We start from the raw sequence: 110145 nt of genomic DNA, 5'->3' as shown, positions 1-110145 counted from the left end.
TTCCTTTCGTTTTCGCTCCTGCTCTTCTGCTTCGATGCATGCTTGGTGTAGGTCAGAGTCTTCAATATCACTTGTCCACTGTTGTTGTTGTTGTTGTTGTTGTTGTTGTAGGTTGGCCATCTTGTGCAAAGTAAACGAGAAAGGTTGAGTTGACTGGTGAAGAGCTGGATGCGAAGTGACTGTTGCGTGTAAAGAAGTGCAGGTCCCTGACGAAGTGGGCGGAGCTAAAGCAGTAGAGGTGGGGGAAAGTAGTAGAGGTGGGGGAGAGCATCATGAGGGCATCATTCCATCCGTTTTAAAAGTATTTTGATTCTACGTCCCTTGTCTTGTGAGTGATGTTTCCGTTTTTCTTGATACGTTTTACAATTACATTGACAATAGGAGAACGATTCACATTTTTTACAAGCCATTCCATCTACTTGACATTCAGGTGTTTTGAAACACTTTAGATTACAACAATAGTATTTTAAATCGTATTCCGATTTGGGATCAAAAGATGAATTGGAATTACACTGTGACATGTTGCTCGACTGAATTCTAAAACAAGAATGAAAAGCAATGTGTTGTGAGCTGCTATTTATAGTGCAAGAGTCAGCAGCTCTCATGCATCTGTCACAAGTTAGTCTACATTTTTCCATAGTAGGTTAACCATTTGTGTTAGATCGTGTATGTAATTTTGATGCTTGTCTTGATATGTTTTACACCTACATTTGCAATAGCCAACAGACTCACATTTTTTACAAGCTTTTCCATCAACTTTACTTTCAGGCTTTCTAAAACATTTTAAATTACAACAATAGTTATCCAAATCGTATTTGGATTTGTAAACAAAAGGTAAATTGTATTTACGCTGTGACATGATGCTCGGTGAATTGTTAAAACAAGACTGAGAGCAACTGCGTGTAAGACCTGTTATTTATAGTAAAAAAGTTCAAGGTCATTTGTTTGAATTTTAAAAAAAGAAACAACATATCAGCATATAGAATTAATTATATGCTGATATGTTGTTTCCTCTTTTAATTTTTTTATTTATTTTTTTTAATGACAAAAACATTTAACAAACATATGTACATAGATGGTTATTTACAGAAAAAAACTTAAAACTAACATTGATGGGTGATGTGTAGAGATAGTTCAGTGGAATTGTTTCCGCAAACTCCGTGTGATACCAAATAGAGGGATCCTGGTTGAATACCTCGCAGGTCTTCGTTTTGTAGTTGCTGTACAAATCGTCTTGGAAGATAAACTTGAAATTTCGGTTCATCACCTGGTGAAAACGGTGCCTCGCTCAGTGATGCTAAAATTGCGTCTCCATGTGAAGTTTCTGTCTTCTTCAGCTCGTGAACGATGTAGTGTTTGTGTTCCTTCAATTCGTGACATTTCTTAGTACTTAGAATGCTGGATTTGGACTGGGTGTTGAACTGATCCACCAAAGACTGGAGAAACTGTTGTGAAGCCATTTTCTTGATTAGGACTACCCTGTGAGATGTTGCCTCTGCGATGTCTGGAGTAATACTGATGAGGATCCTGAGACTGTCCACTGTATTTATAGCACACGTTCCCCCCTCCACTGCTATTTCCTTCGTAATACTTCCACTGTTGCTGTTTGAATTTATTTTTGTCCCAATAGTGAAGAACTAGAAAATTAGCTAATCGGTATGCGTTTTGTAGTGCACATTGTGTTACTGTGCGATAAGAGTGATCTGTTAAAGTACAAATAGGTCCATAATTAATTTGATGATCCTTGTCCATTCTTATGTCGAAAACATCGTGATATGTATATTGTTGTATCCATTGTCTTTTTTCCGATCCTCTTGTATAAATATGGGAAAACTTGTTAGAAAAATGATACATGATATTGTTCAAGTGCTTATAGCTTATCAATCCTTCGTTCCACTGAATATGGTGAAAATGTTTGGTTATCCATTTGTTTGTTCTTCTTGCTTTGTCATTCAATTGGTTTACTGAAAATGGAGCTTCAAATATAAACGGGTATACGACATGTGTAATCAAATCTAAAATCACTAATTCTTTTATCACAAATTCATCTTTGTTATCACGAAATGCTTGAAATTCTATTACACAGGGTTTTATATCCATAATGTTTAACCCTATCTACACACCACCACGTATAGTGTTCAACTGAATTCACACCGCGCCTTGGTCACTCTTTTATACTGTTTTTCTTTAATTACACTTCTTGGGTTGCTGGTTCTTCTTGGTTTATAGTTTCATATTCTTCAACAGCTTCTATCGCTTCTTCATCAATTGATTCGAAGTTCCTTAACTGTCTCCACATACCAACTTCATGAGGCAATCTATTAAAAATAGATGTATCCACGTGTCCGTATAATATGGTGCTTTCCGGTTGTTTTTCCAGTGTATCAATTAAATACTCTTTGATGATTGAACTTGAGAATACAAGTTGTTTCATATATCTAGAGATAGGAGACGTTGCATGCATTAAAATGTAGAATTCTTCACGTGAGAGTAAAATTTTACTTTCATGTTGAGTTAAATCTCTAAATCGTACTTGTAGTGTTCCACGATTCTTTACTATGTCAATTTCATTGTCAGAATCCAAAAGTCGAATATTAGTTTTCCTTCCGCAAACATTAGTATTTAAGTAACATTCAATTAGATTTAAATGTTTTAGAAAAGATTCCCATGCCGTTTCAGAAAATATAACCATTTTTGTACCATGCTGCAAGATTACTGTAGGTGTATATTCCGAAGATTTCATTAGTCCAGCTGTTACACTTTTACCCAAACATAGTGAGATAGGATAGTAAATGCGTAGGAAAACTTCTTTCAAAATATTAATTGGGATTGTATCTTCATCTTTCCGCTTCCTTTTAGTGCCATTTTTTTTAGTTTTTTCTTCTTTTTCTTCCTTGTCCTCCTTGTCTTCTTGTTTTCGAAACTTTAAAAACTCTTCTATTTCATTGACGATTTCTTGATGGTTTTCTTGATCCAATAATGCTGCTTCCTCTGCATCCTTTTGTACGACTGATGGAGAACTCATTTTACTCATGATGTAGTGTAGGATGTTACCCATTCAACGAACGAGCAAAGACTGATTGGTGGTGTGCGAAGCTCCTCCTTTTATAGCCGACTGGTGGTTGTGGTGAAACTCATTTACAACACTGTTTTGACTAATCCCGTCAATGGTGTGTACGTTACAATTTTATCATGCAAAATTAAACAATATGCAGATGTTGCATCAGGAACGTTCTCTTCAAACTCCATTTCTATTTTTATATCCACACTTGATGACTTTACAGATTCGTTTTGTTTTGAACAATCTATTACAATTATTGGAGCTTTTGATTCGTACTGCTCGGGAGACAGTATCGGGGTGTTTGTTTTCCCGTAGTATGAACTTTGGAATCTAGCGTACATATCATACAAAACAGTGTACCTCTTCTTAGTGAAAGAAATATTAAAGTTGTCGTAAGGGAAAAATTGTGAATTAAGAAACACTTTACAATTTGTTAGTTTGCAATGATCGAAATGACCGGCATTAGCTAGTATATTATTCCTTTTTTTTGTTTGTAGTGCAAATATTACATATCTTGCTTTTTCCAAATGAGTAGATGTTTTTACAGTCCATGTATGTCTTTGTGTTTTAGGTAAAACTGGATATTCATGAAATTCCCAACTTCTGAATGGTATTACAATATCTCTATCTGATTTCAGTTGTCTCAACAGTGTTATTCTATGTTCGTCATTTAATCGCACATGTGGTACTCTCCAAACGATTTTGTCCAAAGTTAAATTCCAGTCTAAATTTGCATCAGTGGTTCCAGTTGCTGCGCAAATAGTATCCTTATCATTTGATGATCTTAATAACACTAATTCCTGTTTCACATTTATTATTACTCTTCTGTAATCTTCAGCAAAGCCTAGAAATAATTTCAATGGTATGTAGAAATCAAAGTTCCCTGCAGAATCAGGGGTGATTGTGTCGTTATCGGGTGCAACCCATCCTCCAATTCTTAACAAATTCTTCTCGTTTTGTGTCAAAGATGCTAATCCTTTTAATGTGCTTGTTAAACCTACTTTCTTTGTAGAATCCACAGTTACTCCAGATATTTCATATCTAATTTCATCAAATAAAAATGCCATTGGATTATTGATAAAAGGAACGGTGGTTCCAGCTGTTCCATCTTTTTTTGTTACTCTTCCTTCAATATATAGATAACTTTCGCACGGAAGAGTGTAAATATCCTGTTGTTGTATAGGAATTCTAATTTCATCATTATTATTCAATTTTGACGAAGCGTAGGGGTTGTGCGTGTGATACTCCTTTTCCCATAAAGTCTCGTCGAATGTCGGTCCTTGTGCTATATCCAGTATTTCCATTTTCAATGAGTTTTAATCCAATATCCTGTAAAAACCGAATGTTTTCAGTAGTTAATCCTTTTGCAGATGATGAGCTAGTTAGGTGTTTACCCGACAACTCTCTCTTCTTGAATGACAATCCCATGGTTTAGGTTGATGCTTTTATGTGAATCCTGATCGTAATACGTTCTTCTCTGAAGTCTATGAGGTTTCCGTCTTGATCTAGTATGTTCAACACGATGTCTGAAACCACACTGGTGTTTAAGGGAAGGTACACCAAGTTTTGTGGCTTTTCCACAATCTTAAAACCTGGGGCGACTGTCGGATAGAATGTGTGCAATATATGACTATTCTCTCCATCTCTGTATGATCCTTGTATAATGTTACATGTAATGTCTATCGTATTAACTTTCAGTATTGTTACAGTTTTATCACCAGAATAGGTCTTTTTAGGTTCTAGTATTGGAGTTGTTTCAGAAAATCCCAATAATCCTCCAATTGAATGTTTTTGAGTAAAATCAATATAATAGGAAGAAGTTATTTCAGCTTTCATGGTATTGTTATTTCCTCTTATTGTTATATATTCTTTTTCTGATTCCTTTTGAACAAGTTCGTTAAGTTCTTCGTTTTTCATTTGTTTTTGTATAAATTCGTTAATATGGTCTATTTCGTAAGATCCTGTCGGTAAACTAATTTCTTTCATTGGTGTTAATTCTCCCAAATTATTTTTGCTTTTGTAATAGTGTAATTTGTTATTGACTCCTTCAGAAATATTTGGAATAGAATTGTATGTTGTTAAATCCAATAATGCAGCTTCCCATAATCTTCCTTTTTGCAATCGTAGAGCTGGAAATAGAATACTGCGCAGAGTTGATGAAGTGCCGGTCAATGAGACCGTATAGGAAGACATCTTAAAGTTGACTAACGCTTCTAGCTAAAAAATCTAAACATAAGTGTCCGCAAATTGTTGTATTGTCAGGTTGTTCTCTGTTATAGTTGTAAAATACTTGTTTTGCTGTGCGAAAGTAACGTTGAAGCTCTTTAGGTGGTGGCATATTACCGTAACTATCGAAATAATAAATAATTCGATCAAGTTTTTTATAACATATCCAATGAGTGCCAGGACCTTCACTGTTTTCTAAATTAACTATTCCAGTCTCATTTTTCCATATTTTACCGGGCAATGCATCTTTCATAAACACTCCTCTAAAAAATGGTATTTTCATACAAGAAGCGTATATAATTAATTCTTTATTTGTCAACTCTTTGTTTGGAATTAGTATTTGTTTTTTCTTGTTTAATACACACGGTATGGTCTTAAGTATAATCCTCCTCCTTTTTTTATCATTGACCATATTGTTGGTTTCTTGTTTTTTTTATTTTGATTATTCCTTCTTTTCCTTTTAATACTACCTCCTTGCTTTTTAACCGTTCGTTTTCGGCCTTTCCTCCTCTTTCCTCCTCCAAACGTAGTTTTTGTCTTCATTGCTGCTGTTACTGCCAAAGCTGCTGCTTTTTCACCAAAACTTGCGTCACTAGATTTTACTCTTTGCCAAGCCTTTTCAGCAAGCGCTCTATCCGCTATGGATCTATTTTTTGTATCTGCAAACTTTGAATATGCTATATCGTGCTGTTTGCAAGCTTGATCTAGTTTATTTATTCCAGAATCTCCTCTTTCCAGACGTTTTTTCAATTTTGTTCCAGGTCCACAGTATTGATATCCTCCAGGCAAATGCAGTTCTACTGGTAGTAAATCTATTGTTTTGTTAACAATTGCTCCAATTGGTTTAGATAATAGAGAAACTGCTGATGATGTCAATCCTCTTCCTCTCTTCAAGCTCTCTATATCACGACTGATGTGCTTAACCTTTAACATCTCTATTTATAGGGGAATGTACCCACATCGGCTTCACTCCTCAAGTGTTTGACAATGAATGTTTCATTTACGAATTGATTTCTTATTATGTACCTTTATCAATCCATATTATACTTTTTTGTATTTTCATCTTCTTTGTTATATTTTGAATATGTTGTATCATTACGTCATGTGTGTACTTCTTCATTTTGTTCATCTTTTATTAACACTTGCTTTTTTATATTATCTTTCATCTAATCCAAAGTCACCGCTTCGTGAGGTAAAACTGCATTGTAAACATTTTTCTAATGGTGAAATCTTTCTACAGGTTTAGTTCTAAGCATCTTTGTTCTGCTAGACATAAAATATTGCTTCATAATAACCCTATCAATCCATTGATCTCTTTGATCTGGATGCACTTTGTTATGTCCTGGATATGCTGGTATCATATTGTGAAAATCAAACATTACAGTACCCAAAAGTCTAGCAAGATAGTTTACATTGACAGCATTATCCATTTGTTGTGGATCTTCAAGATTTGTAATTCTTTTATTATTACATGTGTATATTTCTTCATTTTGTTCATCTTTTATTATACACTGGCTTTTTATATGATCTTTCATCTGATCCAAAGTTACCGCTTCGTGAGGTAAAACTGCATTATGAACATTTGCTAATGGTAAGTTTTTACAATCAAAAGTGGTGGTCTTTATATTATTATGTTTATATTCATCGGTTATTACAGGAACTTGTTTAAAAACTACCACATCTTCAGGATTTACTCCACCTTTTACATTAGTTATCTTTTTGTTCTCAGCATGCCAATTTCCATTCTTTTGTAACATGATTTGACTTACAGTGGCAGCATCTGTTGGTTTTAATCCTTCTTTAACCTTATGTAATATTTTACCTTTGCAATCAATTTGTTCACTATCGTGAATAATACAATTATCTTTAACATATTTGAGGTTAACTGCGTCCGAATCTTCTTTAGGGTATCCTATATCATTTATAACAAAGTTATAAAAAGAGAATCTATCTTCTTTTCTTTCAGGGATTATAGAATGTAAATATCCTTTATTGACTGAATCTTGACTATCGACAGGATCAGCTAAGTTTGTAACTCTTCTGTTTTTAACATCGTAAACTTCATTATTAACTTGTAAAGTATTTGACAGTTTTGAAAGTAAATAATCTTTGGTGACGGAATCGGAGTTTTCTATTGGTTCACCAACATTTGTTATTCTATGAGACTTGGCATTATAAGAGTCGTTTTGAAGTTGTAAGCTCAACAATTTTTCACTTTTTAAAGTTTTCAAATTTATTGCATCATTATCATCTTCTGGATCTTTTACAAACTTCAATCGTTTGCTGCTTATGTTATAATCTCCTTCAGCTGTTAATGGTAAACTATATCTTTTACCATTGGGTTTTGGTTTTTCTCCAAAATTGGAATACCTTCCAAACTTGTCCACGCTCATGATTCAACTGAGTTCCCTCGATTCTTGTCCTCCTTTTATATGCGATGATTAAGCAATAATCCTTCGATTTCGTAGTTCATCGATTAAAGCTACCCATTCATTGTCCAATCCGGTATGACCGGCTTCCATAGCTTCATATAATAATCTCATTCGATCAACCAGCTTATTGACATCATTATAATATATTATGTTGGTATTGTATAGACTTTTTAATAATCCTTTCCCTGAAGATGTAGGTTCGTTGGTTCTTGGTCTTTTGTGTAACACATTTAATTCAGCTGTAGATATAGCTCTTCTTTTAAGTTGAGATTTTTTCACTTGTGTTGGAAAAAGATCAGCTATGACACTTGTGTATTTTATTGATCGATTTCGATAAATGGGCAAATCTTTGGAATACTGCTTTTTATGTGCATTTGTATCATTTAGTATATTTTTAAACACTGATAGGTCTTTTTTGGTATATTTACCAGGTTTGTTTTTAAAAATAAGTTCAAACAGTCCTGTTGTACCTTTATATTTTTGGTTACCAATAAGGATGTTATCGTTTTCATCAATATCCAAATTACTGTCTCCAATCATAATACCATTGTCTTCTAGTCTAGCTCCATAAATATGATATCTTCGATTAGCCTGTGTTGAATGTAACATCTTTAATAAATATTTTCTGCCCAAATTCCCTTTGAATGCTATGTTTGTGCTTAATGTACTTAGATTTGTAGGATTAGTAGATCCTTCTTCTTGACCTGCGGAAAATCCTTCTTTTTCTCTTGAATCTTCAGTTTCTTCAGTTTCTTCTGTTTCTTCACTTTCTTCACTTTCACCACTTTCTTCAGTTGATTGAAATTGTTTGTATTGTTCATAATCTCTTGATTCTTTTTCATACTTAGAAATCGGTAGAATAGCATCTCCTTCGAAAGGTTTTTCAATATTTTTAACTAATCTGTTTAAAGGATCAGTAACGGGTTTAAACGTTGATTCTATAAACTTTTCTCTTTCACTTATACCTAACTTCAGAGCTCTGTTTTTATGTCTAATAGAATCACTAAGTGATTTTATTTCTTTTAAGAGCTTTTCTTGACTTGCCATGTTTACAGTACGAAGTGTTGATTTGAAATAGTGATATTTAGTGAAGCAGAACGTATTTATCAAACCCTATTCTATATCGTCCGTCTTTTATGGCTTGTTCTTTCATAATGACCAAAAATCCATACTTTTCTGCCCATGCTTTTCCACAAATTTGTTTAAACTTATCAAATGACATATCAGCATTTACATGATCGTTATATACGTGTTTCAGGTTGGTTTCATCTTGTTTGAACAAAATTATAACATTTGCATTATCTCTGATAAGCTGCTTTGGAATTTTACTGTATGTTTGTCCTATATATATGCTGTCGATATTATTATGTCTTCCCATGGCGAAATAGTTCCTAATAGTATCATGATTTTCACACGAAACGTCATCAAATAGAAATACTGAATATGGTTTAGCTTGGTTTGGTTGCAAAACTTTATCACTGGCGTTAAATTTATAAAGGTTAACACCTGACACCTTCGATATGATTTTCTCCAACAATTGATACTTTGGCTGATGTAGTGACTTTGAAAAAATATATAAGTTATTAAACCTCAATCCTTTAGGATTTGTAATCAAATTAAATACGACATTAGTTTTTCCACAGTTTGAAGGACCACTTATAATACATCTGACTGTGTTTGGAAGTAAACTTCCATGTTTGCCAGTGTTGATTGTGTCGTTATCAACAGTGTAATCATCAATATTACTAATGTTGAATTGATCTTTATGACAAACAATCTCCATCTTATTCGAAATCCAATAGTACAATGAGCTGTTCCCGTTAAATTAGGTCTTTTATAGGTATCCAAGAATCTTCTGTTTTGTTAAAACCTAACCATCGTACTTTAACTTGGTCTTTTTTCCTTTGTAACACTTTTTCAACAAGATATACATCACCTACTGTAGATTTTAATAGTTCATGTCCGTAGAACGCACCTTGTAACAAATTGCCTTTATTATCCTTTAATATGTATGTTTCTGGTATAGTTGGTTGCACTTTGTATATGGTAAATACTTCATTTGTCCAATTAGGTAGATATTTTTTAGTAAATATCGTTTTATACTTACTTATTCGAACTTTATCATTTACATTGAATTTTCTAGGCTTCTTTATTTCAACCTTAGGTTTTGTATTGTGCTTTATTCTTTTTAATACAAGTTTAGCATTTTTACTGTTTACTTCATTTGGTGTCATCCCAATAGTTCTGTGAAACCTGTTGTTGTAATCACTTATTAACTTTGGTAAAATATCAATCCATAAGTAGGTTCCTCTGTTTGAAAACATTTTATACATCGCTCCTTTTAACGTTCTATTAAATCTTTCAATTATAGCCGCTTTTTTTCAGATTTGGTTGAGTAGTGGTTTATGTTGTATTTTTCCATTAACTTTGAAAAACTTTTATTAAAGTATTCTTTGCCATCATCAGTTTGTAAATGTTTCATTTTGTTTTTATCTCTCTTTATAGCGATTTCCATGGCTTGTGTTACGCTTTTACCAGTTTTATCCTTTAATGGTAATGCATCTGCAACTTTGGTAAAACAGTTAATCACTGTAAGTATATAATGATGTCCTTTATTTATTTTACTATATGGTCGCATTTCAATCAAATCTGCTTGATACAAATCATTTATTCCTTTAACAGTTGTATTTCTTCTTGGAAAGTTTACTCTTGCAGGTTTGTGTAGCTCATTTACAATGTTTTCTTTAAAAGCCATTATGTTGTTTTCACTGTCAATGTTGGCAAAGTAATGATTTTCATTTTTTCTTGCATCTCCTTATATAGGTCAAGGTCATTCTAACCTTGTGTAAAAAAGGGGGAACACAGCGGACAATGCTGTGTTCCCCCAATTTTACGGAAAGGAGAAAGGATAAGTGGTGTAGGACGATGAAAAGGTAATTAGTCGATAGGGTTAAGGGAATAGTGACCAAATGGAAGTGTGTGGATCCGGTCTGGTAGGATGTGTCGTTTGTCATCGTTGCAGGAGAGCGCCTTCTTAACTTCTGTCACGCTGTACAGTTGATGATTATAACTCCTGATTGTGTTGAAGTGTGCAGTTATAACTTTATCTTCATACAACACTTGCTTGTAGTCTTCAAAAAGTACATTTTTCTTCAAATACAAATTCTTTACGCCTTTTGCCTTTTTTATAATGTTGTCATCATGTAGTTTCACAGCATACAATTTTGATATAAGTGCTACGATTTCTTCAAGTAACACTCCGTTAGCCTCGTCTTTAAATTTCCCTAATACTTTCTTGTTTCTGTCCTGATCGTAGTTCGGATGATCTTTAGGATAGTCAGAAAAATCAAATTCATCTTTATATACAAATGTGCGAAGATCTCTATACATATCTTGAGTAATTATCTTGTAAATAAAAGCATCTATATCCATGTAAGTTATAACTATGTTCTCTCTTCCATAATGTGCAACCATCTTGTTGTAGTGAAAATCATACATGTGCGTTTTTGATATATCTAATATTGACATTCCTATATACAAAGGTCGATCCATTTTTATACTAGTTTTCTTCATAGATACGGCAACAAGGTTTTCATTAATGATTACTGATGATCCAAAGTTGGGCTTCTGTACAAGTTTCTCCAATTTCCTAGCATCTGTTATAAGTTTTACATTTTTGTGTTTCCTTTTATTTTCCAGAGTTTTACCAAATATCGCATTGTTCATTAATTTAAAAAAGTCCTTTTGGAAGGCTGACGTTGCTGCTGCTCTTCTTGTAGTGTTGGAATCTATGTAGGGTTTCAGCCAGCAAGATTGAGAAAATTCCAAAACTCTGTGTACTTTGGTTAGACGAAGTCCTAATTCAAGTGCTTGTTGTACAGTCCAAAAGTGCGCTACATATCTTTGCTTGTTATTTAAATTCATCATTAATTTAGGATGTTTTCCAGTTGGTGAAATTTCTGTTTTTGGTAAAAGAGGAAGATCGTAGTGAAGGTCGTGTAGATGTTCTGGGTATTCGAAATCGCAGTCTAATATATATCCTGTGTCACCATGTTTTGGAATTTGAACAATATCTCCAATTGACTCTGGGTCGATCCATTTAAAGTTATCATATGGAAGGGGGTTGGACATTGCCCATCCATACAAATTGTTTGCATCAAAATACCCAAGATAAACTGATGGCTCTTGCTGGTTGTAGTTTGGCAGATCTTTATTGTTGGCTTTTACATGTCTTACAACGCTTTGAGTCAATCCTCCTCTGACACCGGACTCAACCATCAGCACCATATCAATATCTGTTAAAAGTTGAAGTTTGCAATTGGTTTCTTTTAACATCGCCTGCCAAGCTAATCCTGGAGAGGTGTAAGAATGAAGAGGGTCTAATCCGTATGCTCCCAAACAGGTGTTTCTGAATTCCTCCATTACATCACAAAGCAGAGTTACATCGAGTTTAACATAAAAATCTGAATAATCCCCTAATGTTTCCATATCAAGTTCGTTCCAAACTCTGCATGCATGTTGGTAATCTTCTGGTGATATTTCTGAATTGTTCAGCTTGTTGGTAAAGGCTTCTGGTGGAGGAAGTGATGTCTCGTCAAATCTGTGCAATCCATCGATGTAATCATAGGGGAAGACTCCTTTTCGAAGAACTAAATCCAATTTGTTGTTGTCTACTATTTTACTTGTTTCTATTAAATTTTCTCTTGTCAAATTTTCTGATAGTTTCATAAGGCTAGAAGGCATAAATCTGTAGGAGTCAAGAAATCTGAGTTTCATTTTATCAACCTTTTTTGAAAAACTAATAAACCTTTCCATCGTTACGGCTAATACATCAATTTTACCATTGTCCCTCCCTAATTCAGGTATTATAAAATGTCCATCATAGCCGCTTAAGTTGTGCATTACAATTGGAATATAGTTAGGAATTTTATAGTTTAAGTTGCAAGCGTTACACGCAGCACCTCTGTAGCTTCCAGTCAGATGGTCGTGGTCATGCACTTTATGATTATATTCTGTAAATGTTTTCTTGCACAAATAACATGATGTTGATAAATCGTATTCTTGAACTTCATCGGGTGACATAGGTGTCATAGGTTTTACCTGTGTATAAATTGCCTCTACTTTTTCAGCTATATTATACAGCTCGTCAACAAAGTGTTTAGCTGCATCTTCACCACGATACACTTTTGGTTCAGCTGTCAGTCCATAATCTTGTAAATATTCTTCGGAAAGCGTTGACTTGATGAGTAGACAAAAACTGTTGGGTGAATGTAGTTGGTACTTGTTTCTTCTTGATGTGTCCTCCTCTTGATGTTCTAACGGTAGTAGAGTAGATTCAAAATCAGCATACACGACAATAGGAATTCTATATTGATGAACTACATTATTAAACTGTACAAATGCTCTATCAGCTGGTGGTAGGTTAATCTTAACTTCTTCATTTCCATTGCATAACCTTTTATGTTCTAACAACCATTCAGAACCTCCTTTTCTCAAAGGTTTATTCACATGACAGAAACATCTTTTACAAATTGTCTTACATTTTCTTTTCTTTGAAATTTGTGAATTAACAAGTTTGTTAAAGTTCTTAATATATACATAGTGCGATATTTCACCTTTGGTGATTAATAACAAGTCTGTGTGATTAATTAGTTCTTGTGCACTTATACGTAGTGGATATACATTGTTTGATGAATCTAAACCGAATATATTTACAGAAGCATTTGGGTTCTTTTTTTCAAACTTGGTGATATCTTTGATTTTTACAGGGTAGCTCATTCCTTGAAAATTATAATTGTGCTGTACTTCTTCATATTCTCTTCCTACCCTTTGCGGATCATTATTTTTGACATATTTTACCAACATTGAATATTTAAAACATTCAGTATCATTATTTTGTACATTTACACAAGATTTAGTATTAGCAATTTTCTTGGGTAGAGGAATATAGCTACTACCTCTCATTCCATATCCGTGTTTATGCACTCTTACATCCAAGCCCGATATGTTCAATACAGTCCATCCTGATCCTCTGCCTTCATGTTCTTGCAATTTCGTCAAAAGTTCTTCAAAACATTCATCTACTATTGATTCAATATCTGAGGCAAACATAATGGTTCTGTTTTTTGTTAAAAATCCTCTAGGTGATGTTTCATTTTGTATGTTGGTAAACATAACATCCAGCAATAGTCCAAACTTTATAAAATTTAATCTTTGTAATTCACTTTGCAACGTTTTAATAACTAGTCTTTTTGCACTAAACATAAATTCTTCCAGTTTTAATGCGGCATTGTCAATTTTGAAATGTGTTACCACTTTACCTGGTAGAGCATGAGCGTGTAGTTCCACATTTGTTGAAGATGTAGCAGTTGAAGGTGAAGTTGAAAGTTTAGGTGCGTAATGGATAACACTTGGTCTTGAAGTGGATGATTTCGGGTCTTTTTCTTCTTGGCCTCTTGAAGTCGATGGTCTTGGTTCTTTTTCTTCTGTATTTCTTGAGGTAGATGGTTTGGGTTCTTCTTCTTCTTCTTGTCCTATTTTATACAATTCTTCAATTAAGTCTTGATATCCTTCCAATTCCTCATAATTTGTAGGATGATCGACTATTTCATGAAGTAGAAGATCTATTTCATCCTCAAACGTGGCTTGACAAATGGCACAGCGTAGCATGGAAGTATATGGTTTTGGTTCTTCTTCTCCTCGATCTCTTGAAGTAGATGGTGTCGGTTCTTCTTCTTCTCCTTGTCCTATTTTATTCAATTCTTCAATCAAGTCTTGATATCCTTCCAATTCCTCTTCATTTGTAGGATGATCGACTATTTCATGAAGTAGAAGATCTATTTCATCCTCGAATGTGGCTTGACAAATGGCGCAGCGTAGCATGTTGTAGATGTTCTCTATTCAAGAAGCAGCAGCATACTGATGAAAGATGTGAACATCCACCCCTATTTATACCATTCCCTCCCCTCTCTCCCCTCTACTACTACTATTAAATTAATGACATCACCCCATTTCCCAATTTCTTTATAATCTAACGTAAATACAGGCTATTCTTCAACTTTCAAACATATTTATAGAAAAACAAGGTATTTTATTTTTTACTAACTATTCCGGTTTAGTAGGTCAAGGTCATTGCAGGATAATAAAAAAATGTGTGAACAATTCGTTTAGTTCTGAAACACGTTTTTACACATGTTATACCAGAACTAAATAAATTGGTCAGACATTTTTTTATTCAAAATTTGGAAAAAGTTATTTACTGTTCAAAACTTGGAAAAGCCCCAATTTACTGTGTTATAGTCTTGGAAATTGAAGATTTCCAAGACAAACCCAACCTACCCACGTCCCATTTTTTTTTATTTGTTAGTACTCTTCATCAATTTCACTATCCAATAAATCCATCATTTCCGACAGAATTCGCTCTTCCATTTCACCATTCATTAATTGTATCATGTCCGACAGCATTTTTTCATCAGCATCTTCTTTTAATTTTTCAACGTGGTTATCAATTATAGCACTAGCTTCTTTCATTTCTCCCACAGTCCTCATTCTTGCTTCTTCAACTTCCTTTTCTAAAAACCTTATTCTTTCAATTGATAAATTTATAATTTGAAGTTTAGATGTTCCTTTTTTAGCTTTGAGTATGGTTCTCAATACCTCAAATGTTTCATTTAGCTTCATCACCCTCCTTCTTTCTCTTTCATTATGTCTAATCTTTTGTTTATCCATCTTGACTAAGCTTGCGTTTGCGAGTTCCAAAAATAAGAATGTTTAATGCAGGATGTCAAACCTCTTTTATACCTCCATATAGTGGTGGGGGGTAGACCACTCCCCACTTTACTTTATAGTAGTGGGGGAAATGGGTAACATTTTCTTTTATTGTTGAACCATGGAATTTTTAAATTCTTTAAGTAGGTCAAGGTCATTGTCAAATAATAAAAAAATGTGTGAACAATTTATTTAACCCAGCAACATGTTTTCTTAAACATGATATACCAGAATTAAACAAATTGCTCAGACATTTTTTTCAAAATTTTGAAAAAGCCGATTTACTGTGTCTTATATGATTTTATGATTATCAGGATTTAAAAGAAATTAAATATTTCAAAGATTAAAAATTTAGAAATAGAAAATTTACTGTATTTGTTTTGGAAATTGATGATTTGCAAAACAAACTCCCAACCCACCCTCTCATTTTAATTTTTGTACACTATCAGAGTCAGAGTCAGAGTCGGAGTCAGAGTCAAACAATCGTCTTCTACTTCTAAACATTGCACTAAACATTATATGACTTGTTGTAGGTGTTTCCCTTAGCTCAACAAGTTTCTCCGAGCATACCATCTCTTCAGTAGATGATGAATCTTCAACAAGTAGAAAACTTCTATCTTCTTCATCTAACTCTTCATCAGTCAATACTTCCAAATTTTCGTCACCATCCGATTCCAACTCTTCTTCGGATAAAGATTCTTCCTCCAAGTCTATGTCTTCTTCCTCTGAACCAGCTTCAAAAACAATGTTTTCCAATAAGGTTTTTAAAAAAGAAGTTGTCGGGAAAATATTGTCCACAGGAGACATAATGTACAAGAGTGGTAAATCTGAAGTAACTGATTGTACCTCAGCAAACATGTTATATAGACAAACCCCCACCATTTACCTTTACCCCCACCCTTAACCTTTACTCCATTTTGTTTTTAGTTATTGCGGTCTGGTTTTATGTAGAATGTGGCAGTCACAATATACCCTTTTTCTAACATTTCCACTAGCCTTCGAATTATTTTATTAAATCGTACATCAGTTAATTCTAGTTTCAACCCGTTTGCTTCTGAGTTCCAGATGTTTCTCTCTTCCTTCCACAAAGTAAAATGACATGTCACACTATGATTTAAATATTTTTCTAAACTTCCCCTGAATGCAAATGCTTCTTGAAGGTTTTTTAAGTTTCTTTTAATTATTATTGTAGCTGGGGAATTCATAGTTAAACTTGCCTCTGCTAGCTCCAATCTAAGAATGAATCGTGTGCAATATCAAGCGTCATTTATACCTTTATGTACTGGTGGGGGTAAAGGGGGGTGGGGTTAAACAAACCACCTTAATTTTAGTAGTGGTAGAAATTGATATTATCATTATTTTAAAATTTTGCAGAAATTTCTAAGTTTAAGAAGTGGGTCAAGGTCATTGCAAGATAATAAAAAAAATGTGTGAACAATTCATTTAATTCTGCAGCATGTTTTTACACATGATGTATCAGAATTAAACAAATTGCTCACACATTTTTTTTAAGAATTTGGAAAAATTGAATTTACTGTGTTATCTTTGGTAATGTAAAATGTTAAAAGGAAAAAAATTACCGTGTCTTTTTGATCTTGGAAATTGAAGATTTCCAAGACAATCTTCCTTTAGCATCCCGGATAAGGTAGTCAGTTCTTTTCGGATGTTCAGGGTTTACAACATCTCTTGGTAATCTAATTGAAAAATGCTCTCCTGTATCGTTACGTTTTATAATGATGTTATTAAACCATACACATCTGACAAAGAAATATTTCGTACACCTTTTCATCCTTCTTACCCGGATTGCTTTGGGAAGTTCTTTAATTTTATTGGAAGACTCTGTGGTTTTATTGTGTTTTGAATGAATGGAGCACATATCACTATTCAAAACACAAACCTTTTCACAGTGTTCCCCCTTACTAGCACCCTTTTTAAAAACATATCGACACTTAGAGAGGGTGTGTGCAAATTTTCTTCTCCTGTCAGCAATTAATTGTTTACACTTATCTGAAGGAGAAGTGTGAAGGTGGTCAAAGGATTTGGAAGTGGCTGGTAGGGAGTCTTTTAGAGGAGATATGATGGGTGGTGGAATAGTGAATTGTAAAGGTGGAGTTGTCGAGGGAGAAATACATGGTGTAGAAGTTGGAGGTGGAGATGCAGTTCTAGTAGCAGTAGGTGTTGATAGAATATCAGCAACAGTGCAGTCAGAGGACGAGGAAGAGCTTGTAGATGAATCAGATGAGGTTAACTCCGAAGAAGATGAACAAGACGAACTTGATTGTGAAGATGAAGATGAAGACAATATTTCAATCAGTGGAGGAGATTGATCACCAATGGCTCGGAAGGTGTATTGTTCTTCTGCTCCAGGACTTGCACCTTCTGACTGCAGTATTTCTCGAAGAACCGATTTTGGATCTGACGCATGTGATGAAATTAAAATAGATCGAGGAAGAGACTTTGAAGATGAAGAAACTACTTTCGAGGGTCTAGTGGGAATTCTAAGGTAAGCCATGATAGCAAATGAAACAGTGAATAGTAACTGGAGCTGACTCAGCTAGCTAGGACTACTTCAGACCATTGAATGATGATTGCCTGCGAAGCAAACCTCCTTTTATAGCAAAACTCAAGTGGAGGGGAAAGCTTGTGGGTGGAGGGGAGAAGCTTGTGGTTGGAGGGGAAATGTTGTGTCCGTTGGTGTTAACTTAAAAGAACTGTTCTCGGTTCCCAATAATGTACTATAAGGAAGCTTTCTAAGTCCTGTAAGTAGGTCAAGGTCATTTAAAAATATTGCCAAAAGGAGAGATGGAGCAAAAATTGGCTCCATCTCTCCTTTTGTTGTAATAGGGGAACTTAGTGTTTGTTATGTATTTTAAGGGAAGCTTTCTAAGTCCTGTAAGTAGGTCAAGGTCATTTCAAAATAATGCCAAAAGGAGAGATGGAGCAAAAATAAGCTCCATCTCTCCTTTTGTTGTAGTGGGGGAACTTAGTGTTTGTTTTATTTTCGTGTTTGTGTGTAAGTCTGAATTGGCTAAAGACCAATGTATCAGTCTTTTTGATCAGAGGCAGCGCAGCCAAAGGACTGTCCTCATGTTATTGATCAAAGACTCATTAGCAATAGCCGGAGCAGCGCAGTCAACGAACTGTCCCCATAAAAATGTGTGAATGTCATCTATCTCATTTTGTTGTAGTGGGGGAACTTAGTGTTTGTTTTATTTTCATGTTTGTGTGTAAGTCTGAATTGGCTAAAGACCAATGTATCAGTCTTTTTGATCAGAGGCAGCGCAGCCAAAGGACTGTCCTCATGGTATTGATCAAAGACTCATTAGCAATAGCCGGAGCAGCGCAGTCAACGAACTGTCCCCATAAAAATGTGTGTATGTCAAAGAGAACTCTATGTCATGAATTTACTATTGGTTTCATGTTTTTGTTTTGTGTGAACGTTTTCAACTTACTAATGTCACTTAGAACTTTGTAACATACAATGATCAACTCAAATTGAAAATAAAATTACTAATAGGGACTTTATTATTTTGATACCTGAAATAGAACATCACATAATTAAGAAATACAACACCCTTACCAAAGATACAAATACGCAAAACACCCTCTAACTACAAGCCAACAAATACTACAATCAACATGCTTCTAATATAACTACTAAGTGACAAGAACCTTAGGTTAGAGTGGTACCAACTCTAAACTAAGGGTCTCATCTTTAGCCAGTTTGCCCATCCGGTCAGCTTCACCGGTTGTGCAAGACTGACAATCATCCGTCTGCTCGCAGCCCTTTTATACGCTCGGGTTGAGTGGTGGGGGTAGAACAACGCTGCACCTGCTTATGTAAATTAACTAGCGATAGTAGGTCCCTAGCTAGAATATATGCCCGGTCGGATTCAAACATATACAAGATCCATTACTACCGTTTTTATATTTTTTCCAAAATATTTTCAAAGTCCTGTAAGTAGGTCAAGGTCATTTAAAATAATACCAAAAGAAGAGATGGAGCAAACATGCTCTATCTCTCCTTCTGTTGTAGTGAGGAAAGAGTCTGTGTTTAGGTATAACAACAAAAGCTTAAAAGTGTTCATTGTTAGCTGACATAAGTAAACTACCAATGACAACGAAAAGTTTAAAATTTAATTTAACCAAATGCAGAATAGTATGCAGGCCGTTGGACCTCTCAACTAATTACAAAGTGGTCAACTTAAATTTTAAATATAGAATATTTACTGTCACAAGAAAGTTTTCATTGTTAGCTGACATAAGTAAACTACCAATGACAACGAAAAGTTTAAAATTTAATTTAACCAAATGCAGAATAGTATGCAGGCCGTTGGACCTCTCAACTAATTACAAAATGGTCAACTTAAATTTTAAAATATAGAATATTTACAGTCACAAGAAAGTGTTCATTGTTAGCTGACATAAGTAAACTACCAATGACAACAAAGGTTTAAAATTTAATTTAACCAAATGCAGAATAGTATGCAGGCCGTTGGACCTCTCAACTAATTACAAAATGGTCAACTTAAATTTTAAAATATAGAATATTTACAGTCACAAGAAAGTGTTCATTGTTAGCTGACATAAGTAAACTACCAATGACAACGAAAAGTTTAAAATTTAATTTAACCAAATGCAGAATAGTATGCAGGCCGTTGGACCTCTCAACTAATTACAAAATGGTCAACTTAAATTTTAAAATATAGAATATTTACAGTCACAAGAAAGTGTTCATTGTTAGCTGACATAAGTAAACTACCAATGACAACGAAAAGTTTAAAATTTAATTTAACCAAATGCAGAATAGTATGCAGGCCGTTGGACCTCTCAACTAATTACAAAATGGTCAACTTAAATTTTAAAATATAGAATATTTACAGTCACAAGAAAGTGTTCATTGTTAGCTGACATAAGTAAACTACCAATGACAACGAAAAGTTTAAAATTTAATTTAACCAAATGCAGAATAGTATGCAGGCCGTTGGACCTCTCAACTAATTACAAAATGGTCAACTTAAATTTTAAAATATAGAATATTTACAGTCACAAGAAAGTGTTCATTGTTAGCTGACATAAGTAAACTACCAATGACAACAAAGGTTTAAAATTTAATTTAACCAAATGCAGAATAGTATGCAGGCCGTTGGACCTCTCAACTAATTACAAAATGGTCAACTTAAATTTTAAAATATAGAATATTTACAGTCACAAGAAAGTGTTCATTGTTAGCTGACATAAGTAAACTACCAATGACAACGAAAAGTTTAAAATTTAATTTAACCAAATGCAGAATAGTATGCAGGCCGTTGGACCTCTCAACTAATTACAAAATGGTCAACTTAAATTTTAAAATATAGAATATTTACAGTCACAAGAAAGTGTTCATTGTTAGCTGACATAAGTAAACTACCAATGACAACGAAAAGTTTAAAATTTAATTTAACCAAATGCAGAATAGTATGCAGGCCGTTGGACCTCTCAACTAATTACAAAATGGTCAACTTAAATTTTAAAATATAGAATATTTACAGTCACAAGAAAGTGTTCATTGTTAGCTGACATAAGTAAACTACCAATGACAACGAAAAGTTTAAAATTTAATTTAACCAAATGCAGAATAGTATGCAGGCCGTTGGACCTCTCAACTAATTACAATATGGTCAACTTAAATTTTAAAATATAGAATATTTACAGTCACAAGAAAGTGTTCATTGTTAGCTGACATAAGTAAACTACCAATGACAACAAAAGTTTAAAATTTAATTTAACCAAATGCAGAATAGTATGCAGGCCGTTGGACCTCTCAACTAATTACAAAATGGTCAACTTAAATTTTAAATATAGAATATTTACAGTCACAAAAGATTGTTCATTTTAATGGGGGACTTCTTTATCCTTTGTTAGCTGAAATATCACATGATTAGAAAAATACAACACTCTGCGCAATTCAAGTACTAAAGACACGATGCACTCCATAAAGTAAAACCATCTAAGATACAAGCTAAAAAAACAACATGCAGCACATGCTATTGACTAAAACATTAAGTTAGATTGGCCAAATCTAACGAAAGGTTTTAATCAAAAGTCAGTCAGTCTACACTCAACCAGTCAGCTGTGCCAGTTGGGTGAGACTGACTACAGTCCGTTCGCTGGCGCTACTTTTATCCGCGAGCCAGTTGGGAGGGGGTCGGTTGGGAGGTTTACCCTGCTTCGCGGGTAAATTTCCCTACTGTCGGGTAATTCTACCTACCAAGTAAGGAAGTCTCCAAACCTCCAACATCACATCATTCAGTGTCGAACCTTCAACGAAGACTGTTCACATATGCTAGCTCTGTTCTGATGTTAACTATGGATAAGCCAAGTACAATCACACAAGATAAACTAAAGAGAATAAAAGAAGATTTAAAGAAATCTACTACTACTAAAACTAGCAATTTTCGCAAGTCAATGTCACTACGTCTAAAGTTTCAGAAGCAAATTAAATTACCACTACATTGGAATGCATCAGGATCAAATTATTCTAATCAATTATCACCCGAAGCCATATGTCAAGAAATGAAGCTTCCTCAACTAGTAAGTCCAATAGAAACAGAAAAAGTAACATTTAAATATGTGTTACAAAACAAACATTATCAATTAGTAGAACAAAGACAAAACGAAAATGGTAAAACGTTTATTTTCTTTTATGACAACAAGTTTTTAGAGGTTTGCTTTCCGACACGATTAAATGTGCCAAAGCCTCCTGACGTTGAAGATGGCAAACTAATTTATTTGATTCGCACAAGTCAGGACACATGGAATTGGGTATAATTCACTTAAAAAAAAAACAGTCTTTCTAAAGACTCCATTATATAAACATATTTTGACCACAAAGTCTGATCTGTCAAACTGTTTAACAAAATATAAACGATATTTAATTTTACTTAATTTTTTACGTCACGGTCTCCAGTACCCGTAATACACCACTACTTAAGGTTTTTTTTAAGACCAACAAATATTTACTAACATGGGGAAAATATATCTACTTTTTGGAACGTATTTCTGTATAAACATCTTTTAACCACAAACAGCTAACCTGCGACTATCTAACATAAGATATAAATTAAAATTGGTTTTTACAATACCTTGTGTTGTTGAGTCAATCGAGGTGTAGTATTACGATGGCATCAACGATGCAAACGATAGACCCAGGACCGTACAACACTCCGCCGCTATGTCCGAAAGCAAACTGTAGAACTGTGGATACAAATCCACATGGAGGTTGAGTAGGGGCATTTGACCTTGTTCCACTGCCCACTCACTTTCCCTTCGCGGCCTCAGCCTAATTCACGGCGGCCGGTGACACAACGACACAACCTTGCACCACGCCGCCGCGGGCACTAGTACAATACTGTAGGCTACTGTTAAATGTTACCGTCGACAATATGATTTTAACTCAATTTATTGTCTACATGTAAGCTGTGTTTTGGTTTAAAACCTTGGTGTAGCTGTTGGTTGATATTCCCAATACATTTAAGACAATTGCAAACGAACAAGTATTAGCTATTTAAACACACTACTGTACAGACAGCTGTTTCATCCCCTATCCATTACCACCAGCTCCTACCACCTGTATCCTGTTACCATTACACATCACCTATGACGTCACAAAGTGACGTAGCACCGGAAGCAACCATTTCCGCCTGATGGGCTTTAAACTCAATTAATTCACCCCACCTGCCCTGACAGGTGGTGCGATAGGAGTGACCTTTGGCTACTACTTATAGTCCAAATTACAATTTCATTTTTAATATAAGGTACCTATATAAATAGTTTAAAAAAGTACTCTACTCTTAAACCAAACACAAATGCCGTAGCAAATTTTGTTTCTCCGTTCTCCTCCCTACACGGATAATAACTTACAATCCCTGTTCAAGTAATATTAAATCATTATATAGTCAAGGTATTAGCACTTATATTAAAAATGGGGCCGGTAAAATTTATTTGTTTATTTACGGTAGGTATTCAATGATTGCACTGCCGGGTTTGCGGGGGTGTGTTATTCACGTCACAAAAATTTTACGGATTTGGATGGTGTGTGCTTCTTTTCGTTTAAAATTTCACTGAGTGTAGACACTTAGCAGAAGTCTTTAACTTTTAAATAACAATAATTAATGGCCTTAACGTCCAATTAAGTGCAACAGAAAGGCAGCTGATTTTTATTTTGCCCTCATCATAAATACGTAAGTACATCACATAGTCCTATAATCACATAATCCTTCACGGATATATTCCAAAGTCATTTATTCAGCTAGATTAACAAGCATTCTGCATTGACTAAGTCTTAAATAATAAAATATACCTATATTTTGAATTTAAATTAAGTAATAAAAATACAATTAATTGTACATGTTCATGTTGTAACACTACAGCTTTCGACATCAAGACTAACGGTAAAATCCCGGACGCTGTAGCAGACCATTCTATCGAATCGAGAAGGACTTTGGACATTTCCTGAGTTTTCCGATGTCCTGTTCGGCTTTCAAAGGGAGAAAGAGGTCGGCTTTCAAAATGCAGAAATTTTTTTTCTGTATTGAATTGGAAGTTTTTCTAAAAGAAAGTGGTTGAGTGTTTAGACATTCATTAGACCATCATATTAGAATGGTACCGACATAAATAATTAAATAAACAAAATTAAATTTTAAAAATTTATTAATAAATTTTTGTTTAAAGAAATACTTGCAGTTTTGTAATTTGTACTTTTTAAAATTTTGGGTTACATTCGTTGTTTTTTTTTTATATTTTAAATATGATTATTCCTTGGTTACGGACATGATTTTCTAACCTCAAGCTCAATTTTATTGAAAAATAAATTATTTTATTTAAACTGGTTAAACATTTTAGAACCTAAGACACGTATTCAAGTGTATTGTTAAGTGGCATCGGGTTTTTCCAAAAAGTTGGAAAAAAGGAGACAATTTAAACAATTTTTGCAACAAAAAAATAGGGATTGACTTTTTCTCTTCATAACTCCCTTTTAATGCTAAGAAACTTTATAAAAAAGATAAAGATTTTAAAAATTATTTTAAAAGTCTTTAAAGTTTTCCCCGAAACGCATTTTGCTTTTGGTTATAGTACCTACTTTAGAAGCTTTCCATTTTTTGCGTTTGAAAATACCAATCAACATTCAACAAGCAACGGGTCTGCATTATATTATTAATACACGTTTTTAAAACAAGCTAGAATATTTTGCTCTCAACGGGTATTTCGACTAAATGCATATTTCCCAAGTAATTCGTAAAAAGTCGTCTGAAATCGTATTTTCACACAACAAAAGTTGCTTGGAATTATTAGTAAACTACCTGATTGTGCACCTATTTTTCATGAAACATTTCTCACCCCCGAGAAGTGGTGGCAACCAATCCAAGAGGAAAAGTAACCTCCGGCACAGGGTGGATTTTGAAATAAGAGTTTAAGTACATCCTAAATCCAATTGTTCATTAAAATCGTCATTCACATGCAGGACTAAAACGAGTCCTATAAATCTTTTATTCCGTATGTTATGTATGTTCAAAAATCCGTTCCCTTTCAAAACGTAAACAAATCCCACTGGCGTAAAAACACACAAAATAAAATAAAATCCCTAGTGTTTGATACATTAAAATATTAAATCAGTACAGCTCACCTTTTTACTGTACCGAACCGACTCACCCCTTGCTTTGCTGGATCAAGGCCACACTAAAGTTTTTTTAGTGTGGCCTTGGCTGGATACGTTCCACCATAGATAAATCATAGCTATGTTTTATCTATGGTTCCACGCACAGATCTATAGTCTATGTGGACGGGCAAATGCAAGGTTAAAAGAGGCCGCCAACCTCTAAAAAAAATAAATACTCCGACACAGGTTTGTCATAACATGGAATATAAAAATATGGTCAAGGTACCCATGTAGCACAGATGGTTGGGCCAACGTTGGTAAATTGTGGAGCCACACAGTTGGCCAACGGTAGAAATGTCACCTCTTTAAACTGTTTTCCAGCCAACCTTTGTCCAACAATGGCCCAACCAAAATTATTTCACACAAAATAATAAAGATTTAGTACGAAAAGCATAATTATTAGTTGAGTAAATTGATTAAATAGTTCATAAAAACAAATTTTGAAAAAAAGCTGGAACAAAATTTTTTGGCCCAGACGTAAAAATGTGGAGTAGTATATTTATTATTTTGCTCGTATTAACTTTGTATAAGGTATGGTGAAAAACCTTCACGTTCAATTGTTTAATAGGATCATACATAAAACCATGGATAAAACTATAGACTAACCAACTAACCAACATAAGTATACTTTCCACCCTATTGTACATTTTGAAGCTCGTTTTTCGTGTCTAGCTTATGTCCGGTGACACTGTGTAAGGTCGCATGGCTCAATCACGTCCTGGTTGAAGTTCGTTCGCTACGCTCACTCACCTTTAGGTTGGAGCTCGTTCGATGCGCTCACTTGCCTTCAAGTTAGCTCGTTCGCTACGCTAACTCGCCTCCAGAACTTGTTTAATTGAAACAGCTGTTAAGATTCATAATTCCATTTAAATATGAGTACTCATAAGGTTAACATGGGAAACTCCAGAGCCACTGGGGAGGAACCGATCAGTCCGATAAGAATAAAAACAACTTAGTTTTCCTATTTAATGCCTAAAGAATCAGTGTACCAAATTTAATGATAGTAACATAGACTAAACCATGAGATTAATCGTTTGTTTTATTTATGATAGTATTTATTACACTGTAGAAGCGTAACGCTATCAACATATTCACAACATATTGTCTATTTAACGTTGGCGCAACTGGGTTTTGACAACGTCATATGTTTCCAAAGGAATTTAGTATGTCTGTCGTCGTCGTCTTGTCGTCGTCGGCTCAAACAAAATCGCGTTGAAATGTCCTGAAAACAAAATATTTGTTCATCGCACGGACTTCTTTGGAAGATTCCAACAAAGCGATGGCTATCGGGCAGGTACCTTCAAAATCTTAACTGAGGCTCAGGTAAATATTAACTCAAAATTAAATAAAAATTATGGATAGCTCAGAGTATGAATTGGTAAGGAATATGACCTTACTATTTTTCTTTGAAAGACTAATGGATAAAGGAGGTCCTAGAACACTTCATGATTTAAGTTGTCAGTTCGGTGCTAAGGGGTTTACTAAAGAAATGCGACAGATAGCTGGTGGCTCTCAGTCAGGACTGAAAAAATTTCTAGCTCAGTACCCTTCATTGTTCATCGTGGATGGGGATTATGTTTCCATAAATTCATTTATGTCTAACCACACTGAAGCTGAAGATACAAATTCCAGTAGTAGACCAAACTTAGGAAAACGTGACTATGTCCAAGAAGCTGTTGAATATTTTTCGTCAAAGTTGAGACAATATGGTGTAGGCACAGAGGTACCTATAAAAAGTCTTCTCGGTCATAGATCACAAGCCTCACCTGAAGTGCGCCATATATCAGGACAACATGTACGTGAATTCCGTGATTTCTTATGCAAATATCCTGAAGCATTTATCGTCAGTGAAGATACAGTGATGTTAAAGGAATATGAAGGAAAAGAGCCTCAGCCTTTTTGTGAGTTAGAAAATGTTAAGTTGGACCCTGATGTTACGTATCGCTTGTTGGATTTTTTCAAGAAATGCATCGAAGTTAAAGGACCTATGCTTGTAGATCAACTGTTTCACCATGTCGTCTCTTTCTTTCCTCAGGACTTGTGGTTTGGAATTTTCAAGACTTCTCAAGATCTATCAACATTTCTAAAAATGCACTCAAATATGTTTACTGTTCAGGCCAATCTAGTGAATATCATCCAAACCCCAAATAAGGTCGCAGAAATCAACTCCATTAACAAACCAAATGTCGATAATAAGTTTGTTGATAATGATGCAAACACAATCATTAATAACAATCAAAACAATAATATGGCCAGTCTAAAATTATCACCCTTGAACCAAGAGTCAAATGAGAAGGGATCAGTGTCAAGTGCTGGTGTGCCAAATCAAAATCTCAGCCTTAAGCAGAGAATCAATTCATTGGTGATGAAAACTTTAGCTGACAATACAGAGAAGGATCGAAATTTAGCAGCGGCCTCAGTCAACAATGGCTTAGGAGCAAATAACACAGACAATTGGAAGAATAAAATTGTACAGTCAACAAGAGTTATAGCAAACATAAAGGAATCATTGCAGATTATTGAAGAAGTGATGAGAAAATCACCCTCAGCCATTTCATTTGATTGTGAAGGAATAAACTTAGGGATTAAAGGACAGTTGACACTTTTTCAAATAGGTCTGCCATCAGGGCAGGCCTACATTTTTGATCTGATAACATGTCCTTCCTTAGTCACTTCAGGCGGACTGCAGAAGCTGTTGGAATCCGACAATGTAATCAAGGTAAAGTTTATGAGTTCTTTACACAAGTCTAACCATTTTTTTCCCTTAGATTGGACCTTGTCTCTAAACTTAAATTTACTTAATAAATAGACCTACTCATTAACAAATTCATGCGTGACTTGTGTGTTGCCAGTTTTTCCTAGATCCTGAATACAAACTGTAAACTGTAATGACCTACATTTTATTAAAAATTCAAACAACTTCTGAAATACTATATATTAACTAGGTAGGCTATGCTTGCTTAAGTTGTAGGCCCTATAGGTAGGGTAAGTTCAATAAAAAATACAACTAGACACTTTTAAATGTAAAAAATGGTTCAAGTTTTATAGCCTATGACTCATGTTACTGTAGGCTGCCAAAAATAATTCATAGAACATGTTTGTATATTACAGGTACAAATATTATCAAATTGAAATTTTGTTCATGTAGCTATCCAGAATCACCCCAAAAATGGTTTCCACCCTTCCTTTGAAATAGCGAGGTAACACTGTAGGGGTAAAACCTAAAATCTCGCTTGAGCTTGAATGTGAAGTAATGTCTGGACAAACCCAAATGTGGGACAACGCTAACAACTTATTGTAGGCTAATTCAAATAACAAAGCCTGGTTACACTTGGCAAACTTATTTGTATTGTAACATATTTTCAATCTGTTAACAGTGTATAGTCTATTTAGCTAATTGCTTTCATCAAATAAATATGATTTATTACATTTTTTGTTAGTCTAGTTGCCATTTGGCGTAATAACCTATAATAAACTGTTTCAGGTGATTCATGACTGCCGCAACGACAGTGTCAACCTCTACAACCAGTTTGGCATAACTCTGAGAAATGTTTTTGACACTCAGGTATTCTAACGCCTATTTTTTCCAATGTTCAAAATCACAATTTTGTTACATGTTTAGATCAGCTAGGAATGGAGTTAAAATCATATACCAAAATTTAAATAGCCTTTACTGGGTGTATTGCATGCCCCAACCACTGAAGTCTTAAAAGTCACTCTTCCTTTTATTAGGAGCTCACAGATAATACTCATTTGATCTAAAATCATTTTAAGCCAAATATGTTCGTAATTTGTTTCCAACATCTAAAATAGCCTAAGTAAAATTCAGTAGCCTAAGTAAACATTTTCATAATTTACTTAGTTTTTAATCAGCTCAGTTTCTGAGTTCAGGAAACTTTCTTTAAAACGGATAAATAACGCCCAATACTTTACGACCGGTCACTGATAAGTGACGAATGTTTGTTTAGACACCCTGTTATAAAATAATTGCAGTAAGGCTTAGGCCCCATTGATGCATGTCTCTGAAGAACATTTGAAAACAACAACATAGGGATTGTGAGCTGTCTATTGCTACCACACTAGGCCTTGCAGAGGCATTCCTACACACTGTTTCATTTTACAGGCGGCCCATGCTGTACTGCAGCTCCAGCAGATTGGGAAACCTGTGTATAAGGTGAAAAACATCAGTCTTAACGCTCTGTGTGAACTCTATGAAGCTCCCATCAACCCCATGAAGGAGCAGTTGAAAAATGTCTACCGTCGAGACCAGCGGTTCTGGGCGCGCCGACCTCTCACTCGGGAAATGATGATGTTTGCAGCGGCCGATGTTCTCTCTCTGGTGCCACATGTGTACAACGCCATGCTCAAGTAGGCATTGTTGAATAGATACTGTTTAGGCTTGTTTTGTGTGTATATATTTAGCCTGTATATAAAAAAGATACCCCCGTCGCAGCAAACCTGCACACTAAGGGAATTTCCATTTACCCGGCTTGATTTCTACTAAAATATTCCCTATACATTTTCAGATTTATTTCCTATTTAAATAACATTAATTTTAGTGAGTAGTTAGGTTTGCTGCTACGGGGAAGATGTTGAGGTGTGTTTTTTGAATTGAAATATTGATAGCTTAGTATGAAATAAGCCAAATTGCCAAATTTGATTAAAATATATCCATAAACAAGCAAACTAGAACAGTTTATTTATTCTCCATAAGAATAACATGGGAATTTTAAATTTACAATTTTTTTAATTTTCTCCGTAGTCAATGAACATTAAAAACAACTTTAATATACTAAATTATTTGTTTTTTTAAGCTCTTAAAAATGGTCTAGAGAGAAATTTAGAAATTTAAAGTTTTTAGGGTCAAAAATGAGAAAAAGCCATTTTTATCCCAAAAAACCCCCCATAAACCCCTGATCCCATGGTCCGGTTATGCTGGTTCGCAAACTCGTTCGAATAAATTTTGCTTTACACGTTTATACCAAATTTCATCAAAATCGGATCAATTTTGCTCGAGTTATCGCGCTAACGGACACATATATAATATATATATATGAATTTGAACGGATGGTGTTTTTGGCCTCTGGGGACCTCAAAACGAAAAAGTAAATCGGTCCCGGGTCTAGGTCTTATCATGAGACCTACGGTAATAGCTTATTCCCTATATGGGAAATTCGCTAATAAGATTTCAATAATCTATATATATATATATATATATATATATAATACGCTAAGCAGATTTTTGTAAACAGACTCCTCCCTCATTTTTGGACCGATTTTGATGATTAAAGTGTCAAAAGAATGGCCCTGATCTGTAGTTTTGCAGAGTGTTTTTATTTTTTTGAAATCTTTATTAGTTCGGGCTGGATCTTCCATCAAAGTTGAATTTCCTCCCATAAGATTAACATGGGGGAATCTAAATATTTAATTGGAAACTTTGTCTCCACTAATTTAAGAGAACGACTGGGTGTAGAAACTTGGTAGAGGTGTCCAAAGAAAGGTCTTGGTCTGTAGATGAGTTATCAAAAGAAAAACAAAGTAAATTACCTTAGGGCTCTGTCCCAGAAGCCTTTAAAAGATACCTCCACAGATTTGTTTACATTTTGGCCATCTGGTTAATACTTTTTAATGAAACATCTGTTAACTTTTAAATTGTATTTTAAACAACACACATTCATTGAGAGTTACTGAATTGTCCAAAGGAAGTATTTGCAATGTTATTTTCTTGAACTCTTTAGTCCAGTCAATGAATGATCCAAAAGTAGGTGTAGAGTGCGTGAGCAGGTAACTAAGCGATTCCTTCAGAAACTTGTTCAGGGGGCTTAGGGTGTTAACATACCAAAAGTCCTGACTCCTAGGTGGTGAGCCAGGGGGTGGAGGGGGGAAAAAGGGGGGGAAAAAGGTACACATTTTCATCCCAAAAAACCACACTACATTTAACCACACTTTTCACACTTTTTTTTTTTTTGTAAAACCACACTTTTCTTTGGGTTTTTTTATTATATCTCGAAAACTATCAACTTTTTGTATACTATAGTAAATTATAAAATTGAAGAAGATTAAATTTTCTACAAGAAAAGTATATAATGTGTTTATTTTGGTTCAACAGATTACGAGTTATAACTTATTTAATTGATATCTCATTAAAATACTCCTTCCATAAGAAATACATGTAAATTAGTATGCGAAATGGGGCGAATCCTATCCGCCCAAAGAAAATATAACTGATATTCTGGAAATATTGACAAAATTTCCAGTAATTTGACACTTTAATCATGAAATTTTGTCAAAAATTAAAGCGAGGGTGAGCGTTTAAAAATGGGATGATTTAAGGTTTTTTTTTATATTTCCAATAAAAAAAACACCAAAACTCGAAATTTTGTTACCTCGCCCTCGCCTTAATTTTGGATCAATTTTAATGATTAAAGTGTCAAATTACTGGAAATTTTGTCAAGATTTCCAGAATATAGTTTATATTTCCTTTGGGCGGATAGGATTCGCCCCATTTCGCATACTAATTTACATGTATTTCTTATGGAAGAAGATTTTAATAAGATATCAATTAAATAAGTTATAACTCGTAATCTGTTGCACCAAAATAAACACATTATATACTTTTCTTGTAGAAAATTTAATCTTCTTCAATTTTATATTTTACTATAGTATACAAAAAGTTGATAGTTTTCGAGATATAATCAAAAAACCCAAAATGCGTACCTTTCTCCCCCCCTTTTTCCCCTCTCCACCCCCTGGCTCACCACCTAGGAGTCAGGACTTTTGGTATGTTAACACCCTAAGCCCCCTGAACAAGTTTCTGAAGGAATCGCTTAGTTACCTGCTCACGCACTCTACACCTCATTCCTTGACTGGACTACTTAGAGAGCCTTTGAATGTTATTAAGCTACTCAGCAACAAAAACAATTTAATTTATCTCTGAAAAATATATTCTTAAAGTGCACTGAGCAGCAGCCTAAAAAATACCATGTAACTTCCTCACCCTAGTTACAAAATGCTCAAAGTAGCATTGTGACATTTATGAATCGGCTTATATTTCTCCAACAGTTTTTCATCTGCAGTAGAAGTTCAGTATGCTCTTATCGTGTCTAATAAAATCCAAACACAAAAACCTTGCCTAAAATGGTACCTATCTTGACAAATTATTTGCAGTGGCCTATATTATGGCCCACTGGGTTGGTAACATTATTGAAAGTAGGCCTAACACGATATTTTGGCTGTAAGAGTAAATACTATTTAAGCAGCTACTGTCATGACAGAAAGGTCATATTCCTTTTAAACTAGATCACATTATCCTTTATAAGATACGTTGATTAACAATACATGTAAACGTCAATATTTATGTAACAGCCAATTTACGGTATGTTTTTCTCTTTGGAAATGCCACATTGCTATTTCATTTGCATTATTTGTTGCCAATGAAGCCACACGACAATATAAACGAGGATGCCCCTACCCGTCGATTTCGACGGGTTTCACCTAGTAATATGTTACAGTTAATAATTTATACCAGCCATTTAGACTGTTGACTTGGTGTGTTTAATTTCATAAATAGTAGGCTTACTAGCTTATAATTTTTTGTGTAAGCTACTCGCTAAATACATTGGTACAGTAGTTTCTTCCATCTTAAGTCTAAAAAATAGTTTATAGGTATAAGAGAAAATTAAATTAATGAAAACAAATTTGATTAGAAAGAACTCTTATCTACAGGTATTTAAAAAAAATTTTATGAAGTTCATAAATTTCACAAACACGTTTAACACAAAAGTAGAGAATGAATAAAATGTCTGTTAAAATATAGAGAGAAGAGATAGGTTTCCCATAAGAAATGGATTTTTTCTTAAAATGATTCTTTTTTGTTTGTAGTGGCATTACCTGGGCTAGTAATGCAACAATCTGTCATAAAAAATATTGGAACTTCCTTGTTGAAAAATGTATTCTTGACAACTTTAATACCCAGATCCAAAAATAGACTTTTAAAAGAACAGTAAAAAATTTAAATAAGCGTGCACTAACTTTCAATACAATACTTACAACAATACTCTGTTAAATTTAATGACCAATATTTCTAGAGGGGGGGGGGGGCGAGATTAGCCTTTTATCAGTTCATCACTAGGTATAATCTACCAAAGGGTCACTGTGCAATGATTCAGCGGGTCGCCGGAATTTTATCCCCCTGGAATTTTACCCCCTGGGCAAAGCTGACGTCACTATGACGTAGTAACCTGAGTGGCCAAAAGTTTGTTCGCGGCCGGAATTTTACCCCCGCGGATTTGGAAGTCTAATGAAAATAGTCAGAGCGTGATTAATTAGATTAGCGATAAAAACCAGAATTTTACCCCCTGTCCATACAACTAGCGTTTAGACAACTGAAGATGTACGGGCCTGATGTTTACCCCCGGAATTTTACCCCCGGATTTTTACCCCCGGAATTTTACCCCCTGGCTGATTTTAGAAATTGAATGATTGATTTTCTTATTTCTGTTTTTAATTAATTGTAAACATTTCATTATTTTGTAGCTTATCTTTATTTATTTATTTTGTAATCTCAACTAAGTGCACAGAATTTGCTGTTTTATTTTGATCATATTAACCACTAGCTGGCTTCAAAGATCGAATCCTGACACTCGAATCTCAAAATGAATATTAAAACCCTTTTCGATTAGTTAATGTTACATATAAATTAAGATAGGCTACTTAATAATAAAATGTTTGAAACCATTAAATTAAAACTGAATGACGATAATTAATCATTCTCACTAATTTATATATCTGGCCAAGGGGTAAAATTCCGGGGGTAAAAATCCGGGGGGTAAATGTCCGGGGGTAAAATTCCAGGGGTAAAATTCTGGGGGTAAAAATCCGGGGGGTAAAATTCCGGGGGTAAAATTCCGGGGGTAAAAATCCGGGGGGTAAAATTCCGGGAGTAAAATTCCGGGGGTAAAAATCCAGGCCGTACATTCTAGGTTTTTATAATTTGATGTGTTCTGATTAAACTCACAACCGTGAAAATATATGTTTAATTCCGCGTTTAATCCATCGAGCTGATGTATCGAAACTCAAAAGTTCGCGGCCGGAATTTTACCCCCTGGTTTGTGACGTCACGTTTGCCCAGGGGGTAAAATTCCAGGGGGATAAAAATCCGCTACCCCGATTCAGCAGCTGAAAATAATCACTAGGTATAATCTACCAAAGGGTCAGATATCCCTAGCAGCTAGGAATGGTCAAGTCTACATGGCATAGCGGCAAAGGCAAAATTTATAAGTAAACGTAGCCTACATCCAACTACTCAACTTATCTTCAATTCAGAATTTACTTGTTACTTGAGTATTACTCAAAGTCTACTTCGTACACACCTACCCTCAACAATTGCATGCCTAATTCTTTTCTTTCAACAAATTTAATATGTCTCTTTCAACTACTCTGTAAATTTGAACTATCCTAATTATTAACAAAAAATTATCTTAATTTTACAGACAGATCCATTCAGAATGGGAAGGTCTTCTGGCGGAACTGTGTGAAGAACAGGTTTACATGCATATTCGTCCGACAGAGGTGAAACAACGCAAGAAACAGCGGAAAGTGGAAAGTGAAGTAAGCGACTTGAGGAGCAAATTGTCATCGTCTTCTCAATCAGGCCGCAACATCGTGCTCAGCAACCGGGAGATAAGACTGCTTAGGTATTGTTATCAAATTAATGTCAAGAATAATTTCATGTCAGATTTAATTTTAAATTTGTGTGGCCTATCCATGGAAGGAGAATGGTTGGAAGTTTTAAAAGAAATTACAGGAGACCAATAAAAATAGGACTAAATGTTGAAAAAAAATACTTACAGTCAGAGAAAAAAGTGTAGGGCCTAATTAAATTAGATTTAGAGAGACAAGTATTAAAGAAACTTAACCTAAAGCTTATTCTAGTGTTAGAGGGGATCTTTGTTCTTCTAGAAACATTTTCCCTTTTTTTGGTAATTTTGAAATTAGGGATGGTCAAGTCTCGAAATTTCGGGAAATTTTCGGGAAATTTTAAATCTCGTTACACGAGACGAGATTTCTTTTTGGCCAAGATTTTTATCAAGACGAGAATAAAAAAAAAAAAAAATTAAAAACGCCTGCAGAAAGTTAATGCAATACCCGCAATACAGGAGCGTGTTGTAGTTGCGTTTCCTTTGCGAAGGCGTTCTTATTTCATTAATTCTTTAAATGTAAATATTACTTTAATAACATTTGGGAAGTTTTGTTAAGTGTAAGCAGTGTGAGGAATGTTTTATTGCTATAAAAAGTCAAAACAAGTAACTATTTTATAAAAATTAATATTGCTTTTATCTTATGATTTATTTTATTTAAGGATAAGTTGAACTCTAACCTAACTGATATCACTATGTTTCCTAATCGTAGGCATTTTTAATAAGTTAGGCGTGTAGTACATTAAAAAAAAATTTTATGCTGATGGTTTTTAATAAAAGATTGTAAATATTCTTGCCTATTATCATTATTTTTGTATTTAAACAGTTATCTAACAATGTTATAAAATCAGGTAAAAATTTTGAACATGCATTTCCCGTTGTGTGTGAGAAGGGAAATTCCGTCTCGATCTCGTCTCGAACTAAAAATTCAATCTAGTCCATCCCTATGAAATGGGTCGAAAGGTATGTGGACATTTTGATAAATAAAATCTAAAGCTGTCATAATTTTGTTCTATAATAAGATGTTATGTGATTTTATCCAAATGTTTACACTGTCTATATTTGTTATTGTTATGATATGGATAAGTTTTCAAATTTCTAAAACTTACTTCACTCAGCATTATAGTACATGTTACACAATTTTATTATTTTCTGGTTAACTTAAAAAACGTTGGTACACTTGATTCTGCTCTGGCCTAATTATTTTTTAATATTCTACACCTGTTGCCCTTTTCAAACAAGGATTCATTAAAACTTTTAAAGCGGTCAAAACTCATGAAGTTTTTTGTATTTATGACCGGAGTTGAACCAGTTTCCTGCACTGAAGTCTGAGACACTAACCGCTAAATTTGTGACAAACCCTTCTTCTCTCCTTATTCTTTCCTGGACCACAATGCTCTGGAAACCACTCCTCATCATTTTGTCATTATTTCTGTTTACTCAAACTACCAAATTCAAAACTTTACATAATATTAATTGCTGATAAAACACCTAATACCTAGGGACCTGACTAGACCTAAGGACTTGTATCCTTAAGGAGTTAATGTAGGCCCTATCCTTAAGTGTTTTGTTCAAAGTTATTTTTCACCTAAAAATTCATAACTGTTTTATCCGGGTAATAAATGTTCACAGGTATCTGGATTTAACTGACGAAGAAAAAGAGAAACTAAAGGGATCGTACAAAGTTGCAAGAAAACTTGAAAAACTCGAAGGAAGGATGAAGTAAGTTGATCACTAAAGTAAAATGTGAATAGCTAAACGAATCCAATTATTTTTTCAAACATACTCTTTTGTACTACCTCAACAAATTCTAACATTCTAACTTTAACAATTTGTATGTGTGTGTTTTTTAGGTTACGTAACAAGGGAATTTTTTGGTAATGATTGTTACTTATATTGTTGGTATTTCTCTCAGAGATGGTGAGGACGGAGATGGGGAATACCCGAGTTTGGATAGCTACAACAGCGGAAAGTCAACACCCTCGGACAATTCACTATCAGGTACGATTAGAATGTAGGAACAATTTTACTTGGTTGCTAATAGCTCCATTGATTATTTAGTTAGAGTTTGCCTTTTGTATTTCACTGCTTGTAGCCATGAAAGAACTCAGCTGATTGGTAGTTTTTACAAATGTGTCTCTCAATATTTAGCATTTTATCACTATTGAAAATCTGCCTCTTGTTCAGCGAATTGATGGTTTATTTTACCTTTCAGTCAAGATGTTGTTACAGTAAAAAGAGCTGTTTTGTCCTCACGATTCCTCGTCAGGTCTAACTATACTGTATTCATAAGTAGCTCATCAGGTCTAAAAACGTAAAATTGCTCGGTCTCTTGTGTGGCTCTCAAATAACGATCACCATCTTAATGTGTTGATAATCGTAATATTAATGTTAATTACAACCCCAACTTTGAGGGACTGCATAACTCTGATGATTTTAGACCTGACGATGTACACACGAGGACTAAACAGCTGTTACTGAAATCACACAGGATTTTCAAAGCACAAGAAATCAAACCTTGCATATTTTAACAATCAGTGGCTGATGCAGGTGAAGCGTTGAGTCCATGCTCCGGACCTCGCAGTCTGACAGAGTCGATGCAACAGATGGACGACATTCTGTCAGACACGGGCATGGATCGTCTGGACAAGATGGAACGTCTCGAGGCGCTGTTGACAGCCGCTGTGACGGGGCTGGGCGGGGGTGGCGGAGGAAGCCGGGGGGTGTGTGACTGTCAATGCCACTCAGCTCCGACCGCAGACTCTACGTCACAAACACTGTCCACCGGGGACATTGTCATCACCAGGATTCATTTCAACGAGGAGGACCAAGAAAAGGAACGTACCTTGTTGTGCTCCCCTAAGCACTGATGAATGGCTCAATTGTAAAATATACTTAGCGCAGTCTTAGTCTCGTAACACGGTGAATTTGTAACAGGGTTTTAGTTTGTTTATTAACCTCACCAAAGTTAAGTAACAGTAATTTCACATGTTTGAAAGTACAGTTTCATCCTCCATGAAGGCTCCAGACATGCGCCGCTGGCCAAGCACTAAATATTTGACGTTCGGCGATCTAGTTGTCTTGCTATTTGCCGATTAACGTGTAGACGTCTACACACATGTGTTGTTTTCCGAGCCACTGTTTGTTTTTCGTTTCTGTTGGGCAACACACGATCAAGAATGCTCGCTGCCTGCCAAATAGGCAAACACTTATCTATCTACCTTACTCGTGATTCGGAGAGTCGCTGCTCGGTGCTTGGCGAATGGCGCATGTCTGGAGCAGCCTTAAAAGAATGTAAAGTATCTTTACTCCTGTAACTTCCCTAAAGTCTTAACTCAGTGTGAAATGTAAATGGATTCAATGCTCATGTTTTTATTAAGTAGACAAGTATGTTTAGATATTAAAAGAAGTTAGATTGTTATTCGCTTACACAACAGGCCTTGTATAGCTATGCTATTTCATGTGTGATAATAAAAACTAAATGCTATAGTACATATCATACTTATTAGCTGACTAGTTTATATAGTTACTGTTGTTTCATGGATTGGAAAATGTTCTCTCATACATTTTGATAAAAATGTATCCAGATGTGGATTTTCACATGTCCTTTTTTCTCAACAGTGGTAAATTTAATTTACCGATATCGATTAAGTCGAAGTTGAGTAGTTTTTTTTTGTTATGCTTGAACTTTGGTTACACATTTAGTTGTGTTATGTGCCTTTTAAACATTGATAGCTTGAACGTCAATTAGTGTTAGAAGATGCTTAACCTATTTTAAAAAGCAGTTACAATCCAAAAACTGTAAGTAGAGTAGACTGAATAAAGGACTGAGTTTTTGCTGTATTATTTATTTTTCAGAATTTATTATGTAGATTTGTTGTTATATTGAAAGTATATGTAATTTGCTTCCGAAACACAGTTTTTCAAACACGATAGATCTATTTTGTTATATTTAGTGGTAGTTTACCGATTAAAGTGCAACTGTAGTTTGATTCTGTCATCAAATGATTGTAACATTTTTGATCAGATTTATTTGTGCATCTTACAAGGGGGGAAGATTTTACTATTTCTTTTAATATACTGTATTTTTAATTTTTTATAGGTTGTTACTTAAGCATAAAACCAAGGGTATTGATTGTAATGTAGTTGTATATTTGGCTGTGAGATTTGTTTGATTTTTGGTTTTGCATGTAACTGTTTTGACCATTCTGAGTTAAAAATTACAGATATATCATACTTAAAGTTTATATTTCAATGTTGACAATTATATGTATGATGATAGTTAATTTATTTAAACACAGATTGAAAGTATTTTGTAACTACCTTCGTATAGTTCAATAGCAGTATTTATAAAATATGAATTAATAATATTATGATTTGTGAGGTACACACACCATAACAAAATATGTCGATCATTGAAATAATGTTTGAAGGATTTTAAATTCTGTAATCATACAATATTGTTCTTTCAGTTTGACTGTAACTTCATTTTAAGGTGTATATAATATTTAACGAACTTGTTTTGATTTTTTAAAACATGTGAATAGCTTTTTTTTGGCTCTAAGTTTTTTTACTATGGTTGGCCTTGCTTACAACTTCTTGAGTGATTTGTTTGATCAATAATTGATTACTTATCTAAACGCTGAAACGTCATCATAATTGTCTGTTACTTGTAGATGGAAATGGCTGGGACCAAAATGAATTTAAGCTTCAAGACCTTTATACGTTTTATTGTTTTATTTAATCTTTGTGTTATTAACAAAATTATATTTATGTTTTTTAGGTTGTGATATTAATATTAGATTTAAGATTTTAAATTAACCTAGTAGTAGTTTTAATTGGTAAAAAACAAACAAGTTATGTTATGAATTGGGAAGTAAGAAAAATTTTAAAATATTGTTAATTTTTAATTCTATCTTGAAATCAATTATGATACAATCTGGTACATTTTTAATCAAATTCATTGATTTTTTATCGTTAATCCTAACATGACTTGTTTTCAAAAGTATTATAACACCAATTACGTATTATCATTGACTATTGGATACTGAAGTTGTATTAATAGTCAAGGTATTTATAGTGATTATGCCATAGCAAATTATTGATTATTTACTAGCTCACTCACTAATCTGTAATCCTAAATCGTAATTTAGTGACTCCTTAGTGCCTATTCTTATTTTACATTTTATTATATGTACGTAATTTGTTATTGATAAGCTTAAAAGCATTGTGTTTATTTTTTTTTTGTTGGCTTAAAATACCTACTTTTGTATGGTCGCCATTTCAATGAAAAGTATTATGTATTAAGTATGAAATACAGTTAAAATAGAATTTGGTAATCGCCTATGAAATATGAAGTATTGGAATGTTATTAATGTTTAATATTTATTATACACTGGTTTAAGTTATACACTGTATACCTGAAATTGTTTATGAATGAAGAATAATATCTTTTTGATTAAAATGAATGTTTTTATATTGCATTGCTGGAAAAGGTGCAAAAGAAGTTAAAACTAAATTGTTCCTGTCACTCCGGTGCTTCCACTTATTCTGCTTAAACAATACTTCCTTAGTGTTTCAACCAGTTAAATCGAAATCCTGGATTTTATTGAATTTGTTCTCATTTTAAGAAACAGTAAAACTGTATAAAACAATAAAGAAGCAATAATTAAGATTTTGTTTTGTAACTTTAAAGTGGTGTATTTATTATATTTGTGTGCTGGTATTAATTTATTATGGAGTGCAAAAGTTAAAGGATGGGTGGTTATTTAAAATCAATCAGCAAATATTGTAAAGTAAATTTATGAAATAAATCATTTTTAATACAAGTGTTGCTTTTAATATTTCATGCATTATTTTTAGTTAATTTTAAGCACTTTTCATCATACTGTAGCAAGATACATTTTACCATAGACTAACCAACCACAAGTGGACTTCCCATCCCATCGTGAATTCGAAGCTCGTTTTTCGTGTCTAGTTCATGTCTTGTGACACTGGGCGTTAGTGTCAACGAGATTTTGTTTTTATTATTTTAGGGTTAATTTCATGATTTGTGCTTTGATGTTTGGTTATATAGCTAGGGTACGAGTTATTGTTTTATGCTTGATTATATCGTTTTATTTTGTTAAACTAGATTTTAAATGACTGAAGAAACAAATTGTTAACAAAACACAAACTCTACAGTACACCCGACAGATCTAACAATAAAATTGGCTTTAGATGTTCTTTAAGGATGAGAAATCTACAAAGGGTGTATGTTTTATCTATGATTTTGCTAGTATTAATAAAAGGGAATACTTGAAGTTTGGGACCACTGTGCTTTTTTATTCGTGGTCCCTAGAATCCTAGAATTCTAGAAGTAAGCATACAATTTTGAAGTTAACTTTTGAATGAAACTGTCCTTTGGATCCTGTGAAGCTAGTGAATTTCATAAGGTCCAAAAATATATGATTCAGTAGCTACACATTTCAGAAGGTCCAAAAGTAGTAAAAATTGTATCTTTCATATATAAGGTGTTTGACGGGTGGCGTCGTCCTGTAATCCAGCTACTAGGAGGTCACGAATTGTGGATATTTATAGGCATGCACTGTGGATGCGATACTCCCTGGTGTGGATTAACGTCCGCACGAGTGAGTACTACGACTATCCGCAGTACTATCCTGGACCAATTCGTGTATACCAAGGGAAAATGTGGTTCGGATTCCACTATAAACTGTAGGTCCCTTATTTGCCATTAGCTGTATGGGCTATTAATTAACAGCTGTGTCTAAGGAATGTCGGCCTTAGTCACTAACAAGACTACAAGATCGCGCCACTCATCCTACACTCATTTCCAATCATACTTGGCTTAAAATACCTACTATGTATGGTCGCCATTTCATTGAACAGTATTAACAGTATTAATACACCCCTTGACTAGCCGCATCCCTTGATATTTATTACCTTTGCTGGGTGTATAGTTACAGGTCACCCCCTCCACTCCTCAGTGACGTCGCCATGTTCAGCGTTCACTGCAACCCTCTGGAAATTGTGGATTTGGGATGACAGTTAACATTGTATCCCCTGTCGAATTTTGCAAAGTTGAAACGGGTTGGCTTTTATAGAGTTTTGCAGCAAAGAAATTATTTTTTCATATTAATAAAAATGTTTGACAATTCTTAAGCATTAAATATTTAATATTAGAATATGTTACAGTAACCTGTAGGTTAAAAAATGAGGAAGAAGTATTAAAGTCAATCCACTTGTACCAGATCATTAATAGTCCTGAAATGGAATTGATCAAATTTTTCCTTTATTATTCTAGATTTAAGACAGGAAATAGAAAAAAAACATTATTTTTTAATAGTTTACTAAGTAACAATAAAATATTTAATAATACAATCAATTACACCATATGTACATAAATAATGATAGTTTCTAATTTTAGCTGTCTTCCACTACTTTCATTTTACCACAGGTTGGAAATTTTGTTTGTTTTACAATTTATAAAAATTTGATTGTTCGAATATGTAACTTATAATGAGCTAAAAACTTTTTTTATGGTAAATTTAATCAAGTTAATACCTCATTAAATGTTACATTCATTTGAGGACGGCTTTTTTTATTTATCATTAATTTATTTTTATAAATAATTTGGCATTGAAATGTAGCTATCATGTTACCTTTTCAGAAATGTAAAATTCTTTAAGTAAGTACTATATGTGTAAAGAGCTTTCATACAATCTGTGTAAATAAACTGAATGTTGACAATAAAATTTAATCCTCAACAGATTTTTACCATATAAAATTAAAAACAAAACAGCAAAGTGTTATAGGACATAAACAACAGCTCAAAATTACTTGTTCTGGACTTTTTATATTAATCGACTTGACGTAGAAATAACAAGGGCCTGCCAACAGTACTAAAGTAATATACTGTTACAAAATCACTACACCTAGATAAATTCATTCTTATTACATAAATACAAAACTAAAAATATCAAGAAAATCACAAATTAATATGTTGTGTTTATAAATTGCTATAAAAGTCCAAACATGATATAGAACACTTTAAAATATTGAACCTATATAAAAATCACTGGTAAATAACTAAGCATTATTGCAAATGCGCTTAGGGCAATAGATATACATAACCATTATTATAAGTTATTAATTATTAAATATTATTATTTTTACTAATAAATTAAATACAATTGGATATTTCTATGATCTGTAAAAAACTACGGTGTCTACAGATTTTCACAATGTACAAAACTAAAAAAACAAGGAGTTTTCTATAACGACTATTTGGTAAAAAAGTGTATGCATAAGACACATAATTTGTATTGATATGATTGAGCCGAGTGTAAATTTAAAATCTACGATGTAATTAATGACTTGTGAAGATGAAGAAGCAATACTTTAGTGAAGAAGAAGAACTCAGCCTTTCACTCCACCCTTTACGCCTTTCTGAAAATCAAAGTATCACCTGATTATTCTATGTGTAAGGGCTAATGCAAGGTTAAAAGAGGCTGCCAACCTCTAAAAAACAAGAAAAAATCCTTGGATCCCACATTTTACATTCTGTCATACACAACAGACATTACAGTTACTCCAATTACTTTTAGGATCTAGTTTTTATGTTAAAAATTAATTTATATTTAAGTTCTATGTTTTCTGTCAGAAAACCATTAAAATTCATCTAAGTTTACATTTTATCCGTTTTTCAACTACCACAACGATTGCAATTAAACAAGACTGCAAACTGGCAGTTAAGGAAAAGTACCTATGGAAGTTGTTTAATGACTTTGTTGTGTTTACTGTGCAAATATAGAGCTATCACAACAGGGTGACTGCTCCATTTCTACTTAATTAGAAAAGATTACTTCGAGAGTGTTTGTTTTTAAATACAAATGTATTATTTGTACCTGAGTTTTCACACTACTACTAACTTGCCTTTTGACAAAATTTCCTTAGAACGCTAAGTTTAATTTTGCAATTCAATTTTTTAAAGATCTATTTGAAAACAAACTCACATTCCTGAGTATTTTAAAATAAAAATATTTTACCTTTATAAAACTAAAAAAAAAAAAAAACAGTGAAAACTGCCAGAGGTTACACTATAAAAAAATTATATTACACATCTTAAATAAAAACAGAAACCTCATTTCTCTTAAAATAATCTTGCACACAAAAGAATTATTTTCAACCAATACACTGATAACAATTGTATTGGTAAAAAATAGTACCAATCACAAAAAGTAAAAGAAATTGCTGAGAAGTATGTGGAACATTTAACAAATAACTGAGTTTGATAGCCGAGTGGATTAAGTGTTTACTTTCAAATTTTAAGAACGCTGATTTGATTGAAAGCAAGATCGGTTCTGGACTGATGTCATAAGTCATTGGGCTATCAATTAATTAATCCTTTGAGGTCGATTTTTTTCTTATTTTAGTGAGTATATGGTATGGATCACCATTCGTGGAGTCGAGAAAATGGCGTGCGGCGACCTATACTCGCCATTCAACCACAAAAGTCAAAAATTTTTTTGTGAGTTGTCACTTTTGAGCTTACGGGAAAATGGCGCGCGGCAACCTTACTCGCCATTCAACCGCAAAGGGTTAAGATATCTAACAAAAAGGCTTACGTAATATAGTTGCAAGACCAGGGTTTGGAGCATTCCCTTAAGTGTGAAAATTTCTGTGGCATGAATGAACCCATAATAATATGCCCACGTTGAATGAACAGAAAGATAAAAAATAGTAGAGGTGAATGAACAGAAAAAATCTGAAGAATCTAAACACAAAAGGACACTTACAGTGAGAGCTTCCTTCTCCTTGCGGCCAGTAACTTTGCATCTTGTTCGGACCAGCATCCCTCTCTCCAACTCACACTTGCACTCTTCTCGCAGCTCCTGACTTGTCAACTCCTCGGCGATCTTGTTGGCGACAACCTGCATGAAGTTCTTCCTCAGCTGCGGCTTGCCTTTCACAAAGTTGCTTGAGCTGAACACTGCTCCGTTTGTCTGTAAGCAAAATTTTTGTTAAACTAAGTATGTAATTTAGCTGAAAATTTGAGGATATTTCTGGTGTCTATGTTATTGGGTATTTAGATGAGCGTTAGGTAAACAAAAAAAGGGAATGGAAGTCAATCAGTCAGAACAGCTGGAATATGTGGTTGTTCCTTTTCTATTATTAATACGTTGCATGAGCAGATGTAACACACATACTTAAAAGAGGGTGACAAAAGGATAAACATGTTTTTTACGTATAACCAATATAGGAGTTTATCAGATTAAATTTATCAAAATATATAATTATAACTACCCAAATTTAACAATGAAAATTAGCAAACAGGGGGTTGTAAATAACTGTGGGAATGATTCTCTTAAAGGGCTGAGAGAACAAATACTAAAATATATATAAGTATTAAATGTGAATGCAGTTGTTATTGCTCGATTCTCTTTGCTAGTAGTACGGTCCATGATTCAGTGCCAAAAAGAACTGACTCATTTCCATTTGAAAATGTTCTTTTGAAAGTTCATACAAAAAGTATTGAATATCGACTTACTCCGAGAGCAAAGTCAATGCAGGCTTCATTTTCGTATTTCAAGTTCTTAAATGCTTCTTCATCTCCCTTGAGCACCTTCCTCTTGGCTTCGCTCTGAGTGTAGACTGTTTCTGAGTCAAAACCTACGGCACAGACAACTCGTTAAAACATTAATGGAACATATTGGACATAAGTAGATCTCTAAAAGAAAAACTGAATGTTTAAGTTTACAAGAGGAACAATAATGAAAAAGAGCTTTAAAATGCTTACCAACAATATTAGCAGCGACCTTTTCATCTTTCCCTTCAATCCTCAGGTCCTTGATGGGCAGGACCAGGTTGGTAGAAATGCCGGCCTTCAAGAGGTTAACTCTGTGAATGAGCATGTTGAGGGAACGGAACTGAAACATGGACAAACTTGGATGAGAACGACACGTGATAGTAAATGATATGTATTTAAAAGCATTGAATTGAACATATTTTTTGCGTCCCACCTTCAGATCTTAGGACGCAAGGCTCTAGACTGGCAGTGTTTTTCACATTACTTCAGGATAGACCTCAGGAACCGAAGTTCCACGATCTACAACTAGACCAGTTTTCTCCCCGAATTAAATATTTTGTAAATATTAGAGTTTTTAGGGAGAATGGCAGGCTTACCTGATTGGGAAAGAGTTCAAACTGGTACAAGAAACACAAGCTTACACTACGACTACAATACACAAAACATTCAAATATTTTACTGACACTGTCAGCATTTTCAACTGAGAAAGAGTTTTGTGCCAGTTTGGACTCTTTCCCATCCAGGCAAGCCTATCCTTGCTAAAAGTTCTAAAAACCTTGGTTTCTTATGCTCTATGTTACATTCTTTAAAAAGTTGAAATCAAATATTAACATTACCAAACTAAACATAACGTAAGCACGATTAACTTACCGGTAAGACATTCTTCTCACATTCGGAGGAAAGGATTCCAATCACTGTCTTGGTTGCTTCAGGGCGGAATGGATATTGGATTGCCTCTTTGAAAGCCTGGGCTGCCTTAGACATGCCTGGTTAAAAGAGAACAAAATCTTATATAATATAGAAAGTTGAAAGTATAAAATTTTAAAAAAATTCCAAGTATATTAATCTTTAGTTATAGGGTTATAACTTGCACTTTCCATGTATTTTTTTGCCCTAAGATACTAGGCACGAGCTTTGAGTTGTTTTTCACATTACTTCAGGCTAGGGTTGTGGCATTATCACTTACATAAAATCCATTGGTGACTTGGCGGGATTCGAACCCAGGACCTCAGGAACCAAAGTCCCGTGCTCTAACCACTAGACCAGCTCGCTCTTCATTTACGATGTATTAAAAATAATAATATTGAATTGTTGCATGCTTCTACAAGATTATTTGTATTTGATTTGTTGTATATAGATTTAGTCTAATAATTAAGTCTATAACTCATTTACAAACCCTTAGCTAACTTGACAGAAAATGTTGAAGTTTTTTAATGATTTAGGTTCTTGGCATTCACCATCAAATGTTACACTTAAACCCAGTCCAAAACGTATATATGTAAAAATAAAAATTAATCACCAGTTTCAATTTGGATCTTCTTAAAGATTTCTTCAATTTTGTCGCTCAGTTTGGGATTCTCAACTTCGGGTTTCTTGTCAAAGTGAATGTTCTTGGCGGTTCCGGGGAACTGGTTGAACTTTCCGTTGAAGGTGTATACTGCTGGCCACTTCTGGTTGGGAGCTCCGTAACCGACAAGGGCAAAGTTCACATCACTAAAAAAAAACATCGGTTTTTGTAAAACTACGATATACAGAGTATGAAACATCATGGACTACCATTACAATTCAAACTAGAACTCAATAGAACAATAGGTATGGAATTTCATCCTAAATTTCAAAGGTTTGTGGAGAGTGTCTGGTTTTAGTCTTTCTACTACCATTGGTTCTATGAACGTGATATATTTTTCATAATCATTGTAGTGAAAATTGTAGTGAATTTCCTATTATACATGATTTAAGCAAGCAAAAATGTATTTAAAAAAAAGGTTAGAATTTGTATTCTTCCAGGAGTCACTAGGATAGGAATCTACAACTACAACACAAGTGAAACTGCATCGTTGAGATAATAGATCCCTCCACAATCTTGGTCTTAGACTCCCAATGACTTCATATGGAATCAGGATTTATTTGAGTCTGGAGAGGTTATGAATTGAAATATCGGTCTGGAGCGTTTTGTATAGCTAGCTGAAATCCTAATAAATACAATAGTATTTTTTACATTCATTACCTAAAACTTCATATTACTAAATAGGGAAAATGTCAGTAATTAAGGTCAAATTTTTCAGCCAGTCACTGCCTTGCCAAATGGAAACTCTCAGTGCTGCCAATGTCAAAAAAATATATTTACCAACCAAACAGCAGCCCAAATGGAAACATTGGGAAACAGCTAATTTGGCTATCTGACAAACAGAATACTAGGTAAAGTTAACCACTCACGTGATTCCCTTCTCCTTGAGGTCGTTGGTGAGTGTGGACACCAGAGGCGTGACCAGGTTGTTGAACACTTCCTGGTTGTCCTCCAGCTGTTCAACAACAAACACAATGTCCGCTTCCTTCTGAGGGGTCTTGACTGGTGCGGACTCTCCAATCTGAATACTCTGGGAGCCTACTTGGCACTTGCCTGGGAAACAAAACCAACATCAGCTTGTTTTCACAAGGCAATCCAATTTTTGCAAAGTATCTTAATATGGTTAAAACTCCTTTTCTTTAGTAAACAAATTGGATTACGTTTTTAATAAATTAAGTTTCATGCACATCCACAGATGTTTTACACAAACACAGATGAGACATGATAAACTCAAAGAAGATTAAAAAAACGCATATAAACATGTACAGAAAAATCTTATGAAACTAGTAAACAAAGCTATAGAAATTCCAGTGGCAATGTCCAAAGAAGGATTGGAACAACCATCAAAGGCTGGTAGAGAAATGTATAATTCTACAATGGTTAATTTAAAATCATGAAACCAGTCTAAAAGCAAATAAAGGTATCGTATTCACCCTAACTTCTGCAGCACAAACTGTACTAAATGCAATTACCTTTGGTTATAAATAAGCTAACCCCTACATATTTTATGAAATCCAGCTTTGTTCAACTACACAGACTGAGCAAAAGCAGGAGGAGCCATTATGGGACAATCATTAACTATTTGATTCACAGCCTGACCTAACCCCTAAATTACCATCATGAGAGGTTCTATTGCACTATCTTACCACAGTGATCGGGAAGGTTGGTCCTGACGAAGTGTACATAGTAGCAATAACCGGTGTAACTCTGAGCAATGTTACAAGCCCTTTCCTGCTTGGCGTCTCCACTGGCCTCGGCAACTTGGCGGTTACAAGCCTCACGGAACCTGTCCGGATTCTCGTACGAGAAACATCCCCTGCAAAACATAAAATATGTATGAGTACAAAAATTCTAAACGTAAAACTGTCATCATTAAAATTTAAAAAATAATTAATGGAATGTTAAATACTTCTACAAGATGAAGATAATTCACATAAACAATGAGTAGATTAAAAAGTGGATGAGTTTTGAAGTAGAAGTACCACAAGTGTAACAGACCTGAATATCATATTTTGAATATTAGTCCGCAGTTAGTTTCTTTCCAATTGCAGTAATTAGCTATTTTTCCTTTGAATAATTTATTTTAAAATATAAAACATTAAAAATTGTTTTTTAAAAACCCAGTATGGTACCCTATTATATGGAGAGGAAGGAAATGCTGCCTATTTTAACCTACTGATCAGTGTATGATGGAGTAAGATGCCTTGTGTGTGTTTATTGACGCAAGATTATATTTTTAATCAGGACCATTAATTGAAAACCTAACGATCATGGACAGCTCGGTCCAGTTTCCAACTATCAAAAGGCTCTTCTCAAAACTGTAACCGGCAATCTGATTTTTACCAGACATGCAATATACCTACTTAGACACCCATCTATGAATTCGTTTTTCCAATAAAACACTCAATTTACTGTATTAGTTTGAATTTGTAAAACAAATAGCTACAAAACAAATAGGATAGTTTACTAACCTAAGACTGGAGTCGCCAGCAAACAGTTTGTCACATTCAGGTTGAGGAGCGGCTGGAGAGTCATGTACTGCACCATCAGCACACTGAGGACTTACCTTCCATGAGTTGGCAAACTCTGCAGTAGACTTGGCCAGCTGTGACACAACAACAAATTCACTAGAAGAACTAAGAACATTCACTAGATAAAATTTCTTAAAAAAAGTAAATATCCAAACAATTTCCAAAATTTCTTTGCATTTTTTAAATGTTGACACAAAATAAAATCATGAGTCTCACCTTGCCCTGAGGCAGCAGAGTGTCGTCGTAAGGTTCGTTATTGTAGGTTCCCAGCAGTCCGCGGGTCTTGCCAAAGTAGTATCCGTTAATGCTGAATGCACACGACTGCAGGTGAGGTGTACAGAAGAACATGAGTCCAGAGTAAGTGGCGAATCCTGTGCCGGAGTCGAACTTGCGCCACATGTTGAGATCTCCCACACTCACGGGCAGGTCTGCGGGCTGTCCGTTGACTAGGACCTGTGACCAACATACTCCTTAGAAGTGTATCATTAAAGGATTAGCTGAAGAATAAGGCATCTAGGGGTGTGCGATGCATCGAAAATGCATCGAAATTTCGATTCGATTCGATTCGATGCATCGAATCGCGATTCGATTCAGTGGTGGTCAAAAAACGATTCGATTCACGAGGGAGTCAGTATCCATATACGAAAAACGCCTGCAGAAAGTCAATGCAATACCCGCAATACAGGAGCGCGTTGCTGTTGCGTTTCCTTTACGAAGGCGTTCTTATTTAATACATTCTTTGCATTAAATATAGCTTTAATTGTTTTATATTTTTTTGTTTTGACATTGCAAATGATTAGAGGTTTGTTTTTTGTCTTGATGAAAGCAGTGTGTGAAATATTTTACTACTGTGAACCTAGCCAAAACAAGGTAGGTTACTCCAAAATCATTTTAAAAATAAGTCTGAAAAATGGTTACTTAATACTTAACTAGTAAGATTAATGTTATAGACTGATTCATTTGGTATTTTTGTTAGGTGTCTGCCGGTCCCCGTCCCCGAATTTTTGTTGGGGCAAAAGAAAAAAAAAGAATAATTTATTTCCAAAGAAACACTTTTATATTATTATATCTATTATTACAGAGGAATTAAAATGTTCAAATGAGAATTAAAAATTAAGTTGGCTCACGACCTTTAAGAATAAAGACACAACAGAGCAATTGCCGCACTGCCACTAGCCAGAGCCAGGTCTAGTCGTCTACTGATAAGAGTAACAAGACAAAAGCCGTGACGCAACACTAACAGTGCAAAGAAAACAAAGTCAAAAGAATAGAAAGACTATTTATCCAGACATACTAGTATAATCATTTATTGTTTATTCAATACCTAATTAAAAATATATTTTATTATTTTACATAATAAATTATAAACAAAAGAAATATCTGATATTGTGAACAGATCTGTATCTTGGTTAGATGGGGTTAAAAAAATATATTTCTAAGATCCAATACAATATTTACAACTCACAAATTACATTGAATTAATTTCTTTGAAAATAATCTCTAACAGTTTTGTGTTTTTGAATAAAGAAATATATTTCTTTGTCTCTACTCCCTTGTTTCATCACTTGCATTTTGTCAGCAATTGAAGCAACTGGGTAGCAACCGGGTGGTGTAAGAGGGGAGGGGGAGGGTCTATGACCTTGAATTCACACATCGTTGCCGGGCCTGGCTGGTGAGACTGATTCATTGTTTTTGTTGACATACTACTACCCTTCCTTAAGAGAAAAAGGCCCTGCTGTTCCAAAAACATTGAGGGTAGTTTAAAAACATTGACCTGTGTTGCCAAGGGCACTAGGCTAGAAGATAGCATTTAACTTTCTTGTCTCTTGATTTAATATTATTTTAAACTTCTATATATTATTTAAGAGTTACTTTTCGGGTACCTAATTAGTTGTGATATTGTTTGGCTTTATTTTATGGATTTTTAATTCTTTTCATTCATTAGCTATCAAAATCAGTTGTTTTAGGATTTTAATCTCTTGCAGTAGGTCTATACTACTGTATGACATGATATGCATTTTTTAGTCCTTATTAATTATACCATAAACAATGTTTGTATGTTATTTACTGTTTTTGAGTTTTATAGGAAATTAGTTTACACAATATCTTTTCTTCAATGAGTTCTCCACTTGACATGTTGCTTCTAGCCTATTACTATTTTAGGCCCTATAAAAATAATGCCTAGGTAAAGCTGTAGGCCTACTGATGCCAATAATAATTCTTTATTTATGATGATGTAACAAATAATGTAAATGTGAGGTTATTATACTAAGGAGGTTAGGAGGCAGGGAATGAATGATACATATTGCATGGTGGAAACATATTATTTTTATTTTCTTCTTGCTTGCAGTCCTGAAGCCGGTCCACAGGCCCTAAACTTGTGATATGTAAATTTATTTCTTAATGGTCTTTTTATATTAAGTTCCATTCAAATTTGTTGTAATTTAGCTACCGGCACCTATTTAGTTATTTAAACAGTTATTAAAATGAGAATGAATGTCTTGATAAAAAAAATATTTTCTTCTTTCTTGCAGTTGAGCCAATTCAAGTAAAAATTATGAAATAGGCAAGTAAAGCAGCTCACTGGTATTTCCAGCAGTTATTCTAATACATATGATTGAAAATAAATATTTTTTCACCTAAAATTCATATGTTAAGTATGAAATAGGCCTAATACCACATCAACAAAAATTTGTATTACACAAATGTGATACATTTTAATTATTGTTAATCCACTCAATTGACAATTATGAATAGAAAAATACCGTATTGCTTCGAATCGAGTTGCATCAAATCGAATCGAAAATCTTTTGAATCGAATTGTTGCTTCGAATCGAAAATTTTTTGCTGCTTCGCACACCCCTAAAGGCATCTATTAGTGTCTTGATATTTACTACTTGTATCTATCTTTTCCTTTTGATGTTTACTATGTTTCTTGTAATTTTGTATAGCTTCTTTGAATATGTCAATTCGTTTCTGTGAAGGATAGTATAGGGATTTTATCATGCAAATAAAAAACGGTTAAGCTAATTAAATTGTTAGCGAAACTTTTAGTACTGTACCACTCTTAGAACGGGATGAAAGATAACTAAAAAAAGTATAATATTATGATATTACTGTCTATGATAGTTTTGCAGCTCTTTTGCAAGAGAATGGATCAATAAAATATTTAAAAAATAGGAATAATACAACTAATTATCAAACGGTCCAGAATTGTTTCAAAATCAGCTGTCTATTCTGCTAGATCATTTCTACTGGCCTACCAGTCATTTCTATTGTCACACCGGCTTAGAATTATTTATTGTCCGGACCACGTAAGTTTGCAGTTGAGGGAGGAGCCTATTTACCATATGGTTTTGAATGAACCAATGAGAACCGTGTGGTGTTGCCAAATCTAATAATACCAGCTGATTTGAAAATATTGCTTAGTATAATTTAATTAGTGTTGTCAATGTGCGATGTGGCAATGTCGCACTAGCCTTGTCTTGTGATTGGCTGCCTCCAACTGCAAACTTACGTGGTCCCGACTATAGTTCCAAAGTTGTTCACTATTATAACCACAGCAGAAATGAAAAAAAAAACAATATTTTGGGTAAATACAAGTTTTTAGGTCAGTGTTGCTGTCCTTCCGAGAATTATATTTTTGTTTATATTGGCATGTATCTTTGACCATCCAACAGGAAAATCCAATGTGACCGTTTACCTAAATTTTTGTGGAAAAGACCGTAGCTATTACCTTACCGATCAAGGCAATCCTGTATATATATCTCAAATCTCAAAGGGTCGAGATATGAAAATAACCCTCAAATTTGACGTAGTGATTTTCTTGACTTACCGTGTCATCATGCTGCAACTCCACGCTGTTCTCATGGTCAAAGACAGTGATAGACTTGAGTTTTCCTCCCTCCATGTTGGCGACGATGGTGAAGTTGCTGTCAAGAGCGTCGGTGCTGAGCACATAACTGCAGCTGCCCTTGAAGCTGTAGTGTTTCTTGTCAAAAGTGAAGAACTCGGTGCCTCCCAGAAGCTGGGCACTAGCTGAACATTGATTTTGGATATTAATATTATTTATTTATTTATTCATTTGTACTCAGCAATAACAGTTTTACATTTAAAGTTTCTTGATTATTATTAGAAAGTCCATAACCTATACATACACAAACAATATTTGTTGATAGTGTTAACAACTTTAGAATTACAAAAGGCTTTACCACTGATTAAAATTTATGATATGGGTTATTGTAACTACCAATGGTAAATGAAAACCCTATAGTAGCACTTCAAACGTGTATTTAAACTATATCAATGCTGAAGTGCAAGATGATAAATACCGTATGTAGTGTGATAAAAAAGTAACACAAAGAATAAATATTCATTGCCTATCTATTACAATCTCATAATAACAGTTGTTGATCAAAATCAATAACCTTTCCACATATGAAATACATATACATATTTACATTTTTTACATGAGTACATACAGTGTCTAAGATTATTTGTTAAGTGTGACTAAATGTTTTTCGGGCTACAAACTTCCAATTTCCTGGAGTAAGTTATAAGTACGCTGGTCCACTGTTTATAATATTGCAATATTTGTCAGAACAGTAGTCTTGCAATACTCTTTTTAAACAGTCGATACACATTTCATTATATTAGTACATGATTGTCTGTTGTCTTTATAATTAAGAATGACATTCGTGTCTACTGTTATAATAAGTGTTGATACTTTGTTTGAAGTTTATTGTTAGCGATGGTGAGTTAATGTTGTTCAAAGGTTTATTGCTGACATTTTCCATCACGAATGTAAAAAACAATACACAACGTTTCGGGATCTGGAATCTGATCCCGTCCTCAGGTGAAAAAAAACTCAACTAACACATTACAACTAACAATACACAAACGCCCAACACACACTGCCCTCTGCAGTGTATTCCAACTTAGGTTGGGCGTTTGTGTATTGTTAGTTGTAATGTGTTAGTTAAGTTTTTTTACCTGAGGACGGGATCAGATTCCAGATCCGAAACCTTGTGTATTGTTTTTTACGTTCGTGATGGAAAATGTCCGCAATAAACCTTTGAAGTGTTGATAAATGCTGTAAGTTACCATAGAACGGAGGAATGAAGTCCAGCGGGCTGTGTTGTGGCCTGTAAGTGTGGAACACCTCAGAGAGTGTGGGAAGGTCTGAGGAACGCACCCAGTTGAGCAGACTGAAGCGGAACGTACCAGGAGGAGCGACAAACAGACTGAACGACGGAATCGGGAACTGAAACAAGATCAATTGTGTCAACCAATTCACCAACACATACAGTCATAATGTAAATCAAATAATAAATGTTGAGGTTCGTGTCTTATCTAGACACAACTTATTTCTGACTCAAGATCAGTCTACGGTATCTAGAATTTACACAAACAAACAAAATCTTACCAGAGTTGTCAAGTTCTAAAGTTTGTTATTACTTTTTTTTAGTTTTTTTCAACACAATTATTTGATTTTAAATATTGATTACCTTTGGTTTCCTTATTTCAATATATATTTTAATTATCTAGTTGCAGGATTTCCTTTATTTTAAATATTTCTGTACTAAATTCTTGTTACTAAAAATTACCTACAATTCCTCCAATACTTTCAATTCATGATCCTATGTAGTGCACATTTTCCATTACACATATTAAATTATAGGTAGTATAAAAAAATCTTTAGTAGAACCTCTAAGAACCTCAAAACCATAATCTTTTCCTTTTGTCATCAAGATAACATTACAAACACCTTTGGAATTGCCAATAGTGGAATTTAACTACTGATAATGTAAACAATATTTACTAGAAGCTCCAATACACTCAAAATAACCTCTTGATTTCATCACTTTAAAAATCCCCTTGAATTCACATCAGTAGAAAACTTGATCCTTTGACAGAGTAAATCTAAACGTGACTTACTTGACAAAGTACCACTCTAGTATTTTTAATTAACTCACCAGGAAGCTGGGAACAGCTCCAGTCTTTGTGTCTGGTTTGTAAGACTCGAGGAAGGGCACGAGAGATCGAGCGGCAGCAACAAACTCCTTGTACAACTCCTGGGCTGCCTCTTGTTTGTTGAACGGCTGTTGCTTTACAATCTGCAAACAAAATAAATCATTACTTTGCAAGCCAGCTTCAAACTGAATTTATCCAGTTTAACTGAGTATTGTGTACTTCTTTGTACAAATTAGTTAGTACTACCTGATTTTTTCCAAAACAAGCTTCAATTTACTACTTAAGTTGTTAAAATATTCATCAACCAATAACCACTGCACCGAGCAAAAATGTATACTCATTAGTCTGTGCAGGTGAGTAGGGTAAAAGAAGTGAAAGTTCAATAGGCCTACACTGGCATTAATAAAATTACTAATTAGTAACGTATATTTGGACCTAGTAAAAAAAAAATGTTAACGATAGTGTCAATAATTAAGATGGGATGTAGGGAAAGTAGTGGGAGGGTCAGAAGACTTTACCTACTAGGAATGTGCATATTATCTAACAGCAACTTTTGAGATGATTGCACAAAATAACAAAAATAGTTGATGGTGGGGAAGGGTTATAATGGGCATGCACATTGATCTAAATTATTCAATCCATACCATTCACCTAATGTCTCAATTGTTATAACTTTTTCTCTTTTTGTTTCCCACACTACTGAGTTGAAAACTTTTAACTTCAAAATAAAATTTATTCAGGTGAGTTAGTTGTGTATTTTTCCTTTCTCCTTAGAAAATTAGTTTAAAAAAGTAAGTTTTGTTCAAGGGATGAAGCTCTAGGGCAGAATTTTGAATTTTTTAATAAGGAGGACTTTATACCTGACAAAGTCCCCAAGGAGACAAAATATTGTGTGTTCTGTGTCATTTCAATACACACCTGCATATACTACCTGCACTTCTTCAAGGTAAGCTATCTACTATCCACCTTATTCTACAATGGTAAATCAAGGTATATTTCATATTTTTAAGTATTTAAAACTATCTAATGTTTGATTCTCACTTTTCTACACACAAACCTTTTCAAAGTATTCGGAAGCAGTTTTGACGAACTCTTGAAGTTCAGGGGTCGGCAGGAAGTTGGTAGCCGAGGTGACCAGTTCGTGGTAAGTATCCCAGTATTGCTGCGGGATCTTGAAGTTCTTCAGCTGTGACAAAAATTGTATTTTACATCAAGAATGCTGTAGATCAATGCTTCAGTTTCAATATAACAAAAGAGGTGGAAAAGTAAGAATAATACATTTGTAGGAAAGAGCAAATGGAGAAAGCGTTATAGGGGTTCGTTAAATTTGTAAAATCTGTCTAGAAATACTAAACTAATCAGTCTATATCTACAATGGACATGCTTCCACAGTCACCCATTGTAGAGTCCTGGTCTTTGGTCGACAACAGTCATAAAACAAAATTCACTCTGCATGACACAAGTCGTCCAGAGGATTTCACTCTACATCGAGGAAAAAATATTGGAAAAGTAATACACAGTATTCACTCTGAGACCACAAATTTAAGAACTGACTGAATTAAAGTACCTCTTGGATCTTCTCTTGAATCATGTTGTAAGCAGGCATAGCTTGAATCTGTTCCCACAGTGTAGTAACAAAATCTTTAACTTGCTTATGAAGTTCACCAACGGACACGGCTCCAAGCTTACCCATATCTGAAACATAACAATTCAACATGAACAAAAGTATCTGGTTTCATAATTAATAACTGTACTTGCAAAACTCCTGTCTTATCAAGTTAAGAGGTACACGATTACACTTATTTGGAGAACCACTGGCTATCTCAACTGTGCAATCAATTTTCTAAAACAATATTAGTTAATTTTTACTAGGAACACTCATTTACCCTAGTCATTACATTTTATAACAAAATTTATTGATTTGTGAATTTTAATTTTTTTCTGAACTGATGAAAGCTTTGACAATGAAAGTTGTTTTAATCCTAAATTCTACTTACTAAATTTACTTTGAGTACCTATAAAAATAAACGAAAGGAATGGAAATCTTTTCCGTTAATTCACAAACACTGTATAATTTTTATTTTATGTAACAATACATGATTGACGATTTAAGTTACGTCTTGGTTCTATCCTAACCTAAAATAACCTAAAGGATTAGTAGCATTTCAAACTAAAAAAAAAACAAGGTAGTAGCGAATTCATGGAAAAGGACCAATGAAGTTAATGAACTGGCAGAAACCCCGTCTTACCATGGAAAAAGTCAGAAATGACATCAGTGAGTTCTTGAATTTCCTTCTCATGTTCCTTGATCTTGTCCAGGATGCTATCCACCAATGAGGTGATCACCTTCAGCAGGTCGTCAGTGATAGCGAACACAGTTTCTGAGACTTTCTCATAGCTCTCCTTCAGCTTGGGAATGGTAGCCTTGACGGACTGAGTGATTCTCTCAAGGCCTTGGTTCAGCAGCTCCAGTAGATGTTGACCGGAGGTCACTGCCTCTTGTACGATGGCGCTGATCTGTGCAAACACAGTGCCAAACGTTCTCTTCCTGCAATGAACAATGTGATATTTAATAAACTTTACCAAAGGCCAGAAGGAAGAATACCTTTGGAATGGAGACGGGGAAAGACACAAGGAAAGGAATGACAAGGAAATGATAAAAGATAGCCTAAAGTGAAGGCATGATTTTTGGCAAGCCTAGTAAACGTTTGTGATTTGAGTGGCTAGATGAGTAAGAAAGTAGGTATTCTTGGTAAAGAGCTCTAGGCCAGAATAGGTTTGATTTTGTTTTGGACAGAAAGAGCAGGCTTCCCTGAACAGTGGGCGAGTCTTCCCAATAGGGAAGGCATAAATAAACACAGCCAAAATTAAAATATATAATAGCCACTGATCAAAGGAAGATTATAAACTGATTTTGATACCTAGGCTACGTGTTGCGAAGACTAACCTCTTCCTATCCAAAACGAAATAAAATTTAAGTAAGAAAGTAGCTCTAACAATACTTGTTAATGGGGTATTTGAATGGCAAACTGTATTGGACATGTAATTATAAATTCTTGACTTGTAAAGACAAAAACAGTACTAAATAGTTAAACTGTATCAGCTTTTAAGACATTTCAGACGTTTGGAAAATTTTCAAAATGGACTTAGGTGAAATATTTAAATCCTGACTGACCCTCATGAAGTAATCAGAGACGAGGATACATTTTCATTCACAAAAAGGAATGCTATTATCATTACTAACTTAAAACTCTTTTCTTTCCACACGTTAGATTTGATAATGGGTCATTTGACCCGAAACTAGTGATCGATTGAATACACCGAATAATACCTTGAAGAAGGACAAGGCATGTTAACCTTTCTACATTCCACTCATTCCAATTTATCAATCAGTCTTTGTGGTAAGAGTGTTTAGGCTTATCAAAACCGAGGTATTAACTCACAAAAAGTCGACGACGTCCTTGACATGCTCGTTGCTTTTGAACTCTTCCTTCATCTGGTCCAGTTCCTTCTTGTAATGTTCTACGGCAGGCTTGAAGTTAGGCAGAGCTTTACGGATGGCCTCGACCTTCTCTGTTACCTCGGTGGCCAACTTGGCTGCGCTGTCTTTGCCGATCTTATTGGCGGACTTGGCAATGCCGACGTAGTGATCCTTGTAGAATTGCTGTTGCATAACAGAGTCAGCATTAGGACACTGCGTTGTAAAGATATCATGGGTGTGAAATGTTCACAAAAGAATATAAAACTCTTGGCAAGATAATTTTGAAACTATTGATATAACGTAATATCATTTATATTTTTTAATACTCAACATTCATATTTGGGGTTACAATTCATGTAGTTTGTTAAATTAAGATTGAAGAGGAATGCTGCTGACCGGATTTGTGGACTTTGGAAGGAATATGATTTGTTCTGCAGACATGCATTGAGAGGATTTTGCAGCTTGTTGAAAATAATTTTTTTGTTTTAAAATTTTGTACTTGAATAAAACTTGAATTAACTAAACCTCATTCAAAGATTGATAGTCAAACGAGTGATAGATAAGTATTCAGACTTTTTAACCTTGTTTAATGAAAAAATTTGTGAATTTAATAGGTTGTGACGTGTTCACCACATACAAGATTGAAAAGAATCCATCAATATTTAAGCGAGAACATGACTCGTCATTTCATTGTATGATTTTACGTGTTGTGAGTCTACTTACAATGATCTCCTTGGCAACGTCGGTGTTGTAGCTGTGTTTGGACTTGAGGAAGTGAGCTTCGTCCAGGGCCACCTCTAGACTGAGCAGAGGCTTGCTGTTGAACTTGAGGTTAACCTCAGCCAGCTGACCAAGCTCGGCCCCCACGTCTACGTCCAGCACTCCGCTCTTGTCTGCACACAACACAATGTGTTGGATCAAACATTTTACGAAATTCATAGGAAATTCGAGATAAGAATCTGGTTAAGTGGTTAGTTACTTGATATTCTTCGTTTGAGTTTGGCAGGACTTTGAGAGTTTGATATTAAAAAAATTGTTACAGAAATAACAATATTGTGTATACACGTCTTAACTGTACAGCTCAAGACCGGACAGGTAAAAAAAAAAAAAACACAGAAGTTAATACTAAAATGTAAATATACGTTTATGAAATCATATGCTATGTGTGAAAAATCAGTAGCTTAGTAAGGAATTGCGAAAGAAAACAACAAGCTCATATTTTCACTGGGTTTCAATAATCAAAACTTCTATCAGGTTTGATGACATTTTAATCCTGCAAGTCATTTAAAGAAAAGAAAATGTATGTAAGAAAAAGGAATGTAAACCTGTATATAAAAAAAAAAAAAAATAAAAGTTGAACGCTGAAAATGTATTGCTTTATTCAACTTACCTCCATTCTTTGTAGAAGACTTAGACTTCAGCCTGTAGGGTTTCAGATCAAATTCTTCTTCATAATGTTGTCCTACAATTTCAGATTTAGCTTTTCCGTGTATTTCTTTTCCATTTCTGGTCGAGTCATAGTCCAATGAAAAGATGGTGCCTTCTGGAAGTTTAACCTAGAAGAGATAATCTCCAAGTAAAAATTTCGCTTAAAACTATTTCAGCAACAAAAAAAAATTAGTTTGGAAAAAATGGAACTCCTATATTTTTACGTTTAACAATTACTTATTATTTTTGGTTAAGACTTCATTTACTAAAAAAACACTAAATTTAGTGAATTTATCAAAATATTTTGTCCAAGTAGTGTGAATTACTTAGATAAAAACTTAACAACAGGTGTTACTAACCAGGATGTCTTGGCTGAGAGGTTTGATGTTAAATTTGACAACAGATTCCCTCTTGGCATTCTTGGAGTCGACGTAGTAAGCAGTGACAAAGTAAGAGAAGCCCTGCTTTGTCAGTTCAAATTTCCTTTCAATTTGAGAGTCGATGGGTAGTGCCTGTTGAAAAAGTATGTTATTTTACTAAAAGAACTAAGTGTATTTTTCTAATTCCACTTGCATATAATGTAGAAAAATTACCAAATATGTTTAATAGTAGCACCTGTAATATTTTTGTATTCGGAGATACTAAATAAAGTTCTTATTACAAAAAAAATTTCTTGGCAGATAAAAAAATTATCAAGCATAGGCTATACATTTAAAAATGTAACTATAGAAATATTTTTAAGTATTGAATAACTGCTCACCCCTACATGAACCGAACAAAGCCAACACACTAAACACTAAAATTGTCTGTTGCTTATCCAAAAGGTTGACATATTAGGGGTATATTTAATGATAGCACTGTGTGCTGACAAAAGTAGTGTGCCTGCCCTCTCCAAATATACCGCTGCATTACAGTTAGATTTTTAAATTTTTGTTTTTACCACTACACCACTTAGTAGTTACAATTCTTCAGTGGATTACCTCAAATTCTCTTGAAAAATACAATCTTACCATTATTTGACACCATTTATCGTAATGCATTTTTTGCTCCGTACCTTGCTGTGGATGTGCAGGGTGTCATGGGCATTGTAGCTGTCCTTGTCTTTCTTAGCGACGGCCTTGTAGTCGACAACTATCTTCTGGTTCTTCTTGGCAAACACGTCAGCCTCCAGCTTACCTTGGATTGTACGATCCTTCAAATTCACATTAAAATCTCCCTTCACGGTCAGCTCCTGCAAAACAGAATAGCATGTTCAGTTGTATAACTGTTGGAAATTTGTGGCTTCTATGGTTTTACATTAGCGATTGTGTTTACAATGTCTTTGAGGTCTGAATATCTCAGTTATGATTTAAACAGCCACGATCAATAAGTTGAAAACTAACACCATTCTCATAAGTTGAAGCCAAAAACACATCACTGTGTTTGTAAACAAATTGTTTTGAAATCATCATCCAAGGAAAATTGAGATAAAATTAAAGGAAATTGAGATATAACGCTGTACAAAGCTCAAGAAAGAGGTAGAAAGAAGTAATATGAAAATAAAAGTCAACCAGGCAAAAGCTAGGTAACAATTCACAAACTAAAATTATTTGCTCAAAGGGTTACAATCATCACAATTAATAGATTGAGACTGGTTATTAAAGCTGTAGATGTTTCATTTTTGAATGGCAAGTGGGATTTGCATGCACACAAGAAACTTTCATCACCAACATCACTTTTTAGCAAGCATGAAATAAATTAAAATGCTTCTTTATTGAGGAGAAGATTTCTTACAGTTGACCTCTCAAGTTTCTCAGTTAGCCATCTCAATAATCAATTGCAATTGGATTAATATAATACTTAAACATCTCGTTGTGTGACTCTCAGTGTTTTTGGAAGCATTTCAATAATCCCTCTATACATGATAGACACGATCTTTATCTGTTGTATGTTATCTACACGTTTGCTGTACCTTCAGTCCAGGAGTGTTGAACTTAGCCTCGCTCGAGGTGGAAACACCATCAGCCACCTTGGTAGCCTCGTAAGCCAACAGCAGACCTGTCTTGTCGTTAGGGTTGTTCTTCTTATCAAGCCAGAAGTTGGTTTCGATCTTGAACGCCGGTTTTCCTCCCTTTGCCAGATCGTAGACAGATTCTACAGCGATGGTTCGCTTGGGTAAGGTCAGCTCCACTCCTGTACAGAATCAATGTAATTTATTAGAGAAAGTACAACCAAGAGATTAGAAAATGTTTAGAATATGGTTTAAATTTTATTTTCTAAATTTGCACAAATATGAATACTGTCGTGCTTCTCATTATAGCTTAGTCAGAATAGTATAAAAATTTTTAGGTTTTATGATGAAGAAAAAACACATAAACATTTGTGTAAAAACAGAAATTGTAAAAAAATTAATCTGAAACTCTGAAAGATAAGCCTTCAAAATTAATTTTGGAGGAAAAACTTACTTAGAATATTATTATATATAGAAACCCTTGAAATAGTTAAAAAATCCTCAAATGGCTTTCAAACGACTTACATTAAGGAAGAAGGAATGGACACAACTAACTTATCTAAGAAAAGAGTTCCATGTAGTAGAAAGCACAAAAAACTTCACAACACAGTAAACTCGATATTTCCGCCTCCTACAAGGGCCTTCTTCAGAAAAAGAAATCAAATTTTAGTTACAGAACTGGCACTATTTGAACTAACTAATCAGTTGTGTCAAGTCATCTCTTTCTAACCACTAGATAATAAAACTAGTCTATATACATGATCAATAGTCTCTGTTTATAAAACAATCTTTGTATATTCTATGTTCAATGTTTATTCTCATTGTTTATTCCAGTTAATTGTGTGGGTTAGGGGTAGGGGAAGGTTATTATCTGATATTCAAGAAAAGTTTTACAAGGAATAACTTGTAGAAGACCTTCAATCACTAATATGATGAAAATTTTCACAAGAGAACCGTTGCATCTCTCCTTCACTCACCAGACTGGTCGTCTTTGATGTAGCTGTGGTACTTGAGTTTGTCCGCTCCGTTCTCCACCTCCAGCAGGTTGTCTCTGTTCCAGCCGGTTCTCTTGTAATGACTCTTGATCACCAGAGGGTTGTCCAGTACAATGTGAGTCAACATGTCCAGCTTAGCCTCGCTGGTCGCCTCGTACTCCTCAAATCCTACAATTGTCAACAGTCAGTACGAAGCTGTATGTAGACTGTACCCAACCACACAAGATCGCAAATAATTTTGAATGAAGATATTTAATCAATGGATTTAATGTACACATGTAATTAAATTATTATCAATTGAGATGGGGACATCACTTAGGTGCGTATTTCTCATGATCCGGTAACCTTTTAATTGTTAGGCGAAGCACTATAACCACTCATCTACCCAGACAATGCATGAATTTTTGGGATAGGGTCCAATGGTTCTGCCTTGGAATGTCTTATAGTTAAATTGAATTGGAGAATATACCTAAGTTAACAGGGTGATTTAAAAATGTTTGCTCCCAAAATATTTTCATATTTTCCAGATTGGGACTTTAAATCACATTATTTAATGTTCCTACCTTTTTAATGTTCACGTGACATTTTGTTAAGAAACTCAAACCATTTTATCCGAAAGCAATGAAAATTGAAAACCACTCAAGTTTTTTCCATTGAGAAAAATGTAAATTCAAAGATGACAACTGAAATATGGCAGCGAAAATTTCATCCATGTAAAAACAGTTAAAACAGCATTACCTAACTTTAGCCTTAATTCATATAACAAACATACCTTTTCTGTGTGAGTGCATCTTGATGGAGTCGGCCTTGCATCCTTCTTCCTTGCAGTACTTGGCGTCACTATCAAGCTTGAACGAGTTCAAAGCCTCGTCAATTTCCACCAAGGTGTGACTTGAGTAGGAGTACTTGCCAGCCTTCACTTCCAGCTCGTTCTGTTAGAAAACATTTATGTCAGTGTTTTCCAACCTAGTTTGGTCTCCTCAAAAAGGCCAAAAACATTTCTGTGGAATCTCTTATGGGAATACATGTCAGTGAGTAATGTAATGGGCTTAGGAAGATATGGAACCATTTAGAACACTTATTAGTCAGATGCAGGCTCACTCGTTTGTTCCATCTGATATAGTTCTAAAATATTATACAACCAGACAGGAGGCTAGGCAGATTTACAGGAATGATTAGATTCAAGCACCTGGATGGCTCAATAATTCATAGTGGGTAAACAGTCTGTAATTGTAGTGTATGAAGACATAGTGTAGGCCAATATGTAATTTCGTGTTTTTTTTTTGTTAAAGGCAAAAACTTAATATATTTTGAAAGAATATACAGTAGTCTCCAAAAAAAATTAGGGTGTAATTTTTTCCAATCCAAGATGGCGTCCAAAATGGCCGCTGTTAGGTACCATTTTTAGGTTTTTCCTAAATATCTCGAAAACTATCAACTTTTCGTATACTATACTACATTAGGAAATTAAAGAACATTAAATTTCCTACAAGAAAAGTATATAATGTAACTATTTCCGTTCAACCATTTACAAGATATAATAAATAACTTATTCAAATACTCCTTCCATAAGGAATACATGTAAATTTGTATGCATAATAAATGCTAAATGTGACAAAACCTATCCACCTAAGGTCAAAATAACCGATATTCTTGAAATATTGACACATTTTCCAGCAATTTGACACTTAAATAATAAAAATTGGTCAAAAATTAAGGCGAGGGTGAACACACAAAAAGTTGTAATTATTTAAGAAACTATTGCAATTTGCAATTAATGCGGTTTTTGTGAGACCGCCAACGCCTTGATTTTGGACTAATCTTAATGATTAAAGTGTTCAATTGCTGGAAATTTGGTCAAGATTTAATGATTATCAAATAAAAAACTAAAATTAAAAAAAATAAATGAAATCACATATGGACCTGTGTAGGCTCATTTGTAATGAAATAAAAATTCATGGATTTATTTAGTTAAAAGCAAAAGATTATTCTGTTAAAATATGATGTAAACATAAGGAAAAAATTGGGGCGTGATTTTTTTGATTTTTTGTGATTTTTTGTTGCACAAACAATCTCCCATGTACTGAAATCTGTGGTTTTGGGCTTTTACTTGCAACAACACAACAAGTTAACCAGGAATAAAAGAAGAGCGCGAAGACATTTGATGTCCATTGCTACTCATATCACACAGTGTTTATAAATTTTAGCAGTCATACATCACTGAACACTAAGTAATAACGTGATTTAAATAGTTAGACTATATTTTAAAGATTACACTGTATCATTTATACTAATTGGCTAATATAGTAATTTAACAATCGTTCATGTTTGTACATTTATTTCCAATTCCAGTATAATTTAAATTACATGTGTGCTACAGAAGAAATTAAATTATTGCTAAACGGCGGCCATTTTGGATGCCATCTGGTATTTGAAAAAATCACGCCCTACTTTTTTCCTTATGCTTACATCATATTTTACTAGAATAATCTTTTGCTTTTAACTAAATAAATCCACGAATTTTTATTTCATTACAAATGAGCCTACACAGGTCCATACGTAATTTCATTTATTTTTTTTAATTTTAGTTTTTTATTTGATAATTTTTAAATATTGACCAAATTTCCACCAATTGAACACTTTAATCATTAAGATTAGTCCAAAATTAAGGCGTTGGCGGTCTCACAAAAACCGCATTAATTGCAATAGTTTCTTCTTTTTGTGTGCTCACCCTCGCCTTAATTTTTGACCAATTTTTATTATTAAAGTGTCAAATTGCTGGAAAATTTGTCAATATTTCAAGAATATCGGTTATATTGACCTTAGGTGGATAGGTTTTGTCACGTTTAGCATTTATTATACATACAAATTTACATGTATTCCTTATGGAAGGATTATTTGAATAAGTTATTTATTATATCTTGTAAATGGTTGAACGGAAATAGTTACATTATATACTTTTCTTGTAGGAAATTTAATCTTCTTTAATTTCATAATTTAGTATAGTATACAAAAAGTTGATAGTTTTCGAGATATTTAGGAAAAACCTAAAAATGGTACATAACAGTGGCCATTTTGGACGCCATCTTGGATTGGAAAAAATGACACCCTAATTTTTTTTGGAGATCACTATATCATCTTTCAAAATATATTAAGTTTTTGCCTTTAACAAAAAAAAAAACACGAATCTTTATTTTATTACAAATGAGCCTGCACTAACAGCACAGATCTAATTGAGGCAAGGGAGTGAAGCCACGGTGATGTGCACATCTTCTTCAGGCATAGCTAATAAGCAGATTTCTGCAGTTTATCAGATACCTTATGTTTTACAGGCTCAGAAACTTGAAACAAGTTCCCCCCAAAATAAGCTCACATTGTGGCGGACGGTGTCCCACAACACAATTAATCAATGGATTCTTAACAACCATTTTAAAAATTAGGATTTGAGCAGAGATTTTTTTTCAAATGTTGGTTTATAGGTTAGGGCAAATCATAATTTTGTTACCTGTAATTTCTTGCCCTTTTCATGTTCGGTCTTCAGTTTGAACTCCAGTGGGTACGATGTTTCTCCGACCTTCAACACTCCAGTCCCCTCGTAGTGGATGTTTGGTGCGGTTCCCTTGGAGACCAAAGCCAGACTGAAAGTGTGGTTTAAAATTAGTTAACATGTTGAATAACGATTTAAAAACTATTGTTACCGTACTTCATTATATTAAGTTATGGTTATATTATATCACAATTGTACAGCAATTCATCTGGATGAATATCTTGTCTCAGATGAGTATGTGATAAAATAACTTTTTTAAATTTACAACCAGTGAGCCCATTTTCAGACAAAATTTACAACCCAGTCCAAAGAAACAGAGATTAAATTTTCTGAATTTTTTCAGAGTAATTTTTGATTGATCACAGTACCATAAATTCATGTTTCGCATCAAAAATTGTCTTACAATAATTCACACTGCATTCAGTTCAGACTATATCTATATCAACAATTGACCACACAACAACAATTGAACAATTGATCAAGTTAAAATCAATTTGCAAGTATTCTCTGGTAGATTATGTATCTTTCAAGAAAATTATGTTAAAGATGGAATTTAAATACAACTCACTTTCCAGAGATCTCCTTGTCGCCGTTCTTGCCGTGGAAGGAAATCTGTTTTGCCGCAGACTTGGCTGGCTGGTTGGCTGCCTCAAACTCCATCTTGTTCAAGCTAAGTTTAGGACTGTCGACGAAAAGTTTGACTAAAAAGCTGTCGAGACTCTTGACGTTCACTTCTCCGTTGAGGTCGAGACTGCCACCGCCCTGGGCCGGCCACAGTAACTTTGCCTCCACCAGAGCGTGTTGCTCACCCTTCTTCTCAAGCTTGGTGTAGAAGCGAGACTTGCCCTGAGGCAGTTCCAGACTGACATCGATGTAGGGCGCCGTCTTGCTCTTGGAGTACTTGCCTGTGTAGACCAACTTCTTGTCCTTGCCTGAGGCGGAGATTGAGGTCTCGCCTGACTCTCCTCCGTCTACGATCTGCAAACAGAAAATACTAAATAATTATGGAAAAGAAATTGATTATACAGGTAATAAAGTAGCATTTTTGACTAGCAGGATGTTTCAATGAGAAATTTTAATAAAAAGACAAAAAACATATTTTGTGATTAACAGCCAATAATGAGAGTACTAATCACCATTGAGAATTGATTTTAAAGTAAATTTTGTAATGTATAATCTATTACATAAGTTGGTAAACAAAGGAAGATGTGTATAGAAGGATCAAAACAATACCTAAGTATTTTAATTCCTCAAGTGATAAAGGATTAACATTTTGTTCAGGGATTTTCTTCAGCTAGCTTACTTGAAAGTTCAGTTGCTTTCAGATAAACAATAAAGGCAAAAAAAACATGTTATTATATATTAACACACATATATTATGTCTTAAAATAGGACTTCTCAGAATTTAATCGATAAGATAATGGCAATTCAAATTTCAAAAAGGTAATCCTTTTGCAAACATTTAAATGAACTATAAAACAAATTACAGATGACATTTCCTTGAAACCTCACCTTGTGGTATGCGTCCAGTTCGAATTTGCCATGCTCGGGTACATTGCTGGTCACTGTGAGATGGACAGGGTTTGAGCCTACGTCCGCCTTCACGTTGACGTCTGCGTTCTTGCCCTCCCACGCCAGGGCCAGGTCTACCTCTCCCTTCTGTTTCTTGTCGTCGCAGTTGACCTTGTAAGTGAGTGTGCGAGCACTCAGGACGTGAGACTCCCACACCACCTTGCCCTCGGCGTGCTGCTCCTTCTGAGCTCCTTCCACGTTGAACTTCACAAACTTGTCATTGTTCCAATGTACGGCGTTGTTGGTTACAACCTGGCAAATAATATCATTGTCATTGAGATAATATTGTTTGGAGGAAATATCTTAGCTTAAGAATACACTTCAGGGAGAGAGAAAATAAAAATAACTAATATATCATTGTTTTTTAGTTAAGAACACTGATTTAACTACAAGTTACAGAAATATTTCTCCACCGATTAAATAATTAATATATACAAACTAGTTTTATGTATAGTGATAAGAACGTTTTGTGTTAGCAAACAAATCCAGTGAGCTGAATTAAATCTACTATTTCTGAAAAATTCACCCCTTTTTAGTGACAAAATATTAACATAATGCAATGTAAAGTCCTACGACTTGGGTTAAATTTGAAACTTATTTTGCATTACTAACAATAGCATACAACATATGTAATTGCAACGATACCATCTCAACTGAAACCAAAGTTGTTCACTACAATATCTAAAGACCAGCTGAACTTATCATTTGCTACTACTGGAGATAGATAGTTAATAACTTGATTGTAAGACAGACACGAGCAATATACCTTTCGGCCGGCCTCTCCTGCATGGTAGATGTTGACGGTGTTGGCCGTATGCCACTTTACAGAGGTCACAGGTAGGTCAGCTGGTAAGGTCAGTTCAATGTCGTTGTTCAACTGTTCACCATTCACTTTTCCGTTGGAGTTGATGGCGATGTCGTTTCCAGCCTTCAGCTCAAAGTCGTAATGAGCCGGAGGGAACTTCTTGTCTGCTGTCAGCTGTCCCTTGATCAGCTGGTCAGACACTTCCGCATTCAACTTGGTGTGGATCGGGTACTTGATGAGTGAACCGGTCACTGAACCCTAGGAGAGTGAAATATGTAATCACCAACATTTTTTTAATCCATTTGGAAGTTTAGTCATAATTACACCTCAAGTACCAAAGACAGTTCACAGTTAAATTATATTTAAATATTACTTATTCATATTGATATGATTCAAATACTATAAGTTATGAACAATTTGAATATGAATCATATTATTAATGACATCGGGAACTGGCCAGATTTTAATCTAGACTTCTAGGATCTGTGTTCTAACCGAGAGAACAGATTCTCCAAATTCTCAGGCCAGGGATTAGGGTGAGGGGTAGGCTTATGCTCACCCACTTCTTCTGGGGGAAAAGAGGACTCTCCCATAGAACTCTTTTGGAATTAAAGTAGCTGAAAACTAGTTTTATATTAAAAGTGATATTAAAAAATATTTGGGAAATTTTTCGATCTGGACTAGTTCAGTCAGCACATAAAAAATGGGGCCTGAGAGAGAATTCTACAAATGAACAGTAACAAACCAATAGTTTACCTGTCCAGAGATGGACCATTTCTCAGCCTGAGGGATCTTCTTGCCGACTACATGCAGAACGACATCTTGTTTCTCCGGTGTAACGTAGGTCAAGTCAACCTGTCCGTCAAACTGAACCTTCACAGGGTTCACGTTCTTGGCTGCGATCTTCAAAACCACCTTCCTGGGTTGAGCACTCTTGGAGGCAAAATCGTACAGTTCCCACGTGCCTTCGACCTTGTTGTCTTCAGGGCCCAAGTGCACTAGGCGGTTAACCTAAAAAGAAATAATTTTCAATTTCAGTTTGAAGTTTAGGTTTATAAATTGTTTGTTTGTTTTTAAAATTGTTGAGCAAGTCGGTATATTTTCTACTTATGTTATTAGGTATTTAACACAAGAGTGTGATACGGAAATAATAGTTTACTTTTGAAAGGGTTTCCATTTTGGAAAAAGTATTGTTAGACGGAGTTCAGTGTAACATTTTCCAGATTTTCAAAATGTTTAGATAGGAGAGAAGGCTCTACAGTTCATAAAATTTTGATGTTACTCCATGAGCATGGGAAACACAATTTTTAATGTTTTTACTAGGAAGTAAATGCTTGTTTTGTTTTTAATAAGTTTTCACAAATTTTCTCATACATTTCTCTAACAAAAATGGTAAAATATAAGTATGTAGAGATGTTTAAAATTGTAATTTATCGAGTAGCAACTATATATGGTTAAATAATAAGAATAACTTAGTGGACATAAAGTGGAAACTTCTTAAGTAACACTGTGAAATTCTTCACGTAAACAAGATTACTATTGCTTGAATGGCTGCCAATTAAGGTTTAGGGATGGACGGGATTGAATTTTTAGTTCGGGACGGGAGGGGACGGGATTTTTATTTCCTTCCCAATTTTCAGGACGGGATTTTTTCCTGTGGATAAAAAGGAAGTCTTGAGTATTGCAGTTACCAAAAAAGACAAAAGAAATCAATTTTTACCATTTGTGGCACTGATCTATAAAAACAACAAAAAAGATTTGGTTACAACAATTTACAGGTACCTATCTATAGAAACTTGTGACTCGCGGTCACGGCGCGATGGTCGGTATGACTTCGCCTCCTGCGTTCGCGGAACATCTCTTGCGATAGCGGCGTTATCGTCACTCGCGAAACGGCAAAATCACCAATGATCGGACCAAATCCCGTCCCGAAAAATTCCCGAATCAAATGTAATCCCATCCCGAATATCGGGAATATTTTTTCCCCGAAAATTTCCCGAAATTTCGGGACCCATCCATCCCTACTTGTGTTAAATTAAAAAAGAACACAAGCATCCCAGTGTACTGATGAGCTTGAAAAACACATCTCTAAATTTGGAATCATGCATAATATTTAAGTTTCAGTGCTACTATACTATCGTCCCACCTTGGCGGCCAGGACTCTGCCGTTGGGCAAGACGACCTCAGCGTCTCCAATGAGTGTTCCGTCAGTGAGAGAACCTTCCAGACTTCCCTTCACATTCACCTCTCCCTTGTGTTCTAGGACTTGCACTGTGTTCCTGTGGCAGAAGTTGAATAGGTTGAAAAACATTTTAAATCAGTTGAACAACTTTAAAACTAAATAAAAGCTCGTTGGAATTTATGGGTTATTTGACTAAATTTATTGTAACACGAATTTACACATTACTTTTAAATGGCACACCCTAGGTGCATACCAGCTGATAGTGAATGAACAGTGAGTGTAGAACAGAAATGAGATGATCTGTATAGCTTTGTCTGACTGTCACCTGTTTTTTGGCAAGGATAATTTATCAGATGGTCAAAGATGAGGGATACTGACTTTTCTCTTCCTCAGCATTGAACTGGCGAACTTGTGATTGTGATATAGTCAAAGTTATGATGAAATATGGAAGGAAAATTTGGATGGACACCCCAAAGATGGGATAAAAGTTGAATTGACAAGAAATGAGAATGTACTTTAAAGAAGACGCTAAAGATAGAAAGAAGTGGAGGTAGTTGGTGAGGCCAAATATGTTTTGGGTAAAAATGGCCATAAAACCAACTTATGTAATTTCAATTTCAATAAACTTCAATAGATTTCCTAACTTCTTTCATGTATTGAATGTCAACACTCACTTTGAATCAATGGTTTTTCCAGCAATTGTGGTGTCGGTCTCAATATGGATCTTCTTGCTTGGGTCTTTCTTAGAGTCCCACAGAACCTCTCCAAAGCCCTTCACTTGGGATTGGCTCTTGGTTAGGTCAACTTTTCCTTCAATCTGGAATGATAATTTCAAAATCAAAGCTATGGAGTCTTGCAGTTAGAAAAAATACTATCTCACAAAACTATAAAAAAAGTAATGCAGATAAAACCAAGTAAAACAGATGTGTTAAAAGGTTATTTTGCCAAACATTACTCTACCAGCATTTATAGGGGATGAAAATGCAGCGAACATTATGTATTTGAATATTAATAATAAGTTTAATAATTTTATGCTAATTAATCTGATCAAAATCCATAAGATTTTCTCACAACAAAGACTTGATTGATGGATTGATAAAATATCACAGCTTTGTTGCAAACTAGTCTCAAATTACCTTTCTTCCAGTCTTGAGGATGTCAACGTGGAAAACTCCAGAAAGTTTGTCAGCCTTGGCCTCGAAAGATCCTTCGCTCTCAACGTACTTGGGAACAGACAGCTTGAACTTGCCAGAGGGATCGATTTTCTTCTGGCGCTCGTATTCAAAATCAATGATGTGTTTGTTTCCGGCGCTTATTGCGAGTTCGATTTCATTTTCTTTGTTGTTCATTTCAACCTTGGTCTTGAGTCTAAAATTATTAAATTTGTGTGAATGAATAGCTTAAAGATTTACAAAATTAACATTTAAATGATTCTAAAACGGCTTTAACCAAAACTTTAAATCATTATTGAAGAAAATAAAATTAATGAAAAATGAAAATAACTTTGATTTATAAATTTACAAAATTGCTTATATTTTTCATTCAGATTAAAGAATACGTTACTCATTTAATGAATTTGTGACATAAGTTGGAAGGATCCTGAGAACTCACAAGTGAAACTAGGTAAGGATAGATAACTCATCAGAAGGGGTTTAAGTAAATAGGACACTAACCCACAAAGTTAAATATATAAGTAGTTAGTGGTAACTCACTAAGAAAATATTTAATACTTCCTGTTCACTGAATTACTATAACTGAAGTTATAAAGTACATCTATTTCAAATTGAATAAATGAATTTGTTTCCCATATTAAAAAACACAAGATAGATTCATTGTAATCCTTGATGAATTTGGGCCTTAGAAGCAAAAATTTTGGATTAAAATTTTATGTATGATTTCATTGCTAAATAAATAGATTATTATGACACAGGAATCATGGTTTTGATGAGATTACCACACTTGATCCAGTACGCTTGATCCAGAAAAGTACAGAAAAAGTCCCCTATCTTAACACTTAACAACTCACTTGATATTCTTAGGGTCCTGAGGCATCTTCAGTTCGGCGTCGAGAGATTGCAGGAAATCTCCAGACTTTGCGTTGAACTCAGAGATAGCGTTCAGTTGGTACTTGCCGCCAGGTTTAATCTCCAGTGAATTGGCGAACTTGGACTTGGTTGGTGTAACTCGGTCGTGCTTGCTGATGAAGTGGACGCTGTTGCCCAACGCAGCAGCCTGTACATAAGCCACAGTTAACCGTTAAAGACTCCTTTCTTCCAAATTCATGAACGGTTGAACCTTAATAGCAAGATTCTCAAAAGATAACGATATGGTTGGATTGCAATCAAGGCTTACTTCTAATTATTGAGCTTTTTGCTATTCACCATAACCAACATAATAATGGAGGGTATTATTATACTTAAGCTCACACAATGAAGGTTTCTTGATATTTAAGGATATTTAACAAGGTTGTTACCTTATTCCAGTAAAATATCGACTCAGATAAACAATCTCACAGCTACTATGAGATATTTCCGTAGACAGCAATTTAATATAATTTTTCATGAACAGCAATTTTCTATGTATTGTCAAAATATGTTAAAGTTTTTTTTGTTTGTCTAAATCATTTCTTTTACTTTTTCATCAGGTTCAAGAAATAACGGCCTAAGTAGTTTACCAATACACATATCAATGTTACCTCAAAGTCAACAGAGTAGTCGAGGGGATTCTTGCCTCCGGATTTGGCGTCCAGTTTGCTCTTGACGTTGGTCTTGTCGTAAGTGACGTCAATATCATAGTCAGCACTCTTAGGAGTGGCTCCACCCTTGACAGAGGCAGAGATACCAAGCAGGGGGTAGGTCACTGCGAGAACAATAACAATAGTTGGTAAATCAGATAGAAAAATACAAATAGAACAAGACAATTTACTTGAGCGAAAAGAATTAAGGGGTTGCATGAACGGAGGATAAGTGAGATGAGAACGAGAAAACAAAATAAGGAAAGGAGAAGGTAGAGGGGAGGGAAATTGAGGAGAAGACAATACAGGAAAAAAGATAGAGAAGAAGATAAACTAGAAGAGGACAAAATAGAGCCTAAACAAAAAGGTCAAACAAGCCCAACTCAAATCGCCCTAACTATAATATTGTGGTGTTCAAGGTTAAATCCCGTCTTAACATTGAACATCTGAGCTGAAGATTCATCATTGTTGCAAATGGCCATCTTCAGAGCACTACTACTGGTGTCAAGTTAACACGAATATGACACGGCTATCCCCAAAACCACAACATTACAAACTATATTAGATGCTATGTATTCCATACTTCAAGTCTACTAGTATTAGGTACCTAGAGTATATTGACCTTACATAATTGGTAATTGATATGCCAACAAACATAACAATAATTTCTTTCCTATATGCTATTATAGGTTTTTTAAGCCCACCTGTATTCTCAGTGTGGAAGTCAAACACCTTGACAGTTTCATACTTGTAATTGAGCAGTTGTTGTATGGACAGACGAGAAGTCTCACTCTTGAGATCGGGTCCGTGGACAACCACAAGTTTGTTCTCCAGCTGCAGACAAGAATCCATTAACATAACTAACAAGTATGTGACAAAGAGGTCTTGATTCTAAAAAGCCTAAGTTTACCAAAACTTCCCCTTTCAATTTCTCAAAGCAAATCAAACCAACGAAATTCAAACTTGAAAACATAGTTGTAAACAAATATTTACAAGGAAATCCAATTCCTCAGTAGCCTACCTTTTGTGGCACTCTCTCGTACTCCCATTTGACACTGGCACCGAAGTCTGGGTACTGTGAGGGGACAAACTCGATCTTGGCAATGTACTTGCTTTCTCCGAGCTTCTGCACCTTGGAGTTGAGTGTGTACGAGTCCTTGTCGTAAGAAGCCTTCAGGTCGGTTGCCACAAGGTCGGCGTCAACAGTGACGACACCGTCAACCGTCACCTTGATACGCGGGGTCGTCAGTGTCACGGCCTTCAGCTCGTACTTGCGGTACGGACTGTCGGGTTTTTTCTCCACAAAAACGGCACCTGATAACAGTTACCTTGTGATTAGAATAGATCTGTACGGTTAAAAAGCATGAGTGAACTTATAAAACCAAAACTTGTTAAGGTAATCCTATAATTTCAAGTTCAAAATGTGTGTTGGTTTTTAACTGTATAATTCAAAGCCCTACTTCAGAATTCAAGGTCAATTATGTCAACTACTAATAACATTCAACAATCAAACACAGACCTAGTAAAGATCTTATCAATTGAGGATGATGAGGGAGGAATGATAAAGGCTCCCAATAATATTGAGAGTCACACCACTGGACAATAGTGGTATTAAATTAATTCAACAGTAATTAAAGTATTACGAAAATTGTTGATATGACGGTACAAAAAATATCTAAAGCAACAATGGCGGGGCAGGGTTCTTGTCCGTACTTGCATCCTGCTCGCCACTCTGCCTGACACAATTTATAACTTCACCGAAATGACAAAAGCTTAACAGGTACCGAACCCGCCGTCACACTGCTCTGTATGTGAAGTCTCCTAACACCTGTAGTGAATGTGTTCAAATTCAGACAGAGGCACAAACCTGTAACGCCCACAGAGGACTGCTGAGTTCGGCCGCCCTTCGCAGCTCCCTTGCGTCCTATCCAAGCCCTCTCACTCTTGGCTGCCTCCGGGTACTTGTACTCCAGGATAGGTTCGTACTTCTTCTTGTTTCCGTCACCGGACACGTGAGCTCCAGCCTTCAGTGAGTACTCGGCTCCGTCGGCCAGCAGCTTGGCAGAGATGGCTTGTTCATTGTCAGTGTCAATCACCAGACCTGAGCAGGGAATGTGGGTTAGAATACTTTACAAGTGGTTAGTATGTTGTAGCATTGTGTGCGAGGTTTTGTAGGGGTGTGCGAAGCAGCAAAAAATTTTCGATTCGAAGCAACGATTCGATTCAAAAGATTTTCGATTCGATTCGATGCAACTCGATTCGAAGCAATACGGTATTTTTCTATTCATAATTTTCAATTGAGTGGATTAACAATAATTAAAATGTATCACATTTGTGTAATACAAATTTTTGTTGATGTGGTATTAGGCCTATTTCATACTTAACATATGAATTTTAGGTGAAAAAATATTTATTTTCAATCATATGTATTAGAATAACTGCTGGAAATACCAGTGAGCTGCTTTACTTGCCTATTTCATAATTTTTACTTGAATTGGCTCAACTGCAAGAAAGAAGAAAATATTTTTTTCATCAAGACATTCATTCTCATTTTAATAACTGTTTAAATAACTAAATAGGTGCCGGTAGCTAAATTACAACAAATTTGAATGGAACTTAATATAAAAAGACCATTAAGAAATAAATTTACATATCACAAGTTTAGGGCCTGTGGACCGGCTTCAGGACTGCAAGCAAGAAGAAAATAAAAATAATATGTTTCCACCATGCAATATGTATCATTCATTCCCTGCCTCCTAACCTCCTTAGTATAATAACCTCACACTTACATTATTTGTTACATCATCATAAATAAAGAATTATTATTGGCATCAGTAGGCCTACAGCTTTACCTAGGCATTATTTTTATAGGGCCTAAAATAGTAATAGGCTAGAAGCAACATGTCAAGTGGAGAACTCATTGAAGAAAAGATATTGTGTAAACTAATTTCCTATAAAACTCAAAAACAGTAAATAACATACAAACATTGTTTATGGTATAATTAATAAGGACTAAAAAATGCATATCATGTCATACAGTAGTATAGACCTACTGCAAGAGATTAAAATCCTAAAACAACTGATTTTGATAGCTAATGAATGAAAAGAATTAAAAATCCATAAAATAAAGCCAAACAATATCACAACTAATTAGGTACCCGAAAAGTAACTCTTAAATAATATATAGAAGATTAAAATAATATTAAATCAAGAGACAAGAAAGTTAAATGCTATCTTCTAGCCTAGTGCCCTTGGCAACACAGGTCAATGTTTTTAAACTACCCTCAATGTTTTTGGAACAGCAGGGCCTTTTTCTCTTAAGGAAGGGTAGTAGTATGTCAACAAAAACAATGAATCAGTCTCACCAGCCAGGCCCGGGCAACGATGTGTGAATTCAAGGTCATAGACCCTCCCCCTCCCCTCTTACACTACCCGGTTGCTACCCAGTTGCTTCAATTGATGACAAAATGCAAGTGATGAAACAAGGGAGTAGAGACAAAGAAATATATTTCTTTATTCAAAAACACAAAACTGTTAGAGATTATTTTCAAAGAAATTAATTCAATGTAATTTGTGAGTTGTAAATATTGTATTGGATCTTAGAAATATATTTTTTTAACCCCATCTAACCAAGATACAGATCTGTTCACTATATCAGATATTTCTTTTGTTTATAATTTATTATGTAAAATAATAAAATATATTTTTAATTAGGTATTGAATAAACAATAAATGATTATACTAGTATGTCTGGATAAATAGTCTTTCTATTCTTTTGACTTTGTTTTCTTTGCACTGTTAGTGTTGCGTCACGGCTTTTGTCTTGTTACTCTTATCAGTAGACGACTAGACCTGGCTCTGGCTAGTGGCAGTGCGGCAATTGCTCTGTTGTGTCTTTATTCTTAAAGGTCGTGAGCCAACTTAATTTTTAATTCTCATTTGAACATTTTAATTCCTCTGTAATAATAGATATAATAATATAAGAGAGTTTCTTTGGAAATAAATTATTCTTTTTTTTTTTCTTTTGCCCCAACAAAAATTCGGGGACGGGGACCGGCAGACACCTAACAAAAATACCAAATGAATCAGTCTATAACATTAATCTTACTAGTTAAGTATTAAGTAACAATTTTTCAGACTTATTTTTAAAATGATTTTGGAGTAACCTACCTTGTTTTGGCTAGGTTCACAGTAGTAAAATATTTCACACACTGCTTACATCAAGACAAAAAACAAACCTCTAATCATTTGCAATGTCAAAACAAAAAAATATAAAACAATTAAAGCTATATTTAATGCAAAGAATGTATTAAATAAGAACGCCTTCGTAAAGGAAACGCAACAGCAACGCGCTCCTGTATTGCGGGTATTGCATTGACTTTCTGCAGGCGTTTTTCGTATATGGATACTGACTCCCTCGTGAATCGAATCGTTTTTTGACCACCACTGAATCGAATCGCGATTCGATGCATCGAATCGAATCGAATCGAAATTTCGATGCATTTTCGATGCATCGCACACCCCTAGTCAAAACCTAATTTTCAAGATTTAATAAAATACTTCATAAAATATCAAACATTCATGGCTGAGAACAAAAAAGTTTTGTGGTGTTTCTACGTCCTTATGTTCTACCAAGCCTTTGTAACATTAGTATTAAATTCATGGAACAAGAAAAACTGTTTGATATCTTATCTTAAACCATATATTTGACTTAAATTGATAGTTTGCATGAAAATATTGAAAATATATATTTGTAATGGTATTAAATAAATTGAATGGTCTTTTAACACAATTACACAACTTTGTATGTTGCTACTAACATTAGAAAACCAGAAAGATTATATTTATCTATTGTTGTTATTCGCAGGTTTTTTCAGGTTACAATGTAAAGGGGATATAACAAATTGCTAAAAACTAAAGCAACAAAAATGTTATAATAGAGTGCCTGTTAAATTATCTAACCCCAGTCAGCCAGCATGGCAAGATTTTACCACAATAATAATTTGACAACAATTTTAGCTTCAGCCATCTTTCCCTTTAGAAATTTAAATCCATGCCAATCAATTTAAATTTAAGAGAATAGACCAAACGCACATTTAGTATTTACACATAACGTGGTAACATTTAGCCATAGTATCTTTAGAACTGCAATAGCAATGAGTGCAATATATTTTAATGTCAGACAACGTTACTGTCAAAACACTTCGCATACACTAGTATCCCAACTAATGAAAGAATCTTTATATTTAGATTACTTTGCACAGTTTTATTCTACATAGCCTAATGGATTACCTTCAAAGGATGCTTGTTTGAACGGAGAAGCCAAAGTGACGGTAATCTGTTTCTGAGGCTTTGATGTACCGTGAACGTGAACTCCAAACTTTCTGCTGGTCTTAGAGTTGGGTGTGTCCAAAAGTACCTCCAAGGTTACTTGGTTTGGCTCTGTAAAAACAAATGTACAGTTAAACATAACAGTTGTGACTGCTAAAACCTGTATTTGGTTTACAGATTGATTAGAGACAATATACAAAAATCTCCCTCTCATTCAGACTTAATTTGTTTGAAAATAAGATGATTGGGATGGTTTATTTTATAAACAAACAAGGCACAACCTGATAGATAGTCCTGCGCTGTATAGTATTTATATTTACAGATTCTAATATTCCTTTATTGAATAGTATAGTATTGTAGTTTACTAGTTTTTACAAATAAAAAGAGGTTTTGAAACACATACAATTTTTTAAATACAGTATTTCTAATGGTTCAAACTTTTTATAAGTAAGGTTATCCAAACAAGGGGCAGTCTACTTAATTATAAAAAAAATCACTTTTTTTAAATTTATCAATAACAAGGATGTCATATTGTGCAGAAGAGGTTTTCAATCAAATATTCCCATTTGACACTGATATTTTTCTTTTGAACACAACACTTGACTTGACATGTCGTACCTTTGTTGTTGTAGAATGCTTTGAAGTGGTACGCGGTGAGTGACTCATCATCCTTCTCCAGACGCAAGGACGCGCGCGATGGACCGTACGCAGGACTGAGCACCTTGAACCCTTCCATGGGGAGAGATACTTCTCCACACACGGTGAGTCCTGTGAGAGCGCTCAGCTGGTCAAAACAACCCCCGTGGTCTTGTCTGTGGACAGGGTTAGAGTCAGTGATGCTGAGAATTTGACTGAATAAAACTAGGTATTCCATACACATGTTATAGTTATAGCAGTTTTTTTTTTTTTAACACGTTCGCTGCTAATAATATTATACTATAATAATGGCTGTATGTGGGGTGCTAAAAATTATTTTTCGTAAATAACTTATTAATACATTTTTATAAGTTCATTTATAGTTAAAAGTATAAAAAAAGTAATTTTTGCAATTTTTTCCAAAAAAAAAATTAATGACGCACATGTGCGTCATTAGCACATTACATCAAATAACAGCCAAAATGCGAATGACGCACATGTGCGTTCAGCTGTTTTGTATGTGTTTGTTTAGTAATAGTAAGACATTGTATTATTTATTAAATACAAAATTTATTTCACACAATTTATAACATATTTGTGACCAAAAAATACAATATTATATACAAGTCCATCTTGAATCTGAAGAACTCCCTGTGGTCAGGTCATGTTTAGCCATGATATTCCTTGAAACAGTCGCCGAGGCACAAAGCTGGTTTTTCAGCACAACCCTCACACTGGTACACTGAGTCTTTGCGTATACCTTTGGTGTAGCAGATGACACATCGCCGCCGCAATGTCTTGTTGTTCCGCCCCACTGGGTTTTTCGTTGGCAGATGGTCTGTCGCCACTTTTCTTGGTCGTTGGTTCTGGATGTCCACTGGTGATAACAGGTGTCTAATTACTGCTAAGCGGAATTCCAACAGCGGCAGCTTCTTACCGAAGGTATGTTTGTTAAACAGGAAAAAGGCATTCAGTACGGACATCTGAAGAATGTGGACGAACAACTTCTTGTACCATCTAAGGGTTTTTCTTTCGCATGGATAATAGCTTAAAAATTGATCTTGACGATCTACACCTTTCATATATTCATTGTATTTTATAATAGGGTAGGGTTTTAATTTCTCCTGACCCCTCTTGTTTGTTGCTGTACCCATCTCATTATAGTACTGAGTTGAGAGATACAGAACAGTTCTCTTATCTCTCCATTTACCACACATTACACCCTTATAGTACTTCTCAACTGATTCTGCTTTCTTTACTTTGGCATTTACAACCGTTTTAGGGGTTTTCTTACGATCAGCTCGAAGAGTACCAGTGGTGTATGTTTTTTCCTCAAGAAGCTCGGTAGCCAATTCTATACTATTGTAAAAATTATCCATACTAGTGGCCTGTAGGGGCCATAGCCCCTAATTTAGACTACAATAAAAAAACCATATATAAAAAGACAAATATTTGAAATATGTTTTTAAAATTATCAATTTTATGTTACTTAAAACTAACAGTGTTTCTTGTTTTATATCTTAAGGTTCCTTCCGTTGGAGTCGTATATTCGTTGCTTCTGATGTGTCAAAGAAATACAATTGTAAAATAATGATTAAATCTGTTGTAACACAACATATTAACAAATGGAAACATGCACACGGTTTGGCCTGAGCCCGGAGAACGACGAATCAGAGCTGAAATCATACAACCAAACATTGCACATCTTTTCTAGTTTAAAATTGAAGATTTGTTTTGTAATCTTACAAATTCTGTTATAGTTTCCATTTTGAGAACCAAATGTAAAGGTTAAAACTGTTATTAATTATTATGAAGGCAACTCCCCATTTAGCGGTGGTAAGTCAGAAATATATCTAAGAATTTGTCCCTGAATTTTAAGACAGTAAGGCCCATTTCCCGGAATCTCTTTTTGTGTAGCGGAAAGCGACGCAATAGCCATTGCACTGTTGTACTGCCTTATGTTTTTTATGAAGTTCGAATCATGTCAAAACAGTTAGTTCGCCATTTACTTGAGGTTGTGGCATGTCCATTGTGGCAACATGCGTTGAAATGTCCATCTGTGGCCTCCTCTGCGAAGTGAAATGCGCCACAATGCATGCAAGTGCTTTAAGCGGACCTAGATTGTGAGAAACAACTCAACTCATTTTCCAGCGTTCTTCAAAAGACAGGTTGTAAAACAGCTTCTAGATTTATTTCACAGTTAGGCCCTACATGACGTTCTCTTTTGAATTTCTTAAGTCTGTTGAATTCCTGGACACTCTTCCACGTCTTGCAGGTCTTCCCCTACCCTGTCTAGTTACGTCACTCATTATAAAAACGGAAAAAAAAATTAAAAACACAATTCGTTTTGAAACATTATTTACAAACATTGACTTTTGGAATAAATGTAAACATTGCAAATAAATAAGTAACAGCTGACAGAATGCAGACGTTTTTCAGTCCCCATGCATTTCTTATGGTGGATATTTTACGTTATATCTCGTTTTGTGGTAACTTTATGGGAATTCTGCTATTTTTCCCGAGTCCCTGGGGTCAAGACCTTTAATTTAAGACCCCTCCCACTTTTCTGCGACTTACCAGACGTCCACAATTTTCTGGTAAAAATTTGGTCTTACAGAATTATATATATAGATAGATTGAATGGGCTCTTCCCAGCTTTTCACGCATCAAGTACATTACTACCTTACTAGCATGTCCTTCACCAGTCAGTTGATCTAAGGCTCCAGCATAGACTGCAAACTTTAGAATCAGCCCGTTAGGTTCAGTCAAAACGTAGAGTTTTATGCCATATTTATGGCGTTTGCCCTTGATGTATTGTTTAAAGGCAACCGACCTCTCCATAGGACCATTGCTTCGTCCAGTGACAGCTCCTTCCCAGCATTATAAATGTTAATCATTTTGTTATTGAAATAATCAACAATTGACCTAATCTTATGCAAACGGTCAGTGCTTGTTGCGTCTGCTCTTACAAAATGCAGACAACGTAATATCAAAAGGAAGCGATCTCGTGCCATGTACTCACCAAAACAGGTTTTGAAAAGTTTGTCTTTCTTCCAGTAATCCTGGATCTTAGGCAACTTGATGTGACCCATGTGCAATAGGAGTCCGAGAAAAACTTTAAATTCATTCAAAGTTAAATTTTTCCATGAACTTATGCGTGATTTCTCAGAGTGATCTTTGGATAGAAACAATTCTTCGGCATAACTGTTAGTTTCTTTAACGATCAACTCAAGCAGAACATCATCAAATAACAACTGAAAAAAGTCCGCTGGTTTATTTTCCCCAGGGATTGGAACTCTTAAGCCTACTGGAGATGAAAAAATAAATGTTTTCATGGAGTTTGGGTCCTCATCCCAAGCTAAATCGTAATCATCGTAATCAAAATTGTCTTCCAATTCGTCTACTAATGACTCACCGATACTTGATTCACTGCCGTTGTCACTAGGCTGGTACTCTTCGTCACTCGTGTATTCCTCACTACTGTCTGTTTGGTCACTAAAGAGGTCAATTTCACTAACTGTCATATTAGAGCTAACAGTCACATCACGGGAACTACAAGGGGAGGGCACACCCGGATCGTCAACCAACTCTTCCGAATAGTCCATGTTTGCGTGCACGTGGTTCACTAACCAATAGACATAAACAAAAACGGACTGCAACAAAAGTCAAGTGCGTAACTGGAAACTGGAGTAATACACAAGTCAAAACAAAAACAAAAGTATAAAGCGCACGAAATGGCGGCAAATTACAAAATGGCGCGAAACGCACTTGTGCGTCATCCGCAGCGAATGTGTTAATAAAAATTGGCTACAACTAGTTCCCATAAAAAATGAGATGTCGGTACTTTTGTATTATACCAACCACACCACTAAATCGACTTCCAAATAAGTTGAATAGTTTAAATAAAAAAATTTTCCTTACCCAACACCAATTTAGGTGTGGTCGGTAAACATAATACGAAAGTACCGAGATGTCTACTTCAGTATCAATAATTAAGAGTTACAACATGTTTATAGGTATATCAAGTTGATGTAGGGTCATTTCACCATTTGAGACCAAAAATATAAGAGATGTAGATATTTGTTCTCAAAAAATATTTGTTTGCAAACCTATATTATAACCTGTGCACGATTTGAGGAGGAACACGGCGGAACGGCGTTCAGGTACCTCTCTTTTGGAAAGATAAAAATATTAGGATAAATAGGTACCAAACACATTAAATATGTTACAGTTCTTGCACCTTTTTTTAAAAAATCCAGCAATTTATATAACAAGTAATAACCTACAATAGCCTTCGGTAGGATTCTATCCATGGCACATTCCAGGTATTATTAGTGCCACGTAATCGATTGCTTAATGTCCACAGTTTATGAAAGCCTCCACAAATATTTGCAAGGCAATCTCTTCTTTTCTCTCTCACAAACAGATGGTTTAGTTTTTGATTGGCCAAAACCACTAAATAAATTATAGAATACATTTGAGTTAAAATGAAGTAACTTTTAATTTTTGAAGAAAAACGTTGATATAAATAAATAGACTATTAAATAAAAATCTAAGTCACCCCCCGCTCACTCAGAATTCCTAGATAGACATTCTTAACAATTTAACCTCCATATCCAGAGTTAGTATATTTGTCTGCATACAAATCATAAGAAATACTTAAGAGCCTCAATAATTCCCATCTACATAATTTCCAAAAATCCTGTTAACATTAATCACAGAAAAAACATAAATTAATTTGTTGTGCACTGTATCTGTTAAGTCTCTCACACACAAGATATCTTTACCTTTTAACATCGAACTTGATTGGTGATTCCACCTCGCCTCCCTTCTTCTCTCTTACGATGGAGACAACATCGGAATTGAAGTTGAGAATGTCTTGCTTCTTCACGGGGAGACCGAGCTTAACGTCAACACCGTAGCCGTCCAGAACCTAAATAATGAGGAATAGTTTGTTAGTTCTTTAATGCCTCGCAAATTTAGGTACAATATTTTCTAACAATGGATCAAATCAACATAAAAAAAATTCAAAGTGTAAATTTTTATTTTTAAACATTTTGGAAATTTAGGGTGTTTTTGGATGAATAATCAGGATTTTCAAGCTAATTATGATTAATATTTACTTTAAAATTACACTTAAACTAAATACAACTAGTAAAGTAGGAACTCAAGTAGTATTTTTGTTATCTAGATGATAAGTGGAATTCTCATAAACTTTGGTAATGGTATGGGTATGACTGTTTAATTATTGTCGAAACAGCTACATCACTCCTGTTTCTAATTCGGGATCACACATAGTAGTCGAGACACATACATATGAATGTTCACGAATCTCCAAAAGGTAGAATTTGCAATGAATTCAGATCAGGTAGACAAAAAGGCAATTTTTGTTTTATCTACAAAAATCTGTCATTGTCAGATAGACAGTGAAATTCAAGTAATCTCCTCGTACCACCTTATATCACCATTGCTTAACCTCTTGAACATTCCAACACTATTTGAGTTACTATTTCATCTAGTGTAAAATTTAAAACTGTAGGTTAGATGTAATATAATACATTAGCATTAAAACCCCAGTTTTCATTTAGAAAACACCCATCAGCAAAATAAAATAATCTCAAATGAAATAATCCAGCTTGGTTAAACTTGCATTGAGAACCATTGCTACTTTATACATCCATTGATTGTAAAGATTCCTGGGTACTCACCTTAACAGTGATGTCAGAACCTGTAGAAGAGTGGAGGTTGGCCGATACTTTGACTCCGGTCTCAACAACGTCAGCGTCAACCGACAACAGAGAAGCGAGCTCAACGTTGGCGCTGAAAAATACATTTGACCTCTTACAAATTGAAAAAAAATAGATGAATTAGACCAGGTTCACACCCCTTTTCCATTGCAAGATAACAAAAAGTATTCCTACTGTATTAACTTTAAAGTCAAACTACAACTGACCGAAATAAAGGGGGCAAGGCCACTTCAAAGAGGTCTTATAAATAACTACAATAGATTAATTAGATCAGGTTCACTGTCTTATTTCCTTGCCTAAAATAATTGATTAAACAAAATGAAAAGGTAAGGTCATTTCAAAGAGATCTACAACAGACGCTTTCACATATTTTAATAACATTTTACTCTCTTTTAAAATCCACAATTGTAGGTCCTAAATACAAAATCTACTTCTCAAAATAATATTAAGTTATTTTCTGTACTATCTTTATCATGGTGTAAGGTACGTATCAACGTCTGCTCAATTAGACTCTGGTGGCCAAGTACCCATTGGCAGACAGTTCCCATAGCTAGCTAATTTTCCAATTCATTTGAGTTTGTTATTATTTCAGTTAACCCGGGGTTCGGTTTACAGGGTAGGTTAAAAAAGCAGTGTACCGAACCAAACAGATTAAAAAGGACGACAAAACCATACAGAAATGAAGAATTACCTGGGCACCACTTGCAGAGCCACATGAGCAGTGTCGGGGTGGTTGTAGATGGCCTTGAGGTCAACATTACCCTTGACCTTGATGTTGACTGCAGAGTTTCCGCTGACCTTGACCTTCAGAGCCAGTCCCAGGCCTGTAGGGTAGCTGACTCCAACGTCCAGGAACTGACGAGCCTTCTTGTAGTCAATCTGTAAATCAACAGAGCAAACTTAAAACTGCTCGAGAAACGGAAATATAAAAGTAATTTTATACTGCAGGATCTCTTTTTTTAGACACTTGAAAACTTGTAAATTAAAACATAACCTCCGATGCCCAGTGGGGAAAAGGAGTGTTTATAGTATTGACTTTAGTACCAAATACAACCAGAAAAAGATTATTTCAGATATTTTAACCCTGCTATTTCTCTAGACACGAAGACACTTTCCAGGAAAAGGTGTGCCCTAAGAGGTGTTGCTCAATTGAGTATCTTGCTTTATTATTCAGTACATTAATCAGCGAATGTTTGATGTTAAGGAAATTTCATATAGCTGATGACCAACTGGGAAAAATAACAAACACAGTGGAATATCATACTGTTTTGTAAGTTTAATACTCATATAGGGTAACAGTTATTCAATTAATTTACAAACAATACGTATATGAAGGGGATGAGATTTAAGAACATTTATTTAGTGGAGAAGAGGTCAATTGGTGGTCGAGTAAAAAAGTGTATGAATCAATTAAAAACTAAATCACTCACGTCCAAAGCCTTAGATTTGTCCGCTAGCTGTTCTACTTCACCATGCAACTTCTGTTTGAGTCCCTTGACATCAAGGCGGTTGTAGTGATAGTTAAACCAAGCGATGTCTGAGCCAAACAGTTTCACAGACAAATCCAAGTCAGTGTCCAGATCCTCGTAGTCGGGGCCCAGCTCAATCTGGAGAAAAATAAAATAATGTAAGTGTAACCTTCTGAAAAGTTTTAAAAGTGAAGAAACACTAAACAGTTTTTCTAAAAAATTACGATATTTTTCACATACTTCAGTTCAATGTTGAAATGATTAACTTACCATACAGCTGTGGACATTCAAACCAAAGTGGGTTTTCGGCCTCCGTAACAATGCACCTCAATTATGTATTGAAAAAATAACATGATTATTTTGGGACACTGTAAGGCGTAAAAGCAAATCAATATAATCTATTCAAATTTAAATTTCACTTACGACAGAAACACAAGAAAGTATTTTAAGGGTTTAAAATGCCTTGTACAAAGAACAACAGTGCCTCAAAGTACAAAAACAATTTAATAAAGTAATAAAGATTGATCACAAAGTGTACTATTTAATTGCTTTTGGGGTTTATTTGTGAAAATGCAGTTTTATAGAGTATAGTTATGTCTTGACTGACATACTTTACTGTTGGATGAAAGAAACTATATTAAAATCCAACAAAAACAATATTTTTTTTTTTTACGATTTATAACAGTTAATTATTCTTTGCCATAGCGCAACACTTCCTAAAACCACAGATTTACATAATATATATTCAATCTTTCACTTAGAAACTGTTTTAATGACTTTATAGATGAAAATTTTATTTGAATTACAAATAAATAAACCGTAAACAAACCTTGTTTGTAGCGGCGGAAGCTTGTTCCTTGGAGACAGAACGTTTAGGTCTATTCGCTGCGTCCTTGACTTTTTTCACTGCCTCTTCAATATCATCACCGACTTTGTCAACAAACTTGATTCCTCTGGACTTCAGAAGTCCTTTGGGTCCAAAGTATTTCTCCAGATGATATTCCAAGTTTTCCATTCGAACACCGACCTAGGAAAATAATAGAATGATCTCGCATTCCAATGTAGTTGGCTAAGAAACTTAAATGTGGCTGAAATTACTATTTGTCAAACTGATATGCCATCAAAATGATATCGTAGTAGTGTAAAACGTTCACTGAAGTTTTATTTAAAATTACAACTTCATATTAAACTTGATTGGTTAATAACATTAAATTTTTTAAATTATATAAAGCAGCTGTTTCGGTACTTACGTATTATATCGACCACAACCTAACCTAAGGGTGGTTAGGTTGGGTAAGGTTGCATTAGGTTAGGTTGGGTATATTTTGTTATTCAAACTAATTAAAATCTTATTTGGAAGTGGATTTATCGGTATAATACGCTAGTACCGCTGTTTCTTCCACTAACCTCTGCCAGGTTGAGAGAGTGCCCAAACAGTTGAGTGGTCAGGTTCAATGAGACCGACCTCGGGATGAATGACTTTTGAGAGAAGATACGGTTAAGTTCGCCCACAGCGCCGATGTTGATCGCGTCCAGACTGTAAGAGACTTCGTAGTTGCGGGAGAACTTGCGCTGGTCAATAGGGAACTTCTTTTTGCTGATGATATTGCCGAGGAATTGTTTCGCTGCTTCCTTCTCAGGGCTTACGGACGCTCTCAGGTTACGGAGATGGGAGATGACAAAACTGCCGACTGAAACGTTTTAGTGTTATTAATTCAGACGAAAGTGAGAGTTTAAATTTGTATTAAACAAATCTTGTATTTTCTGTGACTAGTTAAAGTATTTTTTTTATGTTTTATCCAGTAAACACATTTAAGATTAAAGCTAAAAAAGCTTAGCGGAGGCACAAAGCAAAGTCACAGTTCCAAAATCAATCACTCTGGGAACAAATAAATTTTTAACCTTAGGAATCCACAAATTATCCCAAAATCTAACTGTAATTGATTTGTCCAGCATTGCAAACTGTTTCATCAATGTCACTGCATTCGTTACCTTGGTTGATGGGTTCGCTGTCCACCAGTTGTTTGACAGTGTCGGCTACGTGAGGACATGGAGCCTGTACCAGGGCAAGATAGGCTTTGATCCTGAGCTCTGAGTCCTCCTCCACATCCTTCAGGATGGCTGTTGCGGCTTGTTTCAACTGAAAACCAAAATTAAAGTAATTAACTGAGTGTAATGAGGAAATTTGACAAATAAAATTTGACATGAATCAGGTCTAAAATATCAATTTTTAGTTTTGCTTGAACATGATTCTTCTGTCTTTCCTTTACAGGTTTACGAGGACATTATAACAGTAAGAATGGATAAATATTTTTTTAATACTGTAGTTGATTTTGTAGCCCGTATCAAGCATACTAAATGGGATCTTGATTCACAACATTTTACGTACAGCACATGTAAAAATATTTTAGATCAAAATGTATTACTTTCCTGTAAATTTACCAGTGAAAGGACATTTAACAGTGGACTTAAAGTTTTATTTCCTAAACATTTTCAATAAATGATTTTTATCGTACCAAAACAGTTTATTTCAGTTTACTTAGATCTCAATGTTCTACATAAAGACTTAAAAAATATTTAAGATATCTGAGTGGCATTCCTTAAAAATTTAAGGTTTCTCAAACAAAAAACATCAAAAACTCAATTTTAATTTAAGTCTTCAGATCGCTTTTTTGAGTTCATTTTCTATCAGTTATGTCATTTTTGTAAAATCAACTTATTCGTGTGCTATTGTTCTTAAAGTTGAGTTCCAGAAAAACAAAAATGTTAAAACTCACAGCTGACTTAGCGGGATCAGCGAAGAAAGCCTCGATGGCGGCAACCCTGACTCTGGTCTTGGCGGTTTTGTCAGAAGCGCAGGCAGCTACCTTGGCGGCGACATCATCACTCAGGTGACGAGTGTTTCGCAGACCCTTCAGACTAGCGATGATCTACAACACAACACAAATGACAATATTGACAAAACAAGGTTGAAAAGTAATTTCTATTACGTTCGTCTCAATTAACATGAACTTTAAGGGTTGTAAGAGCAGGCCTAGAACGCTCAAAGTCAGAAAGCGAGTCATAAGACAAGACTGTAAAATATCAAAGTTTTCAATTTGATCTCAGGAATGTTCAATAACGGTTTCACTCACCTTGTTTTCCTTGTCGTGAGAGTCCGTCTTGCAGCCAGCATCCAGGGGAGCGGCCAGCTTGGTCAGGAGCTCCTTCAGTTCGGGAGCGTCGGCGAGAGATGGGTGTTGCAGGTAGAACTTGCCAGCCACAGAGCCGATGCCGAGGTAGGCTTGTACGGGAACCTTGTCAGAGGCAAGCAGAGGCTGCAACAAAGAGATGAGTTTGTTGGGAATTCAATATTAAACATCAGTGGTCCTAGTGTGCAACCCTGAGGAACTCCGTAGTGAAAAAGAGAAAAGTTTAAAACACTGTACAATAACGTATAATCACTACTTTCAAAATGATTAGTAAATGTATAAATTGTTCATAAACCCTTAGATATCACTAGAAAAATCTTTGAGTCTTGATTTTGGAACCCAATACTTAAACACTTTAAGATCAGAAAAATAGTTAAGGGAGGTGTTAACAAGTTATGAATACATCCGGCTCAAAGGACCAAATGTTGGATTAGGAAATGTAAAAATATTTAAATAATTATAAAAGTGTTAACATGAGCAAGAAAAACAATGTATATTGAAAAGTAAACAGAAAAATAACATATGATAAATAATTACACATATGATAAATAATCAATTAAATCGACAGGTCAAGGGGAAAAGAAAAGGTCTATGAAAAAGAAAAAAGTGTTTAACAGGAGGTATTTAAATCAATTTGATTGATATCTGTTTATGTACATCAAACATGCTAAGAACCTAATTTAAATTTTTGTAGATAAGCCCCCAAGTTCAAACTTACCAGGAGAGCCTTCAGTGAGCCTCTGGATGTGTGTTTGACAAAGTTGAGGTCCAGGTACCAACGCAGAGCAGCATCTGCGGGAATTTGTTGGGAGCTGAGCAGTTCTGCGGCGGCTTCAACAGACTCTGCGCTGCCTGCGTACAGTAGTCCATCCAGGAACAGGTTCCTACCAAGCAAACATAAATATTTTACATTCATACAACATAGTGAGTTTTTGAATCAATAATTGCAATAATAGATACATCTGATAAAATTACTGAAACTTTTAGGTAGGGCATTATTGACCACAAAATTTGCAATGTCTGCAAAGAACAGGCCTTGTGAATTGAAAACGTCATAAGCTAAACACAGAAAAACTTAAACCCACAACAAGATACCACAGTATGCTTTTCAGTAACAGTTCTAGGCCCTTGTCAAGGGGGGGGGGCTGCCAGGGGGTGTCCCACGCTATCAAGAATAGATGGGGGTTCAGGGGTGCTCCCTTAGAAAATTTGGTATTTTTAAAGCAGTTTGGTGACTTACTAAAGCCATTTTTAAGGTATAAAACAGTACGGTACAGAAACACCTTTGTTACGTTTTTAGAATAGAACATATTTCTAGGTTCATTTTTCCAGTGTCCAATGGGGGTGGGGTTTTGCCTCTGTAGCTCCCCCCCCCCTTGTCACCGCCACTGATGCCTTCATTCTGCTTTCCTTGATAAACTAATTTTTTACACGGTATTATCTCCCACTGGCAACAATTTTAGTATTGTTTTCTCATGAAAAATCCAATATTTGACATTTAGTTCTACATTTATCTTATAAAATGAACAGATCATCTTACTTGGCGGTCTTGCCCTGGGCTCCGTTGTAGACTTGCAGGATGTCCGCCTTGCTGCCTTGTTCGATGGTGTACACGAGGTGAGCAAACGACTTGGCTGCCTCAGCAGTAGCCACTGGCTCCACTGCTGCAGTAGCCTTCTGCAGAGCTGCATTGATAGCATCAGCATTCTTCACACCATCAGCGTCGTGAGCCTTCTCATAGAACACTACCTTGGGGCTGTTCACATTGGCTGTCAGGAAACAAACCATTAGTGTTGTGCCGATGGAAGTGAATTTGTTGGATATTTACAGGGAAGCAGTTGTAATGTGATGAGTCGAGTGTTAAGTGTACTCAAGTAGATCAATTCTGCTTCAACATGAATCACTCAAGTACTCTACCATGGAGCTGTTGACACACAGTGGTTTATTGAGACTCGATTCCGCACATATTTGGACTCTTATACCTGCGAATCGTAGCAATTCTGAAAACTAACCAAGTTTCCATTACATACACCCAACTTGAAATTGCAACGTAAAAAATCGTCTAGTGACGAATCCAAGAAATAGCAACCAAATCCAGTACTTTAGTATCATGGCAAAAGTATCAAGTCAACTTAATTCCTCAGTGAAAGAGTGTACTCAACTCGTCACATCGCTAGAAAAATGGTTAATATTCCAAGTCCCTCATATTTAAATCGTCATTCATGAACTGTATTTTAACTGATTAAATTGATTTGTAATTAGGTAATTAACGACTCACCAGGGATGGAGCCAGCGCCGGAACCTTGTAGGGCCAGAGTGTACTTGACAGTGACCTTGGCACCCGCCTCAGGGTTGACGAGAGGTCTGTAGACGTAGACTTCCTCACCAGCGGCCTTCTTCAGCACTCCTCCCTCCAGCTCCTGGTCGACCGTCAGCTGAGCTCCCAACAGCGGGGAGGTCTCCAACGCACCAAACTGTCGACAATCATGCGTTAAACACTTTGCTACGGTAAAATGATTTAATTTTAATCATGTAATTTGGTGTAATCACTTCTATTGAGATTAGTCTTTGACTATTGAGACAAGTGACTCGTTCCCATGTTTAAAGTTGTGAACCAGTTTTTTAATGTGAATGAACGTAGTTCAATTGAGCCACCAATTGAGTCTGCTGAAGTAAATTACTGTCTATTGTACAGCCTTTTTAGCTAACAGGAAAACTTACTGTAAACAATAGCATCTATCATGTCACATCAAAAACACACAACAAGAAATAGGCCTAAACAGAATGTTGATAGCAGCATACTCTGTCAGAAAATTATTCAACTATGTTCAATTTGAATAACAAATATTTTATATATCCGGTCCATATAGATGGGATCAGCTGATCTACATCAATCAGCTGATCAAATCTCAAAACCGAAACTTTTCCAGAGTTTTAATGGTTTTCAGATTTGAGATTCGGTTTTGACACATCACTACCACTCCAATACTCACACTGCTCTGCACCGCCTGGTAGGCCGTGGTGGGGAATGGGAAGTTGAAGTCTTCGCGTAACGCACATCTGTTGAGGTTCCTGGTCTTGTGGATCGTCACCTTGCTTCCGTCTTTGGAGAAGGAGAACTCGGTCGGGCAAATACCAAACACGTCATTCTGTGAAACAGTAAAGAATGATAACTTACTAAATTTACTTTGCAGCAGAGAATGACAATGGAGTTTTACAATATGAAAGTAATAGAACGTGCAGGGAATTCACCAGACTAGTGTGTTTAGAGAAGATGTTAAAGCAACTAGTGTGTCATGTTTTGTCTAGTTCTACTAAAAATAACACTATAATATCTTACATTAATTGCCTGACTCTTCTTTTCATCTTCTGCCTTATATTTCATCTCTCTTTCTGAGTAATATTTATAAAATGTACAAATGTCAATCTGAACTATTTTTCTGAATTATTTTTTCTCAAATTTCAAATTAGTTCTATTAAAAAAAATTATTAACAGTTTTTTCTCAACTTTTTTCTCTACCATACGATATCTGGGTCGTCGTCTGCTTCATCAAATTCCGTTGGCCAACTACCAATGCCTCTACGGACAATTTCTGTTGTCTAGCTAATTTTAAAATTAAACTGTTGTATCATTTTCAATAAACCCTGGTTTTTATTTAACTGTGTGTGGTTAAAAGGGGTTTTATCGTATAGTAAATGTAAAATGCCTATGTGACATAAAACATTCCATTGCAAGTGCCAACTTTATCTACAAGATACCTGTGATAATAGTATACTATTATAGTTTACTGCTAGGTAATAGTTTACTGAGAATCATATTATTTTAATTAAGTCGTAGTACCCTAACAAGTGAAATAACGCTGGAGGGAGAAATCATAGGTGACAAATATAATAGTGTTATTCCACCTATTACCAAAATACTAAGGAATGTTCCTGACTATTACTGAAAAGTAGCAGTTTTTCCATCTCTAATACATTCTGTGAGCTCACCTCATGTCCAGATTCAGTTCCTTGGTCACTTCGCTTGGCAGAGCTAAGCAGTGAGATGACGGCTCGCTTGATGTTGAGCGCCGCGCCTCGGTCCTCTGCTTCTGCGCAAACCTCCAACAACTTGCCATCTTGGTACGAGAACTTGACTGGTTTGGCGCACTCAGCGCTCAGTCCGTCGTACTTCTGTGGATTAAGGAAGGCATTTATAAGGTATACGTGTATCAATGTCAGGTTGATTGAGCTTTACAGCTCAAAAGTTAAGACAGCTTAGTAGCCTTACAGTAAGGAAGTGGTTAATTTTTTACCAAGTAGGGAATTTATGTTAGGTTATGATCCTAAAATTATAAGATTGTGTAAGTAGGCCTATGTAATTAATTTTACTCTGATTAATTACCTTTAAAATGTAGATCCTCATTTGTCATTTCTCATCTCCATATTCCTAATCATCCATGCTGAAATCCAGCTAATAAAGTTGCAAACTGATAATTCTTTCATAATGTTGAGATTGTAGCACAACGGATTGAGTTATCAAATAATTAAATAACTTACGTCATCAATCCATAAATTGCTGTGGAGTACGCGTTTCAACCATCAGGTCATCCTCAGCTCCACTGTCACTGGAGCTGAGGATGACCTGATGGTTGAAACGCGTACTCCACAGCAATTTATGGATTGATGACGTAAGTTATTTAATTATTTGATAATTCTTTTACCACATTACTCTTTGAAATGGTAAAAAATACAAAACTATTACAAATATTTATTATAATTACAGCAGACTCACTTATTCAAAAAATTTTTGTTTGAACTTTGGAGGGTTCTGTCAATCATCTGCGTATGCGTATTATGACTCACACACATTCATTTTTGTCTGTTTTCACAAAACTAAATAAGTCATAACCTTTGTTGGAATTTCCCACTTGATATATCAATCACAACGATGAAATGATAAAAAAATTCCTAAAAATCTCTGATAGGTCCAAATGTTCCAAGACTATTTCTCACCTTGCCGTCGGGGCCAGAGACTACGACGTTGGACAGTTTGAGCACATGTTGGCACTTGGACTCGGCGAAGACCTCGGCTGTAGCTGAGAGACCGAGAGTTGTTATAGCGTTGTCTGAACCGGGTAGAGTAGTGGTAGTCGAGCCTTCCAGTTGGTACTTGTAAACATTGCCTTCCACAAACGGGCCACCAACTGAACAGTACACAATTATTATAAACTATAGATCGGCATCTAATGAAACAGTTGATAAGTAAATAAAACAAGTTACGAGCGCAGTGAAAAATAAACGTTTATACCTTTGGCTCACCAGCAGAAAAGTAATAGAAATGTTGGGAAATATGAAAAAGATGGATAACTGAACTTATTCAAAGACAAACATAGAAAACCTCAGTTGAAAAAAAATTAAACAGGGAGTTGGAAGTGGTTACGGATGAAGAAAAAAACTATGGTAGTAAGAATGAAGAAGTATTGGGCTGAAAAAATTAAATACAGTAGACTCCCTCTTATCCGGACACCTTTTAACCGGACATCGGTTTAACCAGACTACACTCGTTGAAAATGACATCTCTTTAACCGGACAATTTGTATCAGCACATCGGTTTAACCGGACCAGAACAGCAGGAATTGGGCGGTACTGAAACAACTGTTCTCATGGGAAAGATTTGAGACCAGTGATCACGTGTCTAAATACAATGCTCTCCTAAATTTAAGTCAAATACTGTATACAGTATGAATTTAAACTGTCTGTTTTAACGAGTTTTTGGGGACGTCGGATTAACCGAAAGCCCCGTTATCCGGACTGGCCTCGCGGTCCCGAGGAGTCCGGACAAGAGGGAGTCTACTGTCAAATAAAAACCTGACATATAACCCGACTAAAGTAATCCAATGCAGGACATAAAATAAAAATAATATATAAATCTTTACAAATTAAAATTGGAACCCAACTGGGGGCATTTTTATTTGTTGAATGATAAGTGTATAAAAGTGAAACATCTTGTGTAGTTGTGTACTGTATCTTTAGCCAGGATTCATTAAAGGCCAATGATCAAGAACAGCTGGGTAAAGTTTCGAACCATCTACTGACATTAACAGAATTGAACCAGCAACCTTTTGATTATAATGTGAGTGTTATGAATACTCAGCTCCTCAGCTGAGTAGCATTATACATTGATATACAGAATCCTCAAAAAGTCCTGGAACATTTTATTTTTTGAACAGATGCAGATGGAACAGATTTTTAGGTGTAGTGCTTTTATAAGCAGTACACGCGTATAAGCAAAGTATCGTTTGCTTTGCTTATACGCATTACACCTAAGAATCTACTTTTGAAGAAAATATCATATTCACAACAAACTTGGGAATCCACGAGAAATGGGAAGGAAATCATAAATGAGAGAGGGTATAAGTTGAGTAGCACATTTTAAGGTTGGGTTTGCCTAATAGAGGCCTTCAATTCAGTGTATGGCTTGATCTATGCTCTCATTTAACATTTCCTTCCAACCCATTGTAGACAGTCCCTAGTACAATGGGAAAATTCATATTTGATTCAAAAAGTAGATTTGCAAGTATATCACTTACTTGCAAAGCCTTGTAGCTAAGATCTTTCACTATTGATAAAACTAGACATTTCATCCTCATGTTAAAGTTGTCGTTGGTTTTTAATCGAAATAGTCGTAGTAGATGTGAGCCACCGACAAGATTGTGCTGATCTAAATTACTAATTTATGTCGAATACGCAAACTTTTTTACCAGGTCAAAGTAGTGGAATTATTATGAGCTATAGCAACTATTATGACCTACAAACTTGGTCGGCAACAAAAAATACGGTAGAAAATAGAATTTTAGACATGCATTCTGTTACTGGTTCACACAATTATGTCCTTTTTTTGAAAAAAAAATTGGCGATAGATGGTCTGTATAGATGGGATGTCTACTTCAGTATCCAGTAGTCAATGCTAAAATGCCCTTTCTGGACCTTTTGAAGGTATGTACACATTTTCGAAGTGTATAAGACACTCTCCATATCAGATATGAAAGGGGGTGGATATTTATTATGTACCTAGATTGTGGTACCAGTTACTTATGTGTTATTTCATATGTCTTTGGTTAACTGATCGGTGTCAATTTTAAAAATCTACCTGATAAAAAATAAGTTTTTTTTTTAAACATTGGTCTTGGGTGCAAAAAAAAATAAAAATCTAGATCCTTGACACAAGGCAGTAATACTTCATCTGAGCTGTTGTGTGTTGTATTGAGTGTGTGCTGGTTATCAGGGAAAAAAATTTATGAAGTATTTCAAATTAATTACTAAACATTTACATCATTCCAACAGATTGTCCTTATTTAAGATACTTCTGTTATGCATAACACTAGAAATGTTTTGAATCAGTTATCAATCATTGAGTTGGGGACGCCACCTAGGTGTGTATTTTAACCCAAATATGAATGAAGGATGAGTGCAGAATGGAGTGAGATGATCTTTGTAGCTTTGTTACTGACTAAGATCAGCTGTTTCATTAGCCATGATCATTTGTTTAAAGCCCAATGATCAGGAGCAGCTGTGTCCAGTTTTCAACCATCAAAAAGCTACTGACTTTTCTCAGGATCGAACCAGCCACCTTTTGATTGTCATTAAGAACATTCACACAACAGTTGAAGACATACTTCAATTATTTGAATACAAGGTTAGGGAAGTAAAATTTACTGAAATCAAAAATACATTTTCATTGAATTTAACTTGGGTACTATGGCAAGTTTGTAATTAATAGACAGACTTTTACCTTGTGTCACATCCTTTTCAAGATATATTCATGTAACATCAAAGTTTGGCCCCGACATAAAGTAACTTATAAAAGCAGGGAAAACATAATGTTTATGGTTGGCTTTCAAATTAACATAATTTTATCTGTTATTCATTCTTGAAGGTGTTTATATCACTACATAACAATTAGTTGTTTTCAAAACTTAAAGCTTTTAAAATTTTATTTAGGGAAACAGATGGTTATGGTGACGGTAACTAATAAAAGAAGTGGCTTAAAAAGTTCAAAAGATTTTCACCCTAACGTTTTGACACACGATGTGGAGGTACTACACTCCCAAAATTAAGTCTGTACTTTTTTGTCCTAGGATGCTAGGCACAATCCCGGAATTGTTTTTTCACATTACTTCAGGCTAGACCTAAAGTACCAATTTGCGGCATTATCACTTTGATAAATCCATTCGTGATTGGCGGGATTCGAACCCAGGACCTCACGGACCAAACTCCCGCGCTCTACCACTAGACCAACTCACTCCCCCAGCGAGCATAATTGATCTGTACTTAACAATTATACAGTCGAAACAATTATAGCTTATCGATATCAATGCAAACATTTATACTGAAGTGGATAATCATACAAGCTGAATGGTCACTACTATTTTTACTATTTGTACTTACCACCTCTGCAGCTTTTACATGTTGGTTCTGAAACAAACAAAATTGAATGTTAGAAACCAAAAGAGAATAGTTTCATAAAATTACCGCGGGATTCCTACTTAATCATTGCTCAATTTAAAACAACCAATTATTTTTTAAATAGAGGATCAAGCTGGTTTTTTATGGAATTGCAACACAGTCATTTTAGGCTTTATATATTAACATGGTTCCTGAACAAGTCTTGTCCATGATCAACAATCAGCGAGTGAATTAAACTATTTGGTTTCGTTCAACTCATTTTAAAATTATTTTTTAGAAGTTGCATTATGTAAATGCTTTTATGCTGTAAAAAAAACACACCTTATTAGATTCCCTGTAACAGCAAACCTAAGTACTCATAAGAATTAGAGTTATTTAAAAATAAAATTAATAAGACTATTTTAGGAGAATATTATTGTGAAAATCCAACCAGGTAAAAGGAAATGGCTTATTCTGCAGGTTTGCTGCGGCAGAGGTATTACTATTATACCTTTAGAGGATCAATGACCTATTCAACAATAAGATGGGTAATTCACTTTGAATTAATATTCCTAGATTTTTCAACAATGCGATAAGCAGTTACGTAATCAATCTTAAGTAATTTGTTTTTCAACTTCCTTGGCAAAATTCCAGAAAAAATTGCACAGACGGAGAAAATAATGACCTACACTCTAGTTATCATTTAGAGTTCAAAGTCAAGGTTAAAAGGCAAGTGATAAATAGAAATCTAGTTAAAAATTGATTTATGTTGAAATGGTCAGTTGATAGCATTTCTCTGATTATTGAAATACTAATCATACAGGTTATGTATATAGGTTTACTCTTTATAAAAATATATGATTGAAAAAGGACAGAAGTTCCGGTTACAAAAACTACATAACAATCTTAAAATGGAGGACAAATTATATTACTTTCTTTGTTTCTTTGAGCTTGCAGATTATGGGGAAATAAATTATTTAATAGAAGAGTTTTATTACTTTCCACTGTTTTTTTTCACTATCCTACTTTTATTTATCTGTAAAAAAAATCCCATAGGTACTTATTTATTTATTTTCAGTTGTAATTAAAGACATGATTATGCATGTATCTATTTCTAGTAAAAAAATGTTTTGACCTTGGTTTAGTTTCATTCAGATGTTACATTATTAATTAATCTGTTGTTTCATACTAATAGTTCTTAAGAAAGAAAAAGTTTAAGGATAACAAGCTGTGTGGACAAGTAAAAATGCCAGAGACTAAAACACATACAATCTTGTTTATGAAAAATTAATATATGAAAAAAATAATAGTCAAAAATATTATGAATGAGTAATTGTTCAAGGTAATTTTCACAATATAGTAGTACTTCTTGCAGTCCAAATTAAAATGAAAAATCTGAACTTCCAATATACCTAATTGCAGAAATTCCAGGAACTATCTTTAAGATACATTTTATAAACTTTATAAAATTTTCATTGAAACTTTATTTCTTGACCATTTGCTGGTAAAAATAAAAAATATATATCCCTAGAGAAATTAGAAATAAAAAAGATAAAAAATTAAAACAAAACTAAAACATTTCTTAATGATCATGGCCATTTATTCTCTAGTAGAATTTTTCCACCTCCCTCAAGAATACTAGACATTAAGGAAACAATTTTTATATAGAAAGTTGTATTTTTTAATTTTATTTTTAATTTATTTTTTACTTGTATTAATAAAAAAATCGTTGACACTATTCAAATGCTAAATGCATCTAATGTATACTACTCAACAAATAAAGAGATAGAAATTGAAATTTCCAAAACAAATTTAAAAACAACAATATGATCAAATCAAAAATTCTCTATTTTTTTCAATGTACAGTCACTTAATAAAATAGTGTCAAATAATGTTTAAGTCTACTTACAAATTAAAATAGAGATTATTGGACCGATGAGAAGAATTACAGAAAATTAAATTGAAATAAAAATGTTAAAGACTACTTACTTTGACATTGCTTTAACTACGTTCTTTTTGTACTTCAGTATTCATCCAGTTACTAAAGATAAATTTATCAAAAGATTCTTCTAACTTTTATTGAAATTTTTTTTAAATCAGATTCATTCCTAATGTTTGTTGGTAGCGCAAATAAAGACTTAGTGCCCATGAAACTTAGCCTTCTTTAAAAAAACTTTAGATTGAATGGTTCAACAGGTCTACTTAATCTAGGATGTTTATTTTTTAATTTGTAAATCTACCTACATTTAGGAATGTGTATAAAAGAATCATTGTTAATTTTAAAAATGTTGAGACAAAAAATAAATAAATTTAATACAAAATGCCAAAAACATAAATAAAAATATTTATGCATGTATTTAATATACAACTGAATATAATTCTCAAACCAAACAAATTATTGAAATACTCGCCCATTAATGTATGAAATAAATTAAAAATGTCAATGACAATGTTACTATAATAATAGTTATGGAAGTGTTATTTAATTTTTAAGTCAATATAATTTATTTGAATTATTTCTGTGCTTAGTAATTGCTTTTTCTACAATATTATTCAATTTGACTTTTTATTTACAATTTTCCTGTCTAGGTACAGGGTAAAAATAATTGGTTTGTCCCAAATTTTGCTTATTCCTGAATCTATTTTGACAACTTTAAATAGTAAAGCATTTTATGGTAGCCTTGTATTTGACACAAGGCAGTGAGCTAATTTCTAAACTCTTCAGTTATGTTGTCATACAGCTTAGCACAAGGCGAGTACTATAATAAAAAAAATGTACTCAATGTGGAATGTGGAATACAACTAGACTAAGACTATCTATTTCCCAAATCAAAAACAATAATTAAAGAATATTTTTTCACAATAATTAATTACAAATAATTTTTTTTATTTACCTGCCCGAGAGGTGATGGCAAGACAGAAGAGCGTCGCTATCAATAAAGAAGAAGTCCTCCACCGCTTCTCCATGTCGTGGCACTGGCTAACAGGACTCACTGACAGCGCAGGCAGGCACTGCGGTAACTATATAACCTCTCAACCACTGCTGCCAACTGCAAGTAATTATGTAATTCTCAAAGTTCAATTCTCAAAGTTTACATTTCCCTGATTCTGACAAGGGTGGGGAAGTATGTGGTAAATTCTTTGTATGTTTACTTCCAAATTAAAGGAGGTGTATTTTATTTTTGCTGTTCAGATTATTGCTATGTCCGTTTATTGGGGTAAGATTTTTAGAGCATGAATTTGGTTGGCATCAGCAGTAATATATTTTTCTGCTACCTCTTCAATACTTTCATAGTTACTTTCAATTATCACTTTCCACTGGAAAAATGTGTAAATAATTTTTAAATATTTTGTATGTGATAGTGATATTCTACTAAGCAATATTTAATTTTATAATACAATTTTGAGCTACGAAAAATAAAATAAAATACAGCAATCTTTTTTATGATTCCAAGGCTGGTTCTCTAAAGAAAATTGTTTTGTCTCAAAACTAAATTATTTTATCTAGTAATGACACAAATTTATAAAACCCTCTTTCCAAATTGGCATTCTCAAATTTAACAATTTGTGCCGTAAGTAAATTGTTTAAGAAAACATTCAAATAGCAAAAACAATTTTAAAATACCCCTTTCCAAGTTACTCAATGGTTTAAAATCATTAATTAGTACTGAAAGTATCTGTCAAAATTAAACTGAAACACACTAGCAGTTCAAGTAGACTAATAACTAAAGCTATTTAATGCATATTTAATTGAGAACTACTTAAAAAAAACAAAGCGCTTACTTTAAAAAAGTTCTTGAAGACTATGGATCACAAATATTTTCTTCTCGCTGGAGAAGGGATTGAGCATTCTCTGTTGAAGGGAGTCTGCAATGCTACTGACCAATGGGATATGCAAATCTTGGACACTGAACCTTTGGTTTGTTAAGCACATAAACTTATCTAAGACATTTAATCATCGTTTTTCTAACTCCTTGTCACTCACAGATTAAGACTTACAAGTAAACAGATCCAGGAACTCTTCTGAAATCTAGAGAAATTTGCAAAAGCAAAGTTAGAATATGTTGACATTTTATAGGATGAAATGCTTGCTAATTTAAAATGTGGGGTGGCTTTTGATAATTTTTTTTATAAATTAGCTGACATGTAAATCTTAAAATTTAATTTCTTTAAAATACAAGTTTTATAATTTTATACATTTTTTTGGAATTATTACTTTTTTCTATTCTTTAAATGTTGCGACTCCGGTGTGAATATATTAAATCTTCGCTGAGGCATGTCGTGAATATCAGATGACAAATGATGACAAAAATTATGTTCCATGTCATATGTGTGCGAATAACGGTGCACTTTTTTGATTTTTTTTTTGACAATCTTCAGCAGAATATAACTACATAATAGGCACAAAAATAAGATGGTACATAAGGGATTAACTTAAACAGGTATGTATACCATTTTCAATTTTAATTGGTAATTCAAAGGCCATATTATCATGAAAATATTTCAGTATTATGTCAAGTTTTTCTACTACGTCATGGTTATTTTTGCTTTTGGATTCCTTATCAATTTAAGCTCACACGATAACACTGGCAACCATACAGTTTCGCAGTAATATGATTTTGATAAAAGCATTGTGCAAAGTGTTATGACCTCTTTGTTTCCACTAATAGGTTTGTTTCCAAGTATTCCAATGAATGTTCAGGTTTCTAATTCATAACAGATTTGCTTTTAATTCTACTGCAGATAATAAAGCAGGAAAATACTTAAATTGTCCTCAACTTATCTAAATTCATATTTGAAATCCCAAACGTCAACACCACAATAGTTACATTCAGCTGAACTCTGAGTTATCTTTAGTGTAAACAAAAAAAATCAACTGGAATCAAGGCCATTAACAGTAGATTAGTTTCTCCTCCTATATATAGTATATGGAGAAAGTATTGTTTTTGTCAAAATTTTTGAGTGAGTTTGGGTTGGTATATCAGTTTTTGGTTCCCCTGAACCCAAAAAAGTAGTTTACAAAGTGATGTCTGTCTCTATATGGATGCGCACAGAGCGACCACACCTGTGGTCCAATTTTTATGAAATTTGGTAAGAAGGTACGAATCCATAGTATCACCTAAAGTTTTTTTTTCATTTTTTGGAAATTTTGATTTTTAATGATAGTTTTCCCATGCAAACCCACCAAGGAAAATACTAACCCACTATTTAAGGGAAAAATTAGATTTTTTGAATATTCATCTGAACAGGTTTGATAACAATTTAACCCTTAAGATAATGGTACACCTTCGTTAAAACTAAAAAAAAAAATAAAACTTAAAAAATCACACACCTACTCCCACTGCTTACCAATGATAAGGGATATTGACAAGCTAATGGGAGAAAGTGTGTTATATTGCTGATACCGTTTATTTTTCTTGCTTCTAAATTTTGTCTCTAATGGTACAGAAAAATAAATTGTGTTATTAATAAACTGCTAATTAATCAATTGCTTTGATTAATAAATACCTATACAGTGGTATGGTTATACATTTTTGTGTTTTTATCAAGTCATGTACTCTTCTATTTCACTACAATAAATAACCGGTTATCAAAATGTATACTATATAATTATAAATAATTTTACTGTATACATTACTATTTACTATATAATTTTAAATGTAAAAAACTCAGTCATTTTTTAACAAAGGTGAAAATTTCCAAAATTATTATTTCGTGTTATAAGGTACTGAACAAAGGGGGGGGGGGGGGGTAGTGTGACAAAAAATATAGTTCACCACGCAAGTCAAAAGTGTCATTTAAACCTTCGCTCATGTTCCAACCCTAGCTTCACCTCGGTTTTTAAGCTTGAGCTTGTGTCAACTTTGATGAACAAATATCAAGAGAAACCATTTTTGAATCTGAAACTATTTAAACCAATACTTTTAGTTTAAATATGCCTAGTTATTAAAATAAAAATAAATTATAAGATTTTTCATCAAGAATTATGGTGGGAGAGAGTTAAAACCACAAAACCCATTATTTAACGCTATGTGATTTGTTGAATGATCCAGTACTGGGGACATAATTTTGTTATTTTACATTAACAACATACATAAAACATGAAATTCTTCTGACCAACTACTTCTCAACACATAGCTAGCTTACTACTGTAAAAAACCCCAATGTTTTGAACAAATTTTTTGTGGTTACGTAACCAAATGCCGCACAATTAAAAGTTATTTCAAATCAACAAACAACACATTAAAATTTTGGGAATTTCTGAGTCATATTGGAAATATTGTTACAGCTCAGCTGCGATAACAAGACTGTCAGCAAAAGTTCAAGAGATGACCTTTGTGACTTAAAACATTTTTTTAAAGTAGATGAGAAATTGATCAGATTTATTCCTCATTATTTTTAATGTTTTATCTTAATTATACTGTAATGTTTTTAAAATATAGAAATTATTTTGTATTGTAATATAAAGTAGTATGTTTAACAATGGAGAATAATCATCATAATCTTTATTATCTATCGATTGGGTTGGGGACGCGCCACCTTTGTGTGTATTTTAACCCAAATGAGTGAAGGATGAGTGTAGAATGATGTGAGATGGTCTGTGTAGCTTTGTTACTGACTACGATCAGCTGTTTCATCTCAGTGATAGTAATTTTTCTAAAGCCTAATGATCAGGAACAGCTGGGTCCAGTTTCGTACCATCAAAAAGCTACTGTTTTTTCTCAGGATCGAACCGACAACCTTTTTGATTACCAGTTAAACAAAATATACAACTCAGCTATTTATTCACTACAAGACTAGCAAGATTATGGTTGTTGAATTTGACAATTGCTAATTTTATAGTTTTCTTCATGAAACAACTAAGTTTTGTACTTATAACCCTCCATTGGTGAAACTACAGAGTTTTCCTCGGGCGCATTTGTTTATGTAGGAAAATATGTGATATCGCCAGCCGCCAGCTAGGAGTAACAGTACCTCACGTGCATCTTTCTAGGAACGGATTGAACATTTATTTGATCTCACCTCCCGTGAAAAACCGCTATTATTCAGTTAAAGCCAAGAGTCACATAGCACAGACAACCTCCGTGAGTCACTGATGGTGTTGTTGTTTTTGTTTGCTAAATATTTGTACAAATATGTAAAGTAAGAGTTTTTGTTGATTTCATGTACAATTTTATTGATTATATAAAAATGGCTTCAATAAGTTTTTGTATTAAATGTAAAAAAAATGTCGTCTAATATTTCAACACCCAAAAAAAAAAAAAACTCTGTGTGTCCCCGATCGTGTAACCTAACCGATGATTGACGAAGGGTTAAATATAAATTAAACTACTTTCATCCTAAAAACCATGTGCTGCACTGGATATAAAGAGAACATTCATGTTTTAATACAACCTCAATATTTTATTCATCCATGATGTAACACACGAGTGGATTGCTTGAAAATCCCACGACCGAGATATTCAAAACCAAAACATTCTCCTAATTTAATTTTGCACAAGGTTGCCCTAAAATCAATACAAAAATACTGTCAAAGGAGAAAGTAAAATGTAACTGTTAAACTGCAGTTGAGAAAATAATTAGTAATTTCTCTGCATCCATTGATAACATATTAACTGAACCCTGCAGTGGTTGGTGCTTAATCACTTTATCACTGAGTCGGGTAGATGCAATTATTGGAACTTTAAACGGAAAATAACAGACAATTCATGGAGCTGGGATTCAGTTTTAGGCCGTCAATCACAAACTACTGTTTACATTTTGGCCATGTGGATAATACTTTTTAATGAAACAGCTGTTAATTTTTAAATTGTGTTTTAAAGAACACATATTTATTGGGAGTTACTGAATTGTTCAAAAGAAGTATTTGCAATGTCATTTTCTGATTTTAAAATTGATTTTCTTCTGTATAATGTCATGTTTTGCAATATAACGTTCCATTACGAAATCAGTGGAAATTCCTTTTATCACAGAACTCTTACAATAATTTCTTATTGAGATAATAAGTGCAGAAGGGCACAGTTGCCCATTTGAGCCGTGTCCATATTTTGTTAAATTAATAGTAGTTTACAGCAAATGGATAAAATATTTTACAATATTTAGGCAATGTAGAAATATTTGCATGATTTATAAAGTCATTAAGCTGTAAAACTGCAATTTACCACTGACTTTTCAGAGAGGTTACTATGATGTACTCATTCAGCTTAGTGAAAACATAATAGATATGTATACAAATAAGAATTTTAACTCTTAGAGAGCCTTTGAATGTTATTAGAATAACGAAATGGGTTGTGCATGTTTACTAGCGCTAACTCAGCAACAAAAACCATTTAATTTATCTAAAAAAATATATATTCTTGAAGTGCACTGAGCAGCAGCCTAAAAAATACTATGTAACTTACCCATATAGTTACAAAATGCTCGAATTTGCATTGTGAAATTTATAATTCGGCTTATATTTCTCCAGCAGATTATTTATCTGCAGAAGAAGTTTATTGTGCTCTTATCGTGTCCAATAACATCCAAACACAGAAACCTTGAAGCCTAAAATGGTACCTATTACCATTACACAACAAACAAATTACAAATTATACAAATTACAAATACAATAATAATAATAATAATAATTATTATTATTATAATTATAATTTGTAATAATAATTACAATATTTGTAATTTGTATAATTTGTGTTATAATTTGTTGGTACAAATTATTTGCAGTGGCCTATATTACGGACCGTGGCCCACTGGGTTGTTAACATGATTGAAAATACCACGACATTTTGTCTGTAAAAAAGGCACAAAGAGTAAATACTAAGCAGCTACTGTCATGACAGAAAGGTCATATTCTTTTTAAACTATATCATATCATCCTTTATTACGTTGTTTAACAATGCATGTAAACGTCAATATTTACGTAATAGCCAATTTGCAGTATTTTTTGCTTTTTGGAAATGCCGCATTGCTATGTCATTTGCATTATTTGTTGCCAATGAAGTAGCACAACCATATAAACGAGGAGGTCCCTAACAGTCCAAGAATAAAAGCCAACTTCACTTCAAGTATATTCCACTACACATAACTTTCCGTGGATGAATTAGCAAAAGGCTTGACAGTAACCGTCGATTTCACGATATTCACCTAGTAGAATATATTTGTTTGTAATTCAATTTTAAAAAAATAATGGAAGTAACTTGTATTGCAAATACATTGTACAAAATATTAAGTTTTTTTTTACAACTTCAACTATTTCTGGTGGCTTACAGAAGAAGTCATAATGTATAAGTAAGAATAGTAAACCAGGAAGTATATTGTTAGATTTTTACATGAATGTATGAAAATATTATTAATGATAATAGCGTAAACAGATTAATTTGATAAACCAGAATATTGTAAATGGATCACTTGGTGTCCAGCTCCCCATAAAAATTAAATTCAAGGACATTTCCAGGTTTTCCAGGTACAAAAGTTAAAATTTGATGATAAAAAATTATGATTTTGATGATTTCTTGTGATCACAGCAACTAAGTAATTTATATCTTTCGGTTGTGGCAACATCCGTTATGATTCCCTACAACCGTGGCAACATCAGTTATGATTTCCTGCGACTGGTGCAGCATCAGTAATGATTTTCTATGATCTTGGCAACATTCGTGATGATTTCCTGCTATACCCATACTATAAAAAAGATAATCACGGAAACAACCGTGATGACTTCTTGCAATGAGTTGACTTCTCAGACATCCGCGACCATATTTTGAAATTGCCACAACATTTTTGATGATTTCTCCTAATTTTGACAACATCCGTGATTATTTCCCACAATCTCGGCAACATTCATGATGATTTCCCATGATCATTGCAACATCAGTGATGATTTCCCGTGATCATTGCAACATCAGTGATGATTTCCCGTGTTCCCGGCAACATCCGTGATGATTTTATGTTATGTCGGACGTCCGTGATTACTTTCAGTGATCATATCAACACCTATAGTTATTTCCCACAATTGCGGCAACATCAGTGATGATTTACTGTGATCTTGAGAACATCCATGATGATTCCTCATGATGTGGGACATCCCTGATCACAACTCTAAGTCGCCGAAAATTTCTGATGATTTTCCGTGATCTCAGCAATTTTTTGGATCATTACTGGTGATCGTGGCAACCTCCGCGATGATTTTTTTGCCATTGTGGCAAATTTGTGATAGTTTCTCGCAATCATGGCAACACACATGATCACTGTACTCTTGATGTTAAAAAAATAGCAGATTCTTAATTTTGTTTTATTTGTTCATCTCTTTTCACGTATTTATAATTGGTAGTATTTCTCACAGTCATCTCATAATACTTTTTTTTGGGAACACTTATGCTCAACGGTGATACCCGTTAATTATTTATAACCTACCAAATTCGCCAATTGCTAATGAAGGTTTAGCAAAACGTGTAAAAACCAAGTCACTGACCTAACCTTATATAAGTTGACCGGATATTGCGACACCATCGATACTGTATCTGAGAGGTCAGGTTTAGATAAGGCATATGAATGAGCTAAGTGCCGTTAATCCCAGGTTATAACTTCTATTGGACAATTGTCGTCTCCCCTTCGTCAATTTGTATAACATGGACCGGACCGCAAGGTCACATGACTGGACTGTAGACAATAGTCTGGGATGGTAAAATATATAATATACTTTGTGGTTTCTTGAAGTAATCATTGATCAAATTTGGATTGATGATACCGATTTTTTATCAAAAAAATTAAGATTTAGCCAACATTTTTCCTTGTACAGTCCCTGCAACTACATAATTTTTTAGTCCACCAATTGATGTTTGCATATTTTTTCTGGTAGAAACTCTCTTGATGGTATCACCTCATGGGGAAATCCATCAAACAGTAAAATTACATTAAAAAAAAAAAACATTTATTAGAACTATGGCTAACAAAAACCTCTATCTGTAAAAACACTTAAGGACAGTTTTGATTGGTTTTAAAATTATAAATAAATGCACCACTGTAAACAAAAAAAAATCTCTTAATACTCTATTCTCAAATAAACCAATT

At 34.5% G+C, this 110145-nt stretch overlaps 2 protein-coding genes across 2 annotated transcripts; one reads left to right on the top strand and one right to left on the bottom strand.

The window, feature by feature from the left end:
* Positions 1–26362: 26362 nt before the first annotated feature.
* LOC128995069 (egalitarian protein homolog) lies at positions 26363–38376 on the top strand. Its single transcript, XM_054419950.1, has 7 exons — positions 26363–27905; positions 28671–28751; positions 29310–29554; positions 34678–34881; positions 36517–36606; positions 36800–36885; positions 37435–38376. Exons 1-7 carry the CDS (start codon positions 26541–26543, stop codon positions 37752–37754), a joined length of 2391 nt encoding a protein of 796 aa, XP_054275925.1. The 5' UTR covers positions 26363–26540; the 3' UTR covers positions 37755–38376.
* A 3839-nt stretch (positions 38377–42215) lies between these two features.
* On the bottom strand, positions 42216–102112 carry LOC128995066 (apolipophorins-like). The gene is made up of 56 exons (XM_054419945.1): positions 101973–102112; positions 99082–99108; positions 95647–95837; positions 94642–94824; positions 93645–93800; positions 92930–93125; positions 92192–92420; positions 91370–91535; positions 90595–90777; positions 90238–90390; positions 89453–89600; positions 88868–89151; positions 88290–88487; positions 87422–87598; positions 86683–86870; positions 85953–86064; positions 85032–85177; positions 80227–80420; positions 79570–79719; positions 76145–76378; positions 75299–75591; positions 74982–75111; positions 74239–74402; positions 73570–73775; positions 72680–72911; positions 72218–72360; positions 71508–71640; positions 70118–70372; positions 69323–69619; positions 68497–68808; positions 67553–67962; positions 66943–67075; positions 64210–64369; positions 63420–63605; positions 62404–62624; positions 61507–61683; positions 60812–60964; positions 60415–60580; positions 59748–59917; positions 58987–59207; positions 57793–58091; positions 57111–57238; positions 56601–56729; positions 55546–55686; positions 54674–54833; positions 53406–53608; positions 49787–50023; positions 49511–49644; positions 48686–48855; positions 47909–48092; positions 46992–47185; positions 46343–46458; positions 45683–45812; positions 45434–45555; positions 44682–44888; positions 42216–43332 (listed from the first exon to the last, which is right to left on the bottom strand). Exons 1-56 carry the CDS (start codon positions 102043–102045, stop codon positions 43303–43305), a joined length of 10134 nt encoding a protein of 3377 aa, XP_054275920.1. The 5' UTR covers positions 102046–102112; the 3' UTR covers positions 42216–43302.
* Between the last annotated feature and the right edge of the window lie 8033 nt (positions 102113–110145).

This window comes from Macrosteles quadrilineatus, unplaced genomic scaffold (assembly GCF_028750875.1).
Source record: "Macrosteles quadrilineatus isolate MER2022 unplaced genomic scaffold, UCM_ALF_1.0 Scaffold_5__1_contigs__length_97177068, whole genome shotgun sequence".
Classification (NCBI taxonomy): domain Eukaryota; kingdom Metazoa; phylum Arthropoda; class Insecta; order Hemiptera; family Cicadellidae; genus Macrosteles; species Macrosteles quadrilineatus.
This window is presented reverse-complemented; position numbering and strand designations above follow the sequence as displayed.

Coding starts and splice junctions, on each gene's coding strand:
- LOC128995069 (XM_054419950.1), top strand. CDS start 26,541: ATGGATAGCTCAGAGTATGAATTGGTAAGGAATATGACCTTACTATTT. Junction 34,882..36,516: donor CGGGAGATAAGACTGCTTAG/GTATTGTTATCA, acceptor AAATGTTCACAG/GTATCTGGATTTAACTGACG. Junction 36,607..36,799: donor AAACTCGAAGGAAGGATGAA/GTAAGTTGATCA, acceptor TATTTCTCTCAG/AGATGGTGAGGACGGAGATG.
- LOC128995066 (XM_054419945.1), bottom strand. CDS start 102,045: ATGGAGAAGCGGTGGAGGACTTCTTCTTTATTGATAGCGACGCTCTTC. Junction 89,601..90,237: donor CTGATCCCGCTAAGTCAGCT/GTGAGTTTTAAC, acceptor TTTGGTTTTCAG/TTGAAACAAGCCGCAACAGC. Junction 57,239..57,792: donor CATTTCTGACTTTTTCCATG/GTAAGACGGGGT, acceptor GTTATGTTTCAG/ATATGGGTAAGCTTGGAGCC.